The sequence below is a fragment of the Hyperolius riggenbachi genome, chromosome 3, assembly GCF_040937935.1.
Source record: "Hyperolius riggenbachi isolate aHypRig1 chromosome 3, aHypRig1.pri, whole genome shotgun sequence".
Lineage (NCBI taxonomy): Eukaryota > Metazoa > Chordata > Amphibia > Anura > Hyperoliidae > Hyperolius > Hyperolius riggenbachi.
In genome coordinates, this window is record NC_090648.1 from 101,609,296 (window position 1) to 101,741,274 (window position 131,979).

Sequence of the window (131,979 nt, forward strand, 5' to 3'; positions counted from 1 at the left end):
CAAGGATGCAGCAGGAAGAGTATTTGTACCAGCAAAGGGAAAAGGATCTGTGCTCTCAGAACATCACAATTGTCTGCAGGGGAAGGAGAAGCAAGGCACCGGCTCCAATAAAAGCCCTTTACTGTGGTTTGGGTAGATACAGGCGTACGAGAGAGAACGGCGCTGGAGACTTGGGCGCAGGATTCAGCCGGTATATGGCTGATCCTGCTGCAGCACAAGTCCCGGCCGTATTAAATACTATTCCCCCTCCAGGCCGCCATGGATAGTGGGGAATGAAATAATTCAGCTTCCAGCAATTGCTGGAAGCTGAATTATTATGTTTTAAAAGTAACCTTCAACTCAGTCGGGGGAAAATGAGTTGAACTTACCCGGGGCTTCTAACGGTCCCCCGCAGACATCCTGTGCCCGCGCAGCAACTCACCGATGCTCTGGCCCCGCCTCCGGTTCACTTCTGGAATTTCAGACTTTACAGTCTGAAAACCACTGCGCCTGCGTTGCCGTGTCCTCAATCCCGCTGATGTCACCAGGAGCAGACTGTACTGGGCCTGCGCAATACTCTCCTGGTGACATCAGCGGGAGCAAGGACACGGCAACGCAGGCGCAGTGGTTTTCAGACTGTAAAGTCTGAAATTCCAGAAGTGAACTGGAGGCGGGGCCGGAGCATCGGTGAGTGGCTCCGTGGGTACAGGATGTCTGCGGGGGACCGTTAGAAGCCCCGGGTAAGTTCAACTCATTTTCCCCCGACCCCCCTACAGTATCCCTTTAACTGGTTAAGTAACAGCCAAATAGGAGAAAATGTATAGTGCATTTTTCTCGGGGACAAATATGCATTTGATGAGTACATATCTTACAATTTTTCGTTATAGTTGACTTGTAACTGGAAACCAATACTCCTAAGCCTCCAATTATGGTGGCATTAGCCAAAAAATGCTAATTCTGAACCACAGGGAGGTCAAAGGGATTTAAAATGGACCTGAACTCTTGCACAGCACAGAAGGAAAGAGGAATGCACCATGCATGCATTCAGAGATAAGAGCCTGTAACTCATCTGCAGCTAATCATAAGTGTAATTTGATCTCTCAGCTGGCTTCCTCAGCAGAGAAGCTAATTTGTAAACACAGGCCGTTAACTATGTCTGCTTCCATGAAAGCAGGAAGTAAACACTGCAGATTTATGGCAGGATTCTAATATCCTAAAAATTCTAAAATCATCTTAAAAATTACTTTCAGAATGCAGAGTCTTATTTGATGCTTAAAGAGAACACGAGGTGGGTTTGAAGAATGTTATCTGCATACTGAGGCTGGATCTGCCTATACAGCCCAGCCTCTGTTGGTCTCCTAAACCCCCCTAAGTTCCCCCTGCACTCTGCAATCAGTCATAGATCACAGCCGCGCTGTGCTGGTTGTGTTTACATCTGTAGTGTCAGTCTCGGTTGCTCCCCCTGCCTCCTGCAGAGCTCCGGTCCCTGCCTCCCTCCCTTCCCTCTAATCAGCGGGGAGGGAAGGGAGGCAGGCGGGGACCAGAGTTCTGCAGGAGGTGGGAAGAGCAGCAGACTGACACTATAGAGATAAACACAGCCAGCTGCGACATGCTGTGTGACGACAGAGAGGCTGTGATTTATGGGGGATCGCAGAGTGCAGGGGGACCTTAGGGGGGTTTGGGATAGCAACAGAGGCTGGGCTGTATAGACAGATCCAGCCTCTGTATGCAGATCACATTCTTCAAGCAGACCTCTGGTTCTCTTTAAAACCTGTAAAAGTGAATTAAACGTTTTATTGTCTCAGCTATATGAAGGTCTTTAACAGTCCTAGAACTAAAATATATGATCTACTGACCTTTTCTTAATTTATACCCAGCACTCAGACATGTGCCAAGCACGGTTGCTCAAATCCTAATTCGGGTGAAACCCGGATAGTTGCTATCCAGATTTTACCCTGCTAATTACAATCACCTGTGCGGGCTGGGGGGGTCAATCTTACCTAGCTGACGTCTTCTTAGGTCCGTCCCTTGGCGCCTCCAACAATGCGGTCCAATCCGGCATCACGTGACTATACACTTCCTCCTTCAACCCGGAAGAAGGAAGTGTTTGTAATCACGTGACCGCCGCGTGGACCGCATTGTGGGAGGCGCCGAGGGACGGACCAAAGACGACGTCAGCTAGGTAAGTTTGACCCCTCCCCCCCCCTCAAGCTGATTGTAATTAGCAGGGTAAAATCTGGATAGCAACTATCCGGGTTTCACCCGAATTTGGATTTGAGCAACCCTGGTGCCAAGCATACAAATAACTAGGCTGTGTTTCTATCTCATGTCACCTCGGGTACACTGTTCCAGCGTAGGGTCCCTCTAAGTATACTTGAGGAGGTTGTTTTTTTTAAATAAATAAATGCTGGGCCGTGCAGCCAGATAGCGTATTAGCGCAACTGTACTGAGCATGTCCGAGTACAGTCCGTATCTACCAAGTGACAATTCCACTTTTGTGCATGGCTTTTTCCTCGGTGCCTGAGCGGCTCCATGCCGCTGCACTTGCATGGACTGTATTTACATAGCTACAGATAGTTACATAGTTATTTGGGTTGGAAAAAAAAATGACTTACGTCCATCGAGTTCAACCAGAAAATAAAGTACAACACCAGCCTGCTCCCTCACATATCCCTGTTGATTCAGAGGAAGGCGAAAAACCTTTACAAGGCATGGGCCAATTAGCCCCTAAAGGGAAAAATTCCTTCCCGACTCCAGATGGCAATCCGATAAAATCCCTGGATCAACATCACTGGGCATTACCTAGTAATTATAGCCATTGAGGTCTTTCAACGCAAGGAAAGGCATTTTCTAGGCATTACCAAGTAATTGTAGCCATGGATTTACACACATGCAGCACAGCTACATGGCCGTGAAAAAAAAAGGTCCAGAGGCTTCCTATCACTTAAGTAGGTAACTAAACAGCTTTTCTCCACACAGGTTTGCCTTAAGTCTGCGACCTTACCTGTACCACAGCTTTCGATCCGCTGACCTCCAGCACCTGCCCACTTCTCTTTGTGCCATCAGGTAGAGTTAAGTGCACAATCTCAGAATACCTAGGGAACTGTAAGAAACATGAGAAAGTTAAGTTACCTCAAAACTAGCACTTCAAATGTGTTAAAAACAAGTTTAATTTAACAAGTGATGCTAAAGGATAATTCTGCCATAAAAAAAAAAGAAAGGGCTACAGCAGACCAGACCTACAGTGACATGTATTAGCCATGTTAGAGGAAATTTTTAGTCGAAAAAAGTTTTACATGGGGCTTCTTGCAGCCCCCTGCAGTCATCCTTTACCCGGCACCATCCTTCGGAGACCCTCCAGCAAGCAGCGGCAACCCCCTTAAAAGTGGCCAGCCACGCACTTCATAGTATCCTCTTGCAAGGAAGTGTTCTGTGTATGCGCAGTACCAGAAGATCACTACAGCGCATGCACAGCGCTCCTGACAACAGGAGTGTGATCAGAGTGTGCGTAGCTTGGGCCCGGCATGTGCAGTAGCCTACCACTGGCCACATCCACCCGGTTTAAGGGGGTCGCCGCTTATAGCTGGAGGATCACAGAAGGACAGAGCGGGCACAGGATGACTGCAAGAGGCCCCAGGTAAGTTAAAATTTTATTAAACTTAATTTAATAATTAAGTAACCCATTATTGCAGCAATTCTGGGTAAGTATCCTATACACACTGATGTGGCCAGTATATTAGTGGAGTGCCAGGATGAAACTGAAGTGGAAAATGCCAATTCTCTTCAAACCGGCACCTCCTTGATGGATGATGCAGTGTTTATTAGACATACACCACGAAGCCAAAGTATCGAGATAATTTAGTAGCACTTTATCAAGGAAAAATAAGGTCAAAATCAAAGTCTATAAAACAACAACATAAAAAACTATTGCTGAAACAACTAAATGGTGAGCCTAAAGTGAATAGCTCGCACCCACGTGCTATAAGTAGGGATGACCACAGATAAGCAAATTTTTCCAAGTTGATGCAAATGTATGCAAATTTTTATGCAAATATATGCAGCTTGAAAATGGACCAAATTTAAACCTGGGTTTAGATTGGTCCGTTTTCAAACTGCATACATTTGCATAAAAATGTGCATAATTTCAGAAACATTTGCATCTCATTGATCATCCCTAGTTATATCGTAAGTGCCTGCACCAGAAACATTTATGCCTGGATATTGTTATTGAACAACCAATTGTCCATTGTGAAAATCCTATGTGACCCATAGGTTTATGACCGCTCATACCATTTCAGAAATAACTTCTTTAAAGGGGAACTCTGCCTACTTCCCTTAGATTGTAAGCCTTGGCAGGGTCCTCCCTTCCCTAGTATATTGTACATGATCGTGTGTTTCTTTCTTATGACAGCCTCAGACTTGTATTACTGGACTAACTTAATCAGCCCAAAAATCACATGATCAGTGTTCTCCCCAGAATTTTTTTCCACCCGGGTGGCATGAAAAAGTAGCCAGGTGGCATGACGTGGAAATGCAGGGTCCACGCAACGCCACTTACAGCATAAGAGGAGGATGATGAGGTGATCCAATGACAGCCGGGTGCTCTCCAACATTAGCTGGGTGGAGCACTCGGCTAAAAGAGCCTGGGGAGAACACTGAACATGTATCTTGTACCCGGTTTGCTTTGTCCTATGTTGTATACCCTTGTTATGTCTGTCTTCCTTTGTATCATTGTATGCATTTATTGCCCAGCACTGCATAATATGTTGGCGCTTTATAAATACAATAATAATACTATATTTGAAGGGGGAAATACTGCCTCATGTCTATTTTGGGGGTACATTATATTTTGCAGGTCTGGAGTGGTTAGAAAAATCACATGACTCCAACCAATTGTGTATTTTGGAGGACATTATGCCACATTACGTGCATTTTGGCGGAAACACTGCTGCATTATGTGTCATGCTGTCTGAGGGAAGTCTGCTTTGGTGCCAAAGAGGTCTGGCTGCTGCCATTTGTTGCTTTGGGGATGTGGGGGGGCCGGTATCCAATTACCTTTAGGGTCACTTAGCCTGTGTTTAGGGAGAAAACTCAGGCCCACTGTCTTTGCGTTACACTAATAGTCAGCTCCGCCCACATCCTGTCATGACCACACCCATTTTCCCATACACCTCAGTGTTCTCCCCAGAATTTTTTTCTAGCCGGGTGGCATGAAAAAGTAGCCGGGTGGGGTAAGATGACAGAATGCAGGGCCGGTGCTTCTGTGCACAACACTGCTTACAGAATAGAAGGAGGTGAGCTGATAACAGCCGGGTGCTCACCAAAACCAGCCGGGTGGAGCACCCGGCTAAAAGAGCCTGGGGAGAACACTGCACCTATTCTGCTCCAACCCCTAAAGTCAAACTTGAGAACCCCATGTGGCCCTCGTGTCAAAAAGTTTACCCATCCCTGGTGTAGACCTACAGCACAGTGCAGAACTTACCTTAACATTATCCAAAATGACCAGTGGTCCATTAACTCCAGACACTGTCCGATAAGCTGGAAAAAGAAATGAACCAGGTGAAAGCACTAGTATTAATGCTCACTGCTTTGACAGCTATTTCATACCCAATTCCATTCAAAACCGCCCTCATCCTATACAGAACGCTAAGGATATAATCTCAGACCCTTCCTCCCCTTCTTCCTCCCCCTGTTCTCCACCCCTCCTCCTCTTCTTCCTCAGCCCCCAAAACACCAGACATGGAAGCAAGTTGTGAGAAAAACCCAGAAGGGCCCGGGAGGAAAGCAGAGGAAGGCACAGGTAGAGGCTCTGTAGGTGGAGGGACCAAAGATTCTTTAAATTTATCTAAAGTCTCCTGCATTCTAATGCTCACAGATTCCATAACCCCCTTCAGAATGTTGGAAGTTTCAGAAACCGCTAAAGCATCTATACATGTCTGACAAGCATTTTTAGGGGCCTCAAGAGGAATCTTAATGCTACAAAATCCACATCTTTTAGATTTCTTTTCAGGAGCTGTAGCAGGAAGTTTGGGCTCAGTTTTTGCCTATAATACAAACACCGGCAAAAAACAAAACAAAAAAACAAACAAAAAAAAAAAACAGGATTCTGAGCCTATCTGTAACACAATTGGTCAGCATAATCTCCTCCAAACGGAGGACTCACCCCACCAGAAGCCGACGCTTGTGGCTGTGGTTGGCCGTGAGGCTTTGCAGCCGATTGAGCCGCCATGCTGTGTTCATAGGACTCCAGGAACACCTGCTTCCTCATTCCTGGTCCTCCAAATTATCCTCCCCTTCCACAGCTACCGTGCCGCCTCCTAGCGCCTGACGTCACCAGAGTCCGGAAGCTTTCGCGGCTAAACAGACACTATGGCTGAGCGTTCTGTCAGGAGGCAGGTGAAAGCGCTGCTCTTCCACCCAAAAAGGCGCGTCTTCCCCTGAAGGAAACTCAGTTCCAGCAAGAACCCCCTCTGGAAAACACCAAAGGCCTGCCTTTCTGGAAGATAACATCCTCCGGCAAGGTAATAAAAATAAACCGGGAGCTGCTTTCTTGAAGGTGTTTCCTGGAGGGAAACACAGATGAACTGAGGAATGAGGGAGGGCAGGGGCCTTTCAATGCTTTCTTGATTGATGGTTTCCCCAGATCCAGAGGAGGGACCGGATCTGTGGTCCCGGATGACGATTAGAGAAAGACCGCTTTCATTATGAGTTCTCAACATTGCCGATAAGAGGTAGTCAGCCCCCCCCCCCTTCCCCAACTAAATAAGTAGACATTCTACTGTATATTTCAAACAAAACCCATGCTTCGCAGTTGTGAAGAAGGTAAACAGGTGGTTCAAGGATCCAATCCACACCTTAGCAGCCCCTTATCTGTGGCAAATACTAGTTGCGTGGCAGTCCTGCTAATCTCTTTGGCTTCAGTAGTTTCTGAATCACACGCACCTAAAACAGGCATGCAGCTGATCTTGTCAGGCTTCAGTCAGAGTACCTGATCTGTATGCTTGTTTAGGGTCTGTGGCTAAAAGCATAGGAAACAGCGGATCAGCAGGACAGCCAATGTAAAGTGCATTGTTTAAAAGGAAATAAATATGGTAGCCTATATTTCCTTCTCACTTCAGGTGTCCTTTAACCCCCCCCCCCCCCCCCCCAAAAAAAAATGGACTCAAAGGTTGCGACAATCCGGTTATAAGGCAACTTCCCAGAGGAACTGTAACCCAGGACTGAACGTCATCCCAATCAGTAGCTGACACCCCCCTTTCCCATTAGAAATCTTTACCTTTTCTCGAATAGATCGGGTGCTCTGCATGGCTGATATTGTGGTAAAACCCCTCCCATAGTGATGTCATGACCAAGATCCTGACAGTTTGCAGTCTGATAATCTCATGGCATTGTGGTAAATGACTGCTTTTTCCAACTGCCAAGCAACCACTAACCCCATCTGTGCTCAGAACTCAGTAAATGAACATTCTGTACAGATCACCTGGCAGGACTAAAGAGGACTAAAGAATGTAAAGCTGGCCATACACTAGCCGATTCCCCGACGATCGACAGCAGATTCGATCACTGGGATCGAATCTGCTGTCACATCGTTCACGCTACATTTCGATCTATTTCGTCCCGAAATAGATCGATCCCGTTGATCGCTCTGTGCGTGAAATTACCGTAGATCGCCCGCGGGTAGGGAGCGCGTCGCTAGCGGCGTTCGAGTGCCCGACGACCGACGCAATACAGCTGCAAAACATTACCTGATTCGACCAACAGATAGATCCCTCTCTGATCGAATCTGATCAGAGAGGGATCGTATGGCTGCCTTTACTGCAAACAGATTGTGAATCGATTTCAGCCTGAAACCGATCACAATCTGTGGTGGTGCTGCCGCTGCTCCCCCCCCCCCCCCCCCCACCTGCTCTGCCGGCACCACTCCACAGGTCTCCGCTGTGTTCTCCGCTCTGGTCTGGTCTCCGGCATGCTTCACTTCCTGTCCTGGCAGGAAGTTTAAACAGTAGAGGGCGCTCTACTGTGTAAACTTCCCCCAGACAGGAAGTGAAGCATGCCGAACACTGAGACCAGACCAGAGCGGAGAACACAGGGGAGACTTGGGGAGTGGTGCCGGCAGAGTAGGTGGGGCGGGGGGAGCAGCGGCAGCACCACCACCGATTGTGAACGGTTTCAGGCTGAAATCGATTCACAATCTGTTTGCAGTAAAGGCAGCCATACGATCCCTCTGATCAGATTCGATCAGAGAGGGATCTATCTGTTGGTCGATCAGATGGCAAATCGACCAGTGTATGGCTACCTTAAGTCAGGGAGAGGAAAGATTTTACAATGGAAAAACACTGACTAATCTATAAATGAATTATATTAAAAAAAAAAAAAAAAAAGCTATTTTATTAATTAAATCATTTTCACTACAGTTCTTTAGTGACACTGGGCCATGTTTCCCACAAAGCACCAACAGGCTATGGGCTTGTGAATATAGATTGTAACATGGTCTAGCCACAGGTTTCATGTTGTATTTGCTGTGTCCAGAAAATTGCAAGAGTATTACAGTAGTGGGACTAATGCTGGGAATAGACGGGTCGATCCGGCGGCCGATTAGCCGCCGAATCGACCCCAGCCGCCCCCGCCGGCGCTTGCTTATCACCGCTCAATTCCCTGCCATTGTCCGCCGGCGGGATCGAGCGGGCGTGAGTCGAGCAGCTTGATCGAGCCAGCTGAATATTATCAGCTGGCCGGATCAGCTGGTCGATACACGGTACAGAAACGTACTGTGTATTCCCAGCGGTATGCGGCAATCGATCCGTGCGGACAAGCGGGGACGCGGCTGGGGTCGATCCGTGTATTCCCAGCATTACACCACAACAGTGCATTCATAGAGAACCTTCCTGTGTTGGTAATGTGAGATTAGCTGCTGGTACACGGAGTACTTTACACTGATCAGTTTATGAACACTTCTGCCATTCAGTGAACATTGCATCTGTATTATATTTTTGCATTCATCCCCAATAACGTCAGTGGAACCCACAGAGGACACTAACAGTAAAGCTTGTGCTGGCCGCACTGTTCATGTAATACAGCGTGTGGCTTTGTTTTCTACCAAACCAGAACACTGATACTAAAGGCCACAGAGCGCTAATGAGCAATTCAGTACGGTAATTACCCATAGTGATAGCAAGTGCGACATCAAGAGAGCTTAATTTGTTTGAATCTATATACTGCTTGCTGGCTCCAAAACAATGCACTTATTCAAAAATGCTTGCTGGAAATGGAATCATATTAGAACATCCAACAATATTTTCAGGCCAATCAAAAAGGAGAACCCCACAGTTGAAACGGCTCAGGACACAAGCTTATGGGACAGCTCCCCACAGTGGCCAAGTAGAAGAACTTTTTTGTGCTATGTAAAGAGCGCATTGGTCACTATTGTAACTGCACATAAAGCACAAATTAAAGCAAAAACAAAACCTTGCTTTTCTAAAAGTAGGATAAATGCAAACTAATGATTCCGAATGCCAGAGCACATGATCAGCAGGTGCCAGAGTAGACAGGCAGGAGAAAGTCTATGGTATTCCAAGAGACTGCGTTAAATAGACCGAACATTTGTAAATTTATAACACTTTTTCCCTGGTGAACTCAAAGCATTTAAAGGATACCTGAAGTGAGAGATATGGAGGCTGCCATATTTATTGCCTTTTAAACAAAACTAGTTGCCTGGCAGGACTGCTGATGTTTCATATATCAGTGTCTGGATCACACACCTAAAACAAGCATGTGGCTAATCATCAGATTTTTGTCAGAAAGATCTGATCTGCATGCTTGTTCAGGGGCTATGGCTAAAAGTCTTAGAGGAAGGGGATCATCAGGATAGCCAGGCAATGGACATTGTTTAACCTCCTGAGCGATAATCCCGAGCTGAGCTCGGGGTATATCGCGCAGGAGGATTTCTCAGGCCCTGGTGGGCCGATTTGCATAATTTTTTTTTTGTTACACGCAGCTAGCATTTTGCTAGCTGCGTGTAACTTCCGATCGCTGCCGCTCGCCGCCGATCCGCCGCCGCTCGCCGTGCAGCCCCCCCCCCCTCCCCCACGCCTTGCGCAGCCTGGCCAATCAGGCCAGGCAGCGCTGAGGGGTGGATCGGGACTCCCTCTGACGTCACGACGTCCATGACGTCGGTGACGTCATCCCGCCCCGTCGCCATGGCGACCGGGAAAGCCTAGCAGGAAATCCCGTTCGGGATTTCCTGCTTACTCTGATCGCCGAAGGCGATCGGAGTGGGTGGGGGGGATGCCGCTGCGCTGCGGCTATCATGCAGCGAGCCCTGGGCTCGCTACATGATTTAAAAAAAACAAAAAAATTTAAAAAAAATAGTGCTGCGCCACCTCCTGGGCGATATAATTGTATCGCCCAGAGGGTTAAAGGGAACCTTAACTGAGAGGGATATGGATGTTTCCTTTTAAACAAGACCAGTTGCCTGGCAGCCCTGCTGGTCTCTTTAGTGCAGTAACGGCTGAATCACACACCTGAAACAAGCATGCAGCTAATCCAGTCTGACTTCAGTCAGAGCACCTGATCTGCATGCTTGTTGAGGGGCTGTGGCTAAAAGTATTAGAGACACAGGATCAGCAGGAGAGACTGGTATTAATTAAAGAGGAAAAATCCACATCCTCAGTTTAGGTTCCCTTTAAAAGGAAATAAAAATAGCAGCACATCACAAGTAAGATGTCCATTTGATCAACCAAAGAAGGTTTCTGGGCCACGGCAGGTTCCCTTTGTCAAAGTATATGACAGAATGAGAACGTTGTATACCTTTGCAAAGGCAATGGGTGTGCGGCCCTTCAGGATTTTTGCATTTGATCAGCCCAGCATCTCGACTGCTTGCATGGTGTGCGAAAAATTTGGACTTCACGCTCAACTTGTGTACAATTGACCCTTTCATTAAATTTGAATTGGAGAATCATTAAGCGCGTATAGTCTGAACATGGCCTTAGGCGAGTTAACCCTTGCATACGCAGCCACCCCCCTCCTTACTACAGCATCATTATACAGATTGGAGCTGGGACAAAAGCGCTGTGGCTACCCGTTGGATTACAACAGACCCAATGTGAATACTCTCAAAGGGCTAGTGCACACCAAAATCGCAACTGCAATCACTAGCGCTTATCAATTTTTGAATGAATGGGCATTTGTGCGCATTCATTCAAGCTGAATCACAAAAAAAAATGCTACATGCAATGCTGCTGTGGGAACACCCTCATGGGGTTATAGTACCCAAATGCTTTTCAAAGCACTGGTGGTTTGAAAAGCTCTCAGAAGTGGTCTTGGTGTGCACCAGCCCCAAGGGAGGATTCCCATTGGTCTGTTGCAATCCAATGGGGAGCCCCATGCTTCTGCTAGGGCTCCAATCTGTATACCGTCCTTTGACCCCTGCAGTGGACCAGGGCTGCAGTGGACCCAAGGTGACAAAAGACAGCTCAGTAAAAAAACAGCGACCAGCCTAGTGAAAATGAATACTGTCTGCTCTCATAGGCTTTCATTGAATCTGTCGGCATCTGGGGCATTGGCAATAGGTAACAGTATCCGGAAAAAGCACAAACCACATAACCTCTAGTTCCACTCAATGGAACAGAGCAGACAGATCTGTAGCAAACGGGCAGATGTGACCATTTCAGATGACTAGCACAGGATGAGTTTGCATGTGTGCCAATCCATGGTATTTTTTTTTTATTGCGGTGTGAATCCTTTAAAAGACCTAGGAACAGTCCTTAGCCTCATCTTGCACTAGGGGTGGTTAATGAGATACACATAATTCCAAGCTGGTTTGACTATCACTATGTCCTGCACTTAGAAATTAAAGAGCAATCTTACTGCGGGAGTGACTAACGAGGCTCTAAATGAAAGTGAAAATTTAAGGGTTTTTTTTTGCTGACCAAATCAGAAGCTACCATTACCTCAGTCATTAACAGTACATTTTGGAAAATACTAATTGGGCCTGAACAGATGCTTGTGTAGGACCAACAAATGTGAATGTTGGTGCTCAGTTGAACAGAGAGGCCACATGGTGCTGGCAAGTAGGAAGCAAGGAGGGAAGTTGGATTTACCCATGTGCCCTGAGGACAAAACATTGAAAAGGGTGAGCCACTGTACACACGCATGAGCTTGTTGAGCATTCTTGTTCAATCGATTGCACCCCAGGAGCGGTTTCTTTGATCGCAGATCAGCACGTTTGTATCGCTTTTTATAGGCACAGCGTACGGCAATAGTCCAGGACCGGCATCGCTGCTCTCATAATGGGCACTTTTCATTACAGCAGCGTGCTTGCAGGTAGGGCTGTGGAGTCGGTACAAAAATCTTCAGACTCCAACTCCGTTTGTAAAACCACGACTCCGACTCCGGGTACCCAAAATTGCTCCGACTGACTCCTCGACCTCGACTTCTTAGTCTAATACTTAACAGGGCTGTGGATTTTGTACAAAAATCATCCAACTCGACTCCCGACTCAGACTCCTCAGTTTATGAAACCACGACTACAACTCCAGGTGCCCAAAATTTTCCTGACTCTATGTCTATCTCAGCCGGGGACCTGCGGCTCTGTTATCACAGCGGGCGCCTTTCCGTCTTGCAGTGCTGCAGCCTAGAGGGAGGATTCAGAGTTACTCATATTGCTACAATCCCGGGAGCGGCAGCTCCACTCGCTATTCACCGGCGAGAGTTCTTCTGCACCGTGGCTTAGAGTCCTTGTTTGATGAGGTCATCAAGCGAGGGAATCTTAAAGCCACGGCGCAGAAGTACTCTTGCTGGTGAATAGCGAGTGGAGCTGCCGCTCCCGGGATTGTAGCAATATGAGTAACTTTGAATCCTCCCTCCAGGCTGCAACACTGCAAGACGGAAAGGCGCCCGCTGTTATAACAGAGCCGCAGGACTCAGACAGAGAGACATCCCTGCAAGCACGCTGCTGTAATGAAAAGTGCCCATTATGAGAGCAGAGATGCCGGTCCTGGATTATTGCCGTACGCTGTGCCTATAAAAAAGAGATACAAACGCGCTGATCTGAGATCAAAGAAATTGCTCCTGGGGTGAGACGCTGATTCTTGCCAGGCTGCATCACGCTGTGGTTTGATGGGAGGGAGGGATAGAAGTGGGAGAGACGAAAAAAGGCATTCAAGAGGGCAGAAAAACATTCGGACCATAAGACGCGCCAACATTTTCTCCCTCATAAGACGCGCCAACATTTTCTCCCTCATAAGACGCGCCAACATTTTCTCCCTCATAAGACGCGCCAACATTTTCTCCCTCATAAGACGCGCCAACATTTTCTCCCTCTTATGGTCCGAACAATACAGTAGTTTCCTTGAAGTATAGTAAGGGCTGGTGCACACCAAGAGTGCTTCTGAGCACTTTTAAAGATGCTAGTGCTTTGAAAAGCGCTTGGCTAATGTATATGAATGGGACGGATCACACCAGAGCGATCTTATTTCCCCAAAACGCAAACGTGGGTCCTGCAACATTTCTACACTTTTCTGAGGGGATTCAGCCTCAATAATATAGTATAGGAAAGTGGAAAATCGCTCTGAAAAGCGAAAGATCAGAGCGATTTGCCAAGCGTTTTTGTTACAGAAGCTGTTCAGTTACAGCTCTACTGTAACAAAATAAACTACACCAAAATGCTCCAAAAATAAGGAATGATCAGAAAAATCGCTAGGCACATGCCTAGAATCGCCTAGGAAAAAATTTAAAAAAGCGCTGAGCGTTTGCAATTATGCAAGCGCTTTTTGGAGTGTAAGCCTGTGTTCCCACTTGTGCAGGACTATATGCGGCCAGCAGGAGATGGTCCAACGTAGTCCGGCTGTGGCCCAGGGCAGATGCAGTCCCCCACATGCTATTTAGGGGATCGCATCCGTGTGCTGGGGGTCATCTCAGACTGCAGAGAAGTGTGGTCCACTTACAGCAACAGATATCATGATCTGTAGTAGCGTGACAAGTGTGAACGGTTGGTTCCTACATATAAAATAGGAGCTCATCATCACTGTGGAGAACTGACTAAAATGTCCATTGCTCCGCTCAAGTGGGAACAGAGCCTGAGACTGTAGTGTGTGTATACCTCAGTGAGATCTTTAGTTACAGCTCTCCAGGATGGTTGGTTAAGGCCTAGATTACACAGATAGTAATTAAGCCTGCAGTGTTGGGGCAATGTGCCAGCACACCTGAGAAGCACTGATGCCATCTTTGATGGCGTTCAGATAAATGCAACATGCTCTGTTTAGGGACTGTATGGCAGGGGATAAAACACGTCCTAAAGTATATTACCATTACAATTTACACAAAGCTCTCTACCACAGGTTTTAAAACACATTTGGATAAATGCATACAAAGCATTTTTTAACAAGGTTAGAGTAAATTAAGTCTATACGTTGTTGCTGTCAATGTGACTGCAGTAGCAAAAACTAACTTGCTAACTGTGCTATACTTTAATATAACCCAGGCATGGGCTGAAAACTTGAGACCACATGTTTTAAATATCAGGTCTAGGTCATTCAGCTGGTTCATGTGTGAGCTCCTAGGCCATTGGGGATTGGAGCAAAATGTGAATATGTCCCCTTAGCCTGTCACCATGCTGTGTGTTCGGTCACCATACATAGCCAGGTGGGTGGGGGCATACGGAGGGACCTGTGGAGGGCTCACACATACTGTGGGGTGGGAACAGACACCTTGTCCCTAGGCCTGGTTCATGCTACAGTCAAAATCCTTCCATTTACCACAGAGAGTAGTGGATTAACAGACATGTTAACAGATTTTGTTGTGGCTTTCACTGTAGGCAGCAGGAACCCAATGCTATCTGAACTAAGCTTTAGTGTCTTAAGCCCAATCTACACGATACGATTCTTTGTGCAATTCGATTACGATTCTATTTACGATCTGATTCAATCCAACATGTCCGATCGGGATTCGATTTGATTCAATTCGATTTGCCATTGTTTTGCAATGGCAAATCGTACTGAATCGAATCGAATCCCGATCGGACATGTTGGATTTAATCGGATCGTAAATAGAATCGTAATCGAATCGCACAAAGAATCGTATCGTGTAGATTGGGCTTAAGGGTGGAAAAACCGCTACACTTCAACAGATTAGGAAATGCGGGATATTAACAACATATCTTTCAATCAGTTTTAAGAAATAAAAGGAGATCCTTCCCTTGGTAGTGGGAAGCCTTGCTATAGTCCAGAGGCTTCTATCTTCTCACCCCACTGCTCCAGTGAGAGGTCCTCCTAAACTTATTCGATTGAGGATCATGAGATGATTGCATGAGGAGAAAAAGGCAGCTGGGATGTGTTTCTCCACAGCCAGGACTGCGCTGGAAGAAGCTTATTGAAAAGGCTCCAGTCAAGTTTAGGGAGGACCATTCTCTTAAACAGTGAGGCACAACAAGATCTATTTGAGGTAAGCACCAATTAAAACCGCTTTAGGGGTATTTTAAAAAACAGATAGGTGAGCCTTACTTTCCGGGGATTACACAAGTCATCTATAGAGGAAGAAATCTCAGTTATAGTGCCCATACACAGTACAATAAACATTCAATTTTCTTGTTTATTCGACCAAAACTATTGAATCGAAAATAATCTTTTCCAATCAAGAAAACAAAACAATTATCCCTTTTTTTCCAGGGCTGTAGTATCAGAGTTGAAGTCGGAGCCATTTTGGGTACTTGGAGTCGGAGTCTGTGGTTTCATAAACTGAGGAGTTGGACTCAGGAGTCAGAGTCAGGTTTTTATACCAAATCCACAGCCGTGGTAAGTATCAGACTAAGGAGTCAGAGCCATTTTGGGTACCTGGCATCGGATTTGGAGGTTTCAAACTGAGGAGAGTTAGAGTTGGAGTCGGATGATTTTTTTGTACTGACTCCACAGCCCTGTTTTTTTCAATAAAAAAAAACTCAGATCGGACGTGTTGGAAAAAATCTTTATATTCATCTGATGGAATAATTGAACAAAATTATCTAATCGAAAAAAATTGTACCATGTATGGGCACCATTAGGGAAATCTGACTGCAATGAAAATCTAAACACTATCCAAAAGTAAAATATTTGATTTCCTTTGATATGGCCTTTAAAAAAATAGCAAGGTTTACATATCAGGGCCAGAAGCTGCCAACCTGATCTTGAGGGCTGCTGGTGGACCAATACAGTGGCCTCAAGATACCTCAGTGTTCCATTGTTTCTCAAAATATTGGCTTGCTTTGAATCCTCAAAAATCACAATCAAGATGACCCATCATTGAGAAAACCATTTGAAGAAAATTGCTAGCTCACCCTGCTTAGACTCCACATCTGTGAAAAGGTAGCATGTGTGTCTAGAATGTGACACTCCTGTAAGAAGTGATCAGTGTGGTTGGAATAAAGTTACTGATCTTCCCCATACCTGCCCTTTTACAAAATGAAGAAGCCAGTCTGGAGATATGGAAAGAGCATTGCTGAGGACTGGGACTAACAGGAGCCGTTTCAGCCATGCTGTGGAATCGTCAGGGATTCCAAAAGAGCTAGGCTAATGAAAGGAGGTGAACCCACAAGAGCGACTGCATTTCCCCAAATCGCAAGTCCAGCAACACTTTTGGAGCGTTTGAGCACAAATACAAAATATAGGATCCCTCCAAAATGGTTTTTCAATCACTGCACAAAAGCGATTCTGCGGCGATTTTACTACCTAGAGGGGAAAAAAGGCAAACGCAATCACTGTACAATGTCTAGGATTAAATTTAGAAATTGCTTCAAAGGTGCCAGAAATCACTCTGAAAAACGCCACTAAATTTGCTAGAAAAATTAGTTCGCGATTTCCAGTGAGTCACAGCCCTTATCAGTTCACATTAGTAGCTGATCAGAAGTGTTATAGTACAGCTTAATTAGCACAAACACCTTAAGGCCCATACACGTCCGTTTTTTGCGGACGGGTCATTTGAACGACCCATCGTTCAGTCGTTCGCCCGCTAAGTCGGGCGTGTGTACAGACTGTCATTCGCGTGATAGAGTGAGTTTGAGCGCCGGGCGGATCGCTCAAACTCACTCTTATCACGCGAACGACAGTCTGTACACACGCCCGATTTAGCGGGCGAACGACTGGACGGGTCGTTCAAACGACCCGCCCTTCGCAAAAAAATGGACGCGTGTATGGGCCTTTAAGCCCCATCTACACCATGGGACATTGCAGCGATCCGGCGGCTCGATTAGCCGCTGGATCGCCTCTTCCGCGTGCCCGCCGCTCCCCCGCTTGCCGCGCCGCATTCGATTCCCCGCACGTCCCCGCCGGCGCCGCTTATCTCCCGCACGATTCCCTGCCATTGTCCCCTCGCGGGGATCGAGCAGGGAATCGGCGGTGCGGAGATCCATCCTGTCGGATCTTATCAATCGAGCTGCATCAGCGGCTCGATTGATAAGGAGCATCGCGGCCGCATCTACTCGTGTAGATGCGGCTTTAGTTTCAAGAAGGTAAAATTCAATGTAGTAAGTGGTAGAGTGAGGAGAGGTTAATCTTAGGTGCAAGTGTTAGGGAGGAGGGAGTTGTATTGTTTTTTTGTTGGGGGGGGGGGGGGGGGGGGAGGGGACACTGTTGGCAGCTGTACAATTTGTACACAATCTCTGAATCATGAGATTTAGTCCCCTATTCACACTTCATAAAAATGAAAAATGTGGGAGGGTGAACTAGTACTTTTTAGTTGTAAAAACAAAACAGAGGACACCAAGAGCCCAATAGTGCAATATTGTCTGGTAAGCTCAAATAATGTAGTCAAAGGTTCTTATATTCACAAAGGTGGGTTACCATCAGGTAACCACTTGACAGGCAGGTGGGGAGTATTAGTACCTGACCCCACTCTTGACAGGCAGGTGGGGAGTATTAGTACCTGACCCCACTCAGGTATAAAAGTCGCTCTCTGTAGATAGGAAAATGGGGAAAGAACCCCTCCACCAGGGGTGGACTTAACCGTGCTGTAATATGTACGAACAGAGGTGCCAAGCAGAGTAAAACAATGTTCTAAAAATGATAAAAAGAGGGAAGTCGAGGTGGACTTACCTCCCTCTGGTAGTGGACATATACTCAAATGCAGAGTAAAAAATATACAATTTATTCACAGCTCCATAAAATCGCAACGCGTTTCGCGGTCAACAGTCCCGCTTCATCAGGCAGTACAGGAGCATATAAAACTGGTTCAGGTCCAAAAAAAGTGTGAGCGCCAGAGTAAAATTTTGTTTTACTCTGCTTGGCGTCTGTTCGTACAGAGTGCTTTTTAGGAATCAGTCATTGAAAACTGAAGAGAGAAGGCGGAGAAGTGAAGAGAGGGAATAAGGAGGCTGCCTATTTATTTCCTTTTAAACAATACCATTTGCCTGGCTGTCTTGCTGTTCTATTTGGCTGCAGTAGTGTCTGAATAACACCAGAAACAAGCATGAAGCTAATCTAGTCAGATCTGACATATCAGAAACACTTGATCTGCTGCATGCTTGTTCAGGGTCTATGGCTAAAAGTATTAGAGGCAGAGGATTAGTAGGACTTCAAGGCAACTAGTATTGTTTAAAAGGAAATAAATATGGCAGCCTCCATATCACTCTCACTTCAGTTGTCCTTTAGGCCTCTTTCCCACTAGGACGTTGCGTTTTAGGGGACGTTAAGGTCGCATAAAGTGGCCCTAACGCAACGTATGGTGGTGTTGAAGTTGGATGTCAGATTGAGCCGCGTTATGCGGCTCTCAAAGCAGCCGCTCCAGGTTAGTGATAGGAAGTCTGGATCATTTTAAGGATTCAGATCATTCAAATCTGATCATTGAAAAGATCTGGATCTTTGAACCGAAACATTTTACTAGGGAAGCAGACTGGGTGAAATGACTAGCAGGACAGGACTTTCCCTGCACTGTACATTCTGTATGTTCCTGTTTCTTCCACACAGACATCCACTGTGAACCGAATCTTTCATTGTGATGATCCGGATGATTCGACTCACAAAAAAGATCTGGATCAAATGAACGATTCGTTCATGATCCGGACAACACTACAGTCCCACCAGGAGTCACCACAGTGCAGTGATTATTAATTAGCCATGTGGCAAGTCACTGAGCATGTGCAAACAATCTAACACAGCTCTATAGGGGTATAACGTACAGCATGCTGCACTTTCATTTAACGTGCAGCGTTATACCCAAACGCAACGTGTGCACTGTGAACAGCACATTGATTTTACAGTGCTGTGAGTTAGGCTGCGTTACTGGCTGCTGTAACGTGGGACTTTAACGTCCCAATGTGAAACCAGCCTTAAGCCACGGCTCAGATGACTGCACTACCCATGTAGTAGTACATGAATATCGCCTCTTGAAGGGAATGCCTCAGAGTTGCTTTAAAGCGGACCTGAACTCAGAGCTTCCTCTTAAAAATGAGCAACAGCATAATAACCTTTAAAGGGAACCCAAGGTGAGAGGGATATGGAGGCTGCCATATTCATTTCCTTGTAAACAATGCCAGTTGCCTGGCAGCCCTGTTTATCTTCTGGTATAAGTAGTGTCTGGAGTCAAAACCCTGGAACAAGCATATGGCTAATGCAGTAAAACCTGAGTCAGCTGAGTCAGAGTACCTGATCTGCTGCATGCTTGTTCAGGGTCTATGGTTTAACCTCCCTGACGGTAATCCTGAGATACGCTCGGGCTAGCCGACGGGAGCTCTATGCAGAGTATTGCGCAGCGGGAGCTTTTACTCACCTCCCGTGGGGCTCTAGATATTGGTAGCCGTTCTCGTTCCTGTCCTCTGAGGCTCTAAATCACTCTGGTGAGATTGCAGCAACTGATCTCACCAAAGTGTTACAGCGCCAGAGGATGGAGGTAAAATTGCAGTGCTGTAGCTCAGGGAGGTGAGTGCTGGGGCTGCTGCTGGCATTCTGGCAGCATGATTTTTTTCCTGATTTTAGAGTCTGAAACCTTTAAAAAAAAAAAAAAATAAATAAAAAGACCCTAAAATCTGGAAATAATCACACCACCAGGGGGGTTAAAGTATTAGAGACAGGATCAGCAGGACTGCCAGGTAACTGGTGGTGTTTAAAATGAAAGAAATATGGCAGCCTCCATATCCCTCACCCCAAGGTTCCATTTACATACTTTTAAAAACATTTGCAGATTTATTGTGGGAGTTCTGTAAGATGTGACAGTACTTCCTTTAACCTGGTTAACCTGTGCTTACATATTAGCTGGGTCTGCAGATACTGCAGAATTTCTGAGCTGACACAGCTGAGAGCAAGTTACTGTTGTGATTACTTACAGATGAGGGGGAACTGGACAGGCACTTCTCTCTTTTTCTGTGTTCTTGTGTCCTGTGCAAGAGTTCAGGTCCACTTTAAGTTGACCAAACTCAGTACACAGTAGATTAAAATGGTTCTGCTTTCCAAGTTAATGATTTTTTTTATCCAACTCGTCCCCTTCTGAGTACAAAGCATCTCCCTCCTCCAAGCAGGGATTTCATTTCCTCAATTGCAGTTGTGTCACCCAGGGCTAACATACTCATTATTCCAGGAAACAAGCTGTCACGGGACAGTCACAACTAGGGGCCTGAGCACACATTTTACCATGTTCAATTTTACAGCAACACTTCAATGAAACTCAATGCTGTAAAAAGTGCAGAAACGTGCAAGAGTGCTCAGGCCCAAACCATTCCCACATGCCAGTCAACCTGTTAAGATTACCACTTTGCTTCTAATAGCTATAGTAGTGATATATTAATAGTAATTAATAGAGTTAAGAGTAAAGCCTGGTACACAACTTCAACTTTGGACAATCACTGACCAATTTTACCACTTTCGTGTGGTATGAGAGTTCACCTACATAGTCTGCTCATAGTATTCAAATTCTGCTTACCCTCACAGTGGAACCCCCAGTGCTGTCCCCCCAGTGTAAAATGTCCCCCAGTGCAGTATACTTTACCTGTCAGTGTCTGCCGCTGGCTCCAGGCTCTGTCCTTTATCCAATGGTTGCCGCCGTTATACATTGGCGCATGACGTGACGGTAAACACTAAAGGCGCATGTATGAGGATGGATCCCGGAACAAGCGGCAGACACCAACAGGTAAAGTATATGCTGCTCCCCTGGTTTCCTGTCTGTATGGAATTTACCTGCATTTTCCCAGCAGAGTCACACTCCCATCGCAATGCATGCCAGGAGATGTAGTCCATGGATGCAAGTACATCTTCGCTAGGCTTTACCAATAATTTGTTAAGTGTATGGTAAAGTTGCCTACAGAAACTAGCATGGTCCAATATGCAGGCATCCAAATCTACCTTGGAACATGCTGTGTGGACAAACATACAAGGTTGCAGGACTCCTGCCTGTAATATGGAGAGGGGAGCAGCAAGAAAACCTTGAAGCTGAGACTTTTGTTGGGAATGAGGTGGTCATTCCAAATCCAGCAAGGTTTTAATGGAGAGGGTCTGTACATTTTTGGAATCCAACTCATTTTTTATATCCTCAGGCCCCTCATTGTTCAAGGTACTAATGCAATTCCAGCGTTCCCAACTGGGTGGCATGAAAAAGCAGCCGGGTGGGATGCAACTGTGAAAATGCAATGTCAGTGCTAGTCTGCTTGCAGTATAGGAGGAGGATGAGGAGGCGAGCCGATGACAGCCAAGTGCTCACCAAAATTAGGCAGGTGGCGAACCCGGATAAAAGGGCCTGGGAAGAACACTGAATTCCCATGTGGACTAAAATAACACAACCTACAAGGCATTGCATTACTGCCAAAGTGAAGCAGTTTTAGAGCTATGAGGATGATGGTCAGGTTTTAGGCATAAACTTCACTACTGGCTCAGAAGTCAACAAACTACTCTACTGGCCATCCAAATCGGTCATTTAATTTGGATATTTTTGGAAGACTGTGCCATGACAACTACAAAAACATTTCAGAGATATTACTTTAAACAGACCAGAAAGATGAAGGTCATAAAGGCTAAACAGAAAAAGGTGGTGGATGTAAACAATCTGTACTGGATGAACTAGAGCAGTTCTACCTGGCCAACACCAGTAACAAAAATGTACCACTTTTCAATTCTGTGTGCTATCCCTTATTGTTTACATAACAGTAGCCAGGTAAAGCCAGTGCTTATGCCAATCCAGACAAGGCAGGAATGTAAACATTCCACAGAATCCATTGCTCAATGGATTGCCAAGAAAGAAAAAACTTTTCTGACCTTTAAAAAAGTCCATATATATCAGAACTGCTGCTTTCCTTGACTAAAACACAACACAAACAAAATTATTTGTTACTTGGCGATTTATGGAGTTCTACAATAGCGCTGCGAGAATAGCGGCACTCATGGATCCCTTTAAGTATACTTTATGGTACTGTACAGAGCAATTATTAGGAACTCGTGGAAGATTGGAAATTACAGCTTTTGGTAATTAAAATGGGCATTGTTTTGCGCCAAGTGTATGTAGAAGCTTGCACTATCCTGTACGAAAGAAGAGTTATGTATTCATGTGGTATCCCTGTTATCGCTGCTGTTGGTTGTTATTGTTGGGTTAGGGGGGTGGTGGGAGGAGGGGGGGCTACTTCAATCCGGTCTACGAAAAGTGGAAAATGAGTGTTTACACAGTTGAGATAGCTATTGTGTACAGCAAATTGTAATTTTGTGTCTTTCTATTTTTTCTGGATGTGTGACTTCAATTGTCTGTACAATGGAAGGTTGACCAATGCTCAATAAAAAATGTATTCAATAAAACAAACATTTAGTATACCATGTGGCTGATTATTTGTGCTGCATCCCAACAGCCACTTTATTTATAGTGCTCCTATGCTGAATTAGACATTAAACGAAAACAGGGCGTGAAGGTGCATGCATTGCTAGTCTACTGTAGCTAGGGAAGGGATGAAGCACAGCCCACAACAGAGTAGGAGGCGTAAGGAGGAGAATAATGCCCTTGGTCAAGATGATCCATCACTCCAGATACCTCTGCAGTGGGAGGGGCTCACAATCTAATTCCTACCATAGTCATGTACCTATTGTAGTCTACGACCAACTTAGGGAAAGTCAATGAACTTATCTGTATATATTTGGAAGGTGTAGGGCAGAGGTGCCCACACGTTTTTGCCCTGTGAGCTACTTTTAAAAATTATCAAGTCAAAACGATCTACCCATGTAGAATTTTAGAAGGACTATTGTATATACAGAATGGAAAATGAAGTGCGGTCGCGATCTACCATGAAGTACTTCGCGATCTACTGGTAGATCACGATCTACCTATTGGGCACCCCTGGTGTAGGGAAACTGTAGCGAAGGAGGACCTCAGGGATCGTAAAATATCAGTAAAAATAAATCATATTACCGAGTGCCCAATTGTAGAATATCTGCTAACTGCTATCTCTGGCACACAAACTATTGCATGCTCCATCTTCTCCACCCAACTGCCAGCTTCTACCGGCCTTTGTAATTCTCAGCGTTGTCATGCGCCCCGGGATGCATTCCAAGAGATTTAGTCCGTGGATGCCCCCCAGTGGCACAGACGATCACAAACCTTATGGGGAGGTTTGTTTAAAGCGTCTTGAACTCAAAACTTCCTCCCTACTCTAAAAGATAAGCAACAGCATAACCTTTTAAGAAAAACATTTGTTATAGCTGATACAAATTCTGCAATGTGTCTACTGTAATCCAGCAGTATGTCTACTTTCATGGAATTAGACATAGGGTGGCCACCCCACGTTTACAAATTAGCTGCTCTGCCAAGGCAGTCAGCTGACACAGCTGAGATCAAATTACAGTTGTGATTAGTCACAGATGAGGAGGGATTAGACAGGCTAATACATACAGGGTGCATTTCTCTTTATTTCTGTCCTGTGCAAGAGTTCAGTTCCACATATAAAAAAAATATATATATTTCTGATAAGTTGGTAAATCTCACTCAGATAAGTGGTTTTGTTTGCAACTGCGGCGCAAACCTCGGCGCGCCGGCAGATCACGTGATAACTGCTGTGCTATCAGTTATCACACTTGTGAATCGAGCCCCATGTGCGTTGCTGCATGGATGCAGGTAATAATAATAATAATGGCAGTATTTGTATAGCGCCTTTCTCCTGCCGGACTCAAAGCGCTTGCGAGGCTGCCACTAGAGCGCACTCAGTAGGCAATAGCAGTGTTAAGGAGACTTGCCCAAGAAACTCCTTACTGAATTAGTGCTGGCTTACTGAACAGGCAGAGCCGAGATTTGAACCCAGGTCTCCTGTGTCAGAGGCAGAGCCCTTAACCATTACACTATCCAGCCACTAAACAATGCATATACAACTGTGTGGGCATGCTCACACCTCTGCACTGTAACAGACCACCTTCTCCAACTACTTTCTACAATACATTTCTGGGAAATGTGTGAAATGAGTACAATACCAATTCTACAGTATATGCCAACGTGCAGAGTTTGTGGTACCTTATACACCTGTTGTAGCGTGGAGGTTACTAAAGGCATATAGTGTAGTGCCAAACTATTAACATTAGAAACATATTTAAAGGGATACTGTAGGGGGGGGGGGGGGGGGGGGGGGGGGTCGGGGGAAAATGAGCTGAACTTACCCGGGACTTCTAATGGTCCCCCCGCAGACACCCTGTACCCGCGCAGCCGCTCACCGATGCTCCGGCCCCGCCTCCGGTTCACTTCTGGAATTTCTGACTTTAAAGTCAGAAAACCACTGCGCCTGGGTTGCCGTGTCCTCGATCCCGCTGATGTCATCAAGAGTGCACAGCGCAGGCCCAGTATGGTTTGTGTCTGCGCAGTACACTCCTGGTGACATCAGCGGGAGCGAGGACACGGCAACGCAGGCGCAGTGGTTTTCTGACTTTAAAGTCAGAAATTCCAGAAGTGAACCGGAGGCGGGGCCGGAGCATTGGGGAGTGGCTGCGCCAACACAGGATGTCTGCGGGGGAACATTAGAAGCCCCGGGTAAGTTCAGCTAATTTTCCCCCGACCCCCCCTACAGTATCCCTTTAAAGTGTGACATTCATGTCTACTGTGTGCAGTATAGCTTTCAAATATTAAAATTGTATTGCAAAACTATGAATGTTGCAATCTAATACAATGCTCAAAAAGATACAAAAAGCAGAAACAAACGGTCAATATTTCCTTAAGCACGGAAAAGCAAACAGTCACGCACAGCAGCAGGCAGACCTCAGATGGAATTTCACAATAAGCTCAGTGTAGGAGCAGTGACAGCTTACAAAGGGAAGAGCACTAAAAGGGAGGGGGAAGGGGTGAACCACATGATAGGAAAACATGTGATACATTCTATCACATGACACAATGGCTCTAAAACTTCATACATTCTCAATGAAACACCATTAACTATAAATGCGTACGATCTTGCACCAGTGAACCATACTAGCACGCTGTGCTTCTCCAGTGTATACCAGACACAGCAAGTGCTCTATGTAATGTAAACAGCTGGAGTTGAAAACCACAACAGAAGAAGAGTTACTTTTTATGACTATAAACAAGCTGACTTCACTTGGAACTGCAGATAAATTACTCTACAGCCATATAAACCATGTTGTGGGGCAAACACCAAGTGCTTTAATCCCTCTACTGAATACATAACTAAATTAAATAGCGATTTGAATCTGTCTGGCATTGAGTCTTAACATTACACAATTGCGAGCAGCCAGTGTGTAATTGTGTCTAAGCAGGCTGTCATCAAGCTTCAGATCACACTTAAACATATTGGTCTAGGTACTTCTCATTTTAGTAATAAAGAGTGAAAAAGTTTATTGTCCTCAAGCACCCCCTCAATAGCACATTTGTAAATTGATGAAATTGTTAACTCCTCTATGGAACAATTCATGACATGGCTATGAACACTATGTAAATCACGGCAGAAGATGTCAGGGGAATATAAATACACAATGATAGGACAAGTCAAGAATTCATCACGAAATCTACTACAACAACAACTTTTCCTTTTTAAAGGTGGCCACACAGTACGACCTGGTGCTAGTCTAGTTTAGGGGACCCAGTAGGAAACCTCATAGGGAACAGTTCTCCAATCGCAGCACCTAAGCACGAAGCGTTGTGACTAGCCGAATAGTGTGGGCGTAGTTTACTACAACCTATCCGAACCTTAGCATTTCGATAGGGTGCTGTCCACTCAATCATGTTAGCAGAATTTCCTTATTAAGTTTCCTGCTGTGTGCCCTCAAGTAGTGCCATTCGACCTAACAGCACCAGTATGGTTGAGGTGAGCCAGTGTGAAAGTCCATAGAGAAATATCACTAACGTGATTAGGTGGACAGCACCCTCAAACTTCTAGGTTTCATATAAGTTGTAATAATCCATCTACACTATTCGTCCAGTTAAAACGCTTCAAACTGTAGACATTGCTGTGATTGGAAGACTGTTCCCTGTGGACTTTCAGACTGTCTCACCTCAATCACAGTCGCTCCAAAGGAACTTTACACAGGACTAATCTGCTTAGGCTGGATTGATATCTGTCAACTGATTTATAATCACGTAATCAGCTTTCAAATCTGATCAGCCCAGTGCAAATTGTTTGGCCCATGGAAATTGTTCCTCCTGCAGAAAAAGCAAAACCCCTAAAACCGCATTTTCTTTACCTTTACCCAATAATTGCTTATTTCTGCAAAAGTGACCCATACACAATACAATTCCATAGATCAATCAGCTCAGCCATAGGATAGAATTCTAAAGCTAAAACGCACTGTCTCTTCAGCAACATTGCACAACCTTGTTACACTGAGCTACACAATGCTTCACTGAGCTAGGGCAGATTTGTTAAATTATCTGAAAAACAAAACCACATACATACACATATGCAGATCCTGGCATATATGGAGAAATCAATTATAAAAAAAACAGACTGATCAAACAGCGACTGCAAGAATTAGAATTTGGACTTTACAGTGCAAAATTACAATATGAAAAATCTTAAATCCTACTTTCACTGATCAGCCAAGCCAGAAAGCAGCTGTGACATTTCACTGAATGAACTAGTGTCAATTATCCAAAATGGGCCCATTCATTGATTCATTGTACTGTGTGACCTGATCATTCAGATCCATCATTGCTCAACCTCAGCATAAGCTTTGCTGGACTCCCTCCTGCTCTATAACCCATCAGTGACCCCTGCAGCCATAAACATAGATATAGGACTATAGATAAACACACACCCTCCTGACTGCCATATCAACACTTCCTGTACCCCAATACTGTATATCCTGCTATAGAGAGGAGGACAGCAGCACTCCACACACACAGACACCCCTCCCCCTCACGCACTGAGCCTGGGCTGGGACAGGTAGTCTCTGCTGACGGCCTGGACGTGCTCCCGGGCAGCAGGAACGGCGGGGTTGCCTCTCATCCCGGGGTCTGCACCGCGCATCACTCGCACCGCCATGTTGCCTGCAGCTCTGACACTGTCGCCTACAAGTCAGCTGACACGCCTTCTTATAAAATCAGTGACGTCAGCGCGCACAGACGTCAAAGGCTCCCATTACATCTGTGGGAATGACTGTTCCGCTTCAGCCCTCCTTGGTGATCTCTTCCATGGAGCGGCAAAACATATCGAGAAGAGCTGCTAAACTTCCCCTCTGCTACGTCTGATCTGCAGACACAAAGCGATCTTCGTCAGCAACGCCTGGCAAGCAGGGCTGAGTCACCCACTTCCGGTGGCCTCACGGCAGTAGCAAGATGGCCGACTTCCGGTATGCTGTGAAGGCTGTTGTCCTTGGTGCTGAAAGCTAAGGAAATATCCATGCAGCTGATGGCTTAGAGAGCAGCTAGAAGATGAGGCAAACCATACAGTACCGTATTAGAGAATTATAGTGAATATATTTGCTGAGAAACTCTTCTTCATGTAAATTTGTTGATTACATGTTAGAGAGATGATTGAAAGACAAATAAATCAGTCACCCTGCCACTCTTTGGACATTGAGTCCATCATGGTTAGAATTTATTTGACCTCGTTGACCCTGATGCCATGAAAGAATTTAAAGAGGAACTGTCATGAAAATGACATAATGAATAAAAATGCTTATTGTTTACAATATTCATTTATTGATTTAGTCAAAGTTTGCCCATGGTAAAATCTGTCCTCTCTCTGATTCACATTCTGACATTTATCACTAGTGATAATATCTTTAATTCGGCCAAGTGATCTGTACGGGATGTTCGTTACTGAGATTTATATGCACAGAGGGAGATATTGCTTGTTTGGCAGTTGAAAAAAAGTCGCTATTTGCCATAATGCAATATCCCATAATGAGGTTCACAGACAGCAAACTGTCAGGCCCATGGTCATGACATCACACTGTAGGAGGGCTTTCACCACAATATTAACCACACAGACCCCCCCATGCTTTCTGTGCATTGAAGGGCATCCACAGCTATAATTTTTAGGTAATTCCCGGAAGAGATGAGTCAGAGATTTATCTGACTGCTATCTGGAGTCGGGAAGGAATTTTCCCATTTAAGAGTAGGTTCACACTTGTTTTAAAAACGTATCCGTGGCTCCGTTTTTTGGCCTGGATCAAAAACGGAGTCACGGATACCAATGTTTTAAATGGCAGCCGTCTTCACTCAATTTAAAAACGAATCTGCATTCCGGGGGATCCGTGCTAAAAAACTGAACAGACAGTCCGGATTTGCAGGTTTTTCACGGACTCCGGATACACGGAGGGTTAGTGAAAACCTATGCAAAAACGGATCTATCTCTACACATGTAACTTTGGACACAGAAATGGATCAGTTTCTGTAGTCCCAGCCCTGTCTGTGGGTGGGTAGGGGGCCACCATGCTGGAGGAGGTATCAGGCAGGAAGGGGTGCAGTGGGCACAGTGGCGGGGAGGGGGGTCGTCCCCCCTTCCCTCACCTGGGTCCCCGCTCCACCTCCAGCTACCGTAGTTTCTTTTAAAAAGAATTTTAAAATCAATTTAACTGCAAGCGCCGAGCGGGAAACACCTCCTTGCATTCCACCGCTCACTGCATCACTTCCTGCAATGCCGCCCAATGAAGTACAGAGGGCGGCATTGCAGGAAGTGATGCGGTGAAACGCTAGGAAGTAAGTTCCCCGCTCGCTGCTTGCTGCTTAATTGATTTTAAAATTATTTTTAAAAGAAACTAGCTCGAGGAGGAGCGGGGAAGGGGGTACCCAGGTGAGGGAGGGGGGGCTGACTCCACTCCCCGCCGCTGTGCACTCTGTCCCCCTTCCTGCCTGCTCCCCTCTCCAGCATGGCAGCCCCCTCCCCACCCACAGACGGGGCTGGGGATATGTTTCCATGGACTGGAAACGTATGCTGCAAAAAGTTTTAGAAAAATCGATCCATTTGAAATGGATCCGATCTGCAACTAGACAAGTGTGGAGCTACCCTTAAGACTAATTGGCCCAGGCCTTACAGGGGAAATGAAAAAACAGGAAACCAAAAATAATGAACTTTTTCTTTAATGCCTCAAAAAAGTGCTAAAGTATTAAATCCAAAAAGATATATCCACAGACAAAATATATCACATTGCATGGTACATATCAGTAATCAATAGTAAAAACAGCAGAAACGTCCATAGATGAAGCACATCAGAATCAGAATTTATTTCACCAAGTACAACGGTGGATTGTACCCGGAATTGGTTTTGGCGCATACAGGGTCGTTGGTGAAAAACAAGAAAATAGCACGGTTAAGCATGGTACATACGTAGACGTGGGACAAGCATACATAGGACAACATTACAGTTTGTGCGTACATTTAGGCAGAGCGTCGTATACAATTAAGCATGGTACATACGTATAAACAAAAGCAAAAACAAAGCAAGAACAGAGCATTACAGCATACACATACAGTTAACATAATACAAACAGAGCATTACAGCATACCTGTACAATTAACGTAATACACACATAGCATAGCAAGACATACACTGATAGCGGGAACAGAAAAGAGTGGGACTGGAGGAGCAGCCTGAGAGCTGATATGAGCGCTGCCATTTTCGGCACTGGACGCTACACAGCGACGCGCTCCCAACTAGACAGGTGCTACCGATTGTCCGCGAAAAGTAGAGAGGATGCTGGAGAGGATGCTGGGGGGGGATCATGATGGAGGCGGCCAGCAGGGATACTGGGCAGCAGTGGTGGACGTGGGGCCACCCAGGCTGGGCAGCAGTGGTGGACATTAGGCCGGGGGGCACCCCGGCTGGGCCGCAGGTAAGGCCTCCTGCCGCAGGTTAGGCCTCCTGCACACATGGAGTGGCGGTGGGTGAGGGGGCTGGCTCAGGGCAGCAGCAGAAAAAGCCCGAACAGCTGATCAGCTGTCGGCCCTCAGGCGGTTTGTGCGCACCGCTGGAGGCCCGCATGGCGTTGTCCCCTGTGTGTGCGGAGGATGGTGGCCTCTCCCTAGGAGCCAAACCTGGTCGTCGGGCCTCAAATCAAATGCAGTGTGGGGTTGGTGGCTCGGCACGGATGGTGTCCCTGATGGTCCGGGGGCAGCGGCGGCAGATCAGCAGAGGTCCGTTTTTTATTAATTTTTCCCTTACCCAGGCAGTGGTGTTGAAATTGCAGCAGTGCGGGGCAGGCGGTCTCCGGGTAGCAGCTGCAATCCCTCTGGTTGCCCCGGCAGCAGTGTTGTGGCTTCCCCACATGGTGTCCAGCGGGACTCTGTACTGAGGCGATGTGCGGCCAGCAGGGGTAGAGATGTGCGGTGGCGGAGGGGCTGGCTCGAGAGTCGCACGGCGAGCAGCAAGAGTCAGGCAGCGAGCAGTGAGAACGAGTGCCCGCTGTCGGCCCGCTGCTAGCAGGCTCCCTGGGCTAGTGTGGTGGGCTGCATGGTGACATCCTCCGTGGCCGGGACCTATGAAGGACTGGAGCCTCTCCGTTGGGAGCCGTCCCGGTTCCCGAGCTGCGGTGCTGTGGTGGGACCAGCGTGGGTGGCAGCGCTGATGGTCTGGAGGCAGCGGCGGAGGATCGGCTGGTCCAGGTCCCCTCTCCATGCCTGCGCTCTGCACGTGGCCCCAAGCAGCTGATTCCATCGCCGACCCGCATACAGCGACGCGTGGCTGGAGCAGTGCCAGACCAGCGTGCCCATGTCCTCCACATCCCTCCCCAGCGTGGAGAGAAGCTCAGAGGTGAGTGGAGGGAGAGATTACATCTAAAAAGTAAAAAAAGACCGGAGCCCTGTGGCCGAGGCGTCCGAATCCGGCGCCATCTTGGATGACATGGTATAATGTACGTTGATGATTAATAGTGAATCAGGCAACAAAATCGATTTGTTGCGAGTCAATGACCTTTCTTCAATACAGTGAACATCTGCACAAAAGTAGACCAATGGACAGACCTCATCTGGACATAAACAAAGCCAGGAAATACCACCAATTAGGAGGACAGAAACAGGAGCCGCATAGAAGTAGGGCGCCAGGACCAGGTGGTAACTTTTAGTTTAAATCATGCTTCAGGGCCCTTTCACACTGAGGCGGTGTGAATTGACACACAGCTGCTGCACTCCAGTGCAAACCTTTGGAGCTATTCACATTACCTGCACCATGGTGCAATCCGCCAGAAGTCCCTGACCTGACACTGGTCCAGAACTACGTTACCGCACGGCTTTTGCGGCGACTTGCGGTGATCTGCATCGGCCCGGAAATCAAGTTAGTCTATGGTGAAGCGAGGATTTTTAAACATTTTCCAACGCGACGTAGTGGCGCGCATGTGCAGAAACGTATTTTTACAATACGCTTCTGTGCACTTCCGCATACCCCGAAGCAGGAAGTGACTGCAATGCGCGCGTCACTTCCTGCTTGGCCAGATGGTGAATGCCGCGTAGTAACGCAGTATGCCCCGAAGGCCTGTTTTTGGCGGTGCGGCCTTCGCACTGCACCGCCAATTTGCAGTGTGAAACCGGCCTCAGGGTCACTTGAGGCGTTTTCACACCTGAGGTAAGCATTGCAGTGCGATGTGCCGCCCCGGCGCCCCCATCGCACCGCAATGCCAAAAACTACATTCATATGACCCTGCCGCAGAGTGCGCCCATAGAGACATATGCATAGTGATACCTCCCCGCACGCCCTTCGTCGCCCCTCCCACAGTGACGTACTCCCTGCTGGACAGGAAGTACGACACAAGGATTCCTGCTTCCCCCGTCATATTTGTTGTTTCACGCATGCGGGCCACACCGTTGCCACCAACGTATTTACATTTTCTGTCACCCATTACCTTACATGCATCTCTTTGCTATGTAAGTCGGATGGTATCGCACTGTGACTTTGCGCTGAGTTGGTGGCGAATCGGGCACTTCCGGCGCAACGCGGATTAGTGTGCTAGGCCCCATAGACATTCATAGCTGTTGCATTACCCTGCGTGCGGAAAGGGTAACGCAACGCAAAGAAAGAGGCCGAGGGTAAAACAAAAGTCCATAACAAAAGTGTTCCTTTTTCCAGAGCATCTGCTGCACATCTGATTCACTGTATTACTGTGTTATCACTACATGCCAGTTATGTCTATTTCCCAGTACCAAACAGCCTACTGCTACACGATCTCCTAGGAAACCAGTGGAGCATACCTCTCCTTTATGCATGTTTTGAAGTAGCCTAATCTTAGAAATTATTTGCTCACTGCATTTATTTTTCTGTGTTTGATTCCTTCTCTGAAGCTCAGGTAATGTGATCCATGATGGATGGAATGTAGCGTCAGTAGTCATCTCTTCTCCCAAGCCAGTATGCAGATTCTGACATTATTTCTCTCAGTGGTTATATTTGTTAATCACAGTTATGTACCATACAGGGATCATCATGCATGTGTACTGCTGAAGATACCTCAGTGTGGCCTTGGGCAAATAAACCTGTCAGGCTGCATATTCACACTCTGCTCACTCCTGTGCAGGTTTCTTCAGCTCAGCACCAGAAAACCAGCTCAGGGCTGAGAGAAGATGCTTCTTCCTGCACGGATGGAGCAGCACAGGGGAAAGCTGCTTTGTTTTTTATACACACCTCTGTGAACTGGGAGTAGACTGGTTCATGTACTGCATTAGATCAGCTTCTAATGGGGTCTAAAGCCTGTACCCACTATGCGATTTTCACCATGATTTTTCAGACGACTGACGAAAAATCACCCTGCGCCCAGCTCACCGGGGCTTAACAATACGAACGCCGCATAGCCTGGACCAATAAGAGCGCTCCAGTACACACAAGGTGCGACCCAGACCATTGACGTGTTGCACCAAACATTTGTGTAGTCTGTGGTTGCCAAAACCTTTTTGGGTGGACTGACCACAGCTGATAAATTATTTTGGATCATTAGGGAAATGTATGTATCACTGGTTGTAAAGCTAATCTCAAATTTCCTTTTTGCTAAGTTAAACTACAGTTTTGTTAACTATGATTTAGATGAGCTAGTGACCACTCTTTTAGTACCGTTGTTTAAGCTTTGCTTCGGGTAATGTAAACGTATGTGAGCAGATCAATACATTTTGATTTAAAAAAATATGTTTCTAGGAGGGCAACTGTGGGTAACACATTAAATAAGAAAACCTATTTACCCAATTGTTTCAATAGTCTCAACTCCCAATTGTATAAATAGTATGGACAACAAATGGATCTGGACCCTGTCCCTGACAACATAGCAGTAGAAAATCTGGGCACCTGAGGCTTCCATAGAAATATCAGCTACTGCGGGAAATTAAAATAGCAGGTGCCGGGGCCACCCGCTATTCAAACTGTGGCTACAAATAGTGGGACATTTCCCACAATAGCTGATATTACTATGAGCACCTATGTCGGTGTCTAAACTCCTGCGGCTCCTGATAGTTTTCACTTTTTTCAGGCAGAAGAACGGTTAAGGTAAGGCGTTGTAGGGAGGGGGTCTGGTATTAAGGTTTGATACCGCTTGGGCTTTTAAGGGACCACTATTGCGAAAAAAGTAGGCAGTTAAAATCTGACAGAACCAACAGGTTTTGGACTAGTCCATCTCCTCAGGGGGGATTCTCAGGGTTTTCTTTGTTTTCAAAAGCATTTCCTAAACAGCAGTTGCAAAGTCTAACTGACAAAACAGTGTGCAATTGAATAGGGAGGCTGGCTGGTATTTTACTATTTTGACAGTTAAAATGCTGTTCAGGAAACACTGTTGAAAACAAAGAAAACCATGAGGAGATGGACTGGCCCAAAACCTGTCGGTTCTGTCAGATTTTAACTGCCTACTTTTTTCGCAATAGTGGTCCTTTAAAGAGAACCAGAGACAAACTAATTGAAAGCTTTTATACATACCTGGGGCTTCCTCCAGCCCCATAAGCACGGATCGCTCCCACGCTGCCATCCTCCGCTGCCTGGATCCACCGGTACCGGGTCCCGTCATTACCGCCAGTCGGCCGGCGGACGCTGCCAATTGTCCGCATCAGAGGGGCTCCCTCCATATGCTTACATGTGCGGCTGCATACTGCGGAGCCGCATGCGTAAAGATATGGAGGGAGCCCCTGTGCATGTGGAAAATTGGTCGCGTCCGCCGGAAGTGACGAGACCCGGTACTGGCGATAGAGGAAGCGGAGGATGGCGGCGTGGGTGCGATCCAGGCTTATGGGGCTGGAGGAAGCCCAAGGTATGTATAAAGGCTTTTGATTTTTTTCAGTATTGTTCATCTATGGTTCCCTTTAAGGTAAGGCATTTTTTTTAAGGCTAGGCTTCATTGGGGGGTGGTTAGGTATTGAGAGGAGTAGTGGTTAGGATTAGGTATTGAAAGGGGGGGGGGGGTGTTTAGGGTTAGGCATTGGCAGGAGGTGTGGTTAAGATTAGCCATCTGTAGAGGGATGGTTAGGTTTGGCTGTAGCAAAATATCAGTTCAGTATACTTTACCGATATTTTGCTACTGGAATTTGCACTGCAAAATTAGTAGAATGTATGTCATTTTACCAATATTCTACTAGCAGCTTTTTCGGGCACCCCAATTTCTAATTTCTGGGTGTCCTTTTTGCATGTATGCATTTCGTGGTGTCAACCCAATGCTGCACTGATGTAGGCTTTTGATCATGAAGAGAAGGAGAAGTAGAAAATCACAGCGTTTTCGGGTTTTTTTAAGCGCCGGTGGTTTTGAAAATTTTTCTAAAAGCGTTTGTGCAATGATTCCCTATGAGAGTGTTCACATACTAGTGGTTCAATTCCGATCCACTACAAAATGTGTTGCCTGCACCAGCGCTTTGTATAGCAATTTCCCCAGCGCTTTGATAAAGAAATACATTGTATTTATTCATTTCCGGGTAAAAGAGTTCACTTCCTGACTGATGTCAGGAAGTGAAAAAAAATGCTCTGCAAAAGCACTTAAAAATGCTTATAAAGCGTAGGCAAAGACAATTTTTAAAATCGCAAAAATTGCGCTGGCGATTTATAATGTGAACATAGCCTTACATATGAACACGTGTGCAGACTTACACCTTCAGCAGGCCACGGTCACATGATTGCGGCTAAAATAGCTGGTAAGGACACAATAGCAGTAGTTGCATTATAGTGTGAAGAGTGATAGTCAAGAAAAGACCAACGCATAAGGGGAACAGGTCACTGAAGATGTTGTGACAAAGACTGATTACATGATGAAGCAGATGAACCCTTTTCATCTGTATGATGTTTATGGCGGTTGTCCTTTTAGCATTCTCTATATTTACACTTAAACATTAGGTGGACCTGACTGGTTTGCTTTTACACTAGATACCATAGATATGGTAGTCTAATGTCTTTTGATATATCAGAACTTTTTTTGCAGAAAAGAGAGACTCCTTGTGGTATGCGTAGCATGTAGAGTAGACTGTTTACAATAAACCTTAGTCTGAACATCCTGTGCAGTTTCAACAGGTTGGACCAGCGCTCTACCAATTACCTCACCAGCACCGTGCATATAAACAGTGTTAGACGACTGGCAGGTTCTTTCAGACCCCATTCCACAACCTGTACACTGTCTGGTTAAGACCTGCATCAGGTCGGGTACCTGCGGATACCTGTCAGTTACCCCAAATGCGGGAGAGGTTCAGGTACCCAGTTTTTTGGGGGGTCGCATTGTGGGTAGCACGTTGTGGGTGCGAGTCTGGTTGCTGGTAGAGTGGGCAGCAGGGAGCTGCTATAGTTACTTTTGTTGATGGTGGAATCAGCTTTTCTTCTCCTCGCCTCCACCACGGCGAGCACTCCCGACATCCTCTTCTTCCTTTGAATCACATGACATGACATGTGACCGTACTCCGGAAGATGGTGTCAGTGTTGCAGTGCTGCCCACTATTCCAGCTCACTCTCGACCCCTGATGACAGCATAGAGACGAAACTGGTCGGAACTAGAGAGTGGGCATCTGAAAAATTTACCTGTTGGTGATTTTAGCACTGTATGTGTTTCAAGGAAATTTTATATATACTGGGTTCCTGTTTCACAGAACCCATGATATGAGCGTTTGTTTTACAGCTTTATGGTATATTTTACTCAATAAATAGCGTCCGCATTTACTTGACACTAACATTGTTTCACTCATATGAAGTGTTGGTCACCTTGTTAGTCTGTTTGAGCACTCTCTGCATAGTACTGACATCCCAACCGAGATGGTGCTTGGATACCCCCAATCACGGATTCGAGTAAATCCAATCACGGCAGTATCGAAATCCGGATACAGCGGATCGTGATCCGGACTTGATGCCCAATTCCGAATTTGACTCGGATTTTAACCGTGATTAAAAGTGATATCCGTGATCACAGCCGTGATCACGATTTGACTTTAACGGTTAATAGCAAAGCCCCCTTGCATGCTAGAAACACCAAATTTTCCAGATATGTTAAGAAGAACAGTGGGAACAAGAGGAAACTTTCTTTTTCAAAAGGACCTTACGGTTTTTGAGAAAATCGATTTTAAAGTTTCAAAGGAAAAAGGTATTCGTAAGGAGGATCCTTGAGGACCGGCGCAGGACAGAACATCTGCAGGGGGCCGATAGAAGCCCCAGGTAAGTTATTTTTTATTTTTTTTATAAAAAGGTTAAAGAACCCCGTTAAAGTAGGACTGCAAGTCCACAAAGTTGTTCATTAAAGGACACTTGAATTGAGAGGGATTTAATTCCTTGAATTGAGAAGGATTTAAAACAATGCAGATTGTCTGGCAGTCCTGCTGTCATACTTACGTTCCAAACTGTCAGCGTCCTGTTCTTGTTCGCTGTCTGTCCTGATCCTTAGCTTGTGACGCAAGCAAATCACGTGGAGAATTTCTGCCATAGGGGATAATGCTGCTGCCGTCTGAATTGATAAGGCTACGACATTGCATCATTTTTTCATGCGGAAGGCAGCGAATCCCATAGACACGCATGGCGCGGCTTCTGAGATTCGTCTGTGTACGAAAGTGCCGCCGCGCGTCTTGCAGCCGGTGCGACGGCTAGGGAAAACGGGCCCTCAGTCACTGGTGGGGCAATCCCAGGGGCCATGGCCCGGTGGCTACTAAGCAGCAAAGTGTCCGTTGCCCACTTGGAGTAGTGGCCCACTGGCCCATCATCCTTTGTGTGGTGCTCTGGTGAAGGCCTGTGGCCAATTAGACTCCATGCCGTAAAGAGGATCTGTAACGTCAAAACATCCCCTGGGGGTACTCACCTCGGTGGGGGAAGCCTCCGGATCCTAATGAGGCTTCCCACGCCGTCCTCCGTCCCTCAGGGGTCTCGCTGCAGCCCTCCGTGAAAGATGACGTCAATATTTACCTTCCCGGCTCCTGCGCAGGCGCTCTGACGGCTGTCGGCTCCGAAGTAGGCAGAAATACCCGATCGCCGTCGGGTCTGCTCTACTGCGCAGGCGCAAGTTTCCAGCGCCTGCGCAGTAGAGCGGACCCGACTGAGATCGGGTATTTCCGTGTAGTTCGGAGCCGAAAGCAGCCACAGCGCCCCCGCTGGAGCCAGCAAAGGTAAATATTGAACTGACAGTCGGGTCTGTCGCCGGCTGTTCGGAGGGCTGCAGTGAGACCCCCGTGGGACAGAGGACGGCGTGGGAAGCCTCATTAGGATCCGGAGGCTTCCCCACCCGAGGTGAGTACCCCCCAGGGGATGTTTTTGATGTTACAGAGTCTCTTTAAGAGAGCCCACACCTACCCTCGAGAGATCAACAGTGCCTGTGAAATATAATACCTGCTGATCCTCTGCCTCTAATGGCCCATACTCACGGGCTACAAATGTCGCCGCAACACGCGTCGCGCACATGTTGCAGCGACAGGTCGCCCGTGAGTATGCGGCGTTGCCCGGGCGCGCACCCCGAACTGTCGCTTGTCGCTGATGTCGCCGGGCGATTGAACCGCTCAATCGCCTGGCGACAGTCGCCGCCGCAACTCCGCTGCAACTGTCGCTAGTCCGCGTGAGTACGTGGACTAGCGACAGCAACAGGATAAGTATCCATTGGGCTTCCGGTGGGGGGAGGCGCAACAGCGACAGCTTCCGCCGCATCAGTTGCCAGGTCCCTCCGCCGTGTGTATGCGGAGGGACCTGGCGACGAGCTGTCGCTAACCTGTCGCGCACACGCTGACGTGTGCTGCCGACAGGCCAAAAAGTTGCCCGTGAGTATGGGCCATAATACTTTTAGCCATAAACACTGAACAAGCATGCAGATGTTTCTGACTGAAGTCTGACTGGATTAGCCGCATGCTTGTTTCAGGTGTGTGACTCAGACACTACTGATGCATGAAAGATCAGCAGGATAGCCAGGCAACTGGTATTGTTTAAACGGAAATAAATATGGCAGCCTCCGTATACCTCTTGTTTCAGGCGTCCTTTGATGAAATATACATTCTTTATGTCTGCATGCGTAATCTATATTGACTTGTCTTTTTGTTTGTGTGTGTATTTATTATTGGTACATTATGTTGATAGTAAATACTTGTTTGTAAGTGCAACAATGGGCTGTTTTCAGCTATTTTTGAAATAAAACCTGCTTTTCTAGTGTCTGCATACAGACAACAGCGGTGATGTGTCATTAACAGGGCAAACAGCCTGCAGCCAAAAGAAAGCAGCCACTTTCCTTCTCACAACAGTTATCTCACCTTGGGCCTGATGTATGTACAGGAGCTATAAACTCACTCCCCCCCCCCCCCCCCAGCCTCGCACATAGCGTACTGGATGAGTCAACTGGCATTTTAGCAGTGGCTTAGCTAAGGAGCTACGGGCCCGATGCAAGTTTTACAATGGGGCCCTTCAAGCACTCTACACATAACAATTGACACGGCGCACCAAAACCTGACAATGGCATCTATAGTGTCAGAGGTGCAAGAAGGGGAAGGGGAGCAGTTTGTTAATGATCACTACTACTAAAAGTATTTATGGAAGTGATTATTATGTGCACAGGACCAATAGAGAGCTAATACTGCAGTTGAGGGAGGGCCCTTCGGGGCCCCTCTGGCCCAAGGGCCCCAATGCGGTCGCAACCTCTGCAACCCCTATTGCTACACCCCTGCATTTTAGTAATTGCGATGACTGCATGATTTTCAGATTGTCTGACATGTCAGATTGGGCATTAGATGTTTTTAGACCTTGTTCATACTGCATTCCGCTCGTGTCAGCGTTCACATTGGGCTTTTTTTGATGCAATTTTTTTTCGATTCCCGGCGCTTCGGTGGACGTTGCGATTTTGTGAAAAGCGCTTTTCTTAACGCTTTTTCCTGAGCAAGTCAAGAAGTGAACCCAGAAAATAATAAATACAATGTATTTATTCTTAAAACCGCAAACACAATCGCTGCACAAAGCGATTTTTGGAGAGTTTTGCGTTTTTCCACTCCTTCCATTGAGGAAAAATATCCTTAAAAATGGTCCAGGCAGCAATTTGCTGAGCGGATTGCAAATGAACCACTCAGATGTGAACTCTCTCATAGGGAATCATTGCACAAGCGCTTTCAGAGCGATTCTGCAAAATCGCCAGCGCTTAAAAAAATGACAAAGCGCCTCAAGTGTGAACGAGCCGGGAGTATTGCTGGGTGATATTTTTTTTTTTTGCAATTTTGCATTTTTAAATATTTTTTTTGTATTATATATTATATTTCAATTTTTTTTATCATTTTGGCTTAAAGGAAACCTAAGACTATATTATACACTGTATAATAACTCTAATAATTATATAATAACTATATGATACCTAGGACTTCTTCTAGCCCTACATAGTCCTTCCGGTCCCTGGCTGTCATTACGTTCTGATTCATTTAGCAGCTGTCCCCTCTTAAAGCTGCATGCACCGAATGCTCCCAGCTATGGAGGCATGCGCAGTAGTCTGCAGCTGACTCAGTCTCCCAGCTTTCAGAAAAGGATTAAGATGAAATGGGATCACCTGGCTTTTTTAGTAAGATTTGGTGGAGGCTAGCATTTACCAGGCCCCTAGACTCTCACCAGGCCCTAGGCAGCTGCCTAGTTTGCCTTGTGGATGATCCCGCCGCTAAACAGATCAGAGCAGAACATCAGAGAGGGACCTGAAGAGGGGCTGAAAGAAACTCCAAGTAAGTGAAACCTGGCAGATTACTTTCACTTTAAGTAGCTTTGCAGCATCCCCCCCCCCCATATTTTTCTGCCAGACTTTCCTTTAAGGCCTTGTTAACATTGGCGTAAAAAACTGACAGTTTAGTGGACCAAACGGAACGGAGGAACACGGACGCGACCACAGAGCCGGGGCAAGGTCCTCCAGCACCCAAGGCTGAGACACCAAAGTGCGCCCCTCCATCCCTGCCACCCGAGCCATCAAACACTGATTGCTATTAGACTAAGAGGCGCCACAGGGCCCACAGCCTCCCCAACACCTTAATATCTAATTATCTGGCTTGCAATCACTGCCATGTATCCCCATTTCTTATTTCTTTCTGCTTCAAACACAAGTAGGAATGACAGCTGAATGAATTCTGCACCCCCTCCTACACTGCGCCCTGAGGCTGGAGCCTCTCCAGCCTATGCCTCGGCCCGGCCCTGCGCGACCAGATCCAATGTTAACCAATGGATCAGTGTGTTTGAACTGATCCGTTTGGTCCGCTCCGCCACATGGACCGCAAGTTCCACAGATGCGTCGTACTGACGGCGCACTAACGAAATGGATGGTCACAGATGGAAAACTGGTGCCTTTAAAAACTGATCTGTGCCATGGTTCCGTTTTTCATCCATGCCAGTGTGAACCAGGCCTTACCCTTTATTCCCATGCAGGTTTAGAGACCATGCAATACGTATTATTTATGTATGTGAGAAGGACATTGTGGACCTCAGGTGGGCCAGGCAGGTCAGTGGTCTTGAGAAAGTACTAAATGGGATGTGAAACACTTTGCATTTCCTTATCTCCTGCCAGCATCAGGCTGCATTCATCTGCTTGTTATATGATTTTTGGAATCTGTAGAATGGTGCCTTTTGTAATCTAATATCAATCCAGGATTGTGCTGCTCCATTACTTTTCTGTTTTTGAAGACTTTATAAATTATGAGAAGAGTTTTGTGCTCCCGGGCAGACATAAAAAGGAAGCTCGTGATTCCTCCTCTGATTTGCTGAATCCCTTAATTCCCCTACTAGATTCTAGTTCCACAAAAATAAAAAGAAAACCAAGAATAGTGGCACAGAAGATGATGGCGCTATGCAATTCAGTAATAATTATAGTCATAATGTGCTGACAGACAGGGTCAGTTCTAGCAACAGTGGGGCCCTAGGGCAAAATTAGCCCTGGGGCTCTCCAACAGACCCCCCCCCCCCCCCATGACCAAAAAGTGTCATTAGAGGCTATTTGTTGCAGCCAAAATTTCCTCCAGGGCCCCTGAGCCGGCTGCTGACCCTTCCTCCCAATCACCTCCCAACTGAACTGTGCTCTCTGGGGCCCTGCAGAGTCTTTGGCAGTGTAGTTTCTCACCTACCCACCAGCACAGGTGAGACACTACTCTGCCAAAGACGCTGCAAAGACCCCAGGAAGCAACAGTTAAGATGAGGGAGACACCTTGGGGGCCACTACCGGCCCTGGGACCCTGGAGCAATTTCCCCTTTTTGTCTCTATGGTAGTGCTGGCCCTGCGGAGAGATGCACAGGCTCAGTAGCGGCTTTCCTTCAGGCTCAGGCAGAAATAGCCGAGCCTGATCAGATCTGCTTTACTGCGCAGGCGCAGACACCTCACACCTGCGCATTAGAGCGGATCCGATCGGGCTCGGCTATTTCCGCCTGAGCCTGAAGGAAAGCTGCTACTGCACCTGCACGAGGCTCACATAAGAGTATTATGATCCTGGAGCCCAGCACCGCTAACAAGCTTGTTGGCGGATTTTCGGTGGCTGACAGCGCTGGAACAGAGGGACGAAGGATGACAGGGAAGCCTCATTAGGATCCAGAGGCTTCCCCCTCCTGAGTTAAGCACCCCCCAGGGGCACTTTTTTCTTACAGATTCTCTTTAAAGTAAACCAGACATGAATCTATAGAAAAGATTTATACATACCTACAGCCCCCTCCGCATCGATCGCTCCCACAATGTCTTCCTCCGCCTTCTCCCGGTTCCAGTAGAAGCCTCGTAAGTTTGCACATGCCTCACTCCCGGGGCTGGGAGCGCTCTGCTCCTGATCAGTATGACTGCGCAGGCGCAGAATGCTTCCAGCCGTGGGAGCAAGACGGGGGCACGCGCAGTCGCACTGCGCATGCGCCAACTGACCCCGACTGGGCAAATTTACGAGGCTTCTACCAGGGATGTGAGAAGGCCGAGGAAGATGTCGTGGGAGCGATCGATGCAGAAAGGGCTGGAGGAAACCCCAGGTATGTATAACTCTTTTCTATAGATCTGGTACACTTTAAAGGGAACCAGAGATGATCTAAACAAAAGCTATTATACATACCTGGGGCTTCCTCCAGCCCCATACGCGCTGATCGATCCCACGCCGCCATCCACCGCTGCCCGCATCTATGAGAACCGGCTCCCGTCGCTGACGTCATCGGAGCCGGGCTACGCAGGAGAAGTGCGCCTTCTACGCAGAGCCGGGACAAGGTCCTTCAGCACCCAAGGCTGAGACACCAAAGTGCGCCCCTCCATCCCTCCCACCCCAGCCGTCACACACTGATTGTTATTAGACTAAGAGGGCCACAGGGCCCACAACCTCCCAACACCTTAATATCTAGTTCTCTGGCCTGCAGTCACTGCCATGTATCCCCTTTTCTTATTTCTTTCTGCTTCAAACACAATTAGGAATGACAGCTGAATGAATTGTGCGCCCCCTTCTACACTGCGCCCTGAGGCTGGAGCCTCTCCAGCCTATGCCTCGGCCCGGCCCTGCTTCTACGTATCTCTCCATACACTGCTGCAGAGATACGCAAAGAGTACACCTCTGCTACGCTTAGACTGGCTCCGACTGGCGGCATAGCGGGGTCCCGGTACTCGTAGTTGCGGGCAGGGCTGGATGGCGGCATGGGATCGATCAGTGCGTATGGGGCTGGAGGAAGCCCCAGGTATGTATAATAGCTTTTGTTTAGATCCTCTCTGGTTCTCTTTAAGGTTTGGGACATGGCTGTACTCGTCTGGAAGAAAATGGGTCTATTCTATAATTGTTTTATGAGTCAACTTATACTTTAGTTTTATAAAGTATGTGGGCCAAATACTGGGACTGACGTAAGTTCACTTACACTCTATTTTTGTATGGTACTAGGGCTCATCATAAGCTTCAAGCAATTGTGTAACTTCCAGAATTACCAGCAGGTGGTGCTGCCATTTCATCAGTATTTGTAGACTGCAAACAGCGAAGTAGAAGAGCATCTGGAAGCTGTTTTACCCATCACCAGTTACAACACAGACAATTTAGTTACTGGAGTAGCAAGCAAAATTTGAATTTCAGTTTGCAAGTCAGGTTAGAATGTTGTAAATTTACATTTAGTTCAAAATGCTTTATTTTGCAACTGTGGAAAGTGTGCTCTGGGGTACAGGATGTTCAGAGGAGAGTCTTCCACCTTGCTGGAGGAGCAAGAAGTTGCCTAGAGCGGGAGCCCGTGCTACTTATTTTCAATTCTTGCCAGAAAATTATGCAAAACTAAGCAAAATCAAGATTACCCAAAAAAAAATCATAATTGCGATTAAAACAGTCAAAACAGTCACTTGTCACTAACCTTTAATTCAGAATTACAATAAATGAATTGAGGGTTATGTGAAGATAAAGGAAACTTAGAAAGAAAAATAAATATGTCAGTCTCCAAATCCCTCTCACTATTGAGTCACCCAAACCCAAAGTAAGACGGATATGGAGGCTGCCATATTTATTCCCTTTTAAACAATGCACATTGCCTGGCTGTCCTGCTGATCCATTGCCTCTAATACTTTTATCCACAGACCCCAAAGAAACATGATCAGATGTTTCTGACAAAAATCTGACTGGATTTTTAGCTGCATGCTAATCCAGTGAGTCAGACACTACTGCACTGAGTCAGACACTACTGGTGCCATAATGATCAGCGGGACTGCCAGGAAACTGGTATTGTTTAAAAGGAAATAAATATGGCAGCCTCCATAGCCCTCTCACCTTGGCCTCCTTTAAATCGTTCACTCTTTCTGAGCTTGCTGGGCAATCTGTAACTGGGTGTTTCAACTCCTACCTCACAGAGCCATATAAATCCTTACCATGCACTGATGAGGACCAACCAGTCCGAAACAGTGTATGTAATTTAATTTATTTTGTTTTGAAATGTTTACACCTAACATTTCGTCATTGTGGCCTCATCATTGTATAGTTATGGGCATCTTTCATCTTTGTCATTTTTCATGAATGCAATTTGGTGCTGTCTGATGCATTTTACAATTATATAGGTGGGACTGTAAAGTAATGGGAGGGAACACATTCATCCATTAATAGTTACATGGCACCCGGGGTAGAGACAGGTCTTCTCAGCACCCGCTAAGTGCATTGTTCTCTCACTCACGCGCCTCTCCCTCATCCCTCTGCCCCCTCCCCCCCGGCATAGCAACAGAACCTGTTGCTAGCCTGCAGGCTAGTGATGCGTCTGTACAGTGTCAGAGCCCTTACTGTTGTCCCCTTTCTACTGGTAGCTTTCCACATGCATTTGTATGGTGTTTTACGTGTGCTGAAGTGTTGGTGTGCTGGAATTCTTGGAAGATTTACAATATTACATCCTTGTCAAATTGTAACTAGATCACTATGAGTTTAACTATTTGCTGAACTATATCAGCTAACCCAATAACCCTATTAACACCCTATTATTGCATTTTGCCTTGCTAGATCTGATGTGCTGTACTGTGTTGATTATACTATTTACAGGTTATATTTATATATATATTGACAGATTATACTACTATCTCAGGCTGTGCAGATTTCTATTTTCCAGTGCCCAAGACTTGCTGTCATCAACTGCACCCCCCCCCCCCACACACACACACACACACACACACGCACGCACGCACACACACACACACACACACACACACACACACACCATTCTGCCCAAGACCCTGACTAGCGATCACTGGTTTAGAGTAGCTCCTCTCCATTGTGCTGCTCTGCTCTCCATTCAACAAAGTAGCTGTGTATGCTCTGTCCACTCGCGCTTCCTGTAATTTTGCGCTCCTGCCCGATAGCATTCTGGGCAGTGCTGGATTTACCAGAAGGCCCTGTAGGCACGTGTCTACAGACGCCTGATGATGGAAAGGCGGCTCACTCCCCTTCCCTAGTGCCTCCCTCCTTCTCTATGCAGAGTCTCAAGCAGAGCGCAAGAGAGAGATTACTCACCCAGCTCTCTACATTCCACTAACAAGATCTCCGTTCAGTCGGAGGCACTACTAGCTACTTATTACTGAGGGTACCTCTGGCTACCTAATGCTAAGGGACACCTGTAGCTGCCTATGATGGGCAAGTAAGGGAGAAGTGACAGCTGGGCCAGACAGAACACTTATGGTGAGGTTCGGCGGGGGTTTGTAGATTCATTAAGTGCAAAGTTTAGGGGGCTAGGACATCTGTGCCTATAGGCTCCTGTGATGTAAATCCGGGCCTGGTTCTGGGCATGCATACTTGAGAAATGACGTTTGTGTATAAGCAGTAATTGTCACGTATGCATACCCATAACATCAGGCCCGGATTTACCTCTCAGGAGCCTATAGGCACAGATATCCTGGCACCTTAGACTTTGCCCTTCATGAACCTAGAAACCCAAAGTGTGCTGGCTGGCCCTGCTGTCACTTCTCCCTTACTTCCCTTCCTATCATAGGTAGCTACAGGTCACAGGTGCACCTTAATATTGAGGGTACACCTGGCTACCTAATACTAAGTAGCTAGAGGTGCCTCCAAGTATTAGGTAGGTGAGTAACCTCTCATTTGCACTCTCATCTGGACTCTGCATAGGGAAGGAGGGAGGGAGGCACCCGGGGAGGGGAGTGAGCCGCCTCCCCATTATCAGGCCGTCTGTAGGCACATGTCTACAGTGCCTTATGGTAAATCCGGCCCTGCATAACACTGTCCAGGCCTCGGCTGCTGTGCACCTCTAGGCGGGAGTGCTGAATTAGAGGGAGCATAAGTGGGCAGAGCATGTGCTGCTTCTGTGTCCTCTGCGACTCACGGTAGTCAGAGCCACAAACAGGGACAGGGAAGCAATGGAGCCCATCCAAAACAGAAAACAGGAAAGTTGCAAACATTCTGTCAAGACCCTCTTTAAAGCGGAACTGTAGATTCCTATTAAACACATTGTTTCACTTACCTGGGGCTTCTGTAAGCCCCCAGCAGCCATCTTGTCCCGCGCCGCTCCTCAACGAGCCTCCGTTCCCCCGCCGCCATCTACTTTCGGTTTCACCACCGGGCCACTGCTCCTGCGCGGCTCTGGCCACGCGTATCCTTACTTCGCGTTCCCCGCTATTGCAGAGGGGAACACGAAGGAAGGATACGCTTGGCCAGAGCCGCGCTGGCATCGACTTACAAGTCAAGGTACGGGACCGAGCGGCGTCGGGTGAACGGAGACTTGTTGAGGAGCGGCGCGGGTCAGGACAGCTGCTGGGGGCTTGGGGAAGCCCCAGTTAAGTGAAACACTGTGTTTATTTAAAATCTACAGTTCTGCTTTTAATGTTCTGACATCTGAATGACATTTATTTATATTTGCAAAACAATCTTATGTATCCCTCTCTGATGTTGAATGTACATACTGTATAGCTGTGTGCTCTAACATCTTGTCAGTATACAGGAACAGAGTCTGAAGAAGGCTGATTAGCTGAAAGCTTACTACTGCTGCCATAGACATTCCTGGCTAGGAAAAAAAATAGACAGCCATACATTTAAAGGGAACCAAGCACCATTTTTTCCCTGCAGTTTCTCCTGGTTTCTAATAGCTATAAGAGCTACCATATCCTCCCCTACTAGCTGCCCTTATTTATCCAATGGCAGGTGTGAAGATAACATGTGTGACTTCTCTAAACTCTTTGAAGAACAGTGACGTATCTCCCCACCCCCTGCTGAAGAAAACATCAAAGCAATTTCCTAGCAATGCTGATAAGATCACATGGTGAATGAGGAGCTGTGGATTAATAAAAGCTCAATTTCTGATTGGCGGCCAAGGAAGGACGTTTGTACCCGCTCAGTAAACACAATGAGTGTATTCCCCCATTAGATTATAACAATGACAGTGCTAATGTGGACGTAAGCGTGTGTACAGCATGAATACAGTCACCGGAATTTCATACTGTGACACCAGCGGCTTATCACTTTGTCAGCTGCTTCATCTGACACTGGAGGATTCCAATTTCCTGCTCCAGTTTATTACTGTTTACTGGAGATATTACTGCATTGTGATCTCTGCTTCTGCATACAGTGTGGACTTAGTAGGTTAACCACATAAATATATCAGGAATATTCACCTGTTGTGTGTCTGTTCATATTTAACACTATAACACTGTCTGTTTACTTTAGCCTCTAATATACTTCACTTCCTAGTGCCATATGGCGAGCATTTCCTTATAGATGTAATAAGGACATTCACCCTTGTTTATTAGGGATTGAGACAAGGACTGTCTGTGTTTCCTGTCATGCTGCTGCCCATCCTCCAGTTAATGTATTGCAGTGTGTGTGTATGTGCGTGTTGTGTGTGTGTGTGTGTGTGTGTGTGTGTGTGTGTGTGTGTGTGTGTGTGTGTGTGTGTGTGTGTGTATGTGTGTGGGCGGAATAGCTGCCGATTTTTTTCAAAATGCCCGCCAGGGCTATGGCCATGCCCATCTGCATTGCCTTGGCCCGTCCCTGAGCTCGGCAGCCGCTGCCTATTTGGTGGCTGGCAAGCTGTGGGAGGGCCACGACAACACAGGCAGAGGATCCCAAAGGGATTCAGCAGTCTTCGGAGCATCACCTGTGGCTTGAAGATGCCGGATCAGGTAAGTATTTAACTCTGCAACCAGATTTATACTTTTTTTGTCCCTAAGTCAAGTATGCTGTGGCTCCCCTTTCTTGTGCAGCAGCGCCTCTCCCATTCCATGTGTAGCCCCCTCTTCTATGTGTATAATCTATGTACAGCACCCCCTTTCTTTCATGAACAGCTCCCTTGAGCATCAGTTTCCCTTTTTCATGTGTGGCTCCCCATTTTCAGCCTCCTCTTTCATACGTAGCAACCAGTCTTTCATGTCCAGGTGCCCCCTTGTGCCGCAGCCGCCCATGGCCCATGCTTTCGTGGCCTATCCAGAAATCTGTCTCTGCCCGCAACACCCCTCCTTTTGTCATCATAAATACAAAGCCTCTCATGACTGGCTGTCATTTTTACCTTAGGTAATTTTTAATAACAGACACTTTGTGAATTTTGCTTAAAGAGGAACTGTCGCAAAATGTTTAAAATGTAAAACACATAAAAATAAGAAGTACATTACTTCCAGAGTAAAATGAGCCATACCTGACTTTTCTCCTATGTTGCTGTCACTTACAGTAGGTAATAGAAATCTGACATTACCGACACATTTTGGATTAATCCATCTTTTCATAGGGGATTCTCAGCAATAAATAAAGAAAACCCTAAGAACCCCCTATGGGAAGATGGGCTAGTCCAAAATGTGTCGGTAATGTCAGATTTCTACTACTTGCTGTAAGTGACAGCAACATAGGAGAAAAGAAGTTTATGACTCATTTAACTCCAGAAGAAACATACTTCTTATTTGTAAATATTAATATGTGTTTTAAACTTTAAGATTTTCGCAACAGACTAGAGGTCCTTTAAGTACATATTAAATGAATGCTCCAAGGACTAACATAATCATGCTACTAGTGTTTGCACACACTACTGCTCTTGTTTCTTAGGCTCGGTTACCACTTGCTGCAAAAACATAACCAATAAGTAAGTTTTGCAAGCTTTGCTCAGCGCAGGAAGTGGATCCTAATATTAAAAATTGGATCTACTTCGAAAAAAATAGAAATGCAGAGTCTCAACCCACTACATTTTACCAGACGTACAGTTGCGTTGCCCATAGCTACCTATGGTGGATGCAAACGCGTTGTGATAATGGAGCGGACTCTGCATTGGTCCGCTCTGCTCTGATCCGAATGGGCCCTGCGCTGTAAATGGGAACCAAGCCTAAGAGAACACTCATTCACATACCCTCTGCCTGTGTTGTAATAATGTGCTCAGAATAGGAGTACATTTGATGTCCTGTCCTGATATGTAGCAGACTCCTCTCCCACATCCGCACTTTTCCATACAGACATTTGCTGTCCCTTTTCCCTCAGGCATTGAAGGAGAGATGAGCTTGTCATCTGCCCCAGGAAAGCACAGAGGAGAGCAAACACAGTGACTCACCCCCCCCTTGTCTACCTCTCTCCTCATTCTCAGCTGCACTGAGATGGATGTGATAAAAGTTGACAGAAAGCAGCCTGCACAGTGCCTTATTAGCCCTGTCTTCCCATGACGCAGACACTGACCACAGGGCAAAACCTGGAAGCTTTTCAATGCGATGGGCATTGCATGGTCCCTCTCATCTGGGCTGACACAAGACACAGAGTCTCTCCTGGTAAGGAACACACACTGCAGGAGGAGATCACAAGGTAAGATCATCTTTGCCTTCTTCTTCCTCTAAGCTGAGGGACAACTAGCAGAGCTACCAAAGCCAACAATTTTACTACACAGCACTGAGCAGGTGTATTCACCTCATCATGCTCAGTGTAGTAACAGCTGGCCAAGAAGCTCTGTATACTAAATTATGGCAGAACAGTATATAAATGGTTCTTTTTTTTTCAATTAAAACGCTGCTTTTTTAATAAATTGCTTAAAACGTCAGCATTAACAAATAAGGAGAAAAATGATCATTTTCGGCTCAGAAGAAGAAGGACTTTTATAGGGATGGATATTCCCAGAGAGAAATATCCAAACTTGGGAGTGCCCTGTATTTGTGGCACCAGGTAGAATTCATTGACTAATATGTGTATGCTCTGAATACTGTGACTGTGTGATTCTGTATTTAATGTTTATGCCTGCAAACGACCAGGGGCGGATTTGTACTTTTTACCGGCCAAGGCCAACTATACCATCTGTATAATTGTTATCTCTGTGTGCCCCAAGATAATTCTCCTTACTTTCCATCATTGCTGTCACAGACAATAGCTATTTTAGTAATATACGTATAGATTATAAATTATGTTTTGAACTTTTATGTTATGTTTGCCATCTTGTTAATGATGGACTTATTGTGTCACCATGAGAGTTAGGCAGAGGTGAACCTGCAGGATAGAGCTTACAGGTCTTGCAGGGACGACACAAGTACAGGAAAGAGAGTTCAAAGGTTAAAGCTGTCCTTGTAGATAGGGATGGCTGCATAGAACAACTTTACTGTCCCTCACTGAGCTGCCCCTAAATTTCAGGTGCCCTAGGCACCTATGTGCCTATGTGGCCTTGCCAGAAATCCGGCCCTGCAAACGACTAATGCCAGGGGACTATCTGCACAGAGTATGTTCTCCCCATGTCTGTGTGGGTTTCCTCCATGCACTCCAGTTTCCTCCCACATCCCAAAACATACAGATAGGTTAATTGGCTTCCTCCTAAATTGATCCTAGAATATGATACATAAACTACACAATACATACATAGACATATGACTATGGCAGGGATTATACTGTGAGCCCCTCTGAGGAACAGTTAGTTACAAGACAATATACTCAATACGGCACTGTGGAAGATGTTGGTGCTGCATAAATACTAAAAAATTATATTAATAATAATAATTATTATTATTCCATAAAAGCATCATGTTTTAAGAACAGCATCAAGAAAAATCCAATTGTTGGAGGATTTTGATTATAAAAAAAACACAACATCTTCTATATCGTTATTAAGGTACTAACCATGCTGTTTTTTTGATTATTAGACACTTAAAAACAAAAAGTAGTCACCCTGTTACCACATACACACGTTATATTGCTGCATGATGCTTGGTTTACTGTGGGGGATTTAGTGTTAGGCATGGTGGTTTAGTACTCTCGCCTGCCTTGCAGCGCCTGGTCCCTGGTTTACATACCAACCAGGTCACTATCTGCATGGAGTTTGAATGTTCTCCCCGTGTCTGTGGGTTTCCTCTGGGCACTGCGGTTTCCTTACACATCTCAAAAACATACAGAGACGTTAATTGGCTTTCCACTAGACTACGAGGGACAAATGACATATGACTACCAGTCCATCATATGTAAAGGCTTATACACACCATGCAATTTTCCCTTCAGGTCGATGAATCAATCAATAATTTTAAGCATACTTCCAATCAAGAAAGTGACCGATTTTAAGATCAGTACTGCAAAGAACTAATCCCTTTATCAATCGGACATGCTGAAAATTATCAATCAATTGATGATTTTTGATGTAACTGGAAAATTGCATGGTGTGTAAAAGCCTTAAGGTGGCCATACACTGGTCGATTTGCCATCAGATTCGACCAACAGATAGATCCCTCTCTGATCGAATCTGATCAGAGAGGGATCGTATGGCTGCCTTTACAGCAAACAGATTGTGAACCGATTTCAGCCTGAAACCGTTCACAATCTGTTGTGGTGGTACTGCTGCTGCTGCCCCCGCCCGCCCGCATACATTACCTGCTCCGCCGGCGCGACTGCAGTCTCCCGGTCACCGCTGCTCTGTCTGCGCTCTGGTCTTAAACTTCCTGCCGGGCTAGAAGAAGTGAGGCATGCCGGACCTGGAGACCAGAGCGCAGACAGAGCAGCGGTGACCGGGAGACTGGAGTCGCGCCGGCGGAGCAGGTAATGTATGCGGGCTCTATTGCGTCGGTCGTGGGGCACTCGAACGCCGCTAGCGATGCGCTCTTTACCCGCGGGCGATCGACGGTTATTTTCCGCACGGCACGATCGACGGGATCGGACGAAATGGATCGAAATTCGTCGTGTAGCGTGAACGATTGGCAGCAGATTCGATCCCAATGATCGAATCTGCTGTCGAAACGGGCGCAAATCGGGCCAGTGTATGGCCAGCTTAAATATTTTAATATTATCAAGCTAATGATCTCAATACAAAAATAATTACAAATATGCATCAAATAAACACAGCAATAAAAATATATGACGTATAATAAAAATATATGACTTATTAGATATATTTCAGATAGATGGGAAAGATGACAGCCATTCATAAACTTAGTTTAAAAGAATAACTATCCTAAAACATTGTTATAATATACCATCAATAATTTAAAAACAAAAACTTTATATAAAACATGTATTGAAAACATAGGATAAAATCAACCGCTGAAATAAAAAGTTTAACAACAGGCTTAAAGGGAACCTTAACTGAGAGGGATATGGATGTTTCTTTTTAAACAATACCAGCTTCCGGGTAGTCCTGATGATCTCTTTAGCCGCAATAGTGGCTGAATCACACACCGGAACAAGCATGCAGGTAATCAGTCTGACTTCAGTCAGAGCACCTGATCTGCATGCTTGTTCAGGGGCTGTGGCTGAGGGCTCGTTTCCACTATTGCGGTGCAGAATCGCTTGGATTCCACCGCTGATGAAATCGCATGTGGATGCAATTCGGCATGCGTTTTTTGCCGTGAATAGGTAAGGGTATATGCGATTTTAACCATGTCACTGCCTGTGTGAATTTACACTGGTACCTATGCGAATTCTCATGCGAATTCGTGGCAAAAAACGCATGGGGAAAACGCATGCAATTTCCCTATTAAATACATTGTGTGCGATTCGCCTACATTCCACACGCAGGCGAATTCTGCAGGGTGTTCCGTGCAGATTTTCTCCGCACAATAAAACGCTCCCGCAGACGCATAAGTGGAAACAGGCCCATTCACTTATATTGTCTATGGGAATCCGCATACGCAAGACGCATGCGGATTCGCGATAGTGGAAACGAGGCCTAAAGGTGCATACACACATCAGACCATAGTCTTTGGAAAATGAAAGATCACAGACCAATTTTACCCCATTCCATGTAGTATGACAGCCATACCTACACAGTCTATTCTATGGAGCTGAACTCCCCATCAGATAAAAATCTTTGCAAGATGCTGCACACACAGATGCTGTACAGACACAAAAGATCAGTATCTGCAAAATGCATTCATAGTCTATGAGATCTGCAGATCCTCATACACACCTTGTTTAACTGACATTCATCTGCAGATCTGAAGATCCATCCTGGTGGATCTGATCTGCAGATGAATGTCTGTTAAACAAGGTGTGTATGAGGATCTGCATCTACTCATTTTTACTAGTCAAAGGGATTTACAAGCTTACAGCATTTATAGGTATTTTCAGTTTTTGTTAATAATAATTCATAATTAATATTTTAGTATTACTTATTTAGAATTTTCACATAATGCATTTATATTTTTGTGATTGTTGTGAATTTGGAATTCTTTTGATTGCCAGTTATCTTTTTTTAATGAACCTGTATAATTCTCGCTGAACTAATGAAGTATTCAGATCAGTCCCTGCTCCAGTGGAGCTTACAGTCTAATGTTGCTGCCATGGTCATGCAGGCACCCACAATACAATAAGTCACAATGCAGGGTCCAGTTTCCTTAGCTCCATGCTTTTTGCATTGTCTGGAAGAAATTGGAGTAACTGAAGGTGACCTACAAAACACCCACAAAAATAATAACTTCATATAGAGAGCAAGTTTGGATGCTGTAGGGTAAATATGTAATGTAACAACTATACAGCTCAGTTTGACATTGGAAGCAGAGAACGAATACATTAAGTTATGGAAGCTATTATGTGATACAACAGACTATAGTAGCATAGTACTAAAATATATGGCATTCTTGGCAACAGAGCAGGGGCGTAACAATAGACCCTGCAAGGGATGCCTCCGCAGGGGGGCCCAGAAGCCATAGGGGGCCCCGTGGGGGGAAAAGTTTGAGAGACTGACAGCTAAGGGCATGGAGAAAAAAAACGTATTCTGCTCTCACACCATTGTTATATTGACTGCATGTGGCCAGCAGACAGATAAGGAATCACACACACTTTGGAATTTGTACACTGTCTCTGCTCCCTGGGCTTTTCAGCAAAAGGATTCCTAGATTCTTATCACACAAGCTAATGACTTTATGGCCTCTGAATACTTTTACAACTCAATGGAGTGGAGATGGATGTCTTATGCTGGGGATACACGGTACGTTTCTGTACCGTGTATCGACCAGCTGATCCGGCCAGCTGATAATATTCAGCTGGCCCGATCAAGCCGCTCGACCCTCGCCCGAGCGGTAATCAATCCGCGCGCATGCATGGGGAAAACACATTGGTCCTCAGTTTTCCTGTGCAGAAAGCGAGGGGGGTGGAGGGCCCCATCCAAAGTTTCGCAGGGGGGCCCAGTGAAGTCTAGTTACGCCCCTGCAACAGAGCTTGCAATCATCGTGCGTCCTATTGTTAAATTAAAGGTCCATACTCAATTCCCTTTTTCTCCTAAGTTTTCTCCTAGATGATATTTTAACATCCTATCAATAAACTGCCATTTAAAGAGGATCTGTAACATCAAAAGATCCCCTGGGGGGTACTCACCTCGGGTGGGGGAAGCCTCCGGATCCTAATGAGGCTTCCCACGCCGTCCTCTGTCCCACGGGGGTCTCGTTGCAGCCCTCCGTACAAGATGACGTCATTATTTACCTTCCCGGCTCCTGCGCAGGCGCTCTGACGGCTGTCGGCTCCGAACTACACGGAAATACCCGATCGCCGTCAGGTCTGCTCTACTGCGCAGGCGCAAGTTTCCGGCGCCTGCGCAGTAGAGCGGACCCGACTGAGATCGGGTATTTCCATGTAGTTCGGAACGGAAAGCCGCCACAGCGCCCCCGCTGGAGCCAGCAAAGGTAAATATTGATTTTACAGTCGGGCCTGTCGCCGGCTGTTCGGAGGGCTGCAGCGAGACCCCCGTGGGACAGAGGACGGCGTGGGAAGCCTCATTAGGATCCGGAGGCTTCCCCCACCCGAGGTGAGTACCCCCCAGGGGATGTTTTTGAGGTTACAGAGTCTCTTTAAAGTATACCCAAGGCAACATGTGACACGATGTATGTACAGTAAAAAAACATATTATTAACCAGGCTGTTTTTACTTGTTTTATTTTTCTGCCTGAAAGGGTTAATTGCTAGGCATGGAAGCTCCTGTCTTGTAGGTAATAGAGTAGGCATCACTGATAAGCAGATTACAGCCATAAAAGTGTTCTTGGCAGAATACAACTTCTGAGGGCAGGTAGAGATAAAATACGTGAACTATTGACCTTTTCTAACTCTAGGACACTAAATAGGCTGCCACGGATTGAAGACAGTAAAACATTCCACCTATTTTGTAAATGTTTAAATATAAAAAAAAAAAAAAACCTGGGATACTTAAAAAAATTCATTTTTAGGAAAAGGAGGATAAATATAACTATTTATCTTATCAGTTTATTTTCACCTTGAGTTCACTTTAAGCCACTAGCAAGCAAGAAAATAAGTTTGACAGTATTTTTCATCTATTTGCTACTTTTTCAATTGCATGGTGCTGACAAAAGTTATTCTAAGCAGAAGATAAAAACTTATTTCTTTTGGAGAAAAGGGGAATTGAATAAGAGCCTAAATTTCTTAGTTTTTTACGTAGCAGCATTGCTGGAAGATAAAAAAAACGATATCAGTTAGTTATCAGATAATTTTAAGTTAATGTCATTACTATACATTTACACAGCAATATAAGGACATTCTGGGGGAAAGGGGCGTCATTGGGATGGTATCCGGCTCGGGGTCCCCGGGTGCTAACCTCACTGGGAGAGGGCAGGGGGGCCCCAAGTTACCTTTTAAACAATACGAGTTGCCTGGCAGTCCTGCTGATGATCTCTTTGGCTGCAGTAGTGTCTTTGTAGCTAATCCTTTTAGATTTCAGTCAGAAAAGCTGATCTGCATGCTTGTTCAGGGTCCATGGCTAAAAGTATTACAGCAGAAGATCAGCAGAAAAAGCCAGGAAATTTGTATTGTTTAAAAGGAAATAAATATAATGTCAGCCTCCATATTCCTTTTACTTCAGGTGTGCTTTAAAGTATAACAAAAGTGAGAGGTATATGGAGGCTGCCATATTTATTTCCTTTTAAGCAGTACCTGTTACCTGGCTAACCTGCTGATTCTCTGCCTCTAATGCTTTTAGCCATAGGCCCTGAACAAGCATGCAGCAGATCAGGTGTTTCTTACATGTTTGTCAGATCTGACAGATTAGCTGTAAGGAAATAAATATTGCAGCCTCCATATCCATCTCACTTCAGCTGTCACTTACGGTAAGTAAAATTCAGTTAAGTTCCTCTTTAAGTGTCTCTTAAATGGGCTGTAGCACAGTCTCGGGATAATAGGTTAATATAAAGGTAACTGTATTTCATACACAGAAGGCCTGCAATTTTATCCTCAACACTTTCTATGCACACTGCCCACACATACTATGCACACTGCCCACACTTACTAAGCACACTGCCCACGCTTACTAGTATTCACACTTCCCACACTTACTATGCACACTGCCTACCACTGCCCACACTTACCATCAGTGGCGTAGCTAAGGAGCTGTGGGCCCCAATGCAAGTTTTACGATGGGGCCCCCCAAGCACTCTATACATAACAATTGATATGGCACACCAAAACCTGCCAATGGCAACTACAGTGTCAGAGGTGCAAGAAGGGAATGGGGAGCAGTTTGTTAGTGATTACCACTATTCAAAGTATCTATAGAAGTGATTATTTTGAACACAGGACCAATAAAGAGCTAATACTGTAGTTGACAGAGGGCCCTTCGGGGCCCCTCTGGCCCAAAGGCCCCGATGCGGTGGCTACCTCTGCACCCCCTATTGCTACGCCCCTGCTTACCATGAACACTCCTAATACTTTCTATGTATAGTGCCCACACTTACTATGCACACTCCCCACATTTACTATGCACACTCCCCACACTTACTATGCACACTGCCCACACCTACTATGCACACTGCCTACCACTGCCCACACTTACTATGAACACTCCTAACACTTTCTATGTATAGTGCCCACACTTACTATGCACACTCCCCACATTTACTATGCACACTCCCCACACTTACTATGCACACTGCCCACAGTTACTATGTACGTTTCCCACACTTACTATGCACACTACCCACACTTGCTATGCACACTGCCCACACTTACTATGAAAACTGCCCACACGTACTATGCACACTGCATACAATTACTATGCACACTGCCCACACTTCCTATGCTCACTGCCCACGCTTACTATGCATGCTGTCCACCACTGCCCACACTTACTATGAACACTCCTAACACTTACGATGCATACTGCTCACACTTACTATACACACACCCCACACTTATTATGTACACTGCCCACACTTACTATGTACGTACTAAGCACACTGCCCACACTTGCTATGCACACTGCCCACACTTACCCAGCACACTGCCCACACTTACTATGGACACTGCCCACACTTACTATGCACACTGCCCACACTTACTATGCACACTCCCCACAGTTACTATGTACGTTTCCCACACTTACTATGCACACTGCCCACATTTGCTATGCACACTGCCCACACTTGCTATGCACACTGCCCACACTTGCTATGCACACTACCCCCACTTACTATGCACTCTGCCCACACTTACTATGCACACTGCCCACACTTGCTATGCACACTGCCCCCACTTACTATGCACTCTGCCCACACTTACTATGCACACTGCCCACACTTACTATGCACACTGCCCACACTTACTATGCACACTGCCCACACTTACTATGCACTCTGCCCACACTTACTAAGCACACTGCCCACACTTACTATGCACACTGCCCACACTTACTATGCACATTGCTCACACTTACTATGCACTCTGCCCACACTTACTATGCATGCTGCCCACACTTACTATGCACGCTGCCCACACTTACTATGCACACTGCCCACACTTACTATGCACACTTCCCACACTTACTATGCACACTGCCCACACTTACTTTGAAGTTTGAACACTGCCCACGCTTACTATGCACACTGCCACACTTACTATGCAGTGCACAGTGGCGTAGCAATAGAGGTTGCAGAGGTAGCAACCGCATCGGGGCCCTTGGGCCAGAGGGGCCCCGTGGGGCCCTTCTTAAACCACAGTATAAGCTGTTTATTGATCCTATGCTGGTAATAATCACTTCTATAGATGCTTTGAATAGTAGTAATCATTAACAAGCTGTTTCCCCTCCCCTTCTTGCACCTCTGACACTGTAGTTGCCATTGGCAGGTTTTGTTGCACCGTATCAATTGTTACATATGGAGTGCTTGGGGGGCCCAATGAAAAACTTGCACTGGGGCCCATAGCTACGCCACTGGCAGCGCACTACCCACATTTACTTTGCACACTGCCCACATTTACTTTGCACACTGCCCACACTTACTATGCCCACTGCCCACACTTACTGTGCACGTGTTTCATGACCAAATGTCACTTCCTCTGAGTCAACATCTCTTTTTATTCAATTTGTCTACAATGCATAAACATACATACAGTATATGGTATTATGGGGTATATTCACTAAACTGTGGTAAGCAAGTCTTACCACATAATGAGTAGCGCTGAATGCAATACATTATATGCATTGCTTGCAGTATACTCATTGTGCGTAACACTTTACACATGTTATTCTGCCCCATGTTATTCTATACCCCTATGTTACATAATTCCTACTACAGTATATATATCATCTGGATGTGCATCAAGCATATAAAGTGTATTGTATATCTTACCACTTCCAAGAATGTCGCTGAGCATAGGGGCCTCGGAATAAGTTACAGTATATATTTTAGGGCCAGTTCCACCAATAGGGGACATGTCATATCCATGTCACAATGTGCACACTACAGATATTGCCTATACTGTACATATCTTGTTTACTTAACACAGGGATTGATTCATCAATACGCAGTAATATTACCGCACAGCGTATGGCAATATTACCTGTAGTTATGAGCGGAAGTACCGCGAGATATGCCGATAGCGCGACCTGCAGTAATATTACCGGTCGTGTTACTGGAGTAATATTACCGCGGCTGGATAAATCAACTTGATACACATATGTCACTGTTCATCTCATACAACAGAATAGTCTACCAATATATACATTTTCTCACATCCATCATCTATCTTTCTCTGCCAAAGCATATCATATCTCCCCTACCCTACTCAAATGGCCATATTCAGTGGAATATTTGTGCATAGGGGAGATAAGATGTGCTTTGGCAGATAGAGATAGATGATGGATGTAAGAAAATGTATACCCTAACCCTAATCTGTTGTATGAGTCAGATAAATTGTGACATCTGTGTATGTTAGATAAAGAAGATATGTACAGTATAGGCAGTATCTGTAGTTTGCTCAGTGTGACATGGGTATGACATGCCCCCATTGACAAAAACAATAACTCTGAGGTAAGGGGCTGAGATCAAATAGGAGCCAAGATAATCATATAAGTTAAATAATAAAAAAAATCTCTTCATTCACTATGCCAACATAATGTAATAAGGTAAACAAGAGAGAGAATTGGCTCTTTTGTGCATAAAGATAAGAAAAAGACTTTATTGAAAAAATGTATCTAGCAAATATGATATATACATAAGAAAACACTATCCCTCTTACAATACAAGTACATAAAACCCACTAAAACCAATACAAAAGGTAAGGCTAATATTCCACACTACTCCCTGACCCTTCATGGATGGGGCTGCAGTCCCCACTAATCCAAAAAACTGGTGCCAAGATCCAAAAAGACAAAGGATTTATGTATCTGCGCTGGCAAAAAAAATGGACTGAAAGATGTCGTATTCCACTGGATGGATAGTTCATGGAACATGCGCACACACTGTTGCCTTAGAACAATGACCCCCCCACTCGCAGGGGTCGCTGATAAAGAATATATTCCTCAAAGATGTTATCCAAAGATGACCATATACAGATTTTTGATTGAGTCAAAAAGGACAGTTCCTTGATGGCAAAAGCAACCTGCCATAGATGTATGTCATGAGATGTGGCAACATGTAGCAAATGCAAGACTTGAAGCTTGCTGTTGGTTAGACACAATGTTCCAGCATATATGATAAAGCATAAGCGCAGTGAGGCACAAGCACGACAAAGCAGAGGCTTCTAGGCAATAGTTCATGCAGTGAAAGCGGAAGCATAAATGTATTCAGCCATAGGTTGCAGCATGTAGAGATCACACAGTCAAAAACATGGCACCTGGCATAGTTACCAATCCTGTTGGGATGTGTTCTTTGCAAGGTCAGCCATAAGAAGGATCAGTAGTGGGTCAGGGATAATGGTGGAAAGGAAGCCCAGAAGCTGCTAAACACCTGACATGTTTCGCCGCCCCTGGCGGCCTTTTCAAAGGCAAAGCAGCTGAATCTAGGAGATAGGACGCCATAATGGCGTTCTTAAATCTCCCCATGTGACCAGCTCCCTCCTCCCAGCCACAGAAACGCCCCCCGTTGCGCCTCACCGCGTGAGGGGAGGCGTGGCCGCGACGTCACTGGAGCGCACAGCGCGCTCTGAGGCCGCAGAAGCGGAACGCAAAGCGTGAGCACGCGCCAGAAGGCGGATGCCCACAAACCTGCGCCGCCCAGACAGAAAGACCAATCAAACCATCCGGCCCGCCGCTGGGACGCAAATGCGTCCCATTTCGGCGAACCCGGAAGTAAGAGGCCCCCGATAGGCAGCCACCTGACAGTCGCCCACTGCTGGGGGGTCAGTGGGGCGAGGAAGAGGGAGGAAAGGAAACATGGATTAAAAAAGTACATATATATATACTCAAAACCTAAACCAAATAACAAAAAAGAAAAACCACACAAAACAAACAAACCCTATATATCACCACCAGGGTGGTGTATAAATATTCTTAATATAAGTGTACTAACACCCACAAAATGAGTTCTAGAACATAGGCCCAAATGAAAGGAAGGGCTCAGAACGAGAACACAGGGTTGATACCCATAAATTTATATCAATATTACAATAAAGAATACAGTATATGGATGACTCAAAATTATGAACATCATCTGGACCATAAAAAAGAAAGACCAGACGTAAAAAATTCCATTGGAAAATTATTATTTGCCGCAGAGGTGAAGAGAGACCGTACAAAAAACGGAAGATGGAAAGGAAAAGAGGGGAGAGGCCAAACGGGAAAGAGGAAAATGGAGGAAAGGGGGGGCTGAAAGGGAAGGAAGGGGGTGAAAAAGGACACAGATAAGGGAGTGATGAGAAGAAATGAGGGAAAAGTATTGGGGGAAGAAAAGGGGGAAAGGGGGAGGTCCCTACAGAGGCGGAGCAACCATAAAAAACCTACATCTATCAACAGATTAAGTTGGCAAAAAAACTCGATAGTTCATACTGTCATTAAGTCCCTTATTCTCAGTAGCTCTCAGATTGAAAATCCACCGAGATTCCAATTGTAAGAGGGATCTATCCAGATTCCCTCCCCTTGGATGATGATGGACCATATCCAAACCCACAAACCTAATATAATTGGCATCCCCTCGATGTTCCAAGTGTATATGTCTGGAAATGGGGGATTTAAAGTTACATCTCGTAATGTCTCCTACATGCCCCCATTGGTTTTGCTGGGGGTCTCATGATTTGTAGAAGCACCCCTGCTGGTCCGCTCCTTTAAGAACTAACAATGTATACTGATGCTCTGTAATCACCATAACAATGGCTGTGTGCAGCATCACAGCCTCTATGGACCCTTTAGAGGAGGTCCTAAGTGTAAGTTCCAGCGTGCAGCAAGCGGTTGTTGCCATAGATTTATGTAGCAAGAGAGACATTTCAAGTTAAGGATACCAGAGACGAAATCACCTAAAGAAACAGGGGGGAGCAGACATATACTGTGACCTTACCTGATGCCTACCGCTCCTCCCGTTCTCCTTTCTGCCCCCGCTTCCTACCTAAATGCCTTTCCGGCAGCCTGTTCCGGATTGCCAGAGTTGGGCACTATTGCGCAGGCGCTGGCCAGGCTGCGCGCATCCTACAGCGCGAGCCCATGGCCGAGAGCGCTCTGAGCATGCATATGACATCACTACGTCTTGTGCATGACATCATACGCATGCACAGAGCACCTCCGGCAACGGGCTCGCATTGTAGGACACGTGCAGCCCGGTCAGTGCCTGCGCAATTGTGCCCGATTCCGGCAACTCGGAACAGGCAGCCAGAGGGGCATTTAGGTAGGAAATGGGAGCAGAAAGGAGAACCATTTCTATAGGTGAGTTCAGCTCTGGTATCCTTTAAATGAATACAGTAAGAAGTGTGATACAAAATAACACACCTGCGCGTTGGTATTCAAATGACAACCCACGGCTGGCTCATCCCCTCTTATTTTGCCAATATGCAAGAGGATGACGCCCACAGCACCTACTTGAATCTATCCACCTGAGGGTAGAATACACAGTTCTACTATAATACGCAAGATACATGTGCAATCCCCTAATGTGAAGGCACAATGTTGCAAGTGATATGTACAGTCCACAATTAAAATAACATATTGTTCAGTCCTTATACTCAAATGCCCAATGAGGTTTCAACTCCTCCCATAGCTCCTACCTGTCCCTCTTTTGGAGGGCCACTCCCTCTTTGGGGACCCTGTCCCTCTTTCTCCCTCATGTGTCCCTCTTTCAGAAATGATGTATGTATGTAAATATATGTATTTTTCTACTGAAAAATGTGTTCAACTTTATTCCCATCCTTTAAATGTATATATTTCTTATTTTCAAATGCTAATATGAAAAAAATGAACCAGGATAGGACGGACCAGTGTGGCTTAAATTATAAAACAACATATTTTTCTTATGAAATGTTTATGGTATGCATGACTAGGGATGTGTCAGGGGCATGATTAGGAGTGTAGCAGGGGCTTTGCTTAAGTGTCCCTTTTCCTTATCTCATAAAATTGGGAGGTATGTCCTCCCATCAAGGCCAGGGCCTCCACACAGTCCTAGAGTGGACTCTTCAGATATTCAGCCTCCACCATGCCATAGTGAGCGACTCAATGTGTGTGAGGACCTACTGCCAGGTCTAATGTAGCTTTGGGACTAGATCCAGTTTGTCCCACACCACTCTTCAGCCACACTTTCAATTCCTTGCAATCCAAGTTCCTCAATAAAAAAGGTCTCATATAGTGTAAAATCGTTAACATTTATTTAAATATAAAAATCCAATGCACTCACATGCTCCAGGTAAAAACATCAGCTCAGAGTTTTAAGATGGGCTCTCCCCTGTTTGTTTTCCACTCAGGAGGCTAGATCCCTCTCTGCTCTGGGGAACGTCTGAACCGCCACGCACTCTGCTATCCCGTTCTGTCTCCATTGCCAAGGATACCCATTGGCCTCAAAGAGCAGCACGCCTCCAGAGCGCCTGTAGGTCTCACTTCCGCTTCTGAACTCTGCCCAACATGTTTCGTCACTCGGTGACTCATCAGCAGTGTATAAATCACTGAGCCTTCCAGTTTACTCTCCTCCTGCCTGAGTGTCTTTTTTTTCTCCTGCTGTGTCTTGAACTTGCCCTGCTGATATGAACATCCATACATGCATTTTGAAGGCTTTACTGCTCTCCTTGCGTTTAGTGGGAGCAGACAAAGAGGGTTTGAATTGGGGAACTCTCCGCTGCACTCTGCAGAAGCTCATACCAGTGGAGGCTAACTGGCAATAGGGGACTGGGCCACAGTTTATGCAGTATATGTCATCAGTTCAGGGATGTTTCTGGCCATTTTGGTGCCTCATGTATGGCACCTTGTGTTTCCCTACTCCAATCTCGTGAACAGGAAGATCATAACCTACTTCAATTAGAAATTGATCATTTACATAGAAATAATGCTGTTTCTCAATATGGGTGTGGAAAGGATACACAAATTATAGCCAGGCCATATACATCTCACTTGCCCAAACTCCCGAAAAATATAATAAACCCTTCTAATAATAGTTTTGAGACATGTGTATCCACTTTATAACTATTAAACTGTTTATGTGCAGTCTGGGTCTTTACAGGTTAGAATATTGTCCTGGAAATCCAATTGGAGTTGCAACAATTAATAGAGCAGTGCCCATTTAGATGTTAAAATTACCATCCATCCCTTTCTTAATGGAACCAGCAGTTGGCTATAAGAATTCCATGAACACAGTGTGCTAAGACTTGCTCTGTGGTGTCCCCTCCTATAGTTGTTAATGCAGGCAACTATATGGTTTGCCTATGCTTAAAAACGGGCCTGCATTAGTTGAGAATTTTCAATACTATTCATTAACTGGTGAGTGAGATCACTCAGTAACTGTGTACATTTCACAAGCACGGAATATCTTTTTCCTGTTGCTTGGTGATCAAGCATACTGTATGTGTTTTGTAGCAACAATTAATGTTTCAAGTTACAAAAAAAAGAGGAAAGGACATTTGATTGCAAACATATTGTATGTTTTACCTCTTAGATGACACAATGCTCCTCAAAAGCTCCAGAAGTAATTAGGTATGGTCAAATAAGAAATATTGATTTCTCAATATATAGAGAATAATGCTTCTATACTTCAAGTTTTCTTTTACTTTTGTTGAGGATGGGCTCATAAATGGCTTTATACAATCCTTTGCGTACACCGTGAACACCGTGAGCTGTGATCCGTAATCATCTGATGCATACTACCAAGATAAATGGGAACTAAACTGATTGCCTTCTTCAGGCAGCTTTAGGATTCACTATCCTTATGTCTGGTTTAGAGGGATTTACTCAAAGGTCAGAGACCTTTTCAAACCTTTCTAATTCTTTAAGCAGATTTGTAATGGATATAAGGAGGCCCAGTCAAAATTAAGGCTAATCAAATGTTGGTTGTTTATATACTGGTTGTCCAATATAAACTCAGTGCTTGTTTGGACTTGCGTAAGAAAACAAATGTTCCATGATTAGGACAAAAAGCAGATGCAGAAGCTCTGGCCACCTCGTGAACAGGGCTCTATCCCATTAGATACAGTGCTGCCCAAAATTATTCATACCCCTGGCAAATTTTGAAGTTACTTTTATTCAACCAGCAAGTAATTTTTTTTTGATGGGAAATGACATAGGTGTATCCCAAAAGATAATAAGACGCTGTACAAGAGGCATTAATGTGGGGAAAAAACATTTCTCAGTTTTTATTTAGCAAAAAGTGTCTAGTTCAACATTATTCATACCCTTCTCAATAATCAATAGAAAAGCCTTTATTAGCTATTACAGCAATCAAACTGTGACGGATTGCGGAGAAACCGCCGCGCGTTCTGGCAGTGAGGCGGCGGAATCTGCGCACAGAGCGGCGGTCTCCCCGCAGCAACATGCTTCTGGTTTGTCTGGACCTAGTAGTGCACACAGATGGAGAGCTACGCGCGCACCGCAAGACAGGCTCTTTATGCCAATAGGAGAAGGGTCAGCTGATCCCAGCTCAGCAGGTGATTGGTTGATGGGGGCTGGGCGGCGCTGTGGAGCGCTTTACTATATATATCTCTTGCTGTTCAGTTGCTGGTTGTCTGGCGTTGCGAATACCTATGTGTTAGCACTCAGACCTTAGTCAGATCCTTCAGTGTGGTGGAACCAGGAGGACCTGGGAAATCCACACTTAGCCAGTTCACTGTATATCATCTGTGTTATTCCTTAGACCAGTTCCAGGGTGTAGAGACCACGGACCTCACACTCCAGACTAGGAATATTGTATATCATATGTGTTAATCCTTAGACCAGTTCCAGGGTGTAGAGACCACGGACCTCACACCCCAGACTAGGAATATTGTATATCATCTGTGTTATTCCTTAGACCAGCCCCTGGGTGTGAGACCACGGACCTCACACTCAAGACTAGGCATTATTTGATATCTGTTTATGAATTGTATCCAGGCCCGGCCCGCTCATGAGGCGGGGTGAAACTTTTGCCTCAGGCGGCAAATTTCCAGGGGCGGCACCCGCCCGTCCGTGGGTGCGGGGAGCCGGCCGGCAAGCTGGAGGGGTAGCTGGCAGGACGGGGGTATTGGGCCTAGCGGCGGGGAGGGGGGTCGGACCCCCCCCTCCCTCGCCTGGGTCCCCCGATCTGCGCTCCCCTCCAGCCTTAAATCGAAGCAGCCGCTATTTGTAAGAGGCACGGGCGGGGAGGACTCACCTCTTACTCGTTCCAGCGTGCGCTCCACTGACGTCACCTCCTGCAAAGCTGCGGCAATTTTATCAAAATTTGCCTCAGGCGGCAAAAAGTCTAGGGCCGGCCCTGATTGTATCTCTCCTGACTTCTCTTCTGTTTTCTGATTCGGTACCTTCGCACATCTGATCTACTGTTGCCGATCTTGCCTGTCCCTGGTTACCAAATCTGTCTCCTGTCTCTGTAGTTTATCTGCCTGTGTGTTGCCGACCCGGCCTGCCTGACCCTTCTGGCTGTCACCCAACCTTTGGGTGCTCAGTCCTCCTGCAGGGGTCCCCTGCTCCTCAGAGGGGGCCCTGCTGCAAATCCAGGCGGGGACTCTCCCTCCTGGAGCCCTTGACTGCAGTAGAGTCCTTCTCGACTTGTTGGACCACCTGCTACCCCGGTGGTTCAATTGCTACTGTTACACCAAACACTTACACGCTTCAGGTGTCTAGAGGTTAGTGCTATATCTGTATTATTGGTGATTCTGCAGATCATCCATAATCAGGTATAGATCTGTATTCTTGGTGATACTGCAGATCACCAATAATCAGATTCTCTCTGGTTGCTGACACCCATCGTTACACAAACGCTTCCTATAATTGCAGACCAGCTTTTTGCATGTCTCCACAGGTATTTTTGGCCATTCATTTTTAGCAATAAGCTCCTAATCTGTCAGGTTGGAGGGTCTTCTTGCCATCACCCTGATCTTTAGCTCCCTCCATAGATTCTCAGTTGGATTTAAATCAGGACTCTGACTGGGCCACTTCAAAACGTTAATATTGTTGTCTGCTAACCATTTCTTCACCACTTTTGCTGTGTGTTTTGGGTCATTGTCATGCTGAAATGTCCAAGGCCAAGTTTTATTTTTGCAGACTGCCTGATGTTGTCGTTGAGAATCCTCATGTATTGCTCTTTTTTTCATGATGCTGTTTACTGTGATTAGGTTCCCTGGTCCATTGGCTGAAAAACACCACCAAAGCATTGGGTCCTCAGCACCATGTTTGACAGTAGGGATGGTGTTCTTTGGGTTGAACGCTTTTCCTTTTTTCCACCAAATGAAGGAAACATCATTGTGACCAAACAATTCATTTTCTTCTTTGTCCAAATGAGCATTTGCAAAGGCCAAGCAAGCTTTTGTGTGCCTTATCTGGAGAAGTGGCGTCCTCCTTTGTCTGCATCCATGGAACCCAGCAATGTGCAGTGTTCGTTGGATTGTCTGCCTTGAGACATTGCCAACAGCAGAGACCAGATTCACCAGGATGGCCTTGGTGGTGGATCCTTGGATTCTTTTTCCCCTCTCTCACTATCCTTCTGGCCAGCACAGGTGTCACTTTTGGCTTCCGACCACGTCCTCTGAGATTTTCCACAGAGCGGAACAGCTTGTATTTTTTAATAATACTTTGTACTGTAGCCACTGTAACTTGAAAACATTTAGAAATGGCCTTGCAGCCCTTTCCTGACTTGTAAGCAGCCACAATGCGCAGCCGCAGGTTCTCACTGAGCTACTTTATCTTAGCCATGACTGTCCACAAACCAACTGCAGAGAGCTGCTGTTTTTCACCTGTTGAGTTGATTAAAACAGCTGTTTTCAATTAAAGAGACAGTGAAGCGAAAAAAAAAATGATGATATAATGATTTGTATGTGTAGTACAGCTAAGAAATAAAACATTAGGAGACATAAGTCTAATATTGTTTCCAGTACAGGAAGAGTTAAGAAACTCCAGTTGTTATCTATGCAAAAGAGCCATTGAGCTCCACAACTTTCAAAGTTGCAGAGAGCTCCGTCTTCTGAAGCTTATTATCTCAATTGTCAGTTACTGTATTTTCTTTTTCTATGTAGAGGAGAGATCAAAAGTTTGCTAGCCTGCTCTGTAAAATCATTTGGCATGCTGAGTAGTGTGTAAACTGCAAATATTAGAGAATGATGCAATGTTATAAAAACACTACACTGTATAACTGAAAATAAAAATATGTGAATATTTTCTTTGCTACTAATGTTCTAGTAATTAAACGTGCTACACATACAATTCATTATATCATAATTTTTTTTTTCGCTTCAGTGTCTCTTTAATCAGGGTAATTAGGATGCTTTAGAATAGCTTGGACTATTTGGAATTATCTGTGCATGACTCTGGCTTGTACTGACTACTCTTCTGCTCAGTGATTCTGTACCTCTGCCCATCTGATCTTGCTGATTTTGAACCAACAGACCCAGATCAGCCATCTCTAGGCAAGAATCGTCTGCTCCTTCCCTGCTCGATTACATGGGAAGGTCGGACTAGTTCCGCAGAGGCCTTGGTAGACTCTGGTGCTGCAGCGAACTTCATAGATTACGATTTCGCTAAAAGTTTGGGGATACCTTTGTCCCCGTCTGACCAGCAGATTCTGGTCACTGCAGTGGATGACTCTCCGTTGCAGAGTAATCAATCTCTTTTTAAAACCCCCTTGTTGTCATGTTGGTTAGGGGCGTTGCATGAAGAGAGATTACAGTTCCTTGTTATGCCCATGGCAACCTCCACCATTGTTCTTGGTATGCCCTGGTTGCAACTCCACTCCCCACAAATTGACTGGGCTTTCAGGTCAGTTACTGAAATGGTCAGCCTATTGCCATCAGCATTGCTTGGAGAGAGTGGCAGGTTGTGCTACCAGGATACGAGTTGGAGGAGTGGCAGAGCAGGTCAAAGCAGAAGCTTTAGTTAAAAGTTCCGAGCCTGAGATCGGCCTACGGTGAAGGACTGGATGCCTAATCTGAGCCCTTGCCAGCAAGACATTCTAGAGGGCAAAACATCTAGTCAGACCTCACCGGGTACATTACAACATTTACCAGTGCCAAGGAGAGCCCGGACTCAGAAAAAACAGACTAGTAAGGGAAAGTCTGTAGAGTGGGAGTTTTCCCCAGGGGACATGGTGTACGTATCCTCTCGGCCTAGGGCTCTGAAACGATTATCACCCAGACTGGGTCCTACATTCATAGGACCACTCCCAGCCAGTATGAGAGGTGTGAGATCACCCCATGTGTCTCTACTGAAGCCAGCAGTGCACTTGGATTTCCCTCCCTCCCTGTGATGGTAAAGAACCAATCGGAATGTGAGACCGAAAAGATTCTAGACCCACATTCTGGGAACCCGATCGGGAAGTGTCCGGAGTCCACTCCTCAGGAGGGGGTACTGTGAGAAAACGTGGAAAAGCCGCCGCGTGTACTGGCGGCAAGGCGGCTGATTCCGCGTCCAGCGCGGCGGTTTGTCCGCAGCAGCGTGCGTCTGGTGTGGCTGGGTCTGTTAGTTCACACAGGCTGAGGAGCTACGCGCGCGCGCGCCAGAAGTCGGACCTTTTATACCAGCAGGAGATGTATCAGCTGATCAGGACGATCAGCTGATTCCTGCTGGACTCCTGATTGGCTGAGTGGCTCGGGCGGGGCGGCAGAGTCCTGCAACTATATATTCAGGTTGCTTGCCAGTTGCTGGTTGTCTGCCATTGCAAACACTTATGTGGAAGCACTCAGACCTTAGTCAGATCCTACAGTGTGTTAGAACCAGGAGGACCTGGGAATTCACACTAAGCCAGAATATTTGTGTTATCATTCTGTTATACTTCAGACTAGTTCCAGGGTGTCGAGACCACGGACCTCACACCCAAGATTAGGGAACTTGTGTTATCATTTTGTTATACTTCAGACTAGTTCCAGGGTGTCGAGACCACGGACCTCACACCCAAGATTAGGGAACTTGTGTTATCATTCTGTTATACTTCAGACTAGTTCCAGGGTGTCGAGACCACGGACCTCACACCCAAGATTAGGGAACTTGTGTTATCATTCTGTTATACTTCAGACTAGTTCCAGGGTGTAGAGACCACGGACCTCACACCCAAGACTAGGGAACTTGTGTTATCATTCTGTTATACCTCAGACTAGTTCCAGGGTGTAGATACCACGGACCTCACACCCAAGACTAGGCATTGTTTGATATCTGTTATGACCTATTGCATTCCTGACTATCCCTCTGTTTTCTGATTCGGTACCTCCATATATCTGATTACCTGTTGCCAAACCCTGCCTGCCTTGGATACCGAATCAGTCTTCTGCTTTTGTACTTTATCTGTCTGTGTGTTGCCGACCTGGCTTGCCCGATCTAGAGAGCTATCTCCCCCTTAAGAGATAGTCTCCAGACCTGCTAGTGACATCCACCTTTCAGGTGTCACTCACTCACAGGTCCTTCCTACCTTCACCTTGGGACTCCGCCCCTGTGAAGGTCTCAGGCTGCTGGAAGGCTGTTGTACTTCCCAAAAAGGCGGTATCGCCCGTACTGCCAAAAGACCACCTGCTCCTCGGGTGGTCTTACTCAAAGTCATTACTGTTGCACCAAACAATCACACTATATAGGTGTCCAGAGGTTAGTTATACTTGGATTATCGGTGATTCTGCAGATCATCAATAATCAGGTATAATCTGTACTCTTGGTGATACTGCAGATCACCAATAATTAGATTCTCTCTGTGTGCTGACACCGATCGTTACACTAACCCTATCAGTACTACTGTTGCACCAATCACAATACTTGCTATTGCTGTCACATTAGCTTTCTGATATACCTGCATTATAGGTGATTCTGCAGATCACCATATAATCAGGTATATATCTGCATTATAGTTGATACTGCAGATCAATTAATAATCAGAATTCTATTTCTTGCTGACACAAATCGTTACACCCTCACACCAATTAGTGCTGCAGCAGGTGTGCTTCAGCTACAAGATGTAAATCTACATCCTCATGCCTCAAATTAAGTCACAGAGGATGTAGATATAGTGTAGCTGAGGCTAAAGTGGTTAAAAGTCTTTACATGTGATGACTGTGCCTTAATACTTGCTGCTGATGTAACTGTTCATTCTCTCCTTTGTAGGGTGTTTCATCTGCTGCTATAATGGAGTGTAATCTGTGTAAGTGGCTGAGTGAGAAGAGGGGCTCCCGTCAGGTGGTGCTCGTGGTGGTATCTGTGGCTCTGCTCGTGGACAACATGCTGTTCACAGTTGTAGGTAATTAAAACAAAACTCTAGATTGTTTGCGTTTTTTATCTGTGATAATAACATGTGAAATTTGATATATAAAGAAATAAATTTACATTTCCAATCTTTCATCAGCTTCCTACTAATCTCTTATATTATGTTTAGAGGACCACAATCATGAAAAATTGTAAAGTTTAAAATACATGTGTATAAGAAGTACAGAGTAAAATGCACTATACATTACTTTTTTTTTCCTATGTTAAAGGGAACCAGAGATGAACGATTCACACAAAATAAACATATCAGTTGATAGCTTGTAAATAATAAATGCTCTACCCGATAATTTTGACACTCTGGTGTGCCTTTTTGAGTGCTTTTTATCCATTATTGCTCCAGGAAATATCCAATATGGCCACCGGCTCATATGCCTTCTGCTTCCAGGTTATGAGGTGTTCTGGATGTGCTGTCTAGCCTCTATGAGACTATAGACAAGCAGGGCTGCTGCTGCAGGATTTCATCTGTGTGCTTTCAACTTCATATTCTGGTATGCTGTGTGGCTGCCTGTAGGAAGTGTCTCTCATAGTAATGAAACTGCATACAGTAGATAATAATGATGACTGGCTGCACAGACAGAGCACACAGATCACACAGCCACACTTGTCTGTTTCAGAGATTTTTCCTGCAGCAGCAGCCCCTCCCATGTCATCAGAGCTCTCAGTATGTAAAGCAGGAAATCTGATCCAGGAGGGGGAAGGCTTGGGCTTGAAAAGACTCCACAGAAGAGTTACTCAGCTATAATGATTCCAGGTCAAACCTCGACTGACTCAGTCAGGGATTCTTATCACAACTGATTATAGACAGATTAAGCAGAGAAGATTTAAACTAAAAGCAGGGTAGGTGTTTACTGTCATGTTCCCATCCACTGATAAATGTAATAAAATACATGAGGGTGCTTCGTCTCTGGTTCTCTTTAATGTCGCTTACAATAGCCAGTAAAACTCTGACAAATCTTACAGGTTTTGGACTAGTTCATTTACTCAGGGGGGATTCTCCGTATTTAATTTATTCTTTACAAAAGCACTACCTGGAAAAGATCTCTACAAAGATACCAGCTATCCTGGTTTTGGCAGTTGGACTAAGCAACTGCCATTCAGTAACTGCTCTTTGAAAATAAAGAAAACCATAAAGAAAACCTTGAGAATAGTTTTAAAAACTATTTAAAAGAGACACTGAAGCGAAAAAAAAAAATATTATATAATGATTTGTATGTATATTACAACTAAGAAATAAAACATTAGGAGCAGAGACATAAGTCTAATATTGTTTCCAGTACAGGAACAGTTAAGAAACTCCAGTTGTTATCTATGCAAAAGAGCTATTGAGATAAACGACTTTCAAAGTCGCAGAGAGCTCTGTCTTCTGAAGCTTGTTATCTCAACTGTCATTCACTGTATTTTCTTCTTCTCTGCAGAGGACAGGTCAATACTTCACTGGCCTGCTCTGTAAAATCATTCAGAATGCTGAGTAGTGTGTAAACTGCAAATGTTAGAGAATGATGCAATTGTATAAAAAAAACACTATATAACTGAAAATAAAAATATGAGAATATTTTCTTTGCTACTAATGTTCTAGTAATTATCTGTACTACACAACCAATTCATTATATCATAATATTTTTTTTTGCTTCAGTGTCTCTTTAAAGAGACTCAGTGTCTCTTTAAAGAGAACGAGGGTCCTTTCCCCTCCAAATCCCCCCCTGCAAAATCATGACCAACTTGGTCGTAGATTTTGCTACCCCTGTGCGCTTCCGTGTGAGGCCGGGCTATGAGTTGCAGCCCTGCCTCACATGCATCTATCAGCGGCTGATCTCTGCCTCTTCCCCGCCCCTCTCAGCGCAGGCAGACTGAAAGGGGCGGGAGATCCGCTGCTCATAGACGGGTGTGAGGCAGGGCTGCAGCTCATAGCCCGGCCTCACACGGAAGCGCTCCCCGGGCAGCACAGGGGGGATTTGGAGGAGAAAGGACCCTCGTTCAGCCGCGGGATAGCGGCGTTTTAGCTGGGGCACACATGCCCCTGCTATATATAAGAAAAAAAGCCATTTTAATTATGTCTTAAGACTCAGTGACAGCTTTGTAAGAAAAAATACTGTACATTTATATATATTTTATACATATGCATACACATGCATTTTAAATTTTAACATTTTTAGTGATAGTGGTCCTTCAGCAGAAGTTCAGTTCCTACAGGTCAATTGTTGAGCCAAAGTGATGCATCATGGGAGATCTTTCTTGCTCACATTAAGCTGAATAGTTGCCATTACCTTCTGTTTTAAGAAGGCGCATTTATATTTACCACAGCTGCTTTAGTAAAGGGGCTTTTAGTTTACTTTTTGTGTCTTACATGATGGCCCTTTGTAGCCCCTTACACACTCCTAGGAGTTCTGGTTCACCATGAGCTTGCTGGGTAATCTGTAACTATGACTTCACCATCACCAGGTACTCCATTAGTAAAGGGGCTTTGAGGTTACTTTCTGTGTCTTAAGGCCCGTACCCACGACGCGACAGCACATCCCCAAAACAACATAATCAGGCAGCATATCCCCCCAAACAATAAAATTAGACAGACTGACCCCTAAAAAAGCAAAATTGCATCTCCTGTAGACACATTTGGGTTGAGTCTCAAAATTGAACTCACAAATTATCTCCTTAAAGGAGTACTGTAGGCCCTTAAAAAAAAGTTTAACTACTCAGGCGCAGTACGCTTCCGGCGATGTGAACGTGGCGGCCATGACATTAAAGTCTCAAAAACCGGAAGTGACCCGCAGCAGGGAACTGGAGGATTGTTTTGTTTCGGCGCGGGCACAGGACGTCTGCAGGGGACCGGTAGAAGCCCCAGGTAAGTTGAATTGTTTTGTGGGGGTTTTTTAGGGCTTACAGTACTCCTTTAACTGTCTCATCAGATTATTATTTACTTTGGGTTGATTCACAAATTTTCACTCATCGCTAGTACTTGCTAGCAAGCAAAAAAAGTTTTCCTTGATTAACCTAACTTAATTACTACTTTCATCTCCTCAATTGTACAGGTGCTTAGCCCTGCCCCCTTACAGATAAATGGTGTGGCACGTCTGTGGTACTCTGTGTCTCAAAGTGTGTCATAGCACTCATCTGCAAGGGGGCGGGGCTAAGCACCTAGTCGGTGCACACCTGCTGTCGGAGGGTGAGTTAGAAAAAAACATGGGTGAAAAATCAATATATGACATGTTTGTTTCTGATTTTATAGTCTATTTAAGTTAACCAGAAACATATACTAAGTAATTTGTTTTTCTTTGGAGAGTGCTGAGAATATATTTTATAGCTGAGGTGAAATATTGGTAAACAGAGATCATTCATGAGATACATTTTGTGAACCATGATATGAGAATTATAGCCTGCCTATTGTTCTTTTACTCTGGGAGTCACATGGTCACACTTGCCTTGCCCATCCAGCAGCTGAATCTAGAGAAGACAGAATGCCAGCTGTACTGCATTTCAAAGTACATTTGGCCCATGAAACAAATATTCTGACACTTATACACTGTGCATCACCCTGATGGCTATTACATTTTGCCTTGTTCAATATATGGTTTAGTTGGGTTTAAAATGACAAAAGTGAAAGTGGTATTTTTTTTTCAATGGATTTCTAATGGACATTTCTGTCTCCAGTACCCATCATTCCAAGCTTCCTGTATGAGAAGGAACACATGAATGGCAACACATCTACGGTGCCGACGTCAACCTCCCTCTCCACCACCAACCCGTCATTTGCATCCATTCATTCTTTTTATGACAACTCTACGGTAACGCCCCATCGTCACCATCAGCTCCAGGCAACGGCAACCTCTGACGAGACACCGGTGGTGCCCCACCACAATGACACGTGTAACAAAGAGCAGAGTCTGCTAAAGAATGAGAACGTGCAAGTTGGGTTACTCTTTGCCTCCAAAGCAATATTACAGCTTCTGGTAAACCCCATGGTGGGAGCACTGACCAATAGGTATAGCTGCATAAGGGCCTAGAGCCCATGATAATAAGTTATTGGCTATCAATCATACAATGGTGTGTTTCACCTTTATTCATTTTCGTGTCTTCCTACAGGGTTGGATATGACATGCCCATGTTTTGTGGATTTGTAATCCTCTTCTTATCCACTCTCAGTGAGTACCTGATGCACCTGCACATCCTAATAGGAAGAGCATGTCACCATCAGTATATAATGTACCAGACAAATTATATAAGTGGAAAGGAGGATCCCCATAGACACTTTTTTGTTTGCTGTGTAATAATGTTTAAATTGTAACTTTCATTGCAAAATATACAGAGACAGCTAAATTTGGCACAGTGCCGCACAGAGACAGGATTTGGGCGCCCCCACAGGCCGTGTTGTGAAAGACGGCTATAGCAGCAGTGACTACAGTAATTTGGGTGTCGGTAAATTAGAGCCCAAATTACAATAAAAACTGTGTAATTTGGGTGCCGCCAATAATCTGTTCCGAAAAGTGTAATGGATGCAACAGACATATCTGAACATTGGTTCCATTCCTAGGATGGTGACAGTGTATGTCTCAGGAAATACGTCACATTGACCAGAGTCAAGCTTGGCATGCAGTGAGCATGCCCCAAAGTATGTAATCCACCCATTATCAACCAAAACCCTACAGAAAGCATTTGATTCCTGCACAATTAAAATTTTCTACCCTTTCCAATCTAGTAGGTTTTGAATTTTTGGCCCAAATCGACCATTTTTGGTGGATCGGCACTATATGCAAGAATCGATTTCTGTGTGATTTCATTAATAATTTGCTGAAAATGAACCAATATAAAAATCTAACCATGCATGGCCAGCTTTAGGCCCCTTTTACACTTGCAGACCTGCGTCGCGCTACCTTATTTTACCACAAGGGGCTGCAAAAGCCATGAAAGTCTATGGAGACTTTCACACCTACTGCGGTCCGTTGTGGTGCGCCGGAAATATCCGATCCAATACAAGGGCTGCAGCGAGTTACTGCAAACAGTGCATGGTGCTTGAGATAATGGATGTCTATGGGCGTGTCTATGGGCGCGTGTAAACACCGGAACATGGTGCGTAGCGGCACGTATGCAGAAACCGATGGGAATCCCAGTAACTTACTTTCTACCCAGCAGGGAGTACATCAGAGGGCAATATAATAGCTTGACGGATGAGCTTTTTTGTCCCTAGGCCTTCTCAAAGGACTAGAGGACATAATCTGTGCATGCAGGAAAAACGTTTTAGCCATTTATTTGGGAAAGGGTTCTTTACAGTAAGAGTGATTAAGATGTGGAATGCATTGCCTCAGGAAGTCGTTATGGCAAACTCTATGCCTGCATTTAAAGGGGGCTTAGATGCTTTCCTTGCGTTGAAAGACATCCATGGCTACAATTACTAGGTAATGCCTAATTATGTTGATCCAGGGATTTTATCTGATTGCCATCTGAAGTCGGGAAGGAATTTTTCCCTTTTGGGGCTAATTGGACCATGCCTTGTAAGGGTTTTTCGCCTTCCTCTGGATCAACAGGGATATGTGAGGGAGCAGGCTGGTGTTGTACTTTGTTCTCTGGTTGAACTCGATGGACATATGTCTTTTTTCAACGAAAATAACTATGTAACTATGTAACTATCACTGAGCGGGGGCGGGGCTATGCATATGACCCTGTTGGCGCACTCTGCCATAGGGTCATATGATTGTCGTTTTTTGCGTTGCGGTGAGATGCGGCAGGAGCGTTGCACTGTAACGTAAAAAATGCAAGTGTAAAACCAGCCTTAGTGGAGAAAGTTGCAATACACATTCGTTATCATTAGGATCCTTTATGAAATGCTGGACATGATGGCATCGCGGTGTCTTCTCCTGAGGGCTGCAGCAATGCTCAGAGCATTACATGTAAGACATGACAGCCAGCACCCCACAGCTGATTAGCAAAGCCCTAATCAAAGAACCTCATCGGGAATGTCAGTCAGAATAACCTTTTCAAAGGCTGTGCGCATTATCAGTGCACATTCCTGTAACCTGAAGAGATAAACATTATGCCAATACAGCGTTCAATTATTCACACGCTGAATTTATTGGTGGTGTCAGTAAAGGTGCCCATACATGACTTCATTTGCAGCATCAATACCTGGCTGATTCTATCATAATAATTGAATCTGGTAGAGATTGATGCCGTAATCAATTGTTTTCTGGACTAAATAGATTGATGTTGAAATCTTTTGGAAATTGGTGTGCAGATTGTGGTCAGATAATAGATCCTTCTCTGATCAGAATCGACCAGAGAGAAAAAGCTACCTGATGGTTGATCTGGTGGCCTTCCAGTAAAGTATGATCAACTTAAAAGATACCTTAGCACAGTGAAAATCTTAAAAACAGGGGAGCAGGCCTGTGTAAGAGGCTTGCCTCATGCCCACTGCTCCCGACCCCTGTCCCCCCCCATTCTCCTCTGCCTCCCGCTGTTCTCCTCTGCCCCCCCCCCCCTGTTATGTTTTAATAGCCCCCTGAAGCTACTTCTGGGACGGGAGGGTTGGTAAGTAAAGCACAGGCACTGCCCAGCGATGCGTGTTCTTGATCGCGCGCTCCGTGGCCAGGAACAGTCTACAAAGTTGTGATGTTGTGCACATGCACAGAGCGCTACCAGCCCTAGGGTTCGAGTCTCGGCTCTGCCTGTTCAGTAAGCAAGCACCTATTCAGTAGGAGACCTTGGGAAAGTCTCCCTAACACTGCTGCTGCCTATAGAGCGCGTCCTAGTGGTTGCAGCTCTGGCGCTTTGAGTCCGCCAGGAAAAAAGCGCGATATAAATGTTCTGTGTTTGTTCTAAGGATGTGCGTCGCCAAGCAGCGCCTGCGCACTGCTCACTGACCCTCCCAATGCGGAAGTAGTTTCAGGGGGCTGGGGGGGAGGGGAAAGGTGCGGTGGGCATAAGGAGAGCTTCCCACACATGCCTGCTCCGCCCGTTTTTACATTTTTCACTGCGCTAAGGTATCCTTTAATGTAAATTGGTTGGTATCCTAGTTTATATTTCTTAACGTTATAAAGTTATACTTTAAATGAATCTGTTATGATAGAAATATATGAGCAGCAGTTGCGGAGTTTGCTGGTTTGGCTGTCATGTTTGTACTGTGGCTTACTTATTTATTGCATCAGTGATGCAAAGCATAGATACAGATAATAAGGCCTTGTTCACACTATATTTGACGCTGTGCGCATTTCAGTAACGTGTTTAGTGTGCGATGGAGGAGGACATCACAAGTGCATAGGCCGCACTGTTTGATGTTCTCACCTTTGCGCTGTGCACTGCAAAAAAAGCATTGCTGTATACATTTTTGTTCAAACGTAGCACTGTCAGTGGGATCAGTACCGCTATGGAGAGGAATGTAAATGCACAGTGATCTGCGTTGGATAATGTGAACAAGGCCTAAAGTCAGGAATCCCAATATTATGCATTCTGGTCACTGAATCTATAAGTATTGATGCCATGGGATGAGAATGGCTGTATGTAGGGTTTCTAGGATCATAGCGCCTTTTGTCCCGCCTCTTCCTGCTTAAAAACAGCACAAATACTAACATTAGTGTTAGCAAGGCAATCAGAAGAGCAGAGTGTAAATATTGCCGGGAGCTATACTTACATGCAAAGCATACAGCAAGAAGCAGTGCTGACAATTAGCTTTCACTCTGCCTCCCCGTGACTTCTGTAGGAAGATTGTAATCTGACCTGTGCTAGCTGGAAGAAGGGGCGGAAAGGTAAAAATACATGAAAGGATAATAAATAATACTTCTTCAATGTTTAATGTGTACTCCCATAGCTTCTCCTTTATGTGCTGCTAAGCCCAAATAGTTTCACACACTGCTTGCCCAGTTTGCCACAGATCACCGCCATACAAGTGCATGCTGCTGGAGCCTGGAGACAGTTAAATGTATGTTACTGGGGAAGGGGGGGCATTTAGGGGGGGGGGGGGGGCACAGTGATTTCTGGAGGTGCCAGTGCCCCAGCGTGCCTCAGTGAAGCACCACCACTGCTAAGGAATAGGGGATGTTTTGTTTTCTTCAGAAAATGTTGAGGAGAAAATCTAATACAATTTCAAAATGCATCTCTTCCTCTCTCCACCAGTGTTTGCATTCTCTGGCTCATATACTTTGCTTTTCCTGGCAAGATCACTGCAGGGAGTTGGGTCTGCATTCTCCACTGTGGCAGGTAAGTGTGGCGCTTGTTCTGCAAACACAGCTTACTTATACAATGCTAAATTCATTCTTCTTACATCTGGTGCACTGGCAGTGTAGCGACGCTAGCGGCAGAGAATCGGGGCATCGGCCCTGGATCTCTGCAGTGGTGCTCCAATCCTTTGGGGCTAAAAAGTCCTACTTGGGATCTTTACCAGCCTATATGCAAAGTAGCAGTGAAGTGGGATGATCATGCACGGCGTGAGGCTGTATCCTACCTAATACAACCTAACTGTCCCTGCGTACTCCTGTCCCTGTGTACTTAGGTCCGTGCTTTTTGCTACTGCGCAGCACAGACTGCCTGGACAGCGTTGGGACAGGAGGACTGGGCCAGTTAGCCGGGTGTGTGTGTGAGCGCACGTGTGCGGTGGGTGTGTGCGTGCAGTGACATGCGGTGGTGGCAGCGTTGAGAAACAGATCTAGAGCTCATTTTTAAATGGGCTTAGGTCTACTAGTATAATTTATAGTTTTATGAGACGTGGAGGGTTATGTACGGCATGCACATCACCCAGGTCATTGTTATAGTACGGATAGCTGGTGCAGGAGATTCGATGCACTTCTGGAGAATGTCACTAGGAGCCAGGCTGCAGGTGAATATGCTTTCTTGGGGCGGGATTTCACTTGTGCGGAGGGCCCGTCTCAAGGACACAGAGATGGATTGAAGATGTAATGGGCCCCTGGTGTTCCTTTTTGGTAAGCTGAAGTGGAGTTCAAAGAATGTGGCAGGTGGGTCCCTTGACCCCCACTAGGCCCCAAGCACCTGTCTAGGTTGCCTGGTGGATAATCCTGCTCTGCAGAGACCGGCTCTGCGGTTACTCATTCGAGCTGTGTGGGATGCATCACTATGGGGATTCGGATGTGGTGTCTGAAAATTTGAATTCGTACTTCAGCTTTCTTCCCCATACGTCACTTTGGAAGCAGCTTATTGATTTCGATAGGCTGCAGTTCCGCTACCAGATTCGTATGGCACTTGACAAGCAGCTTATTGGGCCAATCAGAGTGCGGGATCACGTCCTATATAGTGATTGGACCCGAAGTGGCTCAGGGCGGGAGGAGCACTCCTTATTAGCAGGAAGGAGGCTTAAGGTAATAGCGTTCGCTATGCTGCACTACCTGCAGCATAGCATGCGCTCCTGTGTATACACACGCTAGGCGGCTAATAGCGAGCATAGCGTGCAGCGCATTGCGGGTATCGCAGGAGATTACCCGCGCAATTTCCTTAAGTGAATCAACCCCTATGTCATTGCTCACAAAATTTCCATATTGGAAATTCCCTTCGGAAAAGCCAGTCACATGACCCAGAAATCTGTGCACAAAGTAGAGCTGGGGGGGGGGGGGGGGGTGGAGGGGTGTAGTGGTGGAACGAGAGCACAGAGAGAGGACCAGGAAAACTCTATGGGGTCCAGTGTCTTACCTCTCCATAGATGAGTATCTAACTTCTTTTCAGGGTCATTTGCTTTAACATTATAAGCCAGAGTTAAAAACATATGGAATTGTTTCTCTACTTTTACTGTCACGCATGTTCCTTTAGGTCTGGGGATGCTGGCCAATGTGTACACAGATGACTATGAGCGAGGGAAGGCAATGGGGATAGCCCTGGGAGGTCTGGCACTGGGGGTTCTCAGTAAGTATATTCCTTTCTTGGCTCCTGCTTTGTGTGATCTCTGTGGCCCTGCTGTCCTTGTGTCTTCTCTGGAGACCTCCTCTCTCACATCTGACTGTCTCCACAGCCGGGGCTCCATTTGGTTCCGTCATGTACGAGTTTGTTGGGAAGTCCTCTCCGTTCCTGGTGTTGGCAGTGCTGGCTCTGCTGGATGGGGGTAAGTTGGAATATTTCTATTCAGGTATATCGGTCTGCCAGTTGGTGGTATATATATATATATATATATGGGGCATATATATAGGCCACTATGAAACATACCGTGATATAATTGATGTAAGCATATTACCACATTATGAATAAGCAATACTAGAGAATGAGATGCTAATAATGCCAACTTACATGCAAATCAGGGCCAGTTTAAGCCACACAGGAGCCGAGGGCAACAGTAATTTGGGCCTTCATGAAAGTCAGCTCCTGGGGCCACCACTCCGCCAGACCATTCCAGGTGTCCTCACCTGACTGCTCCCCGTGGCCCCCATTCGTTAGTCCAGCTGCCTTGAAATCTCTCACTTGTCACGGAGTCGGCATCGGCCTGATCTCCGCCTTCAGCCTAGTTGCCTGCATCTACTCCATCTCCATCTTCTCTATTTACACATAACATGTGGAGGGCATAGAGAAGAGGCAAGTAGCATGGCTGAAGACGGAGATCGGGGCGGAGCAGACACAGAGACCGGGAGAGATTTCAAGGCAGCTTAACTACCGAACATGTGGGGCTGCGGGGAGCAGTTGGAGGAGGCCATTGGGGGGGGGGGGGGGCAGTAGCGCGGGGGACCCCTGGAGCGGTCAGGCCCTGGGGCAATTCCTTTGCCTCAATAGAAGCGCCGGTCCTGATGGAAATTTAATGCAAACTGTAAAGAGCGAGAGCGTGGGAATGGACCATTCAAATTCACTTTCCAGCTGTTTACAATTCACATTAAGTTTGCAAGCAGTGAATTATTATTTTGTTGACCATCTCTCTGCATTAAAAGAGAGAAGCAGAGTGATTGGCCTAAAAGAAGCATTGTTAGCACACATGACTGTATTGTTATTATTCCATTTTATTTATAAAGCGCTAAAATATTACACGTAATACCCATCTATATTGGCTTATTATTATACAGTTGAGATACTTTGATTTCCCAAATATACTCATAAATATGAGTTACTTAGCCCACTAGATACTTAACAATGTCAGATTAAGTCTTAAGAGGAACTTTACCAAAAGATAGTAGTAGGGAAAAACATAAATAAATCCAGATACTGCAAAGTGAGACGTTAAAAAAAATAGGAGATAGATCACAAAATGATTGATACTTGCTGTGTACTTCATTCATGTTATTTGATTCCCCATGAGCGTGCAGGTCAGCATCTTTACTGCTGGCAGGCATGTAAACGGACAGCACCAACTACCCTTATATATAAATGCACCACCTAACAATGTGACAATGTGATAAGCTAAATTTTTTTTGTTTTTTTTTATAAATAAGTATACATTTGCATTAATGTCAATCTTTATGTATGTGGCTATCTCTAAACTTCACCAAGGTCTTCCAACTTAACTACCTTGGTGGAGATAGTTTTGACATGTCCACCAGCCACCTAAACTTGTGGTAATAAAGTATGAGGTCTCGTATGACTATTGAATAGAAGTAGGGATGCAGCATTATGCAAATATATGCAAATGTATGCAGTTTGAAAATGAACCAATCAAATCCTACCTTGGTAAAATTTGATTGGTCCATTTTCAAGCTGCATAAATTTGCATACAAAATTTGCATAATCCTGCATCAACTCCAAATTAATTGCATCTAATTGTCCATACATAAATAGTAGTTCCTATACCTAAACCTCCCTGTATGTTACAAACCTGAGACCTATAACCTGACTTCAAATAATAAGGTATAACCACAGAGGCTTTCTTATAGCTTGTGTGTTATCATTACCCCTGTCTAATCTGTCTCACTCTCTATTTACAGCGCTACAGCTCTTTTTCCTGAAACCTGCAAAATTCTCTCCGGAGGTAAGTGACAATGACATATTAGTAAATGGATTGCACTGATGAATTGCCTTCTAATGCACTGTGCTATATTCCTTTAGAGCATCGCTCCAACCTCATACCTCACACTGCTCAAGGATCCTTACATCTTGGTTGCTGCTGGTAGGTCCTGTTTACTATATCATAATAATAAGTAACCCCCCATCTCCCGTGGTCACACCTACATTAATCTAACTTAAAGGGACACTATGGCGGAAAATTGTAAAATTTAAAATGTGTGCAAACAGACAAATAAGAAGTACTTTTTTCCCCAGAGTAAAATGAGCCATAAATTACTTTTCTCCTATGTTGCTGTCACTTACAGTAGGTAGAAGAAATCTGACAGAAGTGACAGGTTTTGGACTAGTCCATCTCTTCATAGGGGATTCTCAGCAAGGCTTTTATTCTGTATAAAGATATTCCCTAAAAAGGATTTAAACAATGATGCTGGCCAGCTTCCCTGCTCGCTACACAGTTTTTTGGCAGTTGGACAGAGCAACTGCCATTCACTAAGTGCTTTTGAAAATAAATATATCCCTGAGAATCCCATATAAAGAGATGGACTAGTCCAAAACCTGTCACTTCTTTCAGATTTCTACAACCTACTGTAAGTGACAGCAACATAGGAGAAAAGTAATTTATGGCTCATTTTACTCCGGAAAAAACGTACTTCTTATTTGTATATGTTTGCACATATTTTACATTTTATAGTTTTTCACTGTAGTGCCCCTTTAACTTAATTTGCACTTTGAATCTGAAGCCCATTACTACAGATCACCCACCAGGTAGGGGATAAATTATTCATCCAGTGCTGAAAATGTTTATAAAAACAAATGAAACAGAGGCACCAACAAGTATAAAATATATAAAAATTGGTTAAAATAGGAGGTAATAGTGGACTAACCTCCTAACTGATGCCCAAACAGTCAGTATCAGAAAATACTTTTTATTTGTCACTTAACCAGTCCCAGATCTATGGTACGGATATATACGCCCCTGAAGACTTCACTTGCGAATCAGGGGCATATATAGAAGTACTTCTGAGTTTTTGCCAACGCATTCCCATGCATGCACCCGCTTGCATTCCCGGTGCTGTCCCACCAGTCCGGGAACAGTGTATGGGAACATAGAGTATGATACCAAAGCCGATCAAAGTAACAAATGATCACCCGCATCAACGAGATGCCTGTGGTCATTCACAAAGTGAAAGTAAAACACATACACAGTAGACAGGATTAAGTGTGCCGACATATAGTGGTCAAAAAGTAAAAACACATACACATACATTAAAATCCATTAAATAATCCCCCACTAATTAATAACCACTTCCCCCATACCTACCAAAATAAAGCACTTGTACAAAGAAACAAAACAAAAAAAACAAAGTCACAGCAGCTAAGATAAATACTTAGGTACTCAGCTTTTGTAATAGGTAAGTCATGAGGGTATATTACTGTTATTGTTGCAAATAATGGCTTGTAATTATTGATATTGTATAAAAAAACACATAAAATAAAATATTGTCTCCATACAATGTACTAGGGACAAAATGTAAATATTGCAATAACCGGCACAAATGGGCAAATTAGAATGTGTGAGTTATAGCTACAGTAGCACATTTGATGTTAAAACTATAATGGATGAAAACTGAGAAATAATGATTTTTTTTTTTTCAATTTTGTTCTTCTTATACCTTCAAAATGCATATAAAATTAAAAAACTGTTAGCAAAAAGTACAACCCAAACAAAGCCTAGTTTGTGGCAAAAAACATAATATATAGATAATTTTGCTGTGATAAGTAGCGCTAAAGTTATTAGTCAATGATTGGGAGGAGTATTATATGTGAAAATTGCTTTGTTTTTTTAAAGGGATACTGTAGGGGGGTCGGGGGAAAATGAGTTGAACTTACCCGGGGCTTCTAATGATCCCCTGCAGACATACCGTGCCCGCGCAGCCACTCCCCAATGCTCCGGCCCCGCCTCCAGTTCACTTCTGGAATTTCTGACTTTAAAGTCAGAAAACCACTGCGCCTGCGTTGCCATGTCCTCGATCCCGTTGATGTCATCAAGAGCGCACAGCGCAGGCCCCGTATGGTCTGTGTCTGCGCAGACATCAGCGGGAGCAAGGACATGGCAACGCAGGCGCAGTGGTTTTCTGCAGTGGCGTAGCTAAAGAGCTGTGGGCCCCGATGCAAGTTTTACAATGGCCCCCCCCCCCCCCTAGCACTCTATACATAACAATTGATACTGCGCACCAGAACCTGCCAATGGCAACTACAGTGTCAGAGGTGCAAGAAGGGGATGGGGAACCGTCTGTTAATGATTACCACTATTCCAAATATCTATAGAAGTGATTATTATGAGCACAGGACCAATAGAGAGCTAATACTGTAGTTGAGGGAGAGCCCTTCGGGGCCCCTCTGGCCCAAGGGCCCCGATGCGGTCGCAACCTCTGCCACCCCCATTGCTACACCACTGGTTTTCTGACTTTAAAGTCAGTAATTACAGAAGTGAACTGGAGGCGGGGCCGGAGCATCGGTGAGTGGCTGCGCCAACACAGGATGTCTGCGGGGGACCATTAGAAGCCCCGGGTAAGTTCAGCTCATTTTCCCCCGACCCCCCTACAGTATCCCTTTAAGGAGAAAAAACCTGTGATAGGGAAGTGGTTAACAAACTCCAAAATGCAATGCTTTTCATGGGATACAGCCCACTTCCTCAGGGAAAAAGGGAGTATCTGGAGAAGTATCTCAGTGTGCCGTGTGCTTCTGTCACTCTCTGTCACAGCTGAGAGCCCAGCACACTGAGATGCTTTTCCAGATACTGCCTTTTTGTTTGAGGAAGTGGGTTATATCCTGTGAAACACATATCATTTTGGAGTTTCTTAAGTGACCAATAAAAAGTATTTTCTGATGTCGGCTGTTTGGGTCATCAATTAGGAGGTAAGTCCAGTCACCATTACCTCCAATTTTAACCAGTTTTTTTTATACATTTTAACTTGTTGGCGCCTCTGATACATTTGTTTTTGTTGCCTATTATCCACCCTTGGTAGAAGGCAATAGCTGGCAGCTGAATTACATCATACCCCCTGAGTTCACAGCCGCCTGGAGGGGGAATAGTAATTAACGCCGCTGGGACTTTTGCAGGAGCAGAGTGAGCCATTTTTCGGCTTCACCCTGTGCCCACAGGTTTTACATGAATGCATTTTACTATAGAGAGTGACTTCTCAACCCAAGCGGGATCTAACATATCTTGTACCTTTTGGTACACTAATATACTACACTATGTTGGGCACTGGTTGTTTCCTCCTTTGTTTTGCATGAAACTGTTTATAGGTTTCCAGAAACCTTTTCAATATCGCTATTTGCTAACTTATAATGTTATCGACCTTTTACACTATTGCTACAATCATGTAAAGACTACCGATGGATAAAATGTTACAAATACTGCCAAAAAGAACTGAAACGGCTCACAAACGGCTGTGCTTCTTTCCACAGGGGCTCTCTGCATTGCAAACATGGCTATTGGAGTTTTGGAACCCACCCTACCAATATGGATGATGGAAACAATGTGCTCTCCCAGCTGGCAATTAGGTATGTCAGTCAATAAAACATCACATGGTACCTGAAGTTACATATAACATGGGCCCTTATCCAATTCATTTTTTCACCTAAGTTTTCTCCTAAGTGATATTTTTACACCTTATCAATAAAATGCATTTTAATCCACCAGTAAACAAGAATATATAATAATAATTTTGATAGTACTTTTTTCACCTATTTTTGGTAATTTTTCAGAAGATGAAAAACAGGAGAAAAGTGAATTGAATAAGTGTAACCATTTGTATGTAAAGTCCTAATCCTACTTAGAAATAGGCCTCAATTCACTAAGCTGATCTCCTGTCTTTAATAATGTTTCTAGAGGCATGCTGTATTCAGGAAACATTTTACCTCAGGCAAACCTAAAGTTAACTCTTCTGTCTTTAAGTTAACTCTTCAATCCTTAAAATAACTCCAGAGTTAAAGACAGGCTGTTTATTAACTGCGTGTGAAAATAACTACAGAGGAGGTAACTTAAGGAATGAAGAGATAAGATAACTCTCACTGGCCTCAATTCACTAAACTTATCTCCTGTCTTTAATAACTCTTCTAGAGTTGTTACCATGGTGATAAGGCATGTAGTATTCAGGAAACCTTTTACCTGAGGCAAGCCTAAAGTTAACTCTTCTGTCTTTAAATTAACTCTCCAATCCTTAAAATAACTCCAGAGTTAAAGACAAGCTGTTAATTAGCTGCATGTGAAAATAACTACAGAGGAGGTAAATTAACTACAGAGGAGGTAAGTTAACTACAGAGGAGGTAAATTAACTACAGGAGAGGTAACTTAAGGAATGAAGAGGTAAGATAACTCTCTCACGTGTGGAGGTAAGTTTTCTCTTGCCTTATTATCTCTAGCATGATCTTAGTGAATTGAGGCCACTGTGTGGAGGTAAGTTTTATCTTGCCTTATTATCTCCAGCATGATCTTAGTGAATTGAGGCCATAGTTTCCTTTCTTTTTCTCTCACTGTTTGTTTCTCTGCAGTCGGACTGTAGTGTAACTGTCCATATTAAGGCATTTGAGGTTGTAAACTCTTGTGCTACTGAGAAAAAAATAACAGTGTAGGGAACAGATAACAAGTTCATAATAACACTAAAGCTAAGTTCATACTGAATATTACCTATTCGAAAACAGGGACAAATGGGACAAAAGGGAGAGCAAGGATTTTATTCCAAAACAACATAAAAGGGACAGTTGGGAACTAAATTTCTTAAATGAAATCTGAAGTGAGAGGCATATGCAGGCTGCCATAGTTATTTCCTTTTAAACAATACTGTTTGCCTGGCAGTCCTGCTGATCTTTCTGGCATCAGTAGAGTCTGAATCACCCACCTAAAACAAGCTTGCAGCCAATCCAGTCAGACTTCTGTCAGAAACATTTGATCTGCATGCTTGTTCAGGGTCTAAGGCTAAAACTATTAGAGACGGAGGATCAGCAGGAGAGCAAGGCAATTGGTATTGTTTAACCACTTAAGGACTGCAGTCATAAAACCCCTTAAGGACCAGAGCCTTTTTTTCCATTCGGACCACTGCAGCTTTCACGGTTTATTGCTCAGTCATACAACCTACCACCTAAATGAATTTTACCTCCTTTTCTTGTCACTAATACAGCTTTCTTTCGGTGCTATTTGATTGCTGCTGCGAGTTTTACTTTTTATTATATTCATCAAAAAAGACATGAATTTTGTCAAAAAAATGACTTTTTTAACTTTCTGTGCTGACATTTTTCAAATAAAGTAAAATTTCCTATACATTTGAGCGCGAAAGTTATTCTGCTACATGTCTTTGATAAAAAAAAAAACATTCAGTGTATATTTATTGGATTGGGTAAAAGTTATAGCGTTTACAAACTATGGTGCCAAAAGTGAATTTTCCTATTTTCAAGCATCTCTGACTTTTCTGCGCACCTGTCAGGTTTCATGAGGGGCTAAAATTCCAGGATAGTACAAATCCCCCCCAAATGACCCCATTTTGGAAAGAAGACATCCCAAAGTATTCAGTGAGAGGCATGGTGAGTTCATAGAAGATTTTATTTTTTGTCACAAGTTAGCGGAAAATGACACTTTGTAACAAAAAAAAAAAAAAAAAAAAGTTTCCATTTCTTCTAACTTGCGACAAAAAAAAAATGAAATCTGCCACGGACTCACTATGCTACTCTCTGAATACCTTGAAGTGACTACTTTCCAAAATGGGGTCATTTGTGGGGTGTGTTCACTGTCCTGGCATTTTGGGGGGTGCCTAATTGTAAGCACCCCTGTAAAGCCTAAAGATGCTCATTGGACTTTGGGCCCCTTAGCGCAGTTAGGCTGCAAAAAAGTGCCACACATGTGGTATTGCCGTACTCAGGAGAAGTAGTATAATGTGTTTTGGGGTGTATTTTTACACATACCCATGCTGGGTGGGAGAAATATCTCCGTAAATGACAATTGTTTTATTTTTTTTACACACAATTGTCAATTTATAGAGATATTTCTCCCACTCAGCATGGGTATGTGGAAAAATACACCCCAAAACACATTATACTACTTCTCCTGAGTACGGCGATACCACATGTGTGGCACTTTTTTGCACCCTAACTGCGCTAAGGGGCCCAAAGTCCAATGAGTACCTTTAGGATTTCACAGGTCATTTTGAGAAATTTCGTTTCAAGACTGCTCCTCACGGTTTAGGGCCCCTAAAATGCCAGGACAGTATAGGAATCCCACAAATTACCCCATTTTAGAAAGAAGACACCCCAAGGTATTCCATTAGGAGGATGGTGAGTTCATAGAAGATTTTTTTTTTTTGTCACAAGTTAGCGGAAATTGATTTGAATTGTTTTTTTTCACAAAGTGTCATTTTCTGCTAACTTGTGACAAAAATAAAATCTTCTATGAACTCACCATACTCCTAACGGAATACCTTGGGGTGTCTTCTTTCTAAAATGGGGTCATTTGTGGGGTTCCTATACTGCCCTGGCATTTTAGGGGCCCTAAACCGTGAGGAGTAGTCTTGAAACCAAATGTCGCAAAATGACCTGTGAAATCCTAAAGGTACTCATTGGACTTTGGGCCCCTTAGCGCACTTAGGGTGCAAAAAAGTGCCACACATGTGGTACCGCCGTACTCAGGAGAAGTAGTATAATGTGTTTTGGGGTGTATTTTTACACATACAGATGCTAGGTGGGAGAAATATCTCTGTAAATGACAATTATTTGATTTTTTTTACACACAATTGTCCATTTACAGAGAGATTTCTCCCACCCAGCATGGGTATGTATAAAAATACACCTCAAAACACATTATACTACTTCTTCTGAGTACGGCGATACCACATGTGTGACACTTTTTTGCAACCTAGGTGCGCTAAGGGGCCTAACGTCCTATTCACAGGTCATTTTGAGGCATTTGGATTCTAGACTACTCCTCACGGTTTAGGGCCCCTAAAATGCCAGGGCAGTATAGGAACCTCACAAGTGACCCCATTTTAGAAAGAAGACACCCCAAGGTATTCCGTTAGGGGTATGGTGAGTTCATAGAAGATTTTTTTTTTGTCACAAGTTAGCGGAAAATGACACTTTGTGAAAAAAAAAACAATACATATCAATTTCCGCTAACTTGTGACAAAAAATAAAATCTTCTATGAACTCACCATACTCCTAACGGAATACCTTGGGGTGTCTTCTTTCTAGAATGGGGTCATTTGTGGGGTTCCAATACTGCCCTGGCATTTTAGGGGCCCTAAACCGTGAGGAGTAGTCTTGAACCCAAATGTCTCAAAATGACCTGTGAAATCCTAAAGGTACTCATTGGACTTTGGGCCCCTTAGCACAGTTAGGCTGCAAAAAAGTGTCACACGTGGTATCGCCGTACTCAGAAGAAGTAGTATAATGTGTTTTGTGGTGTATTTTTACATATAACCATGCTGGGTGGGAGAAATATCTCTGTAAATGACACATTTTTGATTTTTTTTACACACAATTGTCCATTTACAGAGAGATTTCTCCCACCCAGCATGGGTATGTGTAAAAATACACCACAAAACACATTATACTACTTCTCCTGAGTATGGCGATACTACATGTGTGACACTTTTTTGCAGCCTAGGTGCGCTAAGGGGCCCAACGTCCTATTCACAGGTCATTTTGAGGCATTTGTTTTCTAGACTACTCCCTACGGTTTAGGGCCCCTAAAATGCCAGGGCAGTATAGGAACCCCACAAGTGACCCCATTTTAGAAAGACGACACCCCAAGGTATTCCGTTAGGGGTATGGTGAGTTCATAGAAGATTTTATTTTTTGTCACAAGTTAGTGAAAAATGACACTTTGTGAAAAAAACAATAAAAATCCAATTTCCGCTAACTTTCGACAAAAAATAAAATCTTCTATGAACTCATCATACACCTAACAGAATACCTTGGGGTGTCTTCTTTCTAAAATGGGGTCACTTGTGGGGTTCCTATACTGCCCTGGCATTTTACGGGCCCAAAACTGTGAGTAGTCTGGAAACCAAATTTCTCAAAATGACTGTTCAGGGGTATAAGCATCTGCAAATTTTGATGACAGGTGGTCTATGAGGGGGCAAATTTTGTGGAAACGGTCATAAGCAGGGTGGCCTCTTAGATGACAGGATGAATTGGGCCTGATCTGATGGATAGGAGTGCTAGGGGGGTGACAGGAGGTGATTGATGGGTGTCTCAGGGGGCGGTTAGAGGGGAAAATAGATGCAATCAATGCACTGGGGAGGTGATCGGAAGGGGGTCTGAGGGGGATCTGAGGGTTTGGCCGAGTGATCAGGGCCCACACGGGGCAAATTAGGGCCTGATCTGATGGGTAGGTGTGCTAGGGGGTGACAGGAGGTGATTTATGGGTGTCTCAAGGTGTGATTAGAGGGGGGAAATAGATGCAAGCAATGCACTAGCGAGGTGATCAGGGCTGGGGTCTGAGGGCGTTCTGAGGTGTGGGCGGGTGATTGGGTGGCCGCAAGGGGCAGATTAGGGTCTAATCTGATGGGTAACAGTGACAGGTGGTGATAGGGGGTGATTGATGGGTAATTAGTGGGTGTTTAGAGGAGAGAAGAGATGTAAACACTGCACTTGGGAGGTGATCTGATGTCGGATCTGCGGGCGATCTATTGGTGTGGGTGGGTGATCAGATTGCCCGCAAGGGGCAGGTTAGGGGCTGATTGATGGGTGGCAGTGACAGGGGGTGATTGATGGGTGGCAGTGACAGGGGGTGATTGATGGGTGATTGACAGGTGATCAGTGGGTTATTACAGGGAATAACAGATGTAAATATTGCACTGGCGAATTGATAAGGGGGGGGTCTGAGGGCAATCTGAGCGTGTGGGCGGGTGATTGGGTGCCCGCAAGGGGCAGATTAGGGTCTAATCTGATGGGTAACAGTGACAGGTGGTGATAGGGGGTGATTGATGGGTAATTAGTGGGTGTTTAGAGGAGAGAATAGATGTAAACGATGGATTTGGGAGGTGATCTGATGTCGGATCTGCGGGCGATCTATTGGTGTGGGTGGGTGATCAGATTGCCCGCAAGGGGCAGGTTAGGGGCTGATTGATGGGTGGCAGTGACAGGGGGTGATTGATGGGTGGCAGTGACAGGGGGTGATTGACAGGTGATCAGTGGGTTAGTACAGGGAAGAACGGATGTAAATAATGCACTGGCGAATCGATAAGGGGGGGGGTTGAGGGCAATCTGAGCGTGTGGGCGGGCGATTGGGTGCCCGCAAGGGTCTAATCTGATGGGTAACAGTGACAGGTGGTGATAGGGGGTGATTGATGGGTGATTGATGGGTAATTAGTGGGTGTTTAGAGGAGAGAATAGATGTAAACGATGGATTTGGGAGGTGATCTGATGTCGGATCTGCGGGCGATTTATTGGTGTGGGTGGGTGATCAGATTGCCCGCAAGGGGCAGGTTAGGGGCTGATTGATGGGTGGCAGTGACAGGGGGTGATTGATGGGTGGCAGTGACAGGGGGTGATTGACAGGTGATCAGTGGGTTATTACAGGGAAGAACGGATGTAAATAATGCACTGGCGAATCGATAAGGGGGGGGGGGGTTGAGGGCAATCTGAGCGTGTGGGCGGGCGATTGGGTGCCCGCAAGGGTCTAATCTGATGGGTAACAGTGACAGGTGGTGATAGGGGGTGATTGATGGGTGATTGATGGGTAATTAGTGGGTGTTTAGAGGAGAGAATAGATGTAAACGATGGATTTGGGAGGTGATCTGATGTCGGATCTGCGGGCGATCTATTGGTGTGGGTGGGTGATCAGATTGCCCGCAAGGGGCAGGTTAGGGGCTGATTGATGGGTGGCAGTGACAGGGGGTGATTGACGGGTGATTGATGGGTGATTGACGGGTGATTGACAGGTGATCAGGGGGGATAGATGCATACAGTACACAGGGGGGGGAGGGTCTGGGGGGGTCTGGGGAGAATCTGAGGGGTGGGGGGGTGATCAGGAGGGAGCAGGGGGCAGTTTAGGGACTAAAAAAAAAAATAGCGTTGACAGATAGTGACAGGGAGTGATGGATGGGTGATTAGGGGGGTGATTGTGTGCAAATGGTGGTCTGGGGGGTGGGCAGGGGGGGGTCTGAGGGGTACTGTGGGCGATCAGGGGGCAGGGGGGGGCAGATCAGTGTGTTTGGGTGCAGACTAGGGTGGCTGCAGCCTGCCCTGGTGGTCCCTCGGACACTGGGACCACCAGGGCAGGAGGCAGCCTGTATAATACACTTTGTAAACATTACAAAGCGTATTATACGCTTCCTATCCGGGGATCGTCGGGTTAACAACCCGCCGGCGCTTCCGATTGGCCGGCGGGTTGACGTCGCGGGTGGGCGGAGCCTATTGCCGGTGGATGCGCGCGCATCCCAGCGCGCGATCCCCGGCCAGAGAGTGCCCCAGGACCTGACGCCAATCTGCGTTACGTGGTCCTGGGGCTGCCACTTTGCCGCCGCCAATATGAAGTAGGCGGTCGGCAAGTGGTTAAATAGAAATACATATGGCAGCCTCCATATCCCTCTCACTTCAGATTCCCTTTAAAGAGGGAATTTTACTGAATGTGACTTAAAGTGGGTCCGAGGTGAACTTTTACACATTGCATAATTGTGTTCCTTTCCTATTGTTTATAGGGCATTCCTGAAGCCAAATATTTTTTTGTTTTTGTTTTAATACTTTAATTCCCTATAAATTAAATAAACCACGCCCACAGGTTTTCAGAGAGCCTTGGCAGTAGCAAGGGCTCATGGGAGCTCAGTCTGGGCAGGAGGAGGAGGAGGTATTACTAGCCATTGATTTCAGAGGCAGAGGGGAGGAGGGAGGAGGGGGGATTAGGTTTTTTTCACAGGCTTAGTGATCAAGATACAGATAAGCCTGCCTCTGTGTAATGTTTACAAACAACATGGCTGCTGTCATTGTATCACAGGAAAAAATAATCATTTTCTATTAAAGCTGTTTGCAGCTAGATTTGCTGTGTAAACTATCTAAACTTTAGATAAAATATATAGACAAGTTACTTGTTATAGTTTTTCATCTCAGATCCGCTTTAATGATTAAAATTGCTTATATTTCAAAGTTTTCCCATTATAAAATCTTTCTCAAATTTGGCGGAGCAGGGGAGTCTAGCGATCTCTTCACTACTGACAGGTGCATCACTGTGGAATGTTTGCTTGTTGTTTGTTCCCAAGTGAACAGAAAGGACACTTATGCTGCATACACACTTGAGATAAAAGTCTTTGGAAAAGGCAAGATCACAGACCAGTTTTACCCCATTCCATGTAGTATGAGAGCATACTCTACACAGTCTATTCTATGGAGCTGCACTCCCCATCAGATAAAATCTTTGCAAGATGCTGCACACACAGAAGCCCGTACACATTCAAAAGATCATTATCTGCAAAAGATCCATTCCTGCAATATGCATTCATAGTCTATGAGATTTGCAGATCATCATACACACCTCGTTTAACAGGCAATCATCTGCAGATCATCTGCAGATCAGATCCACCAGGATGGATTTTCAGATCTGCAGATGATTGCGAGATATGCAGATGAAGTCTGTTAAACAAGGTGTGTATGAGGATCTGCAGATCTCATAGACTATGAATGCATTTTGCAGGAATGGATCTTTTGCAGAAAGAGATCTTTTGCAGATAATGATCTTTTGAATGTGTACAGGCATCTTTGTGTGCAGCATCTTGCAAAGATTTTATCTGATGGGAAGTGCAGCTCCATAGAATAGACTGTGTAGAGTATGGCTCTCATACTACATGGCATGGGGTAAAATTGGTCTGTGACCTTGCCTTTTCCAAAGACTTTTATCTCAAGTGTGTATGCAGCATTAGTCTTCTAGAATGCTCTGGGGCAGAATAAACAGCCTGGGATAAACATCACTGGGAGGGTGAGGTTACATACAGCTGTATAACTATACCCAGAGTAGACAAAAAAATTAGACATACTCTAATAAAGAGTTGGTCCACCTTTAGCTCTGATTACAGTTGGGTCAGATTGGATGGTGGAATTTTCAAGCTTTGAAGTGATCTTTCGACTTTGTCCCACAAATGTTCAATAGGATTGAGGTCAGGGGACTGAGCTGGCCATGGAAGCAGGTTCAACTCTAATTGATTATCCTCAAACCAATTTGAGACCGATTGAGCATGGTGGCAAGGGCATACAACAGGCGTCTTTTCCTATTTTTTCTGTTACCAAAGGCACTCTTAATGGTCTCCTGCTGCTAAAGCCCATCCTTTGCAAAGTCCATCTTGTTGTGCATTGGGATATGCTATGTAATGCACCTGCATTGAACTCAGCTGTAATTTGTCATGTTGTTGCCCTTCTGTTGCTGCGGACCATGCATGCTAATCGCCTATTACCTCTCTCGTTCACCAGCCTTTTCTAATCAGAATAGTCCTTATTACTTGAATTTTTTTCTCAACCGCCACTCTCTAAACACCTGAGATACTGTTGGGCGAGAAAATCCTAAGGGCCCTTTTACACTTAATCAGTTGCTCTCAGTTAAAACAAAAAAAACTGATTTTCAAAGTAATGCCCATGTTTTTCCCATGGCACCTTTCACACTTAACGCGTTTTTACTGAAATCTTCTTCACAATACACTGCTATGGAAAAAACGTGTACCAATGCGTACTAACTCATACTAATGCACACTAACACATACCAACTGATTACGTGTAAAAGGGGCCTTAGAGTCATCATTTCAGAGATGCTAGCACCAGCTCTTCTTGCACCGACAATCATCCCTCGTTCAAAGTCACTTACATTTTTCGTCTTACCTATTTTGGCATTAACTTCCATGAAAACAGTTGTCCGAAGCTGAGCGTTATATAAGCAACTCTGCATTGTTATGGCGCTCTACATGACAGTTGAGCTGGGTTATTTTCAAATAAGGAGTCTCTCTAATTTTTGGGCCAATCAGTGTATAGGAGGTGTTTCTGATGCTGAAATCAGAAGACTTAAAGGACTTACGAGGCCTAAATCTAAAAAAAAAGTTAAAAAAGTTAAGTACCTGCATCTCTTTCAAACACACGGACGCCATCCGCACCCTCCGAGTCGTTTCGCCAGGTCCCCGTCGCTCAATAGCCCCCCCGGCCGGTCACGACCGCACGCCCGGGTCGGGCTGTTCTGCCTCTGCCAATATGGCCGCCGGAGCTGGCCGCGGCTGCGCAGACCGCACAGCCGCGAGTGCGGCTGCGCAGCTCTAGGGCCAACCCCCCGATCCACGCTACTGTAGCGTGGATCGGGGGGTTGGCCTTAGAGCTGCGCAGCCGCACAGCCGCGGCCAGCTCCGGCGGCCATATTGGTAGAGGCAGGACAGCCCGACCCGGCCTTGCAGTCGTGACCAGCCGGGGGGGCTATTGAGCGGCGGACCTGGCGGAACAAACTCGGAGGGCGCGGATGTCGTCCTCCGTGTGTTTGAAAGAGATGCAGGTACTTAACTTTTTTAACTTTTTTTTTTTAGATTTAGGCCTCGTAAGTCCTTTAAAGGGACTCAGAGCTGTTAAATTAAAAAGATTCCTCCAGCCACATCCGCTCTGATCGCTCCCACACCGCCGTCCTGCGCCGCCCGCAGATTCAGAAACCGGGTCCCGTCACTGACGCCAGTTGCGGCCAGCTACACAGGAGAAGTACGCTCTTTGCATATCTCTCCAGCAGCTGTTGGAGAGATACGTAGAGGGCTCACTTCTCTTACGCCAGACTGGCTCCGACTGACGGAGGTGCGGGGACCCGGTTCCTGAATCTGCAGGCAGCGGAGGACGTCGGTCTGGGAGCGATAAGAGCGGATGTGGCTGGAGGAAGCCCCAGGTATGTATAAAATCTTTTTAATTAAACAGCTCTGGTACTCTTTAAGGTAAAATTGGGTATCCTGATTCCTGAATAATGTATTACATTCTACTACATGTCAGTGCGGTGCTTCATTAATATTAATAATACTGTCATTTGTTAAACAGAGTGTGTATTCCTCCAGTTACTATAATGCTTTGAGGAACACATTTATACAATCTAAGCATCAGACTTGGGACATGCTGGCGTCCCTTAGGGAGTGTCCTAAACATAAAATAGCATTGTTTTCCAATAGTGCTTAGCACAGTCTGATGCCATTGCTGTAGCACACTCAACTTCCATCTGGTATTTTTGCAGCTGATGACGCTGCTGTCTACGTGGTATTTTTGCAGCTGATGACGCTGCTGTCTACGTGGCAGTCTCACCCTGCAGACTGTTCCATGGGGCAGCGAGTGGCTGCACAGCGTCACATTAACATCCTCCTGGAAATCAAACCACTTAATCAACATCCATTCTGGAGAATCTCATTATGGGAACATTAACCACTTAAAAGAGAACCTTCCTCAGGGTGAGCCTGAAATAAAAAACATGACACAACCCCAGACTGATTCGTAAGGGGATTATACGTTTAACTATTTCCCCACTGTAGAGGACTCACAAAACCACAAGGTATATTAATGAGCAAATGTTAAAAACGGGAGTAATGCTAGGACAATTTTGTAATGGTAAGTATTGCAGCTACCCAGGGCCAGCGCTTCCATAGAGGCAAAGGGGGCAGAGCCTGTAGGGGTCCCCCAAGGTGTGTCCTTGGTGTCTCCCCCTCTCCTCCAGCTATGGTGACCCCATACATGCCTGCAGGGAACGAGGAAGAGAGGTGCTGGGGAGAGAAGTCCGGAGTGTAGAGCATGGTGCTGCCTCCTGTGTCCTGCCTGTATTAGGTAAGAGTAGACTCCAATGTGTTTACACTCTGCATTTGTAAGGGAAAGGAAGAGTGGAATAATGGGGTCTTCAACCCAAAAATGCTTTTGGGTATACAGGGGGATGTGAAAGTTTGGGCAACGTTGTTAATCGGCATGATTTTCCTGTATAAATCGTTGGTTGATACGATAAAAAAATGTCAGTTAAATATATCATATAGGAGTCACACACAGTGATATTTGAGAAGTGAAATTAAGTTTATTGCATTTACAGAAAGTGTGCAATAATTGTTTAAATAAAATTAGGCAGGTGCATACATTTTTTCATTTTATTGATTCCAAAACCTTAGAACTAATTATTGGAACTCAAATTGGCTTGGTAAGCTCAGTGACCCCTGACCTACATACACAGGTGAATCCAATTATGAGAAAGAGTATTTAAGGGGGTCAATTGTAAGTTTCCCTCCTCTTTTAAATTTCTCTGAAAAGTAGCAACATGGGGGTCTCAAAACAACTCTCAAATGACCTGAAGACAAAGATTGTTCACCATCATGGTTTAGGGGAAGGATACAGAAAGTTGTCTCAGAGATTTCAGCAGTCTGTTTCCACAGTTAGGAACATATTGAGGAAATGGAAGACTCAAGTTCAAGTTAAGGCTCTAAGTGGTAGACCAAGAAAAAGCTTGGATAAACAGAAGCGATGAATGATGAGAACAGTCAGAGTCAACCCACAGACCAGCACCAAAGACCTACAACATCATCTTGCTGCAGATGGAGTCATTGTGCATCGTTCAACCATTTGCCGCACTTAACACAAGGAGATGCTGTATGCAGAGGAAGCCTTTTTCTCCGCACACAGCACAAACAGAGCAGCTTGAAGTATGCTAAAGCACATTTGGACAAACAAGCTTCATTTTGGAATAAGGTGCTGTGGACTGATGAAACTAAAATTGAGGTATTTGGGCATAACACGGGGCGTTATGCATGGAGGAAAAACAATACAGCATTTCAAGAAGAACACCTGCTACCTACAGTAAAGTATGGTGGTGGTCCCATTATGATTTGGGGCTGTGTAGCCAGTGCAGAGACTGGGAAACTTGTCAAAGTTGACGGACCCATGGATTCCACTCAGTATCAGCAGATTCTGGAGACCATTGTCCAGTAATCAGTGACAAAGCTGAAGCTGCGCCGGGTCTGGATCTTTCAACAAGAGAACGACCCTAAACACTGCTCAAAATCCACTAAAGCATTCATGCAGAGGAACAAGTACAACGTTCTGCAATGTACATATCAGTCCCCAGACCTGAATATAATTGAAAACTGTGGTGTGAATTAACCTCCTTAGCGGTAACCCCGTGTGTGACACGGGGTAAGCCGCCGGAGGGTGCCGCTCAGGCCCTGCTGGGCCGATTTAAATAATTTTTTTTTGCTGCGCCAGCACCCCGATCGCCGCTGCCGCGCGCCCGATCGCCGCTATCCGGTGCGGCGCGCCCCCCCCCCCCCCAGACCCCGTGCGCTGCCTGGCCAATCAGTGCCAGGCAGCGCCGAGGGTTGGATCCGGAGTCCCAATGACGTCCCGACGTCGCTGATGTCATCCCGCCCCGTCGCCATGGCGACGGGGGAAGCCCTCCAGGAAATCCCGTTCTTTGAAGCGGGCGGGGGGATGCCCTGGGCTCGCTACATGATTTCAAAAAAAATTTTTTTTTAAAAACTGCTGCGCTGCCCCCTGGCGGTATTTTTCATACCGCCAAGGGGGTTAAAAAGAGCTGTCCATGCTCGGAAGCCATCAAACCTGAATGAACTAGAGATGTTTTGTAAAGAGGAATGGTCCAAAATACCTTCAACCAGAATCCAGACTCTCATTGGAACCATACAGGAAGTATTTGGAGGGGGTTATTTCTTCAAAAAGAGGATCTACTGAATATTGATTTTGTTTCTTTTTTGTAGTGCCCAAATTTACGCACCTGCCTAATTTTGTTTAAACAATTATTGCTTTCTGTAAATCCAATAAACTTTTCAAATAATACTGTGTGCGTCTCCTATGTGATACATTTAACTGACATTTTTTATTATAACAACAAACGATTTATACAGGAAAATCATGACAATTAACAACTTTGCCCAAACTTTCGCATCCCACTGTATATGATAGACACCTAATGATTTTGTGTGGCTGGGAGTGTGGTGGGATGGGTCCTGGGAGTTGGCTCGAGGGTGGTGGGGGAAGCGTTGCTAAGGGGGGGGGGGGGCAAAGTTACTTTTGCCCTTGGGACACCATTGAAGCTAAAACCGTCCCTGCTGCTACCTATATATAAAGATGTGATGAGGAACTTGTGCTGCATCGCACCCCGTCACAAGAATAGATTTGTCCCCCAAAACGTGGCAAAGGTGGAAATTCCCGCTCGTGTCTGTAGGGTTACAGGGCTTGTGATTGCTAGAAAACAAAAGTCAGTCATGCTCAGGGGCAGGACCAGAATTCTGGAAAGGCCACACAGGCCTGGGTCTTGGGCAGCTGCTTTCCAAGGGGTGGCACCACATGGAGGAGAGGCTACAAAGTATAAAATACATGGAAGAGGTGAGCTGCTTCCATTACATCACTGTAAACTATATGATTTTTTTTATGAGGATCTTACTGCCATCTATCATGTTTTGCTAAGTAGTACATTGACTTTTGTCTAGGTCTAGCTTTCTTGCCTGCCAGTGTTTCCTATCTGCTGTGCACTAACCTGTTTGGGACGTTGTCACACAAAATGGGGAGGTGAGTCTGACTCTGTTCTGTATGCCCAATATTTACGTACAACACACAGTGACCTTTCACTTTCTTTCCTCCAGATGGCTGTGTACCCTTGTTGGAATGATCATAGTGGGAGTTAGCCTTCTTTGTGTGAGTACATGTGGTACAGAACAATACACAACATGTAATGGTGATATACAGTAACATACAAAAAATAAATTAAATGTATTAATTCAAAAGGTATGCAAAATTGATTATTCAACTTATTACTCATTATTCAACTTTCTTGCACTGTAAAAACATCCACTGTGACCAACCAATTATGAAATAATTTGAAAGAAAATTGATTGAGATTTATAAATAAAAATTTCAATTTTTCCATTGATCATTTTAATGAATATAAAAAACATGAACATTGATGGATTTGGTGGAACTGTAAGTGGCCATATTTCACATCATTTTCCTGAAGCTTATTATGATATTAATGGAAACCAGAGACATTTTAAAATAAAAGTGTTATACTGTACATACCTGGGGCTTCCTCCAGCCCCATGCGCACGGTTCGCTCCCACGCCGCTATCCTCAGCCTTCTCTATTGTCGGTAACTTCCTCCAGTCGCGGCAAGTCTGCGCAAGAGAAGTGCGCCTCTACGTATCTCTCCAGCAGACGCTGGAGAGATACGTAGAAGGCATCCTTCTCTTGCGGGAACGAAAAAAAAAAAAACACCACCTGGGGGATACATACCTCAGGAGGGGAAAGCCTCTAGATCCTAATAAAGCTTCCCCTGTCCTCTTCACCCTCCAGGATCCAGCGCTGGAAGCCCCGAAATACAGCCGATAAGCCTTTTAGCTGTGGTGCAGGCACAGTAGCACCTGCAATATTTACCTTCCTGGCTCCAGCACAGATGCAGCAGCGGCTTTCCGATGCTGTCCGGCGGAAATAGCTGAGCCCGATCATGTCCGCCTGCACTGGAGTCGGAAAGGTGAATATTCACCTCGCCGTTGTTCTGGGATCCCGGCAGGGCCGGGCCGAGGCAGAGGCGACAGAGGCTCCAGCCTCAGGGCGCAGTGTAGGAGGGGGAGCACAATTCACTCAGCTATCATTTTCTTATTGTGTTTGAAGCAGAAAGAAATGAGAAAAGGGGATACATGGCAGTGACTGCAAGCCAGATAACTAGAGATTAAGATGTCGGAAGCCCTGGGGCACCACTTACTCTAATAGCAATTAGTGTGTGATGGCTGGGGTGGGAGGGATGGAGGGGCGCACTTTGGTGTCTCAGCCTTGGGTGCTGGAGGACCTTGACACGGCTCTGGATCCCGGCCCTGATGATGATCCCGATCATTAGGATTCAGAGGCTTCGCCTTCCCGAGAAAAGTATCCCCCGGGGTGTTTTTTTTTTCTTTTGTTACAGATTCTCTTTAAAGTTGCCACAGTACATTTTTACCTCATTCAGAGGATTCTCTTATAGCAATCACCAATTCTGAGAATCTTAGCTATCTCCTCCTGTTTTAGAATCATTTTAGAAGGAAATTGGATCTTCTTAAAATGCCTGAGACTGTTCTACATGATTTCAAGAAACCTCCTAAGATTTTTCTCCCAGACACTACTGATAAATTTGCCACATTGGTGTTTGAACTTCATCCATATGATATACTGGACTCCTCCACAATCTCACATGCTTCTGTTTTCTCTTAGGTTCCACTTGCACGTAACATATTTGGCCTCATTGGTCCCAATGCTGGGATTGGCGTTGCCCTTGGAATGGTGGATGCCTCTATCATGCCTATTATGGGGCTGCTAGTAGACCTCCGACACACCTCTGTCTATGGTGGGATATATGCCATTTCTGACATTGCTTTGTGCATGGGCTATGCGGTGGGTGAGTACATTTAATACTAATACAAGGTGTATTATTATTATTATTTAATATTTACAGTAGAGTTTCAGTTATCCGGCACGAACGGGGGATCGGCTGACTCCGGATAAGTGTGTTTTCTGGTTGCTTGAGACTCAGTGTTAAAAATAGGCCTAGCTGATACAGTACTATACCCCCACTCTATTAACAGTACATACCATGAACTCTGTATTAAATGTTAAAATACAGTAAATGAAAGTATATTAACCTTGGGGAGCCATAGAACTCAGGCTTTAAGCACAACAGAGCCCACAAACAGCCTAAGAATTTGATCTTCGCCATTGTGAGTACTGCCGGCGATCTGTGCTGGCTGGTTGGCTGAGACTGCTGGTTAGTTGAGTTCTGGATAACCAGGACTCTACAATATATAGTGCCAACATCTTCCACTGTGCTTTACAGAGTATATATACAGTGGGTTGCAAAAGTATTCAGCCCCCTTGAAGTTTTCCACATTTTGTCATATTACTGCCACAAACATGAATCAATTTTATTGGAATTCCACATGAAAGACCAACACAAAGTGGTGTACACATGAGAAGTGGAACGAAAATCATACATGATTCCAAACATTTTTTACAAATAAATAACTGCAAAGTGGTGTGTGCATAATTATTCGACCCCCTTTGATCTGAGTGCAGTCAGTTGCCTATAGACATTGCCTGATGAGTGCTAATGACTAAATAGAGTGCACCTGTGTGTAATGTAATGTCAGTACAAATACAGCTGCTCTGTGAGGGCCTCAGAGGTTGTCTAAGAGAATATTGGGAGCAACAACACCGTGAAGTCCAAAGAACACAAAAGACAGGTCAGGGATCGAGTTATTGAGAAATTTAAAGCAGGCTTAGGCTACAAAAAGATTTCCAAAGCCTTGAACATCCCACGGAGCACTGTTCAAGCGATCATTCAGAAATGGAAGGAGTATGGCACAACTGTAAACCTACTAAAATAAGGCCATCCACCTAAACTCACAGGCCGAACAAGGAGAGCGCTGATCAGAAATGCAGTCAAGAGGCCCATGGTGACTCTGGACGAGCTGCAGAGATCTACAGCTCAGGTGGGAGACTCTGTCCATAGGACAACTATTAGTCATGCACTGTACAAAGTTGGCCTTTATGGAAGAGTGGCAAGAAGAAAGGCATTGTTAACAGAAAGCATAAGAAGTCCCGTTTGCAGTTTGCCACAAGCCATGTGGGGGACACAGCAACCATGTGGAAGAAGGTGCTCTGGTCAGATGAGACCAAAATGGAACTTTTTGGCCAAAATGCAAAACGCTATGTGTGGCGGAAAACTAACACTGCACATCACTCAGAACACACCATCCCCACTGTCAAATATGGTGGTGGCAGCATCATGCTCGGGGGGTGCATCTCTTCAGCACGGACAGGGAAGCTGGTCAGAGTTGATGGGAAGATGGATGGAGCCAAATACAGGGCAAACTTGGAAGAAAACCTCTTGGAGACTGCAAAAGACTTGAGACTGGAGCAAAGGTTCACCTTCCAGCAGGACAATGACCCTAAACATAAAGCCAGGGCAACAATGGAATGGTTTAAAACAAAACATATCTATATGTTAGAATGGCCCAGTCAAAGTCCAGATCTAAATCCAATCGAGAATCTGTGGCAAGATCTGAAAACTGCCTTTCACAAACGCTGTCCATCTAATCTGACTGAGCTGGAGCTGTTTTGCAAAGAAGAATAGGCAAGGATTTCAGTCTCTAGATGTACAAAGCTGGTAGAGACATACCCTAAAAGACTGGCAGCTGTAATTGCAGCAAAAGGTGGTTCTACAAAATATTCACTCAGGGGGCTGAATAATTACGCACACCCCACTTTGCAGTTATTTGTAAAAAATGTTTGGAATGATGTATGATTTTCGATCCACTTCTCACGTGTACAACACTTTGTGTTGGTCTTTCACATGGAATTACAATAAAATTGATGCATGTTTGTGGCAGTAATGTGACAAAATGTGGAAAACTTCAAGGGGGCCGAATACTTTTGCAACCCACTGTAGTAATGTCAAGTCCAACATCGGTAAGGACACCAATTGTAGATTCTGAAGTATTTTATTCTTCACATCATAAGCCAACACATTAATTGACAATTGTCTCAGGGCCACAGGGGGAGGGGGTGTCCCCTTCATCAGAAAGTGCAGACAGTATTGTCTGCACTTTCTGATGAAAGGGACCCCCTGTGGCCCCGAAACAATTGTCAATTAATGTGTTGGCTTATGATGTGAAGAATAAAATACTTCAGAATCCACAATTGGTATCCTTACCGATGTTGGACTTTGTTACTACGTTTTGGGTGTGGCTTGACACCCAGGTTATGCACCCACTTATTCAAACGGTAAGGTGTGCCACTCCAGACCTACTACCTTACTGATATATATAAAGGGCACAGGTTTTATGTCTGATTAAACACATCAAAGGTACTCCTATTCCCTGAGTCTAAGGCGTGGTGCCTATTGTGTAGAATGCAAAGGACTTCTGGGTGGATCCGACACCCCCCGTCTCAGTAATGTACACGTTGTACTCTGTCTCTTTGACTTGGATGAGCTTTGGTGCAATATGCTATCCTAATGCATTGCACCACAGTGCAGAGGATCATTAGCCAGGTGCGTCTGACGTCACTGGATGCGGAAACGCTTGCCGGCCGGCTGGGATACCTAAGCTTTAGCAGACACGCTGCGGTGGGGGAACGGGACGCCGACCCCACCAAATGGGAGTGAAACCCCTGGGCTCATTAGCCCGATAGGCGATTTAACAACATTCACTATGTAAGAGTGCTGGATAGCGCAGGTTGATTGCTGTTGATTTTATTGAGTTGCGCTATGAGCGATTTTATTGTTCTCTTTTTACATGGATACTGGATTAAACTTTTGTGACTACTTTTGATGAAGAGCTTGGTTTATTTGACAACAAACGCTAGACCCACCTGGATCTGAGGTGGATGCTATCTGGTGAGCGGTTAATATTGCGGGAGAGTTTATGCCTGGATACACCGTGTGTATTACGAGTGCATCACCTTCCACCTGGGGTGTTTGTTTATAAACTTATCCTGCAGTAATCCACTATGTATAGTATGTTTGAATTCTGCAGATTGTGAAGGCTGTTAGAAGAGGAGCGCTGTCATCTATCATTTTATTTGTGACTTTCTTGGACTTGCGATAGTGAAAATTCTTAGCCACTTAATATCAGGACTGTGATAGCAGGGGGGCAGGCGCAGTTTGTTGATCCACTGCTGGTTACAGTTTTGAGACTCTATCTGGTCAAGCACTGTTCTATTTGGCTTACGGATGAGGACATATAACTAACTGACTGGTGGGTTGTGGTAATAACTGATGGACTGTCGCTGTGCATATGTGGGGCTTGTGGTAATCACTGATGGACTGCTGCTGTGCATGTGCTGCAGTTGTGGCTTGTGGTAATCACTGTTGGACTGACGCTGTGCATGTGCTGCAGTGTGGCTTGTGGTAATTACTGATGGACTGCTGCTGTGCATGTGCTGCAGTTGTGGCTTGTGGTAATCACTGATGGACTGCTGCTGTGCATGTGCTGCAGTGTGGCTTGTGGTAATCACTGAAGGACTGCCGCTGTGCATGTGCTGCAGTGTGGCTTGTGGTAATCACTGATGGACTGTTGCTGTGCATGTGCTGCAGTGTGGCTTGTGGTAATCACTGATGGACTGACGCTGTGCATGTGCTGCAGATGTGGCTTGTGGTAATTACTGATGGACTGCCGCTGTGCATGTGCTGCAGTTGTGGCTTGTGGTAATCACTGTTGGACTGACGCTGTGCATGTGCTGCAGTGTGGCTTGTGGTAATTACTGATGGACTGCCGCTGTGCATGTGCTGCAGTTGTGGCTTGTGGTAATCACTGATGGACTGCTTCTGTGCATGTGCTGCAGTGTGGCTTGTGGTAATTGCTGATGGACTGCTGCTGTGCATGTGCTGCAGTGTGGCTTGTGGTAATCACTGAAGGACTGCCGCTGTGCATGTGCTGCAGTGTGGCTTGTGGTAATCACTGATGGACTGTTGCTGTGCATGTGCTGCAGTGTGGCTTGTGGTAATCACTGATGGACTGCCGCTGTGCATGTGCTGCAGATGTGGCTTGTGGTAATCACTGATGGACTGCCGCTGTGCATGTGCTGCAGATGTGGCTTGTGGTAATCACTGATGGACTGCCGCTGTGCTTGTGCTGGTGCTGCATTTGTGGCTTGTGGTAATTACTGATGGACTGCCGCTGTGCATGTGCTGGAGTTGTGGCTTGTGGTAATCACTGATGGACTGCTGCTGTGCATGTGCTGCAGTGTGGCTTGTGGTAATCACTGATGGACTGCTGCTGTGCATGTGCTGCAGTGTGGCTTGTGGTAATCACTGATGGACTGCTGCTGTGCATGTGCTGCAGTTGTGGCTTGTGGTAATAGCTGATGGACTGCCGCTGTGCATGTGCTGCAGTTGTGGCTTGTGGTAATCACTGATGGACTGCCGCTGTGCATGTGCTGCAGTGTGACTTGTGGTAATCACTGATGGACTGCTGCTGTGCATGTGCTGCAGATGTGGCTTGTGGTAATCACTGATGGACTGCCGCTGTGCATGTGCTGCAGTTGTGCCTTGTGGTAATCACTGATGGACTGCCGCTGTGCATGTGCTGCAGTTGTGGCTTGTGGTAATCACTGATGGACTGCCGCTGTGCATGTGCTGCAGTGTGACTTGTGGTAATCACTGATGGACTGCTGCTGTGCATGTGCTGCAGATGTGGCTTGTGGTAATCACTGATGGACTGCCGCTGTGCATGTGCTGCAGTTGTGCCTTGTGGTTATCACTGATGGACTGCCGCTGTGCATGTGCTGTAGTTGTGGCTTATGGTAATCACTGATGGACTGCCGCTGTGCATGTGCTGCAGTTGTGGCTAGTGGTAATCACTGATGGACTGCCACTGTGCATGTGCTGCAGTTGTGGCTTGTAGTAATCATTGATGGACTGCTGCTGTGCATGTGCTGCAGTTGTGGTTTGTGGTAATCACTGATGGACTGCCGCTGTGCATGTGCTGTAGTTGTGGTTTGTGGTAATTACTGATGGACTGCCGCTGTGCATGTGCTGTAGTTGTGGCTTGTGGTAATTACTGATGGACTGCCGCTGTGCATGTGCTGTAGTTGTGGCTTGTGGTAATCACTGATGGACTGCCGCTGTGCATGTGCTGTAGTTGTGGTTTGTGGTAATTACTGATGGACTGCCGCTGTGCATGTGCTGTAGTTGTGGTTTGTGGTAATCACTGATGGACTGCCGCTGTGCTTGTGCTGCAGTTGTGGCTTGTGGTAATCACTGATGGACTGCCGCTGTGCTTGTGCTGCAGTTGTGGCCTGCATCTGTCGATAGATTCTACCTGGTAGATCATTTTTGAAGTAGCTTGTAAACTGAAAATGTGAGGGCACTTTTGGTCTAAGCTGTATAGCTCATATTTATCTTGTGTGCAAGGAATGAGAGGCAGAGCCGGTTCTCACATGAAGCAAGGTGAAACACTTGCATCAGGCGCAGAGATTACAGGGGCAGCATGTTTGTACTGTGTGTTTACACTTACACCATGCAGTCAGAGTAGGAGAAGTGAGAGGAGAGAGAGCGAGGTGAAGAGGTCATCATTGGGGAAAAGCAGCTTGTTGTGCTGTGTGAGGAGTCTGACAGTGAATGAGGAGGAGGGAGGCAGGAGAGCAGCAGTGATTCATTTGACTTGCACAGCAGAAGGGAGGAGGTGGCACTGCTGTCCTGACTGAAGAGGAATGAAGGACTGCATCCTCACAAGTTTGATTCAGGTAGAACCGTCCTTGATGGGAGGGAAACCACATTACTCACCGTCCTGAATGAGCTGTACTGAGCTGTTTTGAAATTTTACTTTATAAATGATTTAGTCTTTGCCCATTGTAAAAGTTTTCCTCACCCCATGGAATGTGTACAATAACTTAGATGTTCTTTCCACTTCTAGGACCTTCGATGGCAGGAGGCATTGCGAAGGCCATTGGATTCCCCTGGTTAATGGTCATTACTGGGATATTAAACATCTTATTTGCGCCTCTTTGTCTTTTTCTACGTAATCCTCCAGCTAAAGAGGAGAAAATGGTAAGATGCATTTATCTTACATGCTATAAAGGGTGGAAGGAGAGGAGCTGTTGTGTTACATTGCCAAACATTGCTGCTGCTTTTAGTTTACGGCAGAGTTTGAATGTTTTCCCCGTGTCTATGTGGATTTCCTCTGGGCACTCTGGTTTCCTCCCACATCCCAAAAACATAAAGATAAGATAAAGGGGCATTATAGCAAAATATGTTATTTTGATCACCCTGCTAACATGTACTGTAGATACCAGGGAAAACATCAGTTTTCAAGCAGAGCTATTTCAAAGTCTGCTGGAAGCGCTAATTTACATCATGAGACAGCTTTTCTCTGTTAGTAACCAGCCTTAGCAACGTGGAAGCCCCCTCCCCACTTGCTTTGCTCTAACTGCCAGGGCAATCTTCTCTCTCTCTCTCTCTCTCTCTCTCTCTCTCTCTCTCTCACACACACACACACACACACTACACACACACACACACACACACACTACACACACACACACACACACACACACACACACACACACTGTATACTCACACACATAAACACACACACACACACACACACACACACTGTATACTCACACACACACACACACACACTACACACACACACACACTGTATACTCACACACACTGTATACTCACACACATACACACACACACACATACACACACACACTGTATACTCACACACATACACACATACACACACACACACACACACACACACACACACTGTATACTCACACACACTGTATACACACACACACTGTATACACACACACACACACACACACTACACACACACACACACACACACACACACTGTATACTCACACACACTGTATACTCACACACATACACACACACACTGTATACTCACACACATACACACACACACACACACACACATACACACACACACTGTACTAACACACACACACACACACACACACACACACACACACACACTGTATCACTGTACACACACACACACACACACACACACACACACACACACACACACACACACGACTGTGAAAGTGTGCAACAGTGTGATGAAATCCTGAGAGGCATATAAATAATCAGGCAGCTAAATTACAAAGCTGCAGATCTGAACTCACAGCCTCCTGTGTTTAAGGCAGTTTCTTTACCTCTATGCTTGTATGCTATATCTTCTGCCATGGTGGCCTGAGAAAAATGTTTTACTTTTTTTTGTAGCCCAGTCATTCAGCACATGTAAATCTACCTCTGGAGGGATCTCCAGGATTGTGTGTGTGTCTGTGTGTGTGCGTGTGTGTGTGTGTGAGAGAGAGAGAGAGAGAGAGAGAGAGAGACACAGAGAACGTGAGAGAGACAGAGGAGAACCTTGGCAGTTAGAGCAAACCAAGTGAGGAGGGGACTAACGTGTCGGCAAGGCAAAGAAAAGCTACCACATGGTGTAAATTATTACTTCCAGTTGAAATAGAAAGCTGTGCTTGAAAACTGATTTCTTCCCTTGTATCTACATGTTAGCAGGGTAATCAAAATAACATGCCTTTCACTATAATGTCCCTTTAATTGGCTCCCCCCTAAAATTGGCCCTAAACTACGATGGCCTAGACATATGACTATGGCAGGGATTTGATACGCATTGTAAAGCGCTGCGGAAGATGTCAGCGACTCAGCAGCACTATATAAATACTAAACAACAATAACTCATTGGTTGGCGTTATGCTGTACACACCCCAGGGTTAGAGGAGGCATGATATGTTTGATGCCTTGCAACCCACCCATATAGAGATCAATGCTTTACACATCGTGTTCCCTTATAGTATATCGTTCCTCACATACAGCCCACTGGACCATAGCGATCAGCACACTGGACACAATGAAGAATTTAGGGAAGAATTTAGTGCAATATAGGGGTGGGAACCATCATGGTTTGGGGCCAGGGCTTCAGTTCAGGGCAGGGCCATTATTCAATCAACTTTTTTTTCCTGAGTTTTCTCCTAGGAGATACTTTTTCATCTTCTCTTTACAATGACTTTTAAGCTCTTTGCAATTGAAAAAGTACCAAAAAGTAGGTGAAAGGGTACTATCAAAATTATTTTGACTATTTTTTGCTTGCTGGTGATTTAAAAATCATTTTATTGACAAGGGGTGAAAATATCACCTAGGAGAAAACTCAAAAGAAAAAGTTAATTGCACGTGGGCCAAAATGAGCAGACGCTTTGCACCTGGAGGCGCCGTTGCCACACACACTTCCCCTTTGGTCTGGCGTATGCGACTCTTGATGGATGGGCAGACGGTTTGGAGATGTACCTTTGAGGCTGTTCAACCCACAGTGGAGATTCCCTAAGTTGCCACCTGCTTTCCCTCAAACAACCACACACTAAATGTAGCCACTAATTATTAGAAAAGGAATTTCTTTACTTGCTTTTGGGGAAAATATTATGCTTTGATTTTTTTTTCTGTTTATTAGCTTGATTTTAAACAAATGTATTAATTCTTTCCAAACCTGTGTTGGACTATGTCCAAAATTGGCACTTTGCAGTTCAGCACATATTCCGACACAGGAAAGCATGGCTGCCGCTAGAAGCACTGTTGCTAGATAAAAGGTGTCACAGCACATGTTTTTGGCGCATAGAAGAGCAGGCTCGCATGGGCAGAACACACATACTTGGGTAATATAAAACACATAGCTGACTGACATTACACTGTGGATTCCTAATGTGAGTTTGCATTTCACAGTTGGGGGTGCTAAGTTGGGTGGGGGGAGGCAGAGTTTAGGGACAGAACCACTTGGGGGAGAAGAAGTTTCTGTGCCTAGAAGTTCTGGTTGAGATGGTCCTGAAGTGGCGACCCGATGGGAGGAGGTGTAGGTGGCAGTGGCTGGGATGGGGGGTGGGGAATCATTTGTAATCTTGGCTGCCCTGGATTGCAGTCTGGAGGAGTATAGGAGGTCCAGGGCTGAGAGGGGGACCCAATGACCTTCTCAGTGGTTTTGATGACTCTTCGAAGCTTGAGTTTGTCCATAACGGTTGGTAGCGTTCGTGTACCAGAAAATGATGGAGGAGTAGAAGATCGTCTTAATGGTGGCGGAGTAGTACCGAGACATAAGGGCACGAGACATGCCAAACTTTTTCAGCTGACACAGGAAGAATAGCTGTTGTTGGGCCTTTTTCTGAGGGACTCCCGCAACCTCTGAGCCCTCCGTGAGGACCGGTGGGAGTTCAGGTTTTTTTTCCTGAAGTCTATGATCGGTTCTACAGTTTTTGTTGTGTTGAGGATGAGTTTGTTGTCCTTACACTAGTTTCAGATCCTCTAAATCTCCCAGTGGTAGGCTTGTTCTCCACTCTTGTCCGAGAGGCCTATGATGGTGGTGTCATCCGCGAACTTGATCACCTTGACAGATTCGTGCTGTGAGGTGCAGAGGCTTGTGTATAGGGAGAACAAGAGTGGTGGCAGAACACATCCTTGGAGGGGGGCTGTGTTTGTGGTTTGTACGCTTGAGTTGAAGGTATCTAGCTTCACTACTTAGTCACTGCCAGCCCCATCCTCTGCTGAAGGTGTCTACCAGGCTTAAGATCATGAGCTCAGAAATAGTTAAGCCTGGTAAACGCTTTCAGTTGTGATTGGCCAATCACTGACCAATTTTACCACCTCCATGTAGTGTGAGGGTAACAGATATTGAATACTATGAGCAGATTGTGTAGGTAAACCCTCATAATACTACATAGAAGTTGTAAAACTAGTAATTGATTGGCCAATCATAATTGAAAGTGTGTACCCGGCTTTAAGACCAGACAACTAAAAAGGAATGAAGCCAGGGCACATGCCGAATGGACTCCTCACAGAAAACATCACTTGCCAGATCTCTATTGAACCACCACTCAGCACGTCCCCCGCCCCCACCCCCGCAAAAGATAAGCAATCTTTTCTTCACTTTCTTATTTTCTTATATTTTTCAGGCTATTCTGAACCAGGAATGCTCCATGCAGACAAGAACTTACATGACTCAGGGTAATATGCCAGATCTGCCTCTCTCTGACCACAGCAGCGACGATGAAGACAGTATTGTCCACAACAGGACCAAAAGGATACCTCACTGACCAATACTACACCAAGAATGGTAATGGTTGTAGAGAAACTTGTAGACTGTTATTGCATCAAGAGGAGCCCTGACTGATCTGCAGAATGTTAACCCAAACTGGACTTCAGAACATCATATCAAGCACATACAGCTTCCATCAATGAGGCCATCTCCTTCTTGGCATCACCAGGACAGATGACTGCAAGCCTTTCCCAGCTAGTCCTGTCTTCATCATGGGCGTTACACAGTGGCGTAGCTAAGGAGCTGTGGGCCCCGATGCAAGTTTTACAATTGATACGACGCACCAAAACCTGCCAAGGACAACCACAGTGTCAGAGGTGCAAGAAGGGGATGGGGAATAGTTTGTTAATTATTACCATTATTCAAAGTATAGAAGTCATTATTATGAGCACAGGACCAATAGAGAGCTAATACTGAAGTTGAGGGAAGGCCCTTTGGGTCCCCTCTGGCCCGAGGGCCCCGATGCGGTCGCTAACTCTGCAACCCCTATTGCTACGCCCCTGATGTTACACATTTACAATGTATGCTGTGCTAGCTAGGCTACTACAAGTTTAGTGCTAGTCCTACTCTGGTTAGAGAATAATGACATGCTTGATATCATACGGCCAACAAAATGTTTGCAGCACATCAAGCCCCACTTTCAGTGGCGTAGCAATAGGGGATGCAGAGGTAGTGACTGCATCGGGGCCCTTGGGCTAGAGGGGCCCCATGGGAACCATTCTCAGCCACAGTATTAGCTCTTTATTGGTTCTGTGCTTGTAATAATCCCTTCTATTGGTGCTTTGAATAGTAGTGAACATAAACACACTGCTTCCCATCCCCTTCTTGCACCATTGACACTCTGGCTGTCCTCGATTGGTTTCAATGTGCCGTATCAGTTGTTATGTATAGCATGCTTGGGGGGCCCCAATGCTAAACTTGCACCGGGGCCCACAGCTTCTTAGCTACGCCACTGCCCACTTTACTATCAATCTCCAGGAACAGATCTGAAAATACTAGCATCTAATAGCTTAGTATACAGAGTGTTCAGATGATACTTTTTGTCCGAAATGAGGCTTTAGTAACTATAAATCCTGTCTTTAAATTTTGATCACATGACCAGCTGAAAAAGAGTACAGGGGCTTTTTTCAGGTTCTGTGGGTGTAGCTGCTGCTGCTGCCTTGATTACATCATCCTAACTCTTCAGGATGTAAAAGTGCCCATACATCATGCGACTTTGGCGACCGATCGACCATCCGGTTCAATTATTATAATCGGATGGGATGAAAATTGGTGCGTGCCGGATCGACAATGCAACCAATTTTGGGCAGAAATTGGTTGCATGTATCATTCGGACATGCTGCAAAATGAAGGACTGACATGCTTGATCGGGTACGTGCCGAACGGCATACAATAATGGATTAAGCGACGAATGCGATGGTCCCTTAAATGTAATGGGCCCTCCTGTGTCAGGTGCAATATACTTTCCCTGTCCGTGTCCGCCGCTGGCTCCGGGCTCTGTCCGCATACACGCGTCTCACGTGGTTGCCGGTGCAACTTGGATGAGTGTGTGACTTCGCACATGTACACACGTATATGGTGGCAACCACGTGGGCACATCTATGCGGACATAGCGGGAAGACAGCAGCGGATATGGACACTGCTCTGGACACGGGGCACATTTTACATTAGGGAGATAGCACAGGGTGTGGTGAATGCAATGTCACAAGGCTGATTCCTGAGAGATTTCATGATTGGGAATTGGCCTGCGGTGTATGGGCAGCCAACAGATCTCTCTCTAATCAGATTCCATCAGAGAGAGCTCTGTCTCTTGGTCGATCTGCCCATACATAGTCTGATGTATGGGGACCTTTAGGGGAAGGCACAGTCTGAGAAGATTGCAGCCATAGAACACACAGTCAGCTGTGCAGGCCAGTGTCTAGGCTCCTGATTAAGCATTTAGAAGGGATTTGTTTAACATTAGCTAATTATGGAACTTACATACAAACAATCTCTGCAGCTGATTGTCCACATATATCTAGGAAAACGTTTGTGCCTGGAGTAAGGTAGCCAATGAAGAGCTTGACCGAGAGGAGCAGCAGAGGAAGACTGAGAAGAAAGATGAATGAGACAAACAACAGAGTTCAGTACAGATCGGAGGGGTGCCAGTCGGTTAGTTGGAAGTCCATTACAATAGTCCAAGGGAGATATAATTCTCGTCCCATATGGCATTTGCCACCTTTTGCACCCGGTGTTATGCGTGTGCATGTGGTGATATGCATGCCGTAGATGTAATCCTTGGATGCAAGTACAGCTCTACACTCGCATCCATGGACCTCTGCCAGGAATTCCATATGCCGACAGAAGCTGATAATTGGGTGAAGAAGATGGCACATGCCGCATGGGCCAGGGGCAAGGAAGCAGCACCTCATAGTTAGGTAATGGTGCTTCGCCCAACCAGGGCCGGATTTGTACTTTTTACCGCCCAAGGCCGCTGTCACCAGCTGCCCCCTTCAGTATAGGTAGCCAGATGACCCCTCCCCCCTTTCCCACCAGGCTCTAGTATAGGTAGCCAGATGACTCCCTTAATCCCTCCTTTTCCCACCCCCCACCTTTCAGTATAGGTAGCCAGCTCGCCTTCACACTGCAGCAGCCATTCTTGTCATTAATTTCTCCACTTGTCTTCAGTGCAGAAGCTTCCTCTTCCTTTCCATCTCCAATGCTGCCCAAGTCCATAGCCGCCGGCCACAATGCAAACGCGCACAGGGAGCAAGGTGGCTGCTGCACAGGCGGCTAGCAGCAGAGTACCGCAGTCAGGCGCTCGCCTGATCTCCCTGCATTGCAGCAGTTTGCAAATGCTGCATGAGTTCAGCCTGCTGCTTTAGTGCCCTTGCTTCTGTTGTGCCCTAGGCCATGGCCTAGGCGGCCTTGGCCTAAATCCGGGCCTGCGCCCAACCACCACAACCCCTATGGCTCACAACCTCCCTTATGAGATGAAAAATCCTGTAAAAACTGATCCATTTTCCATTTACATTAGTTTGCGTGTTTGCATAGGATCCGTTTGCATCCATTCAGATTCATTCTGTTCCGTTCTGATAAACAGAATGTTATTTTTCTGGCAGTGTGAACCCAGCTTTCAACATGCACTAGGTCTAAGCTTGGCATGAAGCTATAATACTTTTGATGGATTTGGTGGCTAGTTCTTCTGCTTCCTCCGGCCAGTGTCAGAGGATCTACCAATGTGGATCTGAGACTTCTGAGTTTTTCCAGACTTATTATGGTCTGCTTGTTCATTTTAGATTAATGACTAAAGGTGAACAGTGCTTGCTGCCCAAAGGGATTGGGAGTGGGACTCAACTACTTGGGTGACAGTTCCGATATCAAGCGCTGTACGGGTGCTTCAGATGTCTGTTGCTGTGGATGGGGAGAAGGGGTGATGTGGGGCATAGGGTGAGGGGAACAATGGACCTACTAACTATAGATTCATCATCTAAAGATCTGTCAACTGGATCATTAAATGACCTTGGCAGACCTTTCTGGATATCTGCTAGATTTTAATATGAGATACTCTAGCCAGGGAAGCAAGTGCTTTTAGTGCCTTGCACCAGCCATGTAGCACCTAAGTTAGCAGTAATGCTATAGTCCGCGGCCTTGCACATGGGTAATTTGATTGCCGGACCCTGAATTACTTCTCCCTCCAAGTTGCTACGACCCGGAGGGGAAATAGTATTGAACGCCACCGGGAATTTGAGCGGCAGCAGGGTGAGCCGTCAACTAACTGTCAGCGTACATATACGTATGTCTGACCAGCTGCTTCAGCTGAGCACAGTCTTATCTCCTCATTTTCTGCTGCAAGTTTATTTCTGTCTTAGGGCCTGATGCATTTATCAGGTGCGTTACCCTGCTTGTGATGGTAATGCACGTGGCGCTAATGGGTTAACGGACAGTGCTCCCCCTGCTGTAGTAACTGTAAAATTGCCATGTGCTCGCTGCGCATAGCAACTTTACTGGAGATTACTGCCCCTAGGTCCATGGTCTCCACTCTACAGAGTCACACAGACTCTGCTGCCTGCACAGGCCCATATCCTATTAACATTTCTCCTGAGTTTTCTCCAAGGAGATATTTTTACACCTTACCAATAAAGAAATACTAAAAATAAGTTTGATATTGTTATTATTATTATTATTTTTACTTTCTTTCTTCTACGTTTCCAGTTGCCAAGTGCTGAAAAGTTATTTTTTAGGTAAGATGAAAAAGTATCTCCTGTAAGAAAACTCAGGAGAAAACGTTATTGGATAAGGACCATAGCTTCAAGATAGCAGTATTGGAAATAAGATGTGAACGTAAACGAAACAGAGGCGCCAAAACAGAGTAAGATGTGTTAAAAAAAAAAAAATATTGAAAGGGATGCAGTAGTGGACTTGCCTCCAGCTAGTCGGACGCTCAATGTCTATTTTCAAAAGTGGTTCTTTATTCAATAAGAAAAATATAACATCAACACTAACTCCACTGCAATGTGTTTCGCAGGCATAACCGCTTCCTCGGGCAAAATTAGTGGAGCATGTGCTAGTCCAAGCAAAACGGCCTGGCGCAGCTGATATAAGAAGAGGAGAATGGTGATCATGTGACCATGTCAATAATCAGATAATATAAGTGCCTGGAGGGTTTATTACACCTCAAACGTATTTACATTTTCATTAGGGACCTATAAAGGTACATAAAGATGTTTTTTCTCAATGTATCAAACCAGATGCCACCTTATTTCCACAGTATTCTGGATGCCAGGTGGAGATGCGTATTTATGTCACCAGTATGTGTATAAGATTTGTTCTGTAAGTTCCAGTATGGCTTTGAAAAATAGTACATCACCTGTAAACATAAAAAAAGAAAGAAAAGGCTTTACATGATATTATTTATGTAATAAAATTCAGAACTAGTTTTTTCCTTATGTATACTTCTTCTTTGTTGCAAAACCCAATCTGCTGATTGTTTGTTAGTGCATGTTCGAAAACCATATTAGAAGATGAGATTCGGTGGTATAGGATGAGAGAGGACAGTGGCTTGGCTAGAGATTATGGGGCCCCATAGAAAAACTGTTATGGGGCTCTTAGATGTAAGCATTTTGTAGCTATGCCAACTGCCCTTAAAGAGACACTGAAGCCACTTCAAAAACTTGATTTTACCTGTTATTTAGCTTAAAGTGAACCTCCGGACTAAAAATCTACTCAGCAGAACTGAAAAGGCTTGGTGTTTGTTTAACTGCTATTTTTGAAGTGCTTTAACAGGCGCTTTCTGAATGATTTTCGCTTAGAAAAGCGCTTCTATAAGCGCCTTTGTGCAGTAATGATTGTTTTTTCACCTTCTGATGTCAGTCAGGAAATGAACTCTTTGACCTGGAAATGAATAAATACAATGAATTTATTCATGAAAGCGCTTGGGAAATCACAATTCAAATCGCTTTGCGATTTCCCTATACATTCTATTAAATCGCAAACGTTCAGAAAATGGTGCAGGAGCCGTGCTTGCGATTGAATAAAAAAAGCTCATCGCTTATGTGAGAACACTCACATAAGCGACCATTGCACTAGCACTTTTAAGGCGATTTTTTAAAATCGCCAGTGCCAAAAAAAGAGCAAAATCACTCTTAGTGTGAACAAGCCCTGATCACTGATATTTCAAAATGTGCAACCTTCCCTTCAGTGTGACCACAACATAGAATGACCAGTCAGTCAGTGCTGGTGAGAGCCTGCCTAGCAGAGCAGTGACAAGGTCCTCCAGCACTAGATGCGGAGATTCCAAATGACGTTCTCCCCCGTCCCCCAGTATAGGTAGTAATGCCACTGTCAGCAGCCATCCCCTATAGGTAGACAGATTACCCCACCACCAGTATAGGTAGCCCGTTGACCCTTCCCTACAGTATAGCTAGCCAGATGACACCCCCCTCTTCTAGTGTTAGAAGCCATATGACCCCCCACCCCCCTTTTCGTATACATAGACTGATGACCATCCACCCTCCAGTATAGGTAGCAAGGTGACCCTTCCCTCTTGTATAGCCTGGTGCCCACCCGCCCTTAGGCCATGGCCCCTGTGGCGCCCTTAGGCCATGGCCTATGTGGCCTTGGCTTAAATCTGGCCCTGCCAGTATAATAGCCAGATGTGTCCCCATACAGTATTAAGCAGCCACCCTCCCTAGTATACTGCCAGATGTGCCTCCCCCTCCCCAGTATAATAGTCAGATGTGCCCCTGATCTCTCTTGCTACTCAGTAGTTAGTGTTGAGTTCTGCATAACTCCACTTTTCATAATTGAAATTATGATTACAACTTGCTGACTATGGCAGTTGGGGGTTAATTTACCTATGTAGCCGCCAATAGCTCCAAGTCACATTTACTCAACCACGTCACTCCCATGCTTCCTCTTTCTGGGTTTGAAGGAGGAAGCATGGGAGTGATGTGGAACGCAAGTGAACGCGACAAGGGTGAGGTTCAGGGTGAAAAAAAGATGCTGCTAGTGGTAATCCTCAGCCTAAGTCAGGGTAGCAGCCTGGAGAAATCTGCAGAGAGTGAAGCGGAGCATCATTTAGCTCTCACCTTCCGGAGATCAGGGCACTTGCAGCTCCTCTTCTTCGGGTCCACCGAGGCTCCCCATCTATCTGGTGAGATCGCCACTTGCCACATGACGACAGACGGCGATCTCACCGTAAAGATATAGAGTCACCCCGAGCACAGGAGGAAGAAATGCAGCGCTGGATCCCAGGGAGGTGAGTTCTGTGCAGGGGCTTCTGGATAATGTCTTGGGGTATGCTTTTTTATGGATTTTAGGGTCTAAATGCACAAAAAAATCAGAAAAGAATCATACGCCAAGGAGGTTAAAGGTAGGCAGTTAAAATCTGACAGGTTTTTCAGCCAGTCCATCTCCTCAAGGAGGATTCTCAGGGTTTTCTTTGTTTCCAACAGCATTTCCTGTACAGCAGTTTAACTGTCAAAATAGTAAGATACCAGCCACCCTCGCTACTCACTTGCATACTATTTTATCAGTTAGACTTTGCAACTGCTGTTCAGGAAATGCTGTTGAATACAAAGAAAGCCCTGAGAATCCCCCATGAGGAGATGGACTGGCCCAAAATCCGTCGGTCCTGTCAGATTTTAACTGCCTACTTTTTCGCGATAGTGGTCCTTTAAAGGATTCATACTATTCCTAATATCAAAACCAGTTGTAATTGTATACAGGAAAAAAAACTGTCATGCGTATCAACCCGTTCTTTATAGAGAAACTCCGACAAAGAATTGAACTTTATCCCAATCTGTAGCTGATATCCCCTTTTACAGGAGAAATCTATTCCTTTTCACAAACAGACCATCAGGGGGAGCTGTATGGCTGATATTGTGGGGAAACCCCTCCCACAAGAAAAGTACGTACTCCTGGCAGTTTCCTGTCTGTGAACCTTGTTGCATTGTGGGAAATAGCTGTTTACAGCTGTTTCCAACTGCCAAAAAAAGGAGCAGCTACATCACCTGCCCACAGTAAAAATGTCACCATGTAATAAATGTCAGAATGTAAATCAGGGATTTAAAAGAAATTACAATGGGCAAACACTGACTAAAATCATTTAAACATAATTATTGTAAAAATGAAGCACTTTTTTATTACATTATTTTCACTGGAGTTGCTCTTTAAGACAAACATTGATAATGCTATTATTCAGGATTGACTGGGCCCACTAGCTTCTTTGTTTTCATACAATATGATCAAAATAATCTGAAATCGAAAAATATGATTGTGTTTCTGCATATGAACGAACATGGAAGGCTGAAAAATGCATTGCTTCAAAAAGGAACCATAGATTGAACTTCATTCCAATCAGTCGCCAATACCCCCTTTCCCACAATAAAACTTTACCTTTTCTCAAATAGATCATCAGGGGGGTCTGTGTGGCTGATATTGGGAGGAAACCCCTCCCCCAGTATGAGTTTATTTTCTGTGAACCTTGTTGCATTGTGGGAAATAACAGCATCCGACTGCCAAGCAACCAATATCTCCCTCTGTGCGTAGAACTCTCACTAATGAACAGATCACCTGGCAGAACTAAAGATGTCACCACCAGTGATAAACTTCAGGATGTAAATCAGGGAGAGGTAAGATTTTACGATGGGCAAACACTGACTAAATAATCTATAAATGAATATTGTAAACAATAAGCAATTGTATTCATTGCGTTCTTTTCACTACAGTTCCTCTTTATATACTCTGCAAATGGGATCCCTGCCTAAGCAAGCTGACAGGATGTGGGGACTTTTACCAATACGTTCTTCTGTCTTCCTTATTTACGCTGCCAATAAATCAATACTAACCTTATTATTATCAATTTACCATGTCTCTGATCTGGTAGCAGGATATTGCACGGAATGGGATACAGTCAAAGCATAAATCTGGTAATTACATTTGTCTTATCACAGCGGCAGCAGTCAGGTAGACTGTCTCCTGCTCATATCCGGTCTCTTTTTATAAAATCTCTAACAATCTGCAAGCTTCACCAAAGCAGATAAAGGCTGATGCCTGGTAGGGATACACACATGAAAAGATAAGGCTGCCAATATTAACCCTTTTAACTGCCAGGGTCCTGCTCAATAACTCTATCCCAGGTGGCTAAGTACAGAGATCTCAATGACGGCATTCCCCGAAAATACAAGCTGGCTCTTCCAACACTCTGGCAACAAGCAAAACTAAGCATTTTTAGGTAACATACAGGGAGGTGGGACGAAAATCAATATGATTCAAAACCGTTAAAAAGATACGATGAATTTACCTCAAGAATGAATGTCAATTCAACAAGGAAGTAGTTTATGACGTTTATGAAGATACAAAAATTGACATGTTTATGAAGACACAAAATTAACGTTTCGTTAGCCAAACCCACTTCTTTAGGCCAGTACACAATGCCTTGGAGTGTTAAGCACACCTCGGAGCGCTTGTTGAACTGACGATCTCAATCTTGAGGCGAGTTTAACTTAACTTTCAACCATTTCGGCACCACTCTTGTACTTGGTCCGACAGAGAAGTGTTCTCCCCAGCTCAACAAGGAGAATTATCGCCTCCTGGCAACCCTCTGATACAAGTGTCTCCCCCAAGCTGCACTGCTGCACCATGAAATATAAACATTATATGGGCACATGTGGGCTTCCACTGCCTGCACTGCAGCCGGATGTATTCCAACACGGCATCAGGTCCCTCAGATCAAAGTAACAGACGAAGTCAAACACTTTAATCTCCACTGGCACCACACTGTGCTAGCATATTATTTCAGCGCATATGCATTGTGGGGCAGAGAAACAGCACCCAAGGTCGCGATGGCTTCCCCCCCTTCCCCAATGGACCAGTCACCTCCTCGACTGATGCAAGGTAGAGACCTCTTTTTTCTCAGGCACAGCACACAGGGATCATCCACGTCCTTCTCCTCACAATGGGTGGAAAGGTAAGTGCTCTCTTGGGATTTACTGATCTGAATAATGGATTGGAAAGGGTTAAACTGTTTTTTAATAATTTCAGTTTTGGGAGGCATTTACCTCCTAGTTTGTTAGTTTGCATTCCCCCTCGAGGGGGCAGCTTTGTCAGGTTTTTATCATTTTAATTACCTACAGGAGTATTTTTTGAAGAGCGACCAGAACCATCTCCAGGGCAATCATTCTAGACCTGTACCCTTGTACGATTGTGACCAGCTCTACACCCTTCCCATAGCCCTAACACACCCCTACCCTCCTGCAGTAACTTCCGTAGCTGCTGGATAAATTCCAAGTGGTGGGTGTGCGGTTGCTTCCACCACTTGTGTGAATTTGCCCTTGGAACACCAAAGCCACTAGGTAGGTGATAGCTATAGACATGAAACAAGATTCTGTTGATGGTTGCTCAGTAGAACTCTCGTACATTCTTACATGTGCTGCCGCATAATAGACTAGGCCAAACAACATTTTAGACAGCATCTGCTGAAGCCATCTTTTGGGGATGACACACAGATGAAGCATTTTTTAAGATCACTCTAAGCTCCACCATGCTATCGATCTGACACTATAGTGACCTGACGAAGTGGCCGTAAAGCCCCAAAACGGCTGTCCTCTGTGCTGAATAAAGCTTAATTTAGTATACACGTGAGTCAACTCTGAAGGTAGGCCAAAACTCACCTTCAATTTTAAACAGATTGTTTTTTTTTTATTATTTTATGGACGCCTCCAGTAACCTGTCTACCAGCATTTTTTAAGATCATTCAATTGTACCTACAGAAACTTCTAAAACTCAAACTTTGCAAATCTCCTCAGAAGCACATCCCAAAGACTAAGGATAGTTCATTGGTTGCAAGGTTGGCTCACTGACATGGTACTCTTTAAAGTGAAACACACCCATAGAATAGCATAACAATGTCCAAAAAATGTCTTTAAGGGCCCTTTTCCACTAGCAATCGCTAGCGTTCACGCTGAACGCTAGCGATTGCTGAATTGCAATTACCGGCGATTCCCCGACGTTCGCGGCCGCGATTTTGCTATGCTATGCACTGCATAGCAAAATCGCGGCAAATATCGCTCCGCCACGCGTTCAAGTTCCGGGCAAAAACGAATCGCGGTAGTGGAAATGACCTACCGCGATTCCTATGTTAAAAAGCAAACCGTAGCGATTGTAAAATCGCTAGCGGTTTGCGTTTTTGCGATTCAGCCAGCGCAAACGCGCTGGTGGAAAAGGGCCCTAAATGATTACTGCTAGGTAAGAATATCTCAGAATTGTGCTTGCTCTTATGAACATAGTGGAAAATAAGGGATTTGGCTCAGTTTGGTAATGTGATTACTGACACTTTGCTATTTTGGGTTTAGGATGATGTTTTCATCAGTGTTTTGGTGCATGTTCCCCATCAATTGTCTAACCCTAAACTCCCCCAAAGCTTCTTCTTGATACTGAGCTCTAGTCTTCCCCAATAACTTTAGCTCTTTCTTGAAATTTTAAAAACCTCCCTCCCCTTCCTGATGCCTAACCCTTACCATAACCTCCCTCCCCTTCCTGATGCCTAACCCTTACCATAACCTCCCTCCCCTTCCTTATGCCTAACCCTTACCATAACCTCCCTCCCCTTCCTGATGCCTAACCCTTACCATAACCTCCCTCCCCTTCCTGATGCCTAACCCTTACCATAACCTCCCTCCCTTTCCTGATGCCTAACCCTTATCATAACCTCCCCCCCTTCCTGATGCCTAACCCTTACCATAACCTCCCTCCCCTTCCTGATGCCTAACCTGTAAAGATCGGTGAAACACAGAGAGGATCTGATTATTGGTGATCTGCAGTATCACCAAAAATGCAGATATATACCTGATTATTGATGATCTGCAGTATCACCGATAATCAGATATATCACTAGCCTCTGGACACCTGAGTGATAAGAGTGTTTGGTGCAACAGTAATACTTTGAGGACCGCACCTGCCAAGCAGGTGATGAGGCAGTAGAGGATACTGCACAAAGAACAAGTTCCTTCCTATGGTCAGAGAACTCCCAAGGGAGTGACCAGACTGGGAATAGGAAGGACCAGAGTGTGAGTGACGCCAAGGGGAGGTGTCACTAACAGATATGTGAACTATCTCTTAACTGGGGAGATAGCTCTCGAGGTCGGGCAAGCCAGGTCGTCAACACACAGACAGATAAGGTACACAGACAGGAGACTGATTCGGTAATCCTAAAACACGCAGGGTTTGGCAACAGAGTATCAGATATAGCGAGGTAGCAAATCAGTGATCAAAAGAGTGGTCAGGAAAGCAGAAGGTCATAACAGATAATAAACAATGCCTAGTCTTGGGTGTGAGCTCCTTGATCATCAACACCCTGGAACTAGTCTGAGATATAACAGAGATGATATACAGTATTCCTAGTCTGGGGTGTGAGGTCCGTGATCATCAACACCCTGGAACTGGTCTAGAGAATAACACAGATAATATACAGTATTCCTTGTCTGGGGTGTGAGGTCCGTGATCATCAACACCCTGGAACTGGTCTAGAGAATAACACAGATTCTGACAAAAAGGTCTGAGTGCTTCCACGTAGTGATCGCAACGGCAGACAACCAGAGAATGACCAGCACCCAGTATATATAGTACAGCGATCTCCAGAGCCTCCCCTAAGTGCTGGACCAATGGGAACTGGTTGGATTGTCAGCTGACCAACTTGGTCAGCTGACTCTCTTCTGGCTGTCATAAAAGCTCTGCCTCTCAGCGCGCGCGCGCTTCCTTCTGAACCTGTGTAGACTATCAGTCCCAGCCACACCAGCCATGTGTTGTGTACCACCCACCATGCTGGACGCGGAACCAGCCGCACCGCTATCAGAGCATGCGGCGGTTTCTCCGCGTTCGGCCAAACTGACAGATGTAGGCCTATGCGTGCAAACCGCCGCTTTGGACACAGAATCAGTAGTCTTGTTCTCAGGACATGCAGCGGTTTCTCCGCGTTTGGCCATACTAGCAGGTGTAGGCCTATGCGCGCAAACTGCCGTGTTAGACGCGGAATCAGCCGCCTTGCTCTGAGCACCTGCGGCGGCTTTTCCGCGTTTTCTCACATAACCCATCATAACCCTTACCTAACCTCCCTCCTTTTCCTGATGCCTAACCCTTACCATAACCTCCCTCCCCTTCCTGATGCCTAACCCTTACCATAACCTCCCTCCCCTTCCTGATGCCTAACCCTAAAATCATCACTAACCTTTTAACCTAACAACAAAAACTAACCACAGCCAACTGTGCCTCCTACCTCTAACCCTCCTATTTAGTGTCTAGTCTAATCCAATGAGAACCAAACCTTCCAGTGTTGTTTCAGTGTTGCCTGCTTTATCTGCAGCATCCGGTGCCTACCAATAACTTTATCAGCTGCCCACACCAACCACCACATACCCATAAATGTCTGTAGACACGCACAATTTGTTTTGCCCACAGGGAACAAAACTCCATCCCTCTGGCAACAGTTTAACACTGAGTTCTTTGTAGACACATCACTAGCCTAAAGGCTGCCAACATGTTTTGTTGCTATGGGGATGGGGGGAGGGGAATGATGGCACCGCTCATGATTGAATGGCCAAGAACCAACTAGCATGTGCATGCATCTTCTGAGAAAGTAAAGATCCAAGGTGTTGGTTTGTGTTCTGTCACAGTTGTGATTGGATGAATACATTTATGCAGTGGATTGTGCTTACAGATATCATCACCTGACCAGATTGGACAACACATACATTAAAGAACAGCGAGACTCTGCACTCGGTAATCGTGGGGTGGGGTGCAGATAGCCATACAGTTCCACATTGCACAAAGGGTTCACCTGTCTTCACCCCCAAGTGCAGAAACATACTCATATCTCCCAACTTTTTGAGCTAAGAAAGAGTGACACTTAAAGAGAACCCGAGGTGGGTTTGAAGAATATTATCTGCATACAGAGGCTGGATCTGCCTATACAGCCCAGCCTCTGTTGCTATCCCAAACCCCCCTAAGGTCCCCCTGCACTCTGCAATCCCTCATAAATCACAGCCACGCTGCTGACAAACAGCTTGTCAGAGCTGGCTGTGTTTATCTCTATATTGTCAGTCTGCTGCTCTCCCCGCCTCCTGCAGAACTCCGGTCCCCGCCTGCATCTCTTCCCTCCCTGCTGATTGGAGGGAAGGGACGGGGGCAGGGCCCGGAGCTATGCAGGAGGCGGGGAGTAGCTGAGACTGACACTACAGATGTAAACACAGCCCCACAGCATGGCTGTGATTTATGAGGGATTGCAGAGTGCAGGGGGACCTTAGTGGGGTTTGGGATAGCAACAGAGGCTGGGCTGTATAGGCAGATCCAGCCTCTGTATGCAGAGAACATTCTTTAAACACACCTCGGGTTCTCTTTAAGCCACGCCCATGCAACACCCCTGACCACGCCCCCATCACACCCCTAGTCACGCATACCGTAAACATTTCAATACTGGTCCATTCTATGCATGTTCATTTTCCTTCATATTAAAATTTTAAAATAATTAATATATCAATTTAAAGGATGGGAATAAAGTTTAGAGTCAATCAAACACATTTCTTACTGGAAAAATATATATATTTACATAGAAAGAGGGACAAATGAGGAGGAAAGAGGGACAGAGGGACAGGGCTCCCAAAGAGGGACTGTCCCTCCAAAAGAGGGACAGTTGGGAGCTATGCATACTTGATATACTCATGGAAATCGGTTGAAAAAAGGCAGTCCAGCAATATAGAAAGGAAAAGAGTTGGGCACTTATCCTAAATTGCAGTTTTTAAAGGAGTACTGTTGGGGGAAAATGAGTTAAACTTACCCGGGGCTTCTAATGGTCCCCCACAGACATCCGGTGCCCGTGCAGCCACTCACCGATGCTCCGGCCCCGCCTCCGGTTCACTTCTGGAATTTCAGACTTTAAAGTCTGAAAACCACTGCGCCTGCATTACCGTGTCCTCACTCCCGCTGATGGCACCAGGAGCGTACTGCGCAGGCCCCGTATGGTCAGGACCTGCCCAGTACGCTCCTGGTGACATCAGCGGGAGGGAGGACATGGCAACGCAGGCGCAGTGGTTTTCAGACTTTAAAGTCTGAAATTCCAGAAATTAACCGGAGGCGGTGCCGAAGCATCGGTGAGAGCTGCGCGGGCGCAGGATGTCTGCGGGGGACCATTAGAAGCCCTGGGTAAGTTCAACTCATTTTCCCCCGACCCCTCTACAGTGTCCCTTTAATATCTTGTGGATAACATAAACATACAAAGGGTTTAATCCCATGAAAGTGGTTTAAGGAACAGTAGTGTAGCTTAGGAGCTCTGGCCCCTTCAAGGGCTCTATGCATAACAATTGATATGGAGCACCAAAGCCTGCCAAGGACAGCTGCAATGTCAGAGAGGCCGGTTTCACACGCGATCCACAAGGAATAAAAACAACAACAACAGCAACTTTGGAGAAGTCCCCACCCCAGCTCTTTTTCCTTTTGGTGTTGCCAGATTAGTCAACACTCATCTTCCATCTATGAGCACCATACAGTATTTAGTCTGCTACGCGTCAGTCCCTGCCTGTGCTTTTTACTGACAGATCCAGCTAGGCAGTGAAAGAGTCATCGCTGCCAGCTGTTTGCTTTCCTTTCTATTGAATCTGTATAATAATTGGATTCCGAGCTGTGTGACGGATCAGTAGCTGGCAGGCAGTGCTCCGAGTCCCTGTTACTGTTATTCATCACCTGTTCAGCTATTGATGTCTTGTGTGTCACCAGGCACCACCACTCCTCCATGAATAGTGGGACAAATAGTAACACCATAGGACTTGCTCCCCGCCCAAAACCCTTGTATCATTATTATTTACAGACTTTATCGCACTGGATATGTTGGATGTTTATTACAATACAAGCACCAGGACTGCTTCCTACAGGTTTCTGTCAGGCTTTCTAGTACAGGAAACATTGCATAGATATGTAAAAATAGAATATTTTAAACTGGGCCTGATCACACCTGTGCATTTTTATTTATAATTTATTTTTAAAAGTAGTATTACTCATAGATCTCAACTGTCCCATTTTTGGAGGGACAGTCCCAGTGGCGTAACTACAGACCTTGGGGCCCGATGCGGAATTTGTACCCACTCCCTCCACATTAAGTAATATGCCTAGAGATGAGCGTAATGGCGTAATTACGATTTCGCGAAATTTCGCGTAATTAGTGTAATTACGTTTATGGCCGTAAGTACATAATCGTAATGAAGAAGGATTTCGCGAAATTTCGCGTTAGCGTAATTTTCGCATTGCAACGGGTATTATGAAATTAATGCGTATGGCCATGCTCCCGAAGCGGAAAAGTTGACGCATGGATCAATGTTAGGTAGCCGCCGACTTTAAGGGTTAATAGCAAAGCCCCCTTAAATGCTAAGAGCCTCAAATTTGGAGAATAGATTAAGGAGATCAGAAGGAATAAGAGGACATTTTTTTTTTCAAAAAGACCTTATAGTTTTTGAGAAAATCGATGTTAAAGTTTCAAAGGAAAAATGTAAACATTTAAAAACCCACCGACTTTAACGGTTAATAGCAAAGCCTGCTTAAAGTTTAGGAACGCCAAATTCCCAGGGTATATTAAGGGGATCAGTGGGAATAAGAGGAAATTTTTTTTTTTCAAAAAGACCTTATAGTTTTTGAGAAAATCGATTTTTAAGTTTCAAGGGCGAAAATGTCTTTTAAATGCGGAAAATGTCAGTTTTTTTTGCACAGGTAACAATAGTGTATTATTTTCATAGATTCCCCCAAGTGGGAAGAGTTTTACTGAGTGTGGGAAATATTAAAAAAAAAACGACTTGGGGTCCCCCCTCCCAGACCTCTTTAACCCCTTGTCCCCCATGCAGGCTGGGATAGCCAGAATGCGGAGCACCGGCCGCGTGGGGCTCCGCACCCTGACTATACCAGCCCGCATGGTCCATGGATTGGGGGGTCTCAGAAGGGGAGGGGCAGCCAAGCTTTCCCCTCCCCCTCCAAGCCCTTGTCCAATCCAAGGACAAGGGGCTCTTCTCCACCTCCGATGGGCGGTGGAGGTGGAGGCCGCGATTTCCTGGGGGGGGGGGTTCATGGTGGAATCTGGGAGTCCCCTTTAAAAAGGGGTCCCCCAGATGCCCACCCCCCCCCTCCCAGGAGAAATGAGTATAGAGGTACTTGTACCCCTTACCCATTTCCTTTAAGAGTTAAAAGTAAATAAACACACAAACACTTAGAAAAAGTATTTTAATTGAACAAAAAACATAACCACGAAAAAAGTCCTTTAATATTCTTAATTAACCATTAATACTTACCTGTCCCTTTAAATAAATGATACCTCGAAATAGCCTCGGAAATGTTCTATCAGTTACAATGTAACAAAGTTATTACAATGTAACAACTTTGTTACATTGTAACTACGCCGCACCCGACGTCACTCGCCGCTCAGCCGCCGCAGCATACACTTACGCGTCCGTGCAGGACGCTAAGTCCCCGCAGCTCCCGCTGTCCACCCCGCCCACATCTGTCACCCACATGTCACCCACATGTGGGTGACATGTGGGAGAGGCGGGGAGGGCAGCGGGAGCTGCGGGGACTTAGCGTCCTGCACGGACCCGACAGAGCTCTGAGCTATATAGCTCAGAGCTCTCTAAAGCATCTTTGTATTTGGGCTCCAAGGAGCCCCATTGGTCCTTAGCAGACCAATGGGGTTCCTTCTGATTTGAAGGAACCCCATTGGTCTGCTAAGGACCAATGGGGCTCCTTGAAACCAAAATACAAAGATGCTTTAGAGAGCTCTGAGCTATATAGCTCAGAGCTCTGTCGGGTCCGTGCAGCGCAGACGCGTATGCGGCGGCGGCGAGTGACGTCGGGTGCGGCGTAGTTACAATGTAACAAAGTTGTTACATTGTAACTGATAGAACATTTCCGAGGCTATTTCGAGGGATCATTTATTTAAAGGGACAGGTAAGTATTAATGGTTAATTAAGAATATTAAAGGACTTTTTTCGTGGTTATGTTTTTTGTTCAATTAAAATACTTTTTCTAAGTGTTTGTGTGTTTATTTACTTTTAACTCTTAAAGGAAATGGGTAAGGGGTACAAAGTACCTCTATACTCATTTCTCCTGGGAGGGGGGGTGGGCATCTGGGGGACCCCTTTTTAAAGGGGACTCCCAGATTCCACAATGAACCCCCCCCCCCCAGGAAATCGCGGCCTCCACCTCCACCGCCCATCGGAGGTGGAGAAGAGCCCCTTGTCCTTGGATTGGACAAGGGCTCGGAGGGGGAGGGGAAAGCTTGGCTGCCCCTCCCCTTCCGAGACCCCCCAATCCATAGACCATGCGGGCTGGTATAGTCAGGGCTCCACGCGGCCGGTGCTCCGCATTCTGGCTATCCCAGCCTGCATGGGGGACAAGGGGTTAAAGAGGTCTGGGAGGGGGGACCCCACGTCGTTTTTTTTTTATATTTCCCACACTCAGAACGAAGTAAGTAAAACTCTTCCCACTTGGGGGAATCTATGAAAATAATACACTATTGTTACCTGTGCAAAAAAAACTGACATTTTCTGCATTTAAAAGACATTTTCCCCCTTGAAACTTAAAAATCGATTTTCTCAAAAACTATAAGGTCTTTTTGAAAAAAAAAATGTTTTCTCTTATTCCCACTGATCCCCTTAATATACCCTGGGAATTTGGTGTTCCTAAACTTTAAGCAGGCTTTGCTATTAACTGTTAAAGTCGGCGGGTTTTTAAATGTTTACATTTTTCCTTTGAAACTTTAACATCGATTTTCTCAAAAACTATAAGGTCTTTTTGAAAATTTTTTTTTCCTCTTATTCCTCCTGATCTCCTTAATATATTCTCCAAATTTGAGGCTCTTAGCATTTAAGGGGGCTTTGCTATTAACCCTTAAAGTCGGCGGCTTTTTTATATTATACGGAGCGTTACGGTTTAACGCGAAATTATGGTAGCGTTTAATGCGAAATTACGGCATGAACGAAACGCGAAATTACTCGTTGAAAATTACGCTTACGGTATTTTCAATTACGATTTTAATGGCAATTACGCTACCGTAATTTCGCATCGTAATCGCAAATTTCGCATGCGTAATTTTAGTAATGCGAAATTACGAAAATTTCAGCTCAACTCTAAATATGCCCCTCTCCCACCCCAGTCTGGTAGCCAGATGTGCCCCACTCCCCCTCTCCCCGTATGGCAGCTTCCAGTATAGGTAGCCAGGAATAGGTGCCCCAGTATAGGTAGCAAGGAATAGGTGCCCCCAGTATAGGTAGCCAGGAATAGTTTTCCCCAGTATAGGTAGCCAGAAATAGGTGCCCC

General features: G+C 45.4%; 2 protein-coding genes across 3 annotated transcripts in view; one reads left to right on the forward strand and one right to left on the reverse strand.

The window, feature by feature from the left end:
* LOC137562190 (V-type proton ATPase subunit B, brain isoform-like) overlaps positions 1 to 27,617 on the reverse strand; it is a 59,923-nt gene extending 32,306 nt beyond the window's left edge. The window contains exons 1-3 of the mRNA XM_068273522.1: positions 27,265 to 27,617; positions 5,462 to 5,517; positions 2,984 to 3,082 (exon numbers count right to left, since the gene is read on the reverse strand). Coding sequence (XP_068129623.1) covers positions 2,984 to 3,082; positions 5,462 to 5,517; positions 27,265 to 27,382 — 273 coding nt within the window. The 5' untranslated portion in view covers positions 27,383 to 27,617. The remainder of the gene's footprint in view (positions 1 to 2,983; positions 3,083 to 5,461; positions 5,518 to 27,264) is intronic.
* A 22,144-nt stretch (positions 27,618 to 49,761) lies between these two features.
* On the forward strand, positions 49,762 to 121,268 carry LOC137561076 (chromaffin granule amine transporter-like). Of its 2 annotated transcripts, XM_068272315.1 has the most exons (16): positions 49,762 to 49,918; positions 71,456 to 71,588; positions 75,260 to 75,590; positions 75,692 to 75,750; positions 79,712 to 79,795; positions 81,353 to 81,445; positions 81,552 to 81,641; positions 83,440 to 83,483; positions 83,561 to 83,621; positions 86,993 to 87,088; positions 100,981 to 101,059; positions 101,134 to 101,185; positions 102,731 to 102,914; positions 108,931 to 109,064; positions 113,012 to 113,172; positions 121,186 to 121,268. In XM_068272315.1, the coding sequence occupies exons 2-15, from the start codon at positions 71,477 to 71,479 to the stop codon at positions 113,150 to 113,152; spliced, it is 1,560 nt and encodes a 519-aa protein (XP_068128416.1). In that variant the 5' UTR covers positions 49,762 to 49,918; positions 71,456 to 71,476; the 3' UTR covers positions 113,153 to 113,172; positions 121,186 to 121,268. The 2 variants fall into 2 exon arrangements, with proteins under 2 accessions (XP_068128416.1, XP_068128415.1); XM_068272314.1 differs by lacking the exon at positions 121,186 to 121,268 and having other exon boundaries at positions 113,012 to 113,426.
* The last annotated feature ends 10,711 nt before the right edge of the window (positions 121,269 to 131,979 follow it).

Coding starts and splice junctions, on each gene's coding strand:
- LOC137561076 (XM_068272315.1), top strand. CDS start 71,477: ATGGAGTGTAATCTGTGTAAGTGGCTGAGTGAGAAGAGGGGCTCCCGT. Junction 79,796..81,352: donor TGCATTCTCCACTGTGGCAG/GTAAGTGTGGCG, acceptor ATGTTCCTTTAG/GTCTGGGGATGCTGGCCAAT. Junction 101,060..101,133: donor TTGTCACACAAAATGGGGAG/GTGAGTCTGACT, acceptor TCTTTCCTCCAG/ATGGCTGTGTACCCTTGTTG.